This window comes from Peromyscus leucopus, chromosome 2, assembly GCF_004664715.2.
Source record: "Peromyscus leucopus breed LL Stock chromosome 2, UCI_PerLeu_2.1, whole genome shotgun sequence".
Classification (NCBI taxonomy): domain Eukaryota; kingdom Metazoa; phylum Chordata; class Mammalia; order Rodentia; family Cricetidae; genus Peromyscus; species Peromyscus leucopus.
In genome coordinates this window covers 129,854,562-129,986,178 of record NC_051064.1, presented here as the reverse complement: position 1 = coordinate 129,986,178, position 131,617 = coordinate 129,854,562, and the positions used below count along the sequence as shown (strand labels likewise).

Here is a 131,617-nt window from a genome sequence, read left to right as displayed (position 1 = left end):
TCAGAACATGTCACCAAGGAAATCCCCACCTGTGACCTCATCACTGGGAACACAGGAGGACTGCCGAAGTCTGCAGCTAGCCTGATCTGTACAGTGAGTTCCAGGGCTAGGTCGAGGAGACTGTCTCTAAAAGAAAACAAACAGCATGAATATCTCCATGTACTTCCTCATGTAGGTGTGTGGACATCCCTTCCTGTGAATGCTTTTAATCTCAGCACTCGGTAGAGACAGGAGGGTCAGAAGTTCAGGGTCATCCTCACACACATACGTGTTCAAGTCAGCCTGGGATATGTAAGATGTTTCAAAATGACAACAAAGAGGAGCAGGAGCGTGTCCATGTGTGTGCGTGGACTTGTACATGTGTGTATATATGTCTGTGTGATCTTTCCTGTCTAGGTGGCTAGAAATCTGTGAAAATGTGAGAGTGTGTGCCTTTGTGTGGACAGAGCTGAATGTAAAAATGTGTATGGACAGGTGTGGTGACACATGCCTTCACTCCCAGGACTCAGAGAGCACAGGCAGCAGATCTCTGAGTTTTGAGACCAGCCTGGTTGATATATAGTGAGTTCCAGGACAGCCAGGGCTCCACAGTGGACTCTGTCTCTAAATAAACGAATGAATGAATGAATGAATGAATGAACGTGTGTGTGGATGGGTGAGTTTATGTGTGCGCCTGAGTGTCTGTGGCCCCTGCGTATGCAAGCACATGTGACTGTGCCTTTTTGTAAACTTTTTGTGTGTGTATGTGTGTTTCTGTGTGTGTGTGTGTCTATGTGTTTCTCTGTGTGTGTCTGTGTGTCTATGTGTGTGTTTAAGTGTGTGTGTGTGTGTCTGTGTGTGTGTGTGTCTGTGTGTGTGTTCGCACACATGCTGGAGATGGAACCGAGGGCATTAGGCATGATAGACAAACACTCTACCATTGAACTGTATCCCCAGCTCCAGGATCTTACTCTGGTCTCTAACTCATGGCGATCTTGCCTCAGCAGAGTGCTGGACCACAGCTGGGAGCCGCTATTTCTAGCCCTTCATTCACTCTACTCCTTTAAAAAAAATCATTTTTAACTATATGTGTGTGCACATACGGGTATGTGCACGTGAGTGGTGAGTGCAGATGCCCATGATGACCAGAAGTGTCAGGTCCCTGAGCTGGAGTTAGAGGCAGTTGTGAGCTGCCTGACGTGGGAACCAAGTGTAAGTCCTACAGAGGAGCAGTTCAGTGTTTTAACCACCAAGCCATCTCTCCAGCCTCCTTCGCTTTTTAAAAAAAATTGTTATTATTACATTTGTTTGTTTATCGTGTGTGCACATGGCACCCACGTGTAGGTCAGAGGACCATTTGAGGGAGTCAGTTCACTCCTTCCACCATGAACATCCTGGGGAGTGAACTCAGGTCAACAGGTTTAATGGCAGGTCCTCTTCCCAGCTCAGCCATCTCTCCAGCTCAGCCACCTCTCCAGCTCAGCCACCTCTCCAGCTCAGTCATCGCTCTCCAGCTCAGCCACCTCTCCAGCTCAGCCACCTCTCCAGCTCAGCCACCTCTCCAGCTCAGCCACCTCTCCAGCTCAGCCACCTCTCCAGCTCAGCCACCTCTCCAGCTCAGCCACCTCTCCAGCTCAGCTCAGCCACCTCTCCAGCTCAGCCACCTCTCCAGCTCAGCCACCTCTCCAGCTCAGCCATCTCTCCAGCTCAGCCATCTCTCCAGCTCATGTGAGTCTTGTGTAGAGATAATTTTGGATGAGTTGGAGATTGAGACAGAATTTTGTTGTGTAGCCCTGACTGGCCTCAAGGTCTCAATTCTCCTGCCTCAGGCTCCCAAATCCTGGGATTATAAGCATGCACCACCACACCAGGCCCAGAGGTCTTTGTGTGTGTGTGTGTGTGTGTGTGTGTGTGTGTGTGTGTGTGTGCACGCAAAGGGGTAAGAGCAGTACTGGAGACTGAACCGTGGGCCTCTGGAATACTGTGCATGCTCTCCTTCTGAGCAATAGCCCCACTCTTGCTGAGGCAGCCTGCCTTGGTCACAAGGGCAGTGACTAAGCCAGGATTTGAACCCAGGTCTCTGTCGCTGGAGTTCTTACCAGTAGGGGATATCAGTCCCTGGCTGACTGGCTTGTAATCCTCAAGAGAAAGGAGGAACGTGTGGTGGGATAGGATAGAAATGGGGATGGGCACCTCAGTTAGTCAGTGTGCAGCTGTACCCAGAGCTGGACACAGTGTGACACAGTCTCATGTGATCCCCGAGAGTCCCCACAGGACTTCTTGTTCTAACCGCTGTCTAGCTCCCTGCCCCTGTTCTTATCCCTTAAGCTGAGGGGAGAAAACCATGACTAAGTGAGCGCAGCCTTGAGCACATGGCCCTGAGCACACGCCCTGCTCTGGAGTGTCGGAAGCTCACTGGGTCCACAGACCCCTGCCTCCTCCTCGTTTCTATGTCCCAGCAGAACCTCTTTGGAATAGAGACAGAAGCAGGGACATGAGACAGAAGGGCAGCGGGGAGTGTGGGAATGGGAAGGGTGGACCTCTGAGGAAGGCGGGAACCTGCTCTGTCCACTCACTGCCTGTTTCTTCTAGCAGCCTCTGGGATGGCAGACATTTCTCCCTTATTTTGTGCCCCTTTCTCTCTCTCTCTCTCTCCCCCTTCCTCCTTCCCTCCTTCCCTTCCTCAGATGAGTCCTATCACACAGCCTAGACTGGCCTCCAGCTGCAGCTCCCTCCCGCTGCCCCAGCCTCTGAGAGCTGGGTTACAGATATGTGCCTCCACAGGGGGCTCCTCCTTTATTTCTGCTGAGGAGACTGAGGCTCTGAGGCAGACGCACAGAAGAGGCCGGGACTGGACCTTGTCTTTGGATCTTAAGCCCGGGTCTCTACCATCTCTGGCTTCTTTTGGTTCTGGGAGATGGGTTAGGATGTAGAGGGGGCCGGAGAGGAGGGCTATAGCGTTCTTTTGGGTGAAGGGGACCAGGCAGATGGCAATACAGGTGTCTCAGGAAATACATTTGTTGGGAGGCCAGGTGGGGAAGGAAGACAGGCGGTACTCCTCTCCTCTGAGCCTTCTGGAGAATTCACGGATGGTCAGGAAGCCTTTGAGGTCTAGTCTTCCACCCTGGCTCTGGGGTCACATAACTCCAATGCGCTTGGTCTTTGCTCCTGTCCTTCCTCTGGGTCCCTCTGCCCCTGGGCACCTACTTCCTCCTAGTACGGATGGCAGCCCTCTCTGGTCACTGCCCTTTTCTCCAGAGGAAGATTTTCTTGGTCCAGCCAATCGGATTCTTCAAGCACAGCTGCAGGCTACTTCATGGGCATCAGCTAACTGAGAAAGGGCCAGCGCCTGGTCAGGCCTCCCTTTAGACAAGTGAATTCCGAATATGACCGACGCTCCCTTGTAGCGGGGGCCCTGATTCCAGTCACTGCCACGGAAGTGGGGGATCTGGATTAGTTACTTTTCTTATTGCTATGATAAAATGCATGATGAAAGCCAGTGGCGGGCACACACCTTTAATCCCAGCACTCGAGAGGCAGAGGCAGGCGGATCTCTGTGAGTTCGAGGACAGCCTGGTCTACAGAGGGAGTTTGAGGCCAGCCAGAGCAACACAGCGGGTTCCAGGACAGGCTGCTAAGCTACACAGAGAAACCCTGTCTGGAAAAACCAAAGCCAAACAAACAAACAAACAAAAAGTCACCAATGGAAGGAAGGGCTGACTTTGGCTTAGCTTGAGGGTACAGTCCATCACGACGGGAAGCCAAGGCCTCGGGAAGGTGAGGCGGCTGCTGATGTGTCTGTAGTCAGGAAGCGGGGAGAGATGAATGGTGGCTCTCAGCGCCATTCATTTTCTCTTTCATTCAGTCCAGGACCCCAGCCGACAGGATGGGGCTGCCTACATTCAGGGTGGGTCTCCCCTGCTCTAAAACAGTTCCAGAAACACTCCAACAGACACACCCAGAGGTGTGTTTCCATGGTGACTCTAAGTCCCAACAAGTTGGCAACAAACATTCACCACCACCACGGTACCTTTTCTCTTTGCCTTTAAGGGTCCAATGCGAGGCTGCCAGGGTAGAGCAGACGGAGTGAATGGGCCAGCCAGGGGCCAAGCGCTAAGGGCCATAGCCCTGCGGGGCCACCTGTATTTGGAACCCTTGAGGCTTCCCATCCTCTGAGCCCGACATCTTCTGTGGGTTTGGGTCTCTTACATGAGCCTCCTTTTTCAAGTCCTGAGACCCCAGGGGCACTTGGAACTCTTTGGTGTCACTCACCACTCCTGACCCCAGGTACAGACACATGACCTCTGCCTGCAGGTTGCTCCTCACCTGGGTCTTCTCCCTTGCTCCCCCACTTCCTGAGTATCTTATTCCCAGTTCCATGGGTGGCCCCCTGACCCGGGCCTGGTCTCCCCTGACGCCGGCCTGGCCTGAGGCCTGGGGTAGAGGTTGAAGGTATGCACAGCGCAGCTCTTGTTCAGGGGACCCATCCTGCTCTGGGCTCCAGCCCCTGGTTCCAGTCTTTGCAGGCCTGGGAGCTGCCTCTCTGCCTGAGCAGCATCCTGGGGTGAGTTCTCCATGATGCCTGACTGTCATGGATCTGCCAGACAACCCCGCTGGGCTTGCCTGGCAGGCTGTCACTGATCCCTTTGCCTCTGGCTCCTCCACCTTACAGCCTGTGTCCTGGGATGAGGTAAAGTGGCATGGTGAAGACTGTTGGATTGCTCAGTTCCACCCCAGGGCCGCTCTTCAAAATGTCTTATATGGGACCTGGAGGCTAATGCCAACAAGACTTGATCAGGGAGCTAGGGAACTGGTGAGGGATGGGGTGGAGGGGGTGGATCTCTGGTAGTTGATCAGGCTTAGGAAGGGATAAAGGCTGAGGGAGGGAGGGGAGAAGGAGACAGAGAGATCCTAAAGGAAGAAATACGGTAGGCCAAACTAGGAGGCATGTTCCTGGTGTACTCAGGCTAGCCTGACCATGAGGAACATGGCTGGGTACCTTCGTGTCAAGCAGTACAAACAGCTGGGGGTGAGGGGTGGGGAACTAGAAACCAGTATTGCTGGGATAGGATGTGACAGGTCACACGAAACAGGCCCAAACAGAGCATCCAAATGGGAGGCCTTAGGGGCCAGGACCAAGGCAAGGAGACAGCCCTGGAGACAGAGAAGAAGGCCTGGGAAGCCAGGGAGTCTGTGGGGCCTTGCCCAGTTTTTCTTGCTTTCCTGATGGCTCCTCCCATCTGCGAGAGCCTGCAGTTTAGAGGCAGCTCCCAGAAAAAACGTTTGGAATCCTGGGAACAAAGGGACACTCAGGTCACATTCCCTCACAAGCTTTCAGGACTGGGAGGTGAGAAGGAAGTGGACAGTGGGTCCACAACACAGAGTCCTGTCAGTGGGAAGCCTACCTCCCATCAAGTCTCTCCTCTCATGGCTTTCTTCTGAGCACCGACCTCCCTCAGGACTGAGCCCCTCATCTCTTATTGGTGAGCTCCCTTTGCTGGGAATCTGAGTCTCTGTCCTCTGAGGGAGTCCCAGGCTTTCTGCACAGTCTTGTCACCCGAACTAGGACCATCCCTGAGCTGAGATGTGCAGGTGCCACCCTGATTCACCTGTGGAGCAGTCTGGCGTGACTCTGGCTCAGTCTGCTCTGCTAGCGTGTGGGCCTATTGCCTGCAACAACTGCTCGTTTGCATTAAATTGCATAGGGTAATTTAATATTTAAATGTTCATGCTTAGGCTGAAGAGGATCTGCTCTAAATTATGCTATTTGCATATTCCTCTTTTACTGGAAACACACACACACACACACACACACACACACACCCCTTCCCTTTCTAGTTCCCCAAGGTCACCACCATGTTGGGAGTCTGACTTGCAGAAAGCCTGGACTGGGATCTGCAGAGAAGACACAGTAATGCAAGAAGCGACAAAGTTAGGCTGGGGACATGGTTCATTTGGTTCAGTGTTTGCCCAGCATGTACAAAGCCCTGGGCTCAATTCCCAGCAAGACATAAAATTAGACATAAAAATGGCACACGCGGGCCTGGAAAGATGGCTCAGAGGCGAAGAGCACTGGCTGCTCTTCGAGAGGACCCAGGTTCAATTCTCAGCACCCACATGACAGCTCACAGCTGATTCCTGCATACACACTTGCAGGCAAAACATCAATGTATATAAAATTTAAAAAAAAAGGCACATACCTCTAATCCCAGTAGTTGGGAGGTAGATGCAGAGTCTCTAGTCACTGAACTCATCACGGAGAATAAAGCACCTATGATGATGTGCTGATGACCTCACAGAGCCGATGGCCAGATTAACCCATACATGGACTCCCCCTGCCACATTGAGATGATCCTCACTGATAAGGAATAAATTGTTTCAAAGCTGGAAGGGGAGGGTGCACAGAAGAAAAAGATATCCCAGAAGAAACAAAAACTTATAACATGGGAATACATTCAGCATAAAATAAATCCAAATAAAAGTAAAAATTTAAAAAAAAAGACTGTTAGAAAGAAGTGACACTCAGTGCCTCTTACACTCAACACCTGGGGGCTGGAGAGATGGCTCAGCAGTTAAGGTCACTGACTGCTTTTCCAGAGGACCCGGCTTTAATTCCCAGCACCCACATGGCAGCTCACCACTGTCTGTAACTCCAAGATTTGACTCTCTCACACAAACATACATGCAGGCAAAACACCAACCAATGAACATAAATAAAAAAAACCCAAACACACTCAACACCTGGCACACAGCATATACACACCTCCACTAACTTGTCTGCACCGTGACAGGCATCACTAATTGATCATGGACTCTCTACCCTCTCAGCCTAGGCCACTTCACTCAAGGCAGCAGCTGGCATATGATATGGGCCTAATCTACTTGCTTTCCTTGATTAGCTCAGGAAGCTGGGGCAGGAGTTCCAGGCTAGGCTGGACTACACAGCTCCAGGTCAGCCTGGGCTACGGAATGAGACCTTGTCTCCTGGAACTAGCACCCCCCCACACACACACACACAGAGCAAAACAAAAAAGAAAAAGTAAAAGAGGAGGAAATCATGAGTCAGGCAAGTCTCAGAATGTGTCTGAAGGTCACACAGCAAGGGTACATTTGTGACTCCTGGCCACTTTATATGCAATTAAACCAATCCAAAGTGAACGCTGTGGATGGGTTGGGTCTTGGGAACTAGCAAGAATTGCAGGGTCTGGTGTCTATGTGTGGGGTGGCTATACTGGGAGAAGGGAAGTGACCTGGCCAGTGTCTTGCAGGATGTTGTGTGAGAACACAGCTGAGCCCCTAGAGAAGGCTGTTGAATGACCTGGAGAGAAACCAGAGACCTTGGCATGATGCCCTCCTCTCCCCAGGACCTGGACACCTCTTTCCATTCAGGACAATGAGAACACTATGTCCCTATGCCCCCTCAGAGGACTGGATGATGGCATACCTCTGCCAAAGCTCTTCTCAGCATGGGGGAATGGAGACAGGACAAAAATAATGCTGAGGAATCAGTCTGAGTGTGTGTGTGTGTGTGTGTGTGTGTGTGTGTGTGTGTGTGTGTGTGTGTGTGATCAATCTGAGCATGTGTGTACGTGTGTGTATGAGGAATCAATCTGAGCATGTGTGTACGTGTGTGTGTATGTGTGTGTGTGTGTATGAGGAATCAATCTGAGCATGTGTGTACGTGTATGTGTGTGTGTGTGTATGAGAGAGAGAGAGGAGAGAGAGAGAGAGAGAGAGAGAGAGCGCTTCTGTGAGCAAAGCCTCACAGAGCAGAGCTGAAACAGGAGGGACAAAAGTGTGCAGGGTAGGAGAAGGCCGACCTCCTACCCTGCGACTTTGGGAAGGAAGCATTTTAGCCAGGGGCTTGGGTTTCCAGCCACCCAGAGTTAATCCCTACAGTGTCAGGATGGAACCCAGGGCCCTTGCACTCGACCAATGAGCTGCATTCCTGTCACGGGTTTTGCAGTCATCACCCACTAGTACGTCTCGAGCCCCTCAGAGGTTGTTCATTGTCTCTGAGTACCCTGAACACCGCTCCCTCTTGCATAGCCACTTGGGAGAGGACACACCCACAGGCTAGCTCTCCAAAAAACGATGTGCTCTTGAGCAAGCCACTTTGTCTCGGTAACCTCACCTGCACAATAGAGACAATGGGCCCTACTTCCCAGGCTTTTCTGAACACCAGTGGCAGTCCCAGCCGCAAAGGACCCAGCCGAGGGGGCGAGGCAGCCTGGCGAAGGCTGTTGCTACCCCGCCAGAGGCATCTCCCAGCCTGCCTCCACACAGTTGGCAACAGCCTAGGACACAGGAGAGTTTGTGGGGGAGGTGACCTCTTCCTTCCTGCCCCTTCCAGCTGGGTATCAAGATCTGAGACCAGATGTGCCGCCCAGTGACTCAGCTCTTTCCTGCCTGGAAACTCCTCCCTCTTGCCTCACCAGGCTGGGCCAAGGAGGGTGAGACTGCAGGCTGGAGTGGGAGAGGCTGGTCCCGGGGAACCACAGGGGAGCGGTGGGCTGGGGGGCCGTGGAGGGGGAGATGAGGCGTGAGGACAGCGTGGCCGGCATGGTGCGGTAGGGGGCGTGGGATGGATGCTTTCCAAAGAAAGGGAAGAGGTCCCTGAGCACCTGTGCAAAGCAAGAACGTTCACGCTCACCCCTCCTACTCCTGCCTGCTCATGGCCATGCCGGTCTCTTCCAAACCGGTCCAAACCATCTGTCCTGCTCTCCAGGGCCCACACGCTCCACACGCTCACGGGGCGCTTCCTTCCTTCAGAACCCTTTCCCAGCCAACAGCCTCTACTTCCTCGGCGTCCACAGCACAGGGCCCTTGCTGGTGGCAGCTAAGGAAGGCTGTCTCCTAACGTCCATATCTTCCACCCGACCCCAGGATCCCTCAGGGGCCCAGGGACCTCTGATCTGGCCCTCCTTCGAGCTCTCCTGCTAGGTTCACTCTCCTACTTCCCCTCTTAAAGGTGTGTGTCTGCTAGTTCAGTCTTTTCCTGCCTACCATATGCAGGTGGGATTAGGTGCACGGTACCATGTGGAGCTGGGTTCAAGTCCTCAGCCCGTTTCCTTGGTTTTGTTTTTGAGACAGGGTCTCATGTAGCCAAGGCTGGTTTTGAACTTGCTGCATAGCCAAGACTAGCCTTGAATTCCTGATCATCATGCTTCTGCCTCCCACAAATTGGCTTTAAAGATGGCTTTAGCCACACCTGGCCAAAGAACCTCCTAAGAGAGGTGCTTTTTTTGTTGTTGTTGTTTTGGTTGGTTTGTTTGTTTTTTGGTGTTGTTGCTGTTTTGAGACAGGGTTTCTCTGTTTGTCCTGGAATCCACTCTGTAGACCAGACTGCCTTCAAACTCAGAGATGGGCCTGCCTCTGCCTCCTGGGTGTTGTGGGAATTACGTCATTAGGTCCAATGACCAATTGGATAGAGCGTTTTGACCTTATGGGCGTGGTTTTCTCTGATATACATGACCCCTTAGAAAACCGTGGAACAAGGGTCGCCCGCACTGTTGGGTGGTCGGAGCAGGGGCAAGCTGCGGAAAAGCGTGGCTTGCAGTTTGGTTTCCTCATCCTTGGGAGGAACGGCAGGACAGCGGCAGCTGACACAGCGTCGTTGTCTCAGCTCTGTTCTGGGTAGTGAGTGTGACTTACAGATTTGATTCCTTATGGAATCTTACCTGGCCCCATATCTCAGCGTCGATCCCTATTACCTGAGTGCTTGGGACTAAAGGCCTGCGCCACCTCTGCCCTGTGAGTTTTGTTTATTTTTGCGAGCCGTGGTCTCATGTATCCCGAGATGACTTAGTGACTTAGAACTTACTGTAGTCAAGGATGACCCTGGACTTCACACCCTCTTGCCTCCTCCTGCTGAGAGCCGCCATTACAGGCATGTGACTGGTTTATACCGGGCTAGAGTTGGTACCCAGGGCTTTGTAAGTGCCGTTGCCTCCGCTTTTTCTAGTTATATAAGTTTGGTGAGTTAGTTTATTCTCTGAGGCTCAGTTTTCTCCTCCACTGAATGGGTTGATACTCTGTACCTCCTGGGGACCAGGTGCCCCAGAGCTCCAGCATTTGGCACACAGTAGGTCCTCAGTTAGTGGTAGCTGCAGTAATATTCTTTCTTTGTCCTGTCCAGTTTTTCTTGCCTCCTACCCCCAATTCTGGCCTGTGGGGAATGCTCAGCTCAGCTGAGTGTGTCTCAGTGACACAACACATTCAAATGCCCAGAAGCATACATCATCCTGCACATCAGCGTCTCTCCTAATGTCTCAGCCCTGCTAGAGCTCTACCATCTTTGGCCTCATCCAGCCCTCAGGGATGTTAAACATTCACTCAACAAGCACTCAGCGAAGACTTACAACGATGTGCAGGGAGGACAGGTGTGGGAAATCATTATCCCTGCCCTTAAGGAAGGCAGTCTGATGAGAGAGAGGCAGGCAGGCAGGCAGGCGAACAATATAATAAGATAATTGGTCCATTAAAAATTTATATGGAGGATTGGGCCAGGTGTGATTATGCATGCCAGTAATTCCAGCACTTGGGAGGCAGAGGCAGGTGGATCTCCGTGAGTTCCAGGCCAGCCCGGTCTATAGACTGAATTCCAGGAAAACCAGAGTTACACAGAGAAACCCTGTCTTGAAAAACAAAAACAAACAAACAACAAATTTCTCTCCCTGGGCGGTGGTGGCGCACGCCTTTAGTCCCAGCACTTGGGAGGCAGAGGCTGGCGGATCTCTAAGTTCGAGGCCAGCCTGGTCTACAGAGTGAGTTCCAGGTCAGACAGGGCTACACAGAGAAACCCTGTCTCAAAGGAAAAAAAAAAAAATCTATAGAGGACATGGTGCCTTAGGAGGAGTGTGTAAGGCTGGCTGAGTCAACCCGGGAAGCCTTTTCAGGGACGGCAGTAGGGTGGCCTGGCATCTGAAGGCAGAATAGGAGTTGGAAAGGTGGACAAGTCAGGGCGAGGCAGAGAAAACATCCCCAGGCATCAGCGTGAGCTCAGAGAGGGCAGGGAGTAGGAGCTCACTTTCATTCTCTAGAAAGCTGCTGTAGGGCCGCGTGGAGGAGGGCGGAGGGGACAGGAGCCCAGGAGACCCAGGGCAAGATTTTCCTCTTTTGTTCCAGAGGGTGGGACACAGACCATCCTGCATCCTGGTTAAGAACTCTGTGAGTGAGCTGCATCTCTAGCCGCCCCAGTAAAACGAGGGTCCCGAAGTGTGCTCCTGCTCTGCCCTGCCTGGGCTGTGCAACCTTGGGAAAGTCACTTAACCGCACTGAGCGAGCTTCCTCCCTCATTTGTCAAATGGAGATAATTATAGGCACCCACGGGACGGACGCCGCGGAGGGCTGGAGGAGCTAATGGAAGGGAAAGTGCTGGAGAAAGATAAGCTGTTACTGCAGAAGTCCACCAGGGCAGGCTGTCCAGCCACAGCCCCACCTCAAAAGATGGCTTCCCTGAGCCTCCTCCAAGTCTGGCCCACATCCTTCCTGGCTGGGGGCTGGGATGCAGGATGAAAAGGAAGGATGAGCACACACCTGACTGTGGATCTGGGCTCCCTGGCCCTGTGACCTGGGGGGCCAGGGTCCTTCCCCTCGGGAGCTCATTCCCTAACTACACACAGCTGGAAACTCAACCTTCAGGGCTTTGGGGAGGGTGCTGTAGTAACCGGTATGTGACCAGTAACCAGGGACCGTTCCCTGACCCGTCTCCAGGCACCACCTCTAGGCCCTAGGACCAAACTGGGTAGTCTGGGAAATCGTAAATGTTTAATGACACTTTGGCTGAGTGTTTCTACTCAAGGGGAGGTAGCAGAGCCAGAAGACATTGGCGTCCCTAGCAGGGTTGGCAAGCTTTCTCTGGGACCCAGGGACAGCTCCTTAAGGGAGCGCTCCATCATGCTCTGGGACTTTCTGAGGAGTCAGCTAGCAGGGACCCCAGGATACCCTCCCCTCCCACATGTCCTGCCACTCAAGGGGACAGGAAATAGGTGGCTATCCCCCTCATCAGCCATTCTCTGAGTCCTCCCGCTGTGCTCGGTCTCTGGTGGCACTACAGAGTCAGAGACAAAGGATACCAGACTCTGAACTTCAGGCTCCCTGGCCTACCTGGGAGAATAGAGAACGCGTTCGTAACTGTGATTGCACGCATCTTGACCAAGAACCCAGAGGAAAGGGACTTCTCTCTCCAGACCTTCACTTGACTGTCTATAAAATGGGAACAGTAACCCTGACCTCCACAGAGCTGTGGAAATTAAGGGGAGCAGTCGAACAGTGTAGGGTCTCAGCAGGCTCAGCAGACGTGACTGGGGGTGTACCTCAGCTCCTGGAGTGTATGTCAAGCGTTCATGGAGCTCTGGGTTCCTATCTCAGCTCTGCACAAACTGGGAGTGTTGGTCCACGCCTATAATCCCAACACTCGGAAAGTGGAGGTACAGAGGATTAGAAAATTCACGGTTCAAGGCCAGCTTTGGGTACTTGAGAATATGTCTCTTAAAAAAAAAAAAAAAAAAAAAAAGGAGACATGTGATCCTAAAGGATGAGAACTACTTTGCCAATCAAAAAACAAAGGTAATCTGGGTGGCAGTGGTCCAGGCCTTTAATCTCAGCACTCTGGAGGCAAAGGCAAGTGGATCCCTGTGAGTTCAAGGCCAGCCTGGTCTACAGAGCCAATTCCAGGACAGCCAAGACTATTTAGAACCTGTCTCAAAAAAACAAAAACAGAAAAAGAAGAGAAAAACAAAGAAATGTGTCTGGAAAAACCAACCAACCGAAACAAACAAACAAAACAAAAACAAAGAAAGGTAAGTGAGTGCTGAGTGTGAAGAACTCTATGCCCCAGGAGACTGGGGTTACCCTGGCAAGGGCAAGAAGAGATTTGGGCAGGCAGCAGAGGGGCAAACTCCAGCTAGACTAAAGCCCCCCTGGGGCTGGGCAGAGAATGGATTGAGGAAGAGAGGGGTTAGGACACAGGTCACTGGTGTGGTCCTGGGGGTTGGAGCATGTCATCATTTAGTCATCTGAATGTTCACCTACAAGTCAGTGATGCAAAGATTCCCTTCCCCGGGATGCGTCACTGCTTAATAGGAATGGACAGGAAGAGACAATGGCTTTGGCCAGAAGAACCTTCCCAAGGGATTAGGTCAGGGCTCCATGCCTCAGAGGGATCCAGCAGTCAGGGGGGCTGGAGGGAGCTTTGTTTCCAGCACAGAGATTCTGCCCCTCCCTCTGTCCCTCCCCCTGCCCCTGCAGGCAGCTCCCCTCTCTGGATTTTGTATCTCTGTGGTTGTCTTCAGGCTGAGGCAGCAGAAACAGCATTTTGAAGTGAGCCTGGCAGGGCTAAATCCAAACCCTGACTCTACTGACCTCGGTCAATTTTCTCATCCTCTCTGAGTCAGTTTTGTGAAAAATATTCAAATTAGCAGTATCTTTACATGCCTGTATGGAAAGCATACAGGAGAAGGCTGGAAGAATGGAAATGGCCTGAGATAAAGAGAGTAAACTGATCGTGGCCTGGCTGCAGCCGAGAAGGGTATTCAAAGAGGCCTTTCTGCAGTTTACCCTCTGTATTTCTGCAGTGTGTGTGTGTGTGTGTGTGTGTGTGTGTGTGTGTGTGTGTGTGTGAGTGATAGGCATATGTATTTGGGTATGGTACACATGCTTACGCATGTGGAGGTCAGAGGTTAATGCTGGTGTCTCCTTCAGTTACTCTCCGTCATGGTGTTTGAGACAGGGCTCTCTCACTGAACCTAGAGCTCACATACTGGATGAACTGGTCACAGACTGGATGGAGGTTCCAGAATTCCAGGATCTACCTCCTGTCTCCTGTCCCCTAACTCTACGATTACAGGAACACAGGCCCTGGCTTTTTTTAAAAAAAAAAAGATTTATTTTTATTTTATGTTCATTGGTATTTTACCTGCATGTGTGTCTATGTGAGGGTGTCAGATCACCTGGAACTGGAGTTACAGGCAGTTGGAGCTACCATGTGGTTGCTGGGAATTGAACCCAGGTCCTCTAGAAGAGCAGCCGGTGCTCTTAACCTCTGAGCCATCTTTCCAGCCCAGGCCCTGGCTTTTTACTTGGGTGTTGAGTACTGGAACTCAGGTCCTTATGTGCAGCAAGCCCTTTACCCTGAGCTAGCTCCTTAGCCCTTGGCATTTTGTCTGCCCTTTCTGTCCATCCTTCCTTCCTTCCTCTCCTCTCTGCCTCACTCTCTACCTTTCACCTCTGTCCCTTACTATGTTTTATGAGGCTAGGGGTCTAATCCAGGGCCTTGTATACTCTAGGCAAACTCTCTACTCTGTATCCCAAGCCTGTGTCTTTTACATAATCTCATTGTATAAAGCAAGGGTGACGCTACCAACCACACAGCTTGCTGGAAGAGTTTTAAAAAGATCTGACAGATAAACATCCTTTCATGCTGTCTGCTGCAGAACTGGCCCTCACTTGGGCTTAGCCCTCTTCCTTTCCTTTCCATTGCCCGGACCTGTGTTTTCACTTGTCAACTGTTTGCGTCCTTGGATCTGTGTTTGTGGAACCAGCCCATGTATGCCTCTCTGTGTGGGCTGCTGAGCATGTGTATGTACGCATGTATTCAATATAAGATATCAATGAATGTCTGTGCATCTGCGGATGTGTGCATTTATGTCATCTGAGTGTGCCTGTGTAAGCGGATGGAGTGGGTGTGCATCTGAGTGTTTCAGAATGTTTCTGTTCTGTTTACACGTGTTTAGATGTCTGCCTGTCTGTCTTAGCATATCTGAGTTTGTGTATTCGTGTGTCTGGATGTGCCAGTGTGAATCACTCTGTGTGTGTGTGTGGGGGGGGGGTGTGGTGTGTCCCACCGTGTTTCTGCCGCACCGCGTTGTCTGTGCCTCACTGTAGATGGAGGGCTGAGGAGGTTGTCTCTAAGAGCCCTCGGTTATCTCTTTCTCTGTGGTGATGGACAGGAAGCTTTGCCCCTGCTCCCCCAGCTCCCAGAAAGCCGAGTGGGGGTGTTGCCCTCCTGGCCCTGCCTTTGGGCACAGGGCCAGCGGTACAGCTGAAGACTAGCGAAGTGTGTGTCAGCAAACACCTCGAGAGGGGCCCCTTCCACACTCCCTACAGGAAGCTTTTCCAGCTGACAGACCAGGCTACTCCGAGCCCTGTGTCTGTCAGAGAAGTGCTGACCCCTGTGCTTGGAGCAGTGAGCCTTCTGCACCTCAGGTCAGGAAACGCCTGCTCTCCCAGGCTGGGTCACCGTCCATCTGGATGAGCTCTGTGAGCTTCTCAGATACTGTCAGACAGTTGGGGGAAACAAAGCCTATCTCCATGGCAACCCGCCTCTGCCTTCCAACTTGGGCAGTTCAGTGGTTTCATGGGGCCCGAGTTGGGCCCAGCTCTGGGATGGGGGTGAGTGGAAGATGATGAGTTAAGATCTCTGCATATGTGCGCTGCACCCTCACACCCAGATACCCAGACACTTCCACTGGCACGCCTCATGTGCAAATCAGATATCCAAGCAGGGAAGTCTGTGTCCAGACAAGGCAAGTTCCTTGACCAAGGACACCCAGCAATGAGGGACAAGGGGGTAGGGGGTATGAGAACCAAGCGGCTTCAGGGCTCCTTTTGTGTTTCATTTTAGAGCAGCGGTTCTCAACCCGAGGGTTGCAACCCGTGTGTCAAACCTCTGTCTCCAAAAATATTTAGATTACAATTCATAACAGTAGCAAAATTAGAGTTATGAGGTAGCAACAAAAATAACTTTATGGTTGAGATCACCATAACATGAGGAACTGTATTAAAGGGTCACAGCGTTAAGAAGGTTGAAAACCACAACCATTTAAGACAACACACACACACACACACACACACACACACACACACACACACACACACACTGTGGCACATGTGTGCACCTCCACCCTAACAATAATAAAAGTGAACATTTTAAAAATTAAAATAAGGCTGGGCGGTGGTGGTACACGCCTTTAATCCCAGCACTTGAGAGGCAGAGGCAGGCGGATCTCTCTGAGTTGTAGCCTGGGCTACAGAGTGAGTTCCAGGACAGCCATGGTTATTACATGGCTATTACATTACCCTGTCTCAGAAAAAGAAAAAAATTAAAATAAAACGTTGCTTGGAGGCTGAGTCTCACTCTATAACCAGGTGACATTCCTTCAAACTCACTGTTATAAAGTCCACACCAGTCTTGCCCTTCCAGCAATCCTCCTGCCTCAGTCTCCTGAGTGCTGGGATTAGGTATGGGCATTGTACCATGATAGGAAAACGTAACATCGTTGTTTCTTCTTTAAACAAACATCTTTTTCTTTTAATTTTTAGGGCTGGACACGTGGCTCAGTAGTTAAGAGCACTCATTGCTCCTGCAGAGGACTCAGGTCTGGTTCCCAGCACCCACGTGGTAGATGACAACCATCTGTAACTCCAGCTTCAGGACAGCCAATGCCTTCTTCTGACTTCCTTGGGTACCAGGCATGCATGTGATGAACAGACGTACCTGCAAGCGAAACACCCCCATGCTCAAGATAAACAAATCTCTAAAAAGGTTTTATTGTGTGTGTGTGTGTGTGTGTGTGTGTGTGTGTGGTGTGTATGGTATGTGAACATGAATGTCAGTATCCTCAGAGGCCAGAGGGGCACTGGAGCCTCCTGATGCTAAAGTTACAGGCAGCTGTGAACCACCCAGAGTCGGTGCCGGAAATCAAACTCTGGCCCCTGTAAGGACGATACACATTCTTAACTGCAGAGTTCTCTCTCTAGTCCTGGAAATATTTGTTTTAATTTATTTTATGGGTATGAATGTTTTGCCTGCGTATAGGTATTGTGCTACATGGTGCCTGTTGGGTCCCTTGGAACTGGAGTTACAGACGATTGTAAGCCACCATGTGGGTGCTGGAAACCAAATTAAAGTCCTCTGCCAGAGAAAATTGCTGAGTGTGGTGGTGCATGCCTTTAGTCCCAGGCAAATCTCTGTGGGTTCACAGCCATCATGATCTACGTAGGAGGTTCAGGACAGCGGGAGCTACATTGAGAAACCCTGTCCCAAAAAATCAAACAAAAACTAAAGAAAGAAAAGAACAGCCAACAAGTGCTTTTAACCAGAGCCATCTCATCAGTCCCCAGAAAACATTTTGTTGTTGTTTAATTAATTTATTTATTTTACAATTAATTTAATTTTACATATCAGCCATGGATTCCCCCGTCCTCCCTCCTCCCACCCCCCAGCCCTCCCCCACATTTTTTGTTTTTTTTTTTTCAAGACAGGGTTTCTCTGTGTAGACCTGGCTGTCCTGGAACTCACTCCATAGATCAGGCTGGCCTCGAGAACTCAGGAGATCTGTTTGCCTCTGCTTTCTGAGTGCTGGGACTAAAGGTGTGTGTCACCACCAAAGGCTCCTGAAAATATTTTTTAAAGTAATGAAAAAAGAGGCCGGGCGGTGGTGGCGCACGCCTTTAATCCCAGCACTCGGGAGGCAGAGACAGGCGGATCTCTGTGAGTTCGAGGCCAGCCTGGGCTACCAAGTGAGTTCCAGGAAAGGCGCAAAGCTACACGGAGAAACCCTGTCTCGAAAAACCAAAAAAAAAAAGAAAAAAAAAAAAAAAAAGAAAAAAGAGATATGTAGAGTCGGGCTCTGTGCCAACTTCTTTTGTTTTTGTTTTGAAACAGTCGTCTGTAACCCAGACTGACCTAGAACTAACTCACTATGTAGCCAAGGATGACCTTGAACTCCATACCCTCTTGCCTCTACCTCAGGAGTGTGGGATTACAGCTGTGTACCAGGCCCAACTCTGTACCAACTTGGTTTTTTTTTTTTTTCTTTCTTGAGACAGGGTTTTACTATGTAGACCAGGCTGACCTCCAACTATGCCACCCTACCCAGCTTTAAGTTTGGCTGGCGAGATGACAAGATTCTGGGGAACTCAGAATAAAGCTGACATTTCCACCAAGTTGTTCAAACCTCTCACCATTTGCCCCTGCTTGTTTCTGAAACTCAGCATTTTCTAATTACTGGCTAACACAACCGCTGCAGAAATAAATTAAATACTGGCACTCACTTCAAACCATAACCACCACCTCTAACTCAGAGTTCCACGTTTTGAGGCTATCAAAATGTCATCGCGGCTCCCACTGAGTCACTTTATGGCAAGTTAATATTATAACATGAACTTTCTTTCTTTTTTCCTGACAAGAGTAGTAGGCACTCAGCTGGCTTTGGACTTCTGATCCTCCTGCCTTTGTCTTCCAAGGACTGGGGCTACGAGCATGTGTTATTACACCCAGCCAAGGCTATAAAGTTTTGATTTTATAAAGTGTGTGAATGTGTGTGTCCTGTGTGTCGTGCAGGCACATAGGGACCGTGGCACCTGTGTGGAGGTCAGAGGACAACCTCACCTGTCATCCTTACCTCTTACCTTGTTCGAGGCAGGATCTTTTCTTTACCAATGTATTTTTGCCCAGGCTATCTGGCCCAAGGGCTTCTGTGGACTCTCCTGGCTCTATTGTGCCTCTCCCTATAGATTCCAGTCTCTCTATAGTGTGTCCACGCTACACTGTGTCCACGCTACACTGTGTCCACACTACACTGTCCACGCTATACTGTGTCCATGCTACACTGTGTCCACGCTACACTGTGTCCACGCTACACTGTGTCCACGCTACAGTGTCCACACTATACTGTGTCCACGCTACACTGTCCACGCTATACTGTGTCCACACTATATTCCATATGCATTTTGGGGATCCACACAGGTCCTTATCATTGTACAGGAGGCTCTTTATTCTCAGAGCTATCTCCCCAGCCCTAAAGTTTTGATTCATAAAATAAAATTGATTCATATACTAGAGCATTGCTTTTTACCGATTTTATCCATTAGAATGTGGAGGCAGGTGGATCATGAGTTTGAAGGTAACCTGGGTGATACAGGGGGACTCTTTCTCCAAAAATAAAAGCGCTGGGCAAGGTGCTTTAGCAGAGTCAGTAGGTAAAGTCACCTCCATCGGGCCTGACAAGTTCCATTCCTTGAACCCACATCGCGAAAGGAAAGAACCAACTCCTGAAAATTATATTCTGACCACACATGCTATGATACACACACACACACACACACACACACACACACACACACACACACTAAATACAATTTATAAAAACAAAAAAATAAAAAGGAAACCAAGTACAATGGGCCACACCTGTATTCCAGTACTTGGAAAACTGAAGTGGGAGGATTGAGGCTAGCCCAGGGTATAAATTCTAGGCCACCCTGAGCTACAACAGGAAACTCTGTCTCAAAACAAAACAAAAGACGAGCAAGGGTTGAAAGCGCTGGAGAGATGGCTCAGCGGTTAAGAGGCTGCTGTCTGGTAGAGGGTCTGAGTTTGGTTTCCAGAACTCACAAGGGACAGGTCACAACTCACATGTAACTCTAGCTTCAGGGCACCCGACACCCTTTCTGAGCACGCGTGCACATATTCACATAGATGCATACACATAAATAAAAATAATCCTTGAAAACCCCACGAGGCCTGGGCACACAGCTCGGCGGTTGGCCCTTTTGAGGTCCAGGTTGGTTCCTCTACAGTGCGGTATAAACCAGGAGTGAGGTCCAGGTTGGTTCCTCTCCAGTGCGGTATGAACCAGGAGTGAGGACAGACACTTGTAATCCTAGCATTTGGGAGGTAGAGACAGGAGGATCAGGAATTCAAGTTGAGTCAGGAACGTGATGTCATCCTCTTCCTCAGCTACATAAAGAGTTGAGTTTTGTTTTGTTTGACTGGGGAGGGTGTAGAAATAATCGTAGACTTTGAAAGAGGAAAAATGTTGCATCACTAAAAGAATCCTCTTGCACAAGTATGGACTGAGAATCAAACTCGGGGCCTCGCTAGGCCTGCACGCCACCACTGAGCAGTATCCTTCCACCCCAGCATTTCTTTTTGAGACAGGGTTCTCCGTGTTGCCGTCGACTCCTTCCACGTGGAGTAGCTGGATTACAGGTTCTGAGAAAACACCAAGGAGTCCGGTTATTACGCTCTGTAGTAAGTGAGCAATAGGGCCGGAGAGAGGCTCTGAGATTACAGAACTGGCTGCCCTCCACAGGATCCAGGTGCAGTCCGTTCCCAGCACCCACATGGTGGCTCACAACCATCTATAACTCCAGCTCCAGGGGATCAAACACCCTCTTCTGGCTCCCACGGGCACCAGGCACACATGGTATTCATACATACATGCAGACAAAATTTACACACAGAAAGTAAATCATTTAACAAAATAAGCTTATAATAATCAGTGATTGTGGCCTGTTTCTGGAACCCAGGCCAGGTGTTGAGGTCTCTACTGAGACAATGAAGGGAGCCATCACCCATTCCACAGAGGCGGCCGCTGGGCTGGCAGCAGTGACCTCTTCTCTCTGCTCTTCTCGTTTCTCCTTTCCCTCACTCAGCTTCTAGCAAGCTGGCACCAACTGGGAGCTGGGTTCACCTGGGCTGGGCCACCTACCAATGACCTCTCGGCCCAGAGGGGGTTGGGAGAGGCTGAATGGGTGGAATTAGTCTGCGGCTGTGATGGGAAAAGATACAGGAAAGATCAAAGAAGGTCTCGGCAGGGAGGTTGTTTGAAATGTTAACAAAGCTGCTAGATGCTGGGAGCCTCGGAGTAGAGGAGGACACAGGCACGCTGGTGGTGGGGTGGGGTCTGTGGCCTTTCTCTTCCCAGGGTTTCTAGAGGCCTGCAATTTAGGAGGACTGCTCTGCCCTCCACTGAGATTCCAGCCCTTCCAATTGGTCCAAAAGCCGACAGGGGAGGGGGCAGGCACAGGAGCTCCCAACCCCTTCCTAGTGTCCTCCCGAAATGAGGGACATTTCACACCTCGGCCTGGCCGAGAGAAGTCTGTACTGGAGGAAACCGGGCCTAAACAGGGAGAAAGCTGGTGGTGTCTGTGGGAGGCAGATAGAGGCTTGAGCTTTCCAAAAGTATTAAGAGCAAAGTTAACAGGGCCCTTGGGCTGCGGCCCTAAGTCTGGTTATTGCTAGTTCCTCTCTGGGGACAGGTTGGCAACTTCCTGCTGGGTCAGGTGACAGCCTGGCTCCAGGTTGGACTTTGCACTGGGGTTACAGGGCCTGCTGGGAAGTCAGGTCCAGCTAGGGAAATAAGGGAGCTCAGCTGAGCAGTCATGAGTCCAGGGGAAGCACTGGGCCACAGCTGGGGCCCAGGTTGGGTATCCCAGACACATAGCCAGACAAGAGGGAAATCTGGACCACTGCTGTGAGGCTGGGGAGAAGGGAACGGAAGAGAACCCTGCTTTCCCTCTGAATCGGGGCTCCACTCTGTCGTGGGAGGAGCCTTCCCTGGATTGATGGAGTCACCTATGGCCTTGAACTCAGAAAGGTCCTGGGCTGGACAGAACATTTTGCTGGTGCCCCACCCATCCAGGTTCTCATAAAATCCCACGATGATCTTGAGCTGACCTTCCTGCTTCCCTCTCCCGAGTGCAGGGGTTCCAGACAACACTCCTGCACTACCACCCCTGGGGTATAGAGATCCTGAGAGCTGGGGCTGAAAACAGGGCTCATGGGGCAAGCACGCTGAGCTACCAGCACCGATGCCTTCCTGAAGTCCTCCTTTCTCTTCTGTGAACCCGGGACCTCAGGCATGGGAGGCAAGCACGCTGCCACTGTACTACAAGTTCATGGAGAGCAATGATTTTTTTTTAATAATACAACTCCCCCCCTCTCCCGACAGGGTTTCTCTGTGTAACAGCCCTGGCTGTCCTGGAACATGCTCTGTAGACCAGAGCTGGCCTCGAACTCACAGAGACCCACCTGGCTCTGCTTCCCGAGTGCTGGGATTAAAGGCATGTGCCACCACTGCCCAGCGCAAATTTCTTTCTTTTTTCTTTTTCATTTTTCTTTATTAAGAAATTTCCTACTCACTCCACATACTATCCACAACCCCCCTCCTCCCACCCCAGCGCAAATTTCTTAGTGATTTATTTTTATGTGCGTTGGTGTTTTGTCTGCCTGTGTGTCTGTGTGAGGGTTGTAGGATCCCCTGGAACAGGAGTTACAGACAGTTGTGAGCTGCCATGTGGATGCTGGGAATTGAACCCAGGTCCTCTGGAAGAGCAGTCAGTGCTCTTAACCGCTGAGCTATCTCTCCAGCCCAAGGTGTGGTGGTGCTGGTGCTGGTGCTAGCAGCTTACGTAGGTCATCATAAGATGATGGTATGATAGCTGAACAAGGGGCCTTGCAAATCATATAGCTAAACTCTGCCACTGGGGAGAGAGTATTAAAGAATTGGTACTGGGCAAGAATCACGAACACTCTGCTGACCGACTGCTTCTTCCCCCTTTCCCTTCCTGCAGTCAGGCCTTAAGCAAAGCCTTGTTCACACGTGAAAAGCACACGAAAAGCCAGGGTGTTTGTCCTCACACTCCTGAATGCATGCGGACTATCTCTTTCCTGAGGCCTTGCCTTCTCAGTACTGACTTGGACAGTGATTAGCTGAGGAAGACATGGGGTCCTCAGGTTAGATTTGTGGTCAAGAGCACCCTGAGGGCAGGGTCCAGTGCCATATGAGAACGAGAGCTTAAAGGGAGTGTAGGCTTGAGTGGTGTTATTGGGAAACTGAGGCCCAGCATGGGCAGTAGGTGATCTGCCTCGGGGCCCAGGTTCAGCACAGCTGAGAGCCTTGGGGCTCTCATTCAGGGGCGAAGGCAGGTGCTGTAGTCAGCTCACACTGGGAGAGTGAGTGAGGGCTACTGCGTGCCAGGGCAGATTAGGCTGTGACCAGGACCAGGAGAAAGCTGGGTGACTAGTTTCAAGCCGATAATGCTGGTCAACTCTAACTGTGAGGCAGTCACAAGACCTTTCTGGGGACCCACGGCAGGAGATTTTCTAGCCTCTTGGCAGAGATGAACTTCAGGGTGCTGACCTTACTCTTCCTTCTGTCCTAAAGGGAAACCTTCCCTACCTTGCTTTCCTCATAGCGTGTGGAATCAGAGATATAAAAGGGCTTGGTCAGCTATAATAAAGCAGCAGAGGCCTGCAAGGAGATGAACACACACACCATTTTCCAGCCTTCCAGAGGCTTTCTCTTACCAGCTTCCCCAGGCACTCCAGTCAACTACCTCAAGACCCACCCTAATTTATCTTCCTCGAGCATCTATCTACCTCAGTGGGAAAGCCTGAGTCTTAACAAGGGTGCCCTGGGGGAATCAAAGGCCAATTAAGGGTAAACTGAGGCCTTATCAGCGCACCCTAGATACTCTGGAATGAATGAGGCACAGTCAGGAGCACAGAACTTTGCTGGAGGCTGGGGCTGCTGTGGTCCTGAGCCAGGGGAATGCCTGCTACCCGCCACAGGTCCCAGGTGTTTGGGAAAGTCTTCCTCCACCGTCCTCGAGACGACCGACCGGCTCTCCCGGGGTGGTCCAAGCCCAGCACTTCGCCGCCCCTTCCAGCCCTGCGGATCCCGCACTCTCTCGGGGTCCTCCGCGGGACAGACGTTCGTTCGCAGCTCGGGGAGACCCCCCCCTCCTCTACGGCCCGACCTCGTCCTCGGGGGCTCTGCTGGCGGGGAGGGACGGCTGGCCACCGCGCTGCCACCGTTCCTCCCCTCCCGCCCCCCTCCCCCGACGGCCGCTCCCGCCCCGCCCGCCCGCCCCGCGGCCCCGCCCGCGCTGCCCCCGCCCCCGCAGCGCTCGCTCGGCCTCCGCCGCCCAAACTTTTCTCCGGGCGCGTCTCCAGCGGCGGCCGCCCCCGCGCATGGGCGCCGCGCCGCAGGGGGCCTGACCCCCGCCGCTGGCACCGCGCGCCCCCCAGCCCCGCGCCATGGCGGCCCGCGCGCCCCCCGCCGCACCTGCGGCCGAGGAGCCTGGGAGCCCCGGCGGCCCCCCGCGCAGGAAGAAGTCCCGCTCCGGCCTCCGCCGCGCCTTCAGCTGGCTGCGGGGCAAACGGCGCAAGAAGAAGGCGGCCGGGGCCGAGGGCGCCGAGTCGGCCGCCCCCCGGGCCAAGAAGGCGGACGACAAGGCCAAGCGGGCCAAAGGCAAAGGCCGGGGTAAGGTGGCTGGGCACCTGGGTTGAGCGCTCCGAGGAGGGTGTGGCAGGGTGGGTCCTCTGGGGGGGGGTCGGCAGTATGGGGAAGGGTTGTCTCCTAGGCAGTGGTGTTGGGGGAACTGAAGAGCCCAGGGCACCCCAACATAGGACCTGCGCCGCTCCAGGGACACAGCCTATCCAACTTTGAGGGGTCGAGACCCCCACCTGGGGCAGGGATTCCCTGGCTGAAGCAGGAAGTGCTGGGCTGGCTGGCTCTCCTAGTGGAGAGAACTTCCCCCTCGCTCTCCCAGGTTCTGCCCTCTGCTGAGTCAGGGGGTCGGAGACGTGACTCTGGCCTGGGGCCAATGGGAGAGGCAGGTGGCCTTGCGTCTTGGGGTGGCAGTCTCTTTGGGTCTTTAAGGTCAACCTACTGGAACGGGAGTTTTTGCCCTCCGGGTGGATCCTGGTTCCCAGTTCCACAAAAGACTCAGCTCGAAGTCCTTCGCCTTAGGTTGTTCCCAGCGTTAGCGTTTCTCATCCCCACCCCCTCCTTACCTGGGCCAAACCACAAACATCCACCTCCTGGGGTGGTGAGATCACCTTCCAGAACCTAGGGCCTCTCCTCATCACTTACTCCTTTCCCTAGTCCAGGTAGGGACCTGCCGCTGTTGAGAAAGGGGGAAACTGAGGTACACGTTAAATGGAGAGGCTGTGCCTGGGCTGGGTGGGTGAAATCCAGCAGCTGTTTACTAGTCTGTGGAGTTTTGAGTCCATGGCTCTTCCTGGAACCCAAGGGATGGGCAGCCTGAGAAACGGGGAAGGACGGACCTGGCCAGTCCGTCCGTCCGTCCCTGTTAGGGTCACTGTACTTTTGGCCACTTGTCTGGCTTCCCTCATGCTTCTGTCTCCAGTTTGGTGGGGAGTTTGAGTCTCTGCTGGGGGCAGAAGGCCGGCTGCCCCTGGAGTCTGTCTCTCCTGTTCTGCCCAGCGGCTGTGCTGATGGTGAGGAAATGGCAGAGGTCAGGGCCCGTCCCATCTAGCTGTGTTTACCTTTGCAGTGTCCTTTAACCACCTCTGGAGAGTTGGAAGGAACTCGAGGGGTCAGGAAGAGGGTGGAAAACCTTGTGCGATTGCATCCGCCCTGATCTTCCTTTTGGATAAGGGCCCTGCGTCCCTGCAGTCTGGCCACAAACAGAAGTTAGGGTGCTGGGACTGAGATGAATGGGCCAAGCCCTGAGGGAAGGTTTGGATGAGAGGTGTTTCCAAGTGTTCTGCAGCCCCTACCTGGAGGAGAGTCTGTCCCAGGGTTCCCCATGGGGATTGAGGGTGAAGTCACGCCCATCTCCCCCATAAGAGGGCTTGGGTCAGAACTGCAGCAGTATGGGTTGTGGTCAGGTTGTCAGGCGGGATAGTGACCTAGTGGTACACCCCAAGGGGTGTGCCTTCTCTTCTTCCAGCCTGGAGGCAGAGGGCTGCAGTGACTGAGTTGTGGGTTAGTGCTCCAGCCTCCTGGGGTCATCAGTTCAGTGGCCTAGCCTCCTCCTTGCCTTGTGTTTAGTATTGAATAGCACTGGGCTTTTTCTGGGCAGCAGGTCGGCCTCACGGAGTCCACGTGCGTGGGTGACACCCTCTGCCCTGAGCTGTTGTCTTCCCCGGCCTGGAGGTGGCCCAGGGTCCTTCTGATGGCAGTCGTGTTCCTTTTCGCTCCAGCCTTTGATTGTTCCCATTGTTCCCCTGTCACCTGCCTGGCCCAGCTTCTTTTCTGTTTATTAAGAGAAATAAATCCGATCTCTCTAATCTCCACTGGCCAGGAAGCCAAGGCTTGAGGCTTAACTCTTTCGGGGGACATGATCATCAGGATGGAGCTTGGGGAAGGAAGGTACACTAGGCGAGGGGCATTTCTGGAAGGACAGAAGGCCTCTGTGGGGGCTCCTTAGGTCCATCACATTCTCAGAGCCAGAGATCTGAGAGACACAGGTCCCTGCTCCCCTCACTGCTGTGGAGTGGGAGACAGAGCTTGCAGTGGGGCCCCAGCTTCACATATTCCCCCAGGACTCGTGTACTTCCCCTTTCAGACGTAGAAAAGGAGAAATCCGACGTTGATGGATGACTCTGGATGTGTCAGGAGACCTTGATCCATTTCCTCACTAGATCCCATTTACAGAGCCCTGCATGGTGGCAATACACTTAGAACCCCAGCACCAGAGCTGCTGAGGCAGGAGAATAGATCTGAGGTCAGCCCAGGCTACATATCAACACTTTGTCTGGGGGTGGGGTGGGGTGGGGATCCCATTTGCAGATGGAAAAAAACCCAAAGGCTTAGTGACAGTGAATGATTAATTTGACCAGACAGATTTAAATTGAAAATTGGGTGTCTCTCAAACTAACATGATTCTCCAGACGACACAGGGTGAGGCTTGGAGATCTCAGGCAGCTCACTCTACAGATAGGAGTCAGCCCAGAGAGAGGCAAGGGAACTTGGTAGTGTGGGGACCATATCAGAGTCAGGCAAATGAGTTTAATTCTGACACAGCTCCTAAGTAAGACCCATGGCACTGGACAAGCAGCTTCTCTGTGGGAAAGGGAAGGGACCTTTCCCTGGATGCAGCCTTGATGGTCCAAGGTTCTGACAAGAGATGACATAAAACACTTACAGGAAGGAGAAGTCTGTGGAAGGCAAGGGGCGCTAGATTCTGTTCAAAAGTTTAGTCAAGAGGAACGTGCCAGGGGTGGGTTGGGAGGGCGACAAGAACAAGCCTCTCGAGCTACGAGACACATTCACCCTTCTGTGCCTGCCCTTCCTTATCTGCAAAACCAGGGTGTTCAAGAATCCAGTTAGATAACAGACGTGAAAACTCTTTGAACTGTGGAGTATGGTCCAGTGGTGGCAGGCTTGTGGGATGCTGAGGACTTGGGTATTAGTTTAGTTCATTTTAGCCCATGTTTTACATCTCAGACACACACGTTGATTATTACTGATGCGAAGTCACAGGAGATGGAGGCTTGCCTTGTCTCACAGGAGGAGGCAGACATAAGAGGAAGTTGAAAAAGCAAAAGCAAACAGGAATCCATATTTTCCGGAAAGATCACCTGAACAAGTGTGTCCGGATGGAGTGTTCTGGGACTGAGGCCAGGATAGGTCCAGTGGCTAACAGGGAAGGCTTTCTGGAGGTGTCAAGCAGGAAGAAGGGCCAGTTTGAAGGGGGAGGAGACTTAACAGGAAGGCTGGGCTGCTCAGGCTCTGGCCAGGCTGTTCTCTGTTTGGAGGTAAGCAGTTTTCACTGGTACAGGTGAAAAAGTCCTCAGGGCGGAAGCAGCATATTGCCCAAGGTCAGTTGGTCTCATGCATTTGAAAGACTCTTTAGTATTCAGTCAGGCATTGCTCAAAGTGATGAGAATACCTGAAGCCCAAGACTGACAGCTTGGGGGCTGGAAAGGTGGCTCAGTGGTTAAGAGCATTGGCTGCTCTTTCTGAGGTCCTGAGTTCAATTCCCAGGACCCATATGGTGTCTCACAACCATCTGTAATGGGATCTGATGCCCAGAAAGATGGAGCACTCATTCATATATATATACAAAGTAGCTTTCTTTTTTTTTTTTTTAGAAACTGGCAGCTTGGGTTAGGGACATAGTCCAGTTGGTAGTGTTCAACCTGCTTTGAGCTCTGTATCCACAGTACAGAATGAACTGGGTGTGGTGGTACACACCTATAAGCCTAGGACTTGGGAGGTGGCAGCGGGAGGTGTCAGGAGTTCAAGGTCATTTCAGCTACCTAGGGAGTGTAGGCCTGCCTGGGATACTTGAGACCCTCCCCTGTCCGTGGAAATGATAAATGATGTCTGTCACAGCACTGCGTGACAATCTTCAAAGGCCATACTTTCCAAAGTAATGTGACTGTAGATGAGTTTCTAACTGGAGAGAGTCTATCAGGGCTAGCTTTGGGGAAGGGGTGTAGGGCGGCCCTCCTGTTTCCTTTGGGCAGGATAGAATTCAGGAACTCCTTCCTACTGTCAGGCCCAGCAGAGGTCACCCTAGGAACTCCTTCCCTTCCATTTGGCGTCCTTGGTGTAGGGCTGTGGAGCGTCTAGGGTGTCTTTTTTTCTTTGTTTTTGAAGTAAATCCTTCACTCAGGTGGAGTTACTCTATATTATATCCTTAAATGTTTTTTTTTGTTTTTTTTTTTTTTTTTTTTTTGAGACAGGGTTTCTCTGTAGCTTTGGAGCCTGTCCTGGATCTCGCTCTGCAGACCAGGCTGATCTCAAACTCACAGAGATCCACCTGCCTCTGCCTCCCGAGTCAGGCGTGTGCCACCACCACCCGGCCACATCCTTAAATGTTTTAATTTTTTTGTTTTGTTTTGATGGCGCATGCCTTTAATTCCAGCACTCGGGAGGCAGAGGCAGGTAGATCTCTGAGTTTGAGGCCAGCCTGGTCTACCTGCACAGAGAAAACCCTGCCTCGAAAAACAAACAACTAGGGCTGGAGAGATGGCTCAGGACCGGGTTCAATTCCCAACACCCACAAAGCAGCTCTCTATCAGTAACTCCAGTTCCAGAGGACCTGACACCCTCATCCAGACATAGATATAGTCAAAACATCAATGCACATAAACAAACAAATTTTAAAAATCTTTCTTTTTAGACTTATTTATTTTATGTGTATGAATATTTTGCCACATGTATGTATGTGCATGTTGTGTGTGCCTGGTGCCCACAGAAGTCAGAAGAGTGTGTTAGGATGTTGGATTCCTGGAACTGGAGTTATCAACAATCGTGACCCACCATGTGGGTGCTAGGAATTGAACTGGAGTCCTCTGTAAGAGCAACAAATACTCTAAACTACTGAGTCATCTCTCCCACCCTCCCTCCTTTTTTAGACAGATTTTTACCATATAGTCCTGAATGGCTTGGAACTCATTATGTAGACCAGACTGGTCTCAAACTCAGGTCTGCCGGCCTCCACCTCCCTTGTATTGGGGTTAAAGGTGTGTACATACCACCATGCCTGGCTTGAGTCTGGGTTTGGAGCTCTGCTGTGCTGTATGACCCTAACTAAGCTACCCTCAACCTGTCTAGGTGTGCTCTGACTTAACACATTGGAAGTTCAGTGGTTTCTGACTCTGAGTCTCTGGATTTGAGAGTGGGTTGTGTAGGGCAGGAACCGTGTCCAGGAAAGGAGACCCAGTAGCCTCCTCTCTATGCTGAACCATGTGTTCATTTACTTTATATGTATGTATGGGTATTTTGCCTGCATGTATGTCTGTGCAGAACTTAATGCACTGCCTATGCAGCTGGAACATGTGTCAGATCTCCTGGGACTGGAGTAAGAGAAGGTTGTGAGCCACCCATGGGTGCTAGGGAAGGAACCCGGGACCTCTGGAAGAGCAGCCAGTGCTCTTAACTGCTGAGCCATCTCTCTAGCCCCAATGCTTTTTTTTTTTTTTTTTTTTTGAGACAGGGTCTCACTGTGTCACCCTGGCTATCCTGGAACTTGCCAAGTAGCTTAGGTTGGCCTTGAACTCACAGAGACCTTCCTGCCTTTGCCTTTCAATAGCTGAGATTAAAGGCACATGTTATCATGCTCAGCAACTAATAGTCTATATCATTCTGTTTTGTTTGTTTGTTTTTCGAGACAGGGTTTCTCTCTATGTAGCCCTGGCTGTTCTGGAACTCATCTGGCCTTGAACTCAGAGATTCGCCTGCCTCTGCCTCCTGAGTGCTGGAATTAAAGACATGCACCACAATGGCCTAGCTGTCGATATCATTCTAGAAGTGATGACCCAAAGTCTCTTTGGGCACATTTTGCTTGAGGCTGGATCTGTCTGCCTTTCAAGTAACTTCACGTGCATCTTCAGATGTTGTCACTTTATGTGCATTTCCTCTGCCTGGGATGTGTTGGCCTTCATTTTTCTATCCAGCAAGCTCCTAGTCCTCCTTTAAGATGCCACCACCCTCATCTCTGATGCTCTTGGGGACCATTATTGCCCCTTAGCCTTTAAAGTACCCTGCTTAAGAGATTGGAAGGTGAGGAGAATTTGTTTTTGTGATTCCCTTCCCTTTGGGTAGGTGTCTGTGCAGGTTTCAGCTTGGGGCCTGGGCCATGGTTGTGGAGGCAGGGTTCCCTCCGCTACAGTGGGACAGGTGGCTGTTCTGCCGTCTTCTAGTCCGTGTGCAGTGTGCCGGCATGGGTGTTCCCTGCCTTGGGTCTGGACACAAAGGGAGGCAGCTAATTTTGCAAATGCTCAGTACCTACTGTGTGCCAGACACTGAACTGGGCGTGGACAAGCAGTGAAGTCTCAGCTCCCTTGAACCTCCGAATCTGTGAGCGCTAGCTGGGAAGGGTGAGTCCTTGAACAAATAATGAGGGGCCAGAGCTAGGTGTGGGGGCTCAGGACTATGGCAATCCCAGCACTCGGTTGGTAGAGGCAGGAGGATCAGGAATTTAAAGTCATCCTCAGCTACACTACAAGCCAGCCTAAAACTACACCAAAACAATAAAGACAAGGCACTGAAGAGATCCTCTGGGGAGATCAGGGACAGCCTCCCTGAGGTGACCTGTGTAGTAGAACTGAGGGGTGGGAGGAAGCTGGGGTGAAGGGATTTGTGGCACTGGGGCCAGGTGGTCACTGGCTGGCTCTCTGGAGTTCTGTGGGGGAACCTGGGTCACCATACCTTACTATCCAGGTACCTTGAGGACAGGAGCTGGGTTGAATGGCTTGGTCCTGCCCAGCACAGGGCCTGGCACCAAGTGACTTTGGGTCACAGATGACCCTAGATGCTCAAAAGGATATCCTAAGGAACCTCCATGGTACTTAACAGATAGGCCCAGAGGAAGGCGGGCCTTGCTCCAGGACCTGCCTCCTTGGGGAGGCTGACCTGAACTGGCTGGATCTTAGTGTGGGACTGGAGCCCACCCCGGCCGTGGCAGGAGTGGGGTGGGTGGTGGCAGGCTGACTCTGGCCTCCCCCACTCCTTTGTTCAGACTTCAAAGAGAAAAGCCCTTCCCAGAGAGGTGCCTCTACCAGGGTGGGAAGAGCAGGAAGGAAGCCAGGAGGAGCTGGGGCACCTCCCCTTCCCTCTCCCTCAGACACCTTCAGGCCTTGTTCCACTTCTCTTGCCTCATGCATCCAGCCATCTGCCTGAACCTCCCTCCGGCCTGGGAAGAACCTGCAGTCTCTGGGCTCTCCCCAACTGCCACCCGTCCCCCCAAGTCCTGGAAGCACATTGTCCACAGGGCCTGCTGAACTGGGGGGTAGCCTGACTCTGTGGCCAGGAAAATCCACCCCAGATGATGTCTGCGGGGAGCAGAGCAGGACACCCTCCCTCCCACGCTCCTGGAAATCCCCTCTCCCTCTCCTGAACCCTCCGAGTCCTCTCAGCTGCTCCTGGCCTGTCACATGCCGGAGAACCGGAATGAGAGGAGGCATTGTCTAGTGTTTGGCCTGATCGTGATGGGGTGGGAGCGTGGGTCCACAGCCCCCAGGGCCACCTCCAGCTGCTGGGCTGGATGCAGGAGGAAGGAGGCGAAGGCAGCTGCCTTGGGCAGGAGGGATGAAATCTTCCACCTTGCCCAGTGTCAGCCTCTCTCTGTCCTTGTGCGCCACTCACGTTCTCAGGGCTGGTTCTGCAAAGGACTGGTGCTCCACTCACAGCTGGCTGCACAACTGCACCGGCCTTGAACCTGAGTCTCGTGGCAGAGTGTATGATATCTACCGGGTTCCTGGGGTGGGAGGAGATAACCGTGTCAGGCCTCCTGTCTGCTTGGCATGGTCTCTCCTGCAAGTCTCGAGCCAGGTGAAGCCTTCCCCACCATTCTGCAAGTGGGGGTGGTGTCACAAGGTACCCAAGGTTAACCATACAGTTCCTGGGGTCCTGGTCCACATGCTTGCCATACTGGTCCCTCCTAACCCCACCTCACCCTGCCTCTCCCTTATTTGGCAGCCAGGGGTGCCAAATCCTCTTCCCCTGGACCCCACAGCAGGTACTGTCTTTGAAACAAAAAGCACTGATGTGCCATTACCACTACCCCGTCACTACCACCACCAGACAGACACGAGAGCTTCACTGTTGCTTCTATACATAGTAAGCAGCCTTGCCATCTCCATCTTCAGTGGACTCAGCATCACGTAGGCCACACCTACTATGTGCAGAGCTTGGGTTGCCAAGGGTGACACACACAGTTCCTACCCTTGTGGATATTTCTGTGGTCGGTAAAATAGATACCTACATAATTTGATGTCTTAAAGTGCTGGGGGGCCCTCAGGTGTGGTCAGTGTATCACAGGGCAGCAGCACCTGGGAAATCCAGAAAGTTGGGCCAGAGAGAAGGGTACATGGAGGAGCAGAGGGTCAAGCAAGGCTTTGAAGATGGAGACTTCCAGGCAAAGAGAGGAGTCAGCAGATGTGAAGTCTGCAGTGTACACTAGAGAGGGGAAGTCCTTTTGTGTAGTTAGAGCTCTGGGAAGGAAGACAACGGAGAGAGGCTCCTATGATAGGTGGGGGCAGTGTCCGCAGTGCCTCTGGTGGCTCCGGCACCCTCCATTCCAGATATCCTCCTGGGCTCCTTGCTTACCTGTCCACACTCAATTGGTGCCAAAGGACGGATGTGCGCTTACTTTGTTAGTGTCCTCTGCTCCCACACATCACCTGTCCCCGTTATGTACTTAGTGTCCTCATCTGTGAATGGAGTTAAGGCGGTAGATCTGTAAGGCCTCTCCCATCTTTCTCCCCTAATTTTTTTTAACATGTTCATTTATTTATATATGTATTTCTTGTGTGTGCATGCCGTAGCATGTATATGGAGGTCAGAGACAACTAATGGGAGTCATGTCCTCCCATGTGAGCCTTGGAAACAGTAACTCTGTTGGTAAAGCATGTGAGCTGGTGCTTTGACCTGCCAGCCCCCTAGTCCTCTCCTAGCTTTGGTACAGGATTCTGTTCTCTCTGCAGAATGGTGAGATTGGTAGATACTGCTTGGTACACAGAGCATGTCATTTTCTACGGTTGAGTAAAATGCCAGCTCTTCAGGGACTACACTGCTGTTCACCTCAGGGTCTTAGTAAGAGGAGGGCCCCAGGGAAGGCTGGAATCAGCTTTGACCCTTCTATTTTGTAAGAAGGGGGCCGAGTGTCCTGGAATCCCTGGGTATTCCAGCAGTGTGCTATGGTAGAAAGGCTTGCTCAGCTGGCAGAAAGAGAAGCCATACTATACAGAACCTAGAACCAAGGGCTCTGAACTCCTAGCCCAGTTTGGGAGGTGAGGTAAAGTGATGGTGACGGAGAGTTGCCGTAGGGCAGTGTGGTGTAGAGTATGTGGTGCACTGTTCAAGGGCAGCTGTGAGGACACAGAGGTGAGGAAGACCCTTCCGTAGCCTAGAAGACTTTGAGAAGTGGTAAGGCTTAGTGTGGGTTTTTTCAAAACTGAGGGTACACAGCCCTGCAGTGTGATAGATACATGGGTGGCTTCAGATGTTTATACCTACATGCACACACAGATAAAATTGCAGTCATACTCATACACAAAGCATAGTCTTATTGACAAACATGCACATATACACACACAGATGGTTACAAACTCAGATACAAACAAATCAGTGAGAGTCAGCTACCCTGAGCGATACAATCACAACGCTAAGCAAACATACGAAAGTACACATTCAGACATGAAAACAGACTCAGTTACAGGGACACACGTGCACCATACATGATTATAACAGTCAGAGACAACCCTAACGTTTAGGGCAGAGGATATATATAGCTCCACTTACACAAATACATAGCTATATTAATTAATGCCTGCAGTTACACATAGCTGTCCAGATACTCATCCTTCAAGGTCAAAGACGGATAAACAGAAAGGCATGGAAAGCTGTAGGTATGGGTGAGTTTGGATGTGGCGCCTAGCTCTATAGCTTAATGAATGCTCTTGGAATATGGGTCAGTCAGCTGACTTCAAGGAACCCTAGTTTCCCCGTCGGTAAAATGGATACGACAAAAGTACCTACCTTGTGGAATTATTTTGAGATGAAGTGAAACACCGCATGAAAGCAGGTAGCACGGTGCTTCGCACACATTGAGCAGGAAGTAAAAAGATGCTATTATTATTTTCAGCACCCCAAGTACAGAGATACAGTTAGTTCGATACATGTGCAGTAACACAAACACGTGACACTCACGGGGTGGTGGCCGGTGGTGGGCCCAGCAGTAGTAGGGGTCCAGCCCCCGTTTGTCTGGAGGCCAGCCCCTAGTTCTTCCAGTTCTACTGCAGTCCTCCCCAAGAGGCAGGCCGCGCCTGGGCTGGGAGATCCCGCGACCCGCCTACCCAACCTGGACCGTCACAGCCCTTTCCCGAGCGCTCAGGGCGGGGCGGCTCAGCAGGTCTCCCTGGTCCTTTGGAGGGGTGGAGCGGAAGGGCTGCGCGCCAGGCCCCGCCTCCCCTCTGGCCCCGCCCTCGGCGTGACCATTGGCCGCAGCACTAGGGGGCGTGGCCGGGCTGGGGCTGGGGGCGCCTGCGGTGGCCGCCCGCGCGTCTCGCTGCCTCCCTCCCGGGGCTGCGGGCCCGGCGGCCGGGCTGGCTGGGCCGCGCTTGGGTGCCTACGCCAGCTCCCACACTCGCCATGGGCAACTCACACCACAAGAGGAAGGCCCCCAGCGGCCCCCGGACCCGCAGCTTCTGGCGCTTCGGGCGATCGGCGAAGCGGCCCGCAGGTAGGGGTGGGGGCGGGGCAGGCGGGGAGGAGGGTCCCTGCAGTAGCTGTCGCCGCCGTGCTGTCCCCTCCCGGGCCTGGTGGGCGTGAGAGTGGGGGGCCGGGAATCCGCTCAGATCCCACCCCTCACATGCGCACGGACACACGCGTACCCACTCATGACCACGGGCGGGCACGCTTACATTTTTACATTTTGCACACAACACCCATTCTCATGTATGTCGTTGCAGTGACCAAAACCGCATACACAGTCACACCCACACACTGGCACTGGGGCACAGATCCTGAGGCACAGGTACATATACCTGTGCACACGGTTTGCATGGCCACATGAGCTACACCCACGCTCAGGTTGACACACAGGCACATACACATGAGTCATGTAGGTACAGTTGTCCAGTGTCTTAAGCACCCAGCTGTATACACAGGTGCACAGGCAGATCCTAAGACGCTGTGTACAACACACATGGACGTGCACACACAACACACACTTGTTCTTCAAACCTTTACCCCCAACAGTCTGAAAGTTTGCAGGAGGGAGGGGAAACGAGGCTGGGAGGGAGAAGCAGGAAACTAGGGCTGAAGGCTAGGGACCTCCTCCATCTGGCGCGATCGGGAGTCCAACTGGTTCTCTGAACCCACCCCCACCGCGCCACTGCATCCTCTTCTCCAGCCCCCCGCAGTTACCGAGGTCGCCGCCCCGTCTTCCCCCCCTTTCAATGCAGCCACCGGGCTGGAACGCTGTTGCAGCCCTTCCCGGCGTGCTGCGGGATCCCTCCGCGGGTCACATTCCAGTCTCCGAGGGTGGGGGCTAGGGAATGAGGAAGGCCTCCAATCCCGAGGCTGAGAGGTGGCATTCCTGGTCTTCCCTTGACAGAGCGACAGTTCTGGGAATCCCAGGGAGTCCCAGGGGTTCTGGAGGGGGTGCCCGGGTTTTCTCACCTTGTAAATGCAGAGGCTGGGGAGGGGCAAGGTGATGGATTTAAAATTATACCCCCTCAAAAAAGGAGGTCTTCAGCAGAGGCAGGTGTTCTAAGTATGGTACATGCTGGTCTGGGGTAAAGTGGGATGGGGGCCCCTTGTAGTGGGAAAATACACCTCTGTTCCCAGGATGGCCCACGTTCCTAGAGGACAGCATGGAGTCTGATGATCTCATTCTTCCATCAGCTCTCCAGTGAGGGTGATGGGAAGCCTAGATGGGGAGAAGAGGGGGGTCTGTTTTCACTGTGACTGCCAGAGGCTCTGGTGACCTTGGTCAGATTCTTTTGGTTTCCTGACCTCCTTGACTGCTACACTGGGCCTGTCTGAAAGGAGGGAACCTCAGGGTTGGTGACCTGGGACCCTTATAGTTCTGGCTGGCCATTTCCAGGATGAAGAGATTGGGGTCTAGAGTCTAGAGAAAAGGGCCTTCCTTGTTCAAGGTCATTCGCATTTGATGGTTTTGAGTTATTGTAATGATAATCAAACAGTAGGAAAGGGTTAATATTGTTCAGGTGGACTCTGACAATTTCCCAGAAGGTGGGTGTTCATGAGGAATTCCAGTAGTTTCCCTGCTCTGCCAACTGTGAAGTCCTGGCTGTGGCTCTCCCTCCCTCGCTCTAGAAGCCACACTGAGCCAGCATGGCTGGACTTGGGCAGGGCTCATCATTTGCTTTCTGATGGTTGATCTGATGTGCTTGTTTCCTGGGAATCAAGTGTTGGTACAAGCTTGTGACTGAAGGAAAGCCTAAGAAGGCAGTGTTAGAGCTGGTCGTGAGCAAGTGCCTGAAGGGTGGAGTGTTCACGGCCTTTTGTTTGTCTCTGTGAGATAGGGTCTCACCTTGCTGAGGCCGGCCTCATTCTCTTACCACAACCTCCAAATTCTGGGATTATAGGCACGAGCCACTCGGCCTGGCGTAGACACCCTGCTCCTCTCGTGTGCTCTACTGACCTGCTGCAGCTCTACGGCTAATAGGGCTCCAAGGTGTTGCTAAGAAGCCAGAAGCATTGTCAAGGCAACACCAGTGCCAGGGCCGGGAACCATCCCAGGCTGTACATCACGTCTGTTGTGCTGTTGTGGGTCAGCGTAGAAAGCAAGGCAACGTTCTGAACTCAGTCTTAGAGTAACTACAGGCTTGAGATTAGCTCTGGATTGTTGATGAATCCAGAGGGCACAGCTGGGCCTTTTTTGCACCTGTGAAGTATGGCCTGGCGTAGAATTGGGCCTGGGCATGGAGGTTAGGGAGAAGTTGTTGAGGCTACTTCTTTGTGCCTGGGCAAAGAGGTTCAGTTGTTAAGTTTCAGTGCCTTTTGTTGTTTTTTGTTTTTTTGAGATAAGGTCTCACTATGTAGTCCTGGAACTCACTCTGTAGACCAAGCTGGCCTCAACACACAGAGATCCATCCGATTCTGCCTCCCAAGTGCTGGGATTAAAAGCGTGGGTCACTAGACCCAGCTAAGTTTTAGTCCCTTTACCCTGAAGATTCAAGATCTGTCTCAGTCTCACGGGCCCAGGTGTAGGATTGGAGTTTGAGTGCTTGCACATTTTATCTGTCTGTGCAAAGGGGATTGAGGAAGTGGCCAGAGAGGACTGAAGAATCCAGGTCATCAGGAGCCAGTGAAGGTGTTGGGGAAAGGGAGGAGCCCACAGAACTGGTGTGTTGGGAAGATGGCTCCAGGGCCAAGGCAGGTGCAGGTAGGGCAGGTTGGGGGGGTGGGGTTGTGAGATGGAACCTCTTGCAGTCATCCAGGGGAGAGGTGATGAGGGAGGGCTGGGACAGGGCGGGGGCTTGGGAGTGGAGGGAGGAGGCAGCAGAATTGGGAAGTCGAGAGTCAGGCTTAGGGAGGACTGTTTGGCTGTGGGTTGGGATCCGAAACGTTAATGTAGAGAAAAGTAAGCCCAGTGTTAGCTCTCTTCATTGACTCATTTCTCTCGAGACAGTTAACAAGAGAGAAACTCTCCTTCGCTCCACTTTACATATGGGTAAGGTAGAGCTCAGACAAGTGAAATCACCTGCACAGTGCTACAGAATGAGGAGACAGCTAGGACATGATTCACACCCGAGTCTGTCAGTTCATGGGTGGATGAGTTTTACATTATAACTGTGTGGTCCTCAGGCCTGAGACTGAAAACCTGAGCTTGGGAGATTTGGACGATAAAGAGCGCACCAGCGTAGGAAGCGCTGTGGGAGGGGGGCAGGGGTGAGGCATTGAGGCCCCTAGGGCTTAGAGAGTGAACAGAGAGAAGGGGAAGCCCATGTCTAAGGAAGGTGACTTGATCAAATGCCCTTCAGGGTGGGAAAGGACCTGGGTGGGTAAGGCAAAGCCTCCCCTGGGCTAAAAAGACATTGCATCCTGCTTCTTAGGTGTCCTCCCAGGCCAGCAGCGGGCCTGGTCCTGGGCAGGTTGGGGATGAGTACTGCAAACTGGGAGTGCAGGAGAGCCTCCGCCCTACCTACCTCCCTCTCTTCCAGTTTCTGTGTACGGTCCTGTCAGGCACACCAGGCCTGCTGGGGTTACCCACCAAGGGAAGGCGCCAGTGGGTCAGACTCTCTGGACTTCCTGTGTCCTCTCCTTGCTTCTCGAGCTGGAGAGCCTTGGGTCTTCCAAGTTCCCAGACTGGGAGGAGGCAGAAGCCACTCATCTGTCCCCCTTCCTCTTTTGGGGGAGACTTGTGACCACCTATGTGATACCTGAACTTGCCTGTGGAAGCGCTGGGCTTTCAGATAAGGGAGTTACCAGCCCTCATTTATCTGAGGTGTCTGTGATAAGCTGAACCACCTTCTTTTTTTATGATTTATTATTTTTATTTTATGTGCACTGGTGTTTTGCTTGCATGTATGTCCCTGTGAGGGTGTCAGATCCCCTGGAGCTGGAGTTCCAGACAGTTCGAGCCACCATGGGGGTGCTGGGAATTGAACCTGGGTCCTCTAGGAGAGCAATTCGAGCTCTTAACTGCTGAGCCATCTCTCCAGCCCCTGGCCCACCTTTATATTCCATGTGTGATCCTAAATGGGGGACCACTGCCCCCCTTGTAGGGGCAGAGTTACATATGCAAAAGGGTCTTTTAGAGATTACCTCTCCCACACTACAGTTAGAGAAACTGAGGCCTACAAATAGTGATTAAGCTGCAGTTCAAGGGCTAGCCAGAGTGCAGGCTAGTTCTGACACCCAGGGTTAGAGTCTGCCTGTTCTTAGGCCTGGACTGCCAGATAGGGCGAGGTCACCGAGGAGAGATAGGAGCTGATGTTAAGTATGCTTTATCAGACTTTATCTTAATGGTCATTAACTCCACTTGAGATTGGAGGAGAGCTCCAGAAGTGGGCAGGGGCAGGAAATGGGCAGGGGCAGGAAGTGGGCAGGGGCAGTGAGCAGCTGGTTGCCTGGGAAGAACCTGGTTTTGCAGCTGGTCAGAGCTGGTTCACAACGTGACTCTCCTCTGTCTTTACTGGCCATGTGACCTTGGGCAAGTCACTGACCCTTGAGGTGTGCCTCAGTAGAAAGAGGACTTAGAATCTCCTCAGCTGGTCTTCAGGAATACTGGCTGCTGCAATGTTGTGAGTGGAAAGTCCTTTTCTGTACGACCCACACCCTGGACGGGCCGAGGCCAGCTCTGATTCAATACTGTGTGTTTATGCTGGGTTGCGGAGCTCTCCCTTTTCAGACAGGGTTTCACATAGCCCAGGCTGGCTCAAATCCTGAGTGCAGGTATTACAGACATAGGCCACTGGGTCCCATTTTATTACAGACATAGGCCACTGTGCTCCATTTTATGTAGTCCTGGGAATCAAACCCGGGGCTTCCTGTAAGCACTCTACCAATGGAGTTACATCTCCAGTCCAATCAACTAATTTTTAAAAAATTTATGGGCAGTGTTGGATATCAGACCCAGAGCCTCTCATGCATGCCGGGCAAACACTCTACCACTGAGCCATATCTCCAGTGGAGCTAGCGCTCTCTCTCAAATTATTCATCTACTCATGTTATATGTAGGGGTGTCTTGACTGCCCGTAGGTATGGAGTGCCTGTAGGTCTGTTCACTAGATGTGTGCTGGGCCCCCAGAAGATCATGGGAACTGGAGTTACAGATGGGTGTGAGCCTCTGTGTGGGTGCGGGGAGTTGAACCCCAGTTCTCTGGAAGAGTCGTCGCTGCTCTTAACCGCTGAGCCTTTCCGCAGACCCCTCTTTGAGATAGACTGTCTCAAACACATGGTAGTCCTCCTGTCTCTGTCTCAAGTGCTGAGATTATAGGCCTCATTACCGCAGCAGCTGGTGGGTGACTTTGTTTAGTGTCCCCAGGCACTCTGAGATGAGGTGGACATCAGCCCTACTTTGGCGAAGAGCAGACAGAGGCGGAGAGACCTGATTTATTTGTCTAAAGCCCGGAAGCCAGTTTTTCTGACTCTTAGGCCTTCCCCCACTGACTCACGCTGACTGCTTCTGTGGCATCCATAAAATGGGGACAATCATGCTTCGAGGGACGAAGAAAGGGCTTGGGGATTGAGAATTCCCTGGCCGAAAGGGGTAATTATGTCATTGTTGGGGCAAATGCTGCCCTGGAAACTCATTATGACATTTGTTATATTATTGTAGCTAATTCCTCCCTTCACTACTGCCTGTCCCCCTAGGGCACCCTGTGGGACGGGATCCTCCCCTTCTGCTCCAGGCACTTCCTGCCCCCCAATATTTACATTAGAACCAGCCTGGCTTGTCAGCTCTGCCCCTGCTGAGGTGCGGCTGGACACTGGGAGAAAGGAAGTAGATTTCTCATCTTCAGAGGTGAGGTACACCTTTTTTTGGCCAGGGAGGGGCTGAGGCTGTGGCTATTCTTTACCCATTAACAGACTTGGGACTGCCATGGCATTTGGTGCGATTTAAATGTGAGAGCCGCAACTTCCTGGTTGGGTGACCTTCAGCAGGTGAAGTCTCTTCCCCTGGAGTCTCCTTGTGCCCTTTGTGAAAAGCCAGACTTCACCATGCCAGCTGGTGGAGAGTGCGAACATCACCTCCTCCACTCCTCGTTAGAGGTGTGTCTGGAAGAAGCCTTCCTCCCTCCCCCTCCCAGCTTGTCCACCTGGATATAGAGAGGGGTTGAGACCAGGCGCCCTAAACATCCTGAATCCTGGCCGGAGAGGTGGCCAAGGGCAGAAGAGAGGAGAGCGGAGGGTGCCAGCTCCTGAGCGAGGCCACCTGGCCAGCTGTGCTCTCCTCCCTCATTCTTCTCCCCTGAGTCAGGCCTGTTCACTGTGGGTGCGCCACCCCCGCCCCTTGTTCTGGAATGGGGCAGGTTGAGGCCTCACCCTTTAGAGGATGTTGCCAAGAGAACATGCGCACAAGTGAGTGTGGCCGTGGAGGGAGACAGGCCCTTGTCCCTCTCCCCAGGCTCAGGAAAGCCCCAGTAGTAAGTACACACACCTGCCTTCCTGGACATGCAGCCACTTGGCAGGCCCTGTGTGGGTCTGCAGTCCTGCCAGGAGGCGAGGAGGTGTGGGCTGGGGGAGCCTGTTTAAGCCTTGCTGGTGTAGTCCTGCATGTATCCGTCTGTGGAGGTGGCCACAGTGGGACGTTCTCAGGGCACATGCCTGGCCATGGGCCCTGTCTGAGTTCAAGAGCTTGCCGAGTGCTTCCTGGTGTGCCGCGCTTGATGGGACGTGGCAGGGAGCAGGACGTCTTCTTAGATCCGAAGGCGGCCTCCCTTAGGCGGGGAGGGGTGGTGGCAGCTGTGTTAGAGCCTTTTACCTCAAGGTCTCTGCCCCAGGCTGCACCTCTGGCCTGTGAGACAAGCCAGAACTGGGACTCTTGAAGTGTGGCCTTGGAAAGCTCCTCCCCTCCTCCGGTTATCAGCTCTTTGTGAGGCGTTCCTCCCTTTCCGAGAGACTCAGGTTGCAGAGCCCCTCTCCAAGCCAGCCACTGGTCCATAGATCTCTGCCTGGGGTGCCTCAGAGCAGGCTCTGGGTAGGGGGAGGTGTTGGGACCACCAGATGTGTTACCAGGTGTTAGCACCTTGGCTTTGGCTGGGCATTTTTTTTTTTTTTTCAGCTGTGACCTTGAATGCCACCTGTGGGTCGAGGACCTCTGGGCTAAAGTCATTGTACCCCCAATTTAGTAGGAGCCCCGCCCCTTTGTCCCTCCCTGCATGGTGGAAGGTGCAGGAAGTCTCCTGGCTCCCAAGCCTCCTGGGTCCTTGACTAGTTAGTTACTGGGAGGGTACCTGCCTCCAGGACTGTATGATCCACGGGCTTTGCCTTCCACCCATACCTGGTAGGCAGTAGTCACTATCCAGATGTCTAGATCTCACTCTCCTGTCTGTGTGGGATCATAGGAGTGGCTGATGGGTCATGCCTATGAGGCAGGCGGAGGGCAAGGCAGCATATGCTTCAAAAACCTCCAGTTTGCTTGGTGGTGGTACATGCCTTTAATCCCAGCACTCTGGGAGGCAGAGGCAGGTGGATCTCTGTGAGTTTGGAGCCAACTTGGGCTACAGAGTGAGTTCCAGGACAGCCAGGGCTACACAGAGAAACCCTGTCTTGAAAAACCAAAACAACAGCAAAAAAACAAACGAACACGAAACCCCTCCAGTGTATAGAGATGATGGAGTGTGTCGTGTCCCCCCCACCCTCACCCCCTCCCTCACCCCAAGCAGGGAGATAAGGTTTGTAGCTGACACAGTAAATAGAACATGACTTGGATTCAGGTTGTCCTCGGTGAAAAAGCTCCTGCCGCTTACTCAGTGGAGGCCAGAGTGGGCAGCTGTGTGTGTGTGTAACATTTACCCTCACTCTCTCATTTCCTCATCTGTAAAATGGGATGAAAGTGCCTACTCTGGGCAAAAGGTGTGGCTCAGTTGGTAGAGTGCGTACCTAGCTTAGTCTCTGGGTTTTCTTTCCAGCAGCACATGCATTGGGGATGGTGCAAGTCTGTAATCCCCACACTTGGGAGGAGGCGGAGGCAGGGGAGTCAGAGACGTGTGTCAGGGAGTGGGCAGAGTGCTTGTTGCCAAGCCCAGCATCCTGTGTTCAGTTCCTGGGGTCACATGGTGAAAGGATAGAACCCACCCTGACTGTCTGGACCTCCAAATGCGTGTAGTGGTGTGTGCACTCCAAATAATGTAATAATTAAAATTAGTTCAAGGTCATCCTTGGCTGTCTAACAAGTTTGAGGCCAGTCTGAGCTACAAAGACCCTGTCTCAAAAGAAAAAAAAAGTGACTATTTCTAATAGGTGTGATGGTACATACCTGCAGTCTAGTACTTGAGAGGCTGATGCAGGAGGATTGCCACAGGTTTGAGGCCAACCCAAGCTAACATGTATCAGGTCAGCCAGGTCTACTTTGTTCAAAAACAGAACAATAAAAACCACCTACTTTGTTGGGTGGTGGTGGTGGTGGTGGTGGTGGTGGTGGTGGTGGTGGTGGTGGTGGTGGTGATGTACACCTTTAATCCCAGGACTCAGGAGGTAGAGGCAGGAACAACTCTGAGTTCGAGGCCAGCCTGGTCTACAGAGTGAAATCTGGGGCAGCCAGAGCTGTTTCACAGAGAAACAAAACTAAAACAAAACCCTCACTTCTTGAGATTGTTGTGTAAATGTTCATTGCTTCATGCCATGCCCCATAATGGTTGTGTCCCCCCCCCTTTCTTTTTCCTTTTCTTTTGGTTTTTGAGACAAGGTTTCTCTGTGTATGTAGCCCAGGCTGTCCTGGAACTCTGTAGACCAGGCTAGCTTCTGCCTCTCAAGTGGTGGGACTGAAGACGTGTAGTCTGGCTAAAATGTTTGTCTTCTAGAGTGAGGTTCTGGTCAGTGTTTGAGTCTCCTCTGAGAGGCCAGAGCTCAGTGGAGGAGGAGGTGCTGAGTGGTCCTGGAACTTCAGAGCCACTGAACTCTTAGTTCCCGAGGGAGGGGCGCAGTGAGGGACAGGTCGATTCACGCTTGGGTTGCAGCAGAACACAGTTCACAGACCCTTTAGCCTCAGCTACTGTGGACTTTCTGGAGGCTCTCATAGTAACTGTCACTGCCCAGCTGAAGTCTTCATTGATGACCCAGGGTAAGGGCTAGAGGTCACCTGACCTGGCTCCTGCCCTTCTGATGGCTTCTGCCAGGCCTCCCCCAGCTCACTGTATTTATTCCAGCTGTGCTCTACCTCAGGGCTTCTGCTTTAGGCAGTGCCTGTCCTGGCCAGCGCCCCATGGCTCAGGGTTCTGCTCTTGTGCCCTTTCTTTTGCTTTCTTTACATCCGTTTAAACCCTCTTTTCATTTTTTATGTAACTGAATGTTTTGCTTGTGTGTGTGTATGTGTGTGTGTGTGTGTGTGTGTGCATATGTGTGTCTGGTGTTCAGAGGCCAGGAGACAGATCCCTTGGAACCGGAGTTCCAGATGGTTGTGAGCCACCCTGTGGGTGCCGGGAATGAAGCCTTTGCTGCAGCAGCCGGTGCTCTTAAGGCGCTCGGCCACCTCTTCAGTGCCTTTTGTTTTTTGCTTTTTTGAGACAGGGTTTCATTTTGTAGACCAGGCAGTCTAGAACTTGTGACCTTTTTTTTTGTTTTGTTTTTTGTTTTTTCAAGACAGGGTTTCTCTGTAGCTTTGGAGCCTGTCCTGGAACTCTCTCTGTAGACCAGGCTGGCCTTGAACTCACAGAGATGAGCCTGCCTCTCCTTCCCGAGAGCTGGGATTAAAGGCTGCCATCCACCACCCTTCTTCATTCAGTTTTTATGTATGTATATGTATCGGCTCTTCCTTCATGTGTTGGTGCCTGAGGAGTTTAGAAGAGGGTGTCCAGTCCTGGAGGGAGTTACAAGCAGCCTGTTAGGAGCTACCCAATATGAGCTCTGGAAACCAACTCCTCAGGAGTAGCAGGCACTTGGAATCACTGAACCATCTTTCCAGACCCCTCCCTCCTCTTTTTTTTTTTTTTTTTTTTTTTTTTTGAAATAAGTTCTTGCCATGTAGCCCAGACTAGCCTTGGGTTTTCCACCCTCCTGGTTTAGCCTCCGGAGTGCTGGGATTACAGGCATGTGCCACCAAGCCATGCTAGACACTGACCTTGTTTTTATGAAAGATCACGGCTCGTGTGGTAGATTTGAATCTGCACCCGAACCTGACATTCTTCCAAACTCCTCTCCTCTCTCCCCTCCCTAGCCATTTCCTCCTCTCCTCTCCCCTGCACCTCTGGCTCTTTTTTCTGAACTCCACCTCCGGGTTGCTTCTGGGCTAATTCTTGATTCCAGCGCCTGGTGAGCACTTTTAGGATGGCATCTGGGAAGACCCTAGGCTGAAGGAACAGCTGTGTGCTCTGCAGTTCCTTAGCCTTTCTAATCACATGCCGAAGTGGGAAGAAAGTTCTTCAGAAAGTGTGCAGGCCAAGTGGCTGTGGCCATCCGTCACTCTGCTCCTCTGGGCATCTCACTGGCCTCACATTATGTGTTGTATTCTGAAGCCAGCTCTGTCCCTGCCATCCTCACGGGCAGCTCTGGGCTCCTGTCTGGTTTTCCATGAGCTGATCTCTCCTCAGAAAATTACCGTATCAGCCAGGATGGCTGAGTTTTGGGCATGAGCACCATGCCGAGTCTGGTCTGGTGGGTGGCTCTTCCACCTACCATCTGGCAGCTGGGAAGGACCCTTCCCTTAGTTCTGGCACCCACATGTTTGGACGAGAACTTGGGGGCAGAGTCAGTGACCCCCAGCTAGAATTGTGGGTTTTCTCTCAGCTGCCTTCAGCCATACCCGGTCTCTGGGCCTCAGTTTCCCTGTGTCCCGCTTGGGAGTAGCGGGGTGGGGTTAGTGGTTGGGCGGGATCTGTGGCGGAGGTGGGAGGAGAACCTGGAGCAGCCCCTCCCCCTGCTGCTGGAACTGCGCTCAGCTGCGTTGTGCAGCTGGCTGGGAGCTGGCTTAGCATCCCTGCGTCTCCCGGTCCCCTTGGGGCTGGGCTGCATTGGAAGTGCAGTCTGGTGCCCTGGGGACCATCTGCTGCAGTCATGGTAGTGTTCCTGGGCCGGCACCTCCCAGCCCTTCTTGAGGTGTTTAAGAAGGGTGAGTGGGTGTGGCTGTGGGGGTAGGGAAGGGAAGGGGTGACAGCTCCCTTTGCCAGACCCCGAGGTTAGTGGGGACCAAGGCTAGGGAGAATGGCGGGCTCAGGGTGCTGGTTACCAGGCTGGCCACAGCCTGAGGTGCAGCCATGCCTTTGTCCAGCGGCTTTGTTACTTACTGCCTTTGTCTGAGCGCTGCTTGGGATCCGGCAGGATGGACCAGGTGTCTCTGACCTTGGAGTCTGCGCCTCTAGGGCCAGACTGCCTTCCTGCTGGGGTGCCCACTCCTTGCTGGGTATAGCTCAATATCCCAGTTTAGAGAGAGGGCAGCCCCCCCCCCCAGTCATCTGGGGTGGGGAGGGTATTTGGGAGCAGCAAGGAAAGCGAGCCCTGGGAACCAGACTTGGAGGAGGGCCTGGGAGCCTGGCTTTCAGACCTGGTTCCTGTCTGGAGGAGCTCTAGTGTCCTGTGCCTTTGGAGGGAAGGGTCCCTTCTGGGAATGCAGACTTGAGTAAGTCACACTCCACTTGAGTTTCTTTCTCCACTTGTAAAACCATGGGATTTGGGGGGAGGGTGGGACACCCAAGACCTCCTGGGGGCACCTCTTAGCTCTGACTTGGTAGGATTCCTGTGGCTTTTGGGGGCAGGCAGGTCCTCTGGTACTGACCAACACTGACTGGGAATGGCAGGTGTCCGAGCATTCCCGGGGTGGGGCCCGTTAAAGGGCTTGTTTTGTTTCTGCCCCTCTTCAGGGTACTGCCAGGGTCACATGACGGCTCCGAGCGCTTTTGCTTATGTTGTGGGTTTCATTTAAAGAGGGGCTGGGACTGCAAAGTGCTGACGCAGCCCCGTCCTCAGGATTAGATGACTAGCCCCTCTGTGGGCAGGGCCTGTAACAGGAGCCTTTGTAATGGAGCCCTGGCTCCTCTGTACCTGGGGCCAGGCCAGGGCCTCCAGGAGAGGCCATACCTGGCCTGTTCCCCCAAGAGAGGCTGAGTTCCCAGTGGGAGTTGAGGGGCCTGATCCCTCTTCTCCCCTCCCCTGCCCATCCTTCCAGAGGGCAGCCATATGGGTAAGTAGGTGTCCCTGGCCTATCCTTCCCTCAGGGTTTTCTGGGAACCTGATTATGACTGACAGCTCCCTGGTTTTCCATGGCATCTTCTCCTTGGACTTGGGCCAAGGGGCAGTTTGAAGAAGGTGGTTTGTTTTCCTTTAAAGTGAAGCGTCAGGTCTCAGAGACAAATGTATTTGCTGTGGGCTCTGTGTGTATTGGGGGTGTCCGTGTGGAACTCTGAGTGACCCATGGATGCAGTTTTGTGTATACTTAGACGCTGTTTGTGTGTATGCAGAATGGTGTCGTGTGGGTCAGTGGAAGCTGGTGTAGGTACATTCATGCGCTTATACTTGGATAGTGTTTGTATGTATACATCGATGAAGCCTGTGAATGTTGTGTGGATGTAGTTTGCCTGTGTGTTCTGTGTGTTGCCTTTGTGTGGTCCCATTCATTATGTGGTGTGTTTACTCCGATAAATGCACCCTAGGGTGTATAGTTAGTGTGTGTACATGGGGTCTGTGTGTCATAGGGGTAGACATTGAATGTATGTGTGCTACATGGCCTGTGTTACCACACTTCAGAATCTCCAGGACCCGTATGTCTTTGGGCCTCACTTCCTCTTCTCATCCCATCAGGATCTGCCAAAGCTGAGAGTGATAAACGTCAGAGTGCCGGGCCCAGCCCGGGGCTAGGATCTGTAGTAGATGAGTGCCAGGACAATGTCTTCTTCCCCAGCGGGAGACCACCTCACCTGGAGGAGCTGCACACGCAGGCCCAGGAGGGCCTCCGCTCCCTACAACACCAAGGTAACTCTCCCCTGCCCTGGCCAGTGCTGCTCTCAGCTCTTGGGGGCCAGGGGCCTAGGCCAACACACCGTTCTGGTATCTTCTAGTAGAAAGACAGAAACTGAGCAAGGGTGGCTGGGACCATGGAGACACCCAGAGCATCCAGGTGAGCCCTGTGCCCAGCTCTGCCCTGCTCTTCCCTTCTGGCTTAGCTTCTGGCATGCATGGCTTTGGGCCTCTCTGGACTGGTTTCTTCTGTATGTTGAAGAGCATAAATTAAATGACCTCCGACAGCTAGTCCAGGCTTGCTCCATCTGGTACCTGCTCAGCGCTGGGTGATGCTGGGAAAATCTGTGAGTTAAAGTTCCAGTGAGAGGCCTAAGGCAGCCTGTCCAAGCTGATCTTATCCCAACAGTCCTCCCGGACGGGGCCGGATGAAGACACGATTTCCTTCTGCAGTCAAAAGTCCTACATGACTGAGAGCTCCACGGCGGAGGATGCCCTCTCCGTCCGCTCCGAGATGATCCAGCGCAGAGGTGTGTTGTCACTTGCTGGGGTTCCTAGGCAGGGGAAAGAGGCGATGAACATAGCCTGTCCTAGAACCTTCGGCTTCCCTTCTCGTCCGGACCCAGGCTTAGTGGTTCAGCGAATTTAGGAGACAGTACCTTTTAACCTTGGAGGGTCGTGGTGGACACTGACCCAAAACAAGATAGTTAAGGGTTGGGAAAGCCGGATTTGTGGAAGATAAACCCTTCACTTCTCTGAGAGTCTGACTGAAGTCCTATGGAAGATAACGGATTGGCTTGGGATATAGCTCAGTTGGTATTGTGCTTGCCCTTGTATGTGGGAAGTCGTGATCAATCCCTGGCATTATATAAAATAGAGAGTGGTAGTGCACACCTGTAATCCCAGCACATGGGAAGTAGAAGTATGAGGGTCAGACATTCAAGGTCATCTCAGCCATGTAATGAGTCAGAGGCTGGCCTGGACTGTATGAGACCCCCACCTCAAAACAAAAGCCGAAGGACTGGCAGGGACTGCCTCAGAGGACATGTGTAAGGCTCTGGGCTCAATCTCTAGTAGCACCCCTTCTCCAGAAAATCAGGGTATTAAGAGCATTTACCTTATTGGAGTGAATATCAAGCATTTAATATGATGACATAATATGTTCACTAAGTAATAAGAACTGTTCGCCAAACGGAAAGATCATTGTTGAATTAGTAAGGGGATTTCCAGAAGTCTTAAAGAATCCTAGCCTTGCCAGAATGTTCCTAATACTTTGTTAGTACAGAGCAGTGCTTTGTGGCGTGTTCAGAGTCTGCTCTAATGATTTTCTCCCCCTGGACTGGCCCTTAGGCTCCACCTTCAGACCCCATGACTCATTTCCCAAATCTGGAAAGTCAGGGCGGCGCCGGCGGGAGCGGCGGAGCACGGTGCTGGGACTGCCCCAGCATGTGCAGAAGGAGCTTGGTGAGCGTTGTTCGGTGGGCAGTGGTGGTGGACGCGGAGCCTGGCCAGCCCTCCGCTGACTCCCATCTCCTTGTCCATTTCAGGCCTGCGGAACAGCCGTGAGCCCCCAGGCACCCCACAGCCTCCTGGTCCGCGGGATGCTGTCCGCATCCCCACAGTGGATGGTCGCCCCCCGGGCCTGGCCTTAGGGACGGGGGTCCGGGTGTCCCTGCAGGCTCTGGAGGCAGAAGCAGAGGCTGGCACCGATACAGAGGCCATACTGCAGCGCCACATTGACCGTGTTTACCATGATGACACCCTTGTCGGTCGATCCACGGGAGCCCGGCCGCCGCCATTGACCCGGCCTATGTCTCTCGCGGTGCCTGGACTGACAGGAGGGGCAGGGCCTCCAGAGCCACTGAGTCCAGCCATGTCTATCTCACCCCAAGCCACCTACTTGTCCAAGCTGATCCCACACGCTGTGCTGCCCCCCACCGTGGATGTGGTGGCTCTGGGCCGCAGCAGCCTGCGCACTCTGAGCCGCTGCAGCCTGCTGTCTGCTAGCCCGGCTTCTGTGCGCTCACTGGGCCGCTTCTCCTCAGCCTCAAGTCCCCGGCCCCGCAGCCGCCATGCTTCCTCGTCTAGTGACACCTGGAGCCATTCTCAATCCTCCGAGACCATTGTGTCTGATGGGTCCACTCTCTCCTCCAAGGGGGGCTCCGAGGGCCAGCCAGAGGGCTCTGTAGCTAGCAGTAACGTGGTCCCCCCGCCTCCAGGGGGCAGCGGCAGGGGATCCCCCAGTGGCGGTAGCACTGCTGAGGTCTCAGACACAGCCAGCATCCGCAGCAGTGGGCAGCTGTCTGGCAGGAGCGTGTCCCTGCGTAAGATGAAACGGCCTCCCCCGCCTCCCCGCCGGACCTATTCCCTCCATCAGCGGGGCTCAGCAGTACCCGATGGGCCCTTAGGGCTGCCTCCCAAACCTGAGCGGAAGCAGCAGCCACAGCTGCCCCGGCCACCCCCCACAGGTGGGTCTGCAGGGGCGGGGGCCGTGCCTTGTCCCCCCAGCTCAGCGGGCGGCTGGGGCTCTGGCTCGTCTCCAGGTGGCTCCAGGCGCCCCCCACGTTCCCCAGAACGGACACTTTCACCTTCCAGTGGATACTCAAGCCAGAGCGGTACCCCAACTCTCCCTCACAAGGGTCTGGCAGGTGCCCCTGCTTCCCCAGGCAGGGCTCAGCCCCCTAAACCAGATCGAGTGACATCCCTTCGATCTCCTGGGGCCTCTGTGTCCTCTTCCCTCACATCTCTGTGTTCCTCTTCCTCAGACCCTACTCCCTCTGATCGCTCTGGTCCACAGATGTCCACCCCCTTGGGTGACAGGTTTGTCATACCACCTCATCCTAAGGTGCCTGCTCCTTTCTCTCCACCTCCTTCCAAGACCAAGAGCTCTAGCCAGGCTGTCCCTGCTCCGGCTGCCCCTGCTCAGGCTGCCCCTGCTCTGGCTCCTGGGCCAGTTTCTACAATAGACACTAGTCCTGCGTCTCCTTCCATGCCTCAGACAACCCTGACTCCACCCCAGGAGTCTCCCATTGCCTCCAAAGACCAGTCACCCCCACCGTCCCCACCCCCATCTTACCACCCACCCCCACCGCCTAGTAAGAAGCCCGAAGTGGTTGAAGAGGTCCCACCTGCTCCAGAGACTGCTGAAGAGTCCCCCCCAGATTCCAGCTGGCCACCACCACCACCACCTCCACCTGAGGAACAGGACCTGTCCATGGCTGACTTTCCCCCACCTGAGGAGGTCTTCTGCTCTGCAGGCCTGGAGCCTGGCCCTCTGGATCCCTGCAGCTCCCTGGCTGCCACCCTTTCAGCTGCTAGCTCATCCCAAACCTCACCCCAGCATACCCAAACCCCTCCACCGCCGGCTCCGCCAGCTCCACCAGCTCCACCTCCAGCTAGTTCTGTTTCAGAGCCTCTGGCCAAGCTCCCTCAGAAAGACTCTGTGGGCAAGAACAGTGGGGCTCCCAGGGAGGACGCTGGCGCACCTCTGGTCACACCCTCACTCCTGCAGATGGTACGGCTTCGATCTGTGGGTGCTTCCACAGGGGTTCCAAATTCATCTCCAGGGCCATCGGCCCCCCAGAAACCACTACGCAGAGCCCTGTCAGGGCGGGCCAGCCCAGTGCCTGCCCCCTCCTCTGGGCTCCACGCTGCCGTCCGACTCAAGGCCTCCAGCTTGGCTGCCACTGAGAACCCTGGAAGTGCTCTGCCCATTGGCCCACCAGAGGCAGAGCCACGGTCTCCACAATCTCCTGCCTCCAAGGCCAGCTTCATCTTTTCCAAGGGCACCAAAAAACTGCAGCTCGAGCGGCCAGTGTCCCCTGAGGCCCAGGCTGACCTCCAGCGGAATCTGGTGGCTGAACTTCGGAGCATTTCAGAGCAGCGGCCATCCCAGGCCCAGAAGAAGCCTTCCAAGGCCCCCCCACCCGTGGCCCGCAAGCCCTCTGTCGGAGTCCCCCCTCCCTCCCCCCAGTTTCCCTAGGGCTGAATCTCTTACCGCTCCATCCACCAATGGGCTCCCTCACGCTGAGGACAGGACTAACGGGGAGCTGGCAGAGAATGGAGGTGTGCAGCTGACTGGTACAGAGAAGATGGGCCCCCCTGGTTCAGGTACTGTAGGGCAGTTCTCTGGGGTTCTATCGGGGAATGTTCTCGGATCTGGTTTTGAGATATGTGGGATAGATAGGTGGACTTCATCTTCAAACTAGTGATAGGAATCGGAGGGAGGAGGGATAGACGGGACACAGACATGGCAGCTGACGTGCGTGGAGTCCAGTTTTGTCCCATCGTTTCCCATCTCCGTTATGTTGTAAAATGGGGCGGAGACAGCCATGTTACAGTCTGTTGAAGGTGTCTCGCCCAGTTCAGTGAAGTGAGGGCACACAGAAAGGCTGGGTGAGCAGGTCTTAGGTTTATTGTCAGAACCCAGCTGAGAGGCTTGCTCAATGTCCCCCTCCTCACAGATCCATAGAAGAGACTGGTCTGACCATCATCAACGGGCACTGCTGAACCATCCCAGGAATACAATCTCTCAGGGACCCGAGCAGCTCCAAGGAAGAGAGGACATGGCACACAGCCTGAGAAAGGATGCCTGCAGCCTTAATCTCCACAGCCTTCCATGTTTATGCAAGCCGGATGTTGCCCATTCTCCAAGTCCCCTTCCCTCATGCCTTTTCCTGAAAGGATCCCCTCCAGAAGCCCTTCAGCCTTGGCCTTAGCCTCATCTTGAAGAAGGTAGCTGGTGGGAGTGGGTGGCTGTGCCTCCACCCCCATCCCAAGGCCACAGAGGTGGGAGCAGAACATGTGTTTATTTTGTTTCATGTTGGGAATCATGTGTGTTGTAGTCCAGAATCAAAGCGCTTTGCAAAGTGGCTGCATGTCCATCTTCTAGGGCTCATGACACCACATCCCAAGAGCCTGTTTACACGGTGGCAGCATCAGTCTCTGGGCGGCCAGCCCCCAGCTGGGACCAGTCTGTCCATTCTGCCAGTCCAGCCCACTCCTTGCCTAAGTTCTTGGAGATGGGCAAGTCATCCCCACGGGCTTCCCAGGCTGGCGGCAGGAGTGGGGCTGTGGAATTCCAAAGCACAAAAGGCACAGAGGGGCACGCCTTTCTGCGCCTCACCCTACCACCAACCACTCTCCTGCCTCCCAGTTCTGACAGGTGCTCCTCCTCCTCAAAGGGGACTCACGGACGAGGGGAGGAAGAACCAGAGGTCTGTGGGCACTGTGCACTAAGAAACCAAAAACCAGACCAGAGTAGGAAGCCATCTGGGATCTTGGCATGCTGGGCACCTGTCCTGTGACACTTGATTGGGTTTGGGTGGATGGGCACAGCTTCAGAGCCAGGAGCTCATGGGATGTGTCCATTTCATCTTGGCAGGAGAGCCTGGCAGGGACTTCCTTGGCCAGTGGCCCAGGCCTGGCCCTCATTCTTTCTCTGACCTGTCTCTACTCTTTGGTGCATGTCCTTTCTGCAGCTGCCTTTCAGCCAGGAGGAGGGAGCAGAGGCTGAGTGGCAAGGATGGGAAGCCAAAGGGGTACCTTGGGCCAGATTCTTCCCTAGTCCAAGAGGGGACACCCAGTGATCCCAAGTGGGCAGGCTAGTGGCTGTCCCCAGATAGCAGCCTCTGCTACTAATCTCTCTTCCTGGAATTTAATGACTTATTCAGCCTGTCCCTATTAGCTCCAGTGGCTGTGCCTCCTTTCGGGCCACCTCTTGAGTCTTTTTGAGTGGGGGCTTGAGCCTGGCAAGGTCTTGCCTTCAGCATCTCCACCAAGAGAGTGACCCACTGCCCCTCGCTGCTGACTTCCTGTCAAGCACTGGGGACTGGAGGAGAGTCCAGGCCCTCGGCCCTGCTGCTAGGATGCTTGTCACGGTCTTTCCCTTGCTCAGTGTGTGATGGAGGCTGCTGCTGGGGGATGGCACTGTCCCATGGGGTGTGGAGGGAGGACGACCCATCAGTAAGCACTGTTCTGCCCCAGGATCCAGGCCCTGGGAACCTGGGAGCTGCTGGGGGCGGGGAAGCAGCAGTCTCCCCCTCCAGTGTTATTGGAGCTCTTGTCCTGACTTGGGATCTCTGCTTGTTTCTGCACCGGGTCCGTCAGAGTACAAAGAAGAAAGGAGAATCCTAAGAGGGGCAACCTCTCTTTGTCCTCTGGGGTAAATAAGCTTGACCTTGTGCAAATGGAGAGACCAAAAGCCTCTGATTTTTAATTTGCATAAAAATGTTAGAAGAGAGAAATATATATATATATTTCCTTAACTTTTGAGTCTTTGATATGTCCATGTAAACAGTCCTCCCCATTCCCTCTGGAGCTTGAGTGAGACACATGACAAAGCTGTGTTTCATTAAAAGGTATTAATTAAATGATTGAAACTTGGCTGTGACTACTCTTTTCCAGACACGACAACAGGGGATGCTGGGTAATATGTGACGAGGTTTGAGGAACACATACCTCACAGCAGCGTGAACCTAGCTGCAGGCTAATGAAGCACAGAAGACCTGGCTGTGCTAGGACAGGGCAGTGCTCCGGGCTTGCGGTCAGAAGAGGTGGTGTCCTGCCTGCTGTGAGCACTGGCCCAGGAGGGGACCTCCCGCTTAGTACTGACAGAGGGACACTCAGGGTGTCCGTCATCGATCCCTGTCTGCCCCATCGCATTATAGTGCTGAAGCCAGGGTCCCAGGTGAGGTGACAGAGCTGCTGCTGTACGCTCATGCCATCTCCAACATGGTGTGGTGCAGATGGATCCACCCAGACACCTTGTTCAGACGCTTTATTTGAACTTGACAGTGGCGGTTAGTGACTTGATTGAGATGCCTTATGAAGTCCCCCGTGTTGTGTTAGTCCATCCCGTCCTGCTGCTGACACACATCTGGTTTAGGGAGTGTCCCAACCTAGCCAGATCAAGGGAAGCCCCAGGAGAGCTGGGGCAGACCCTGCCACTGGTGCCAAGCCTCAGGGTAGGCAGGCCTTGGGATGCTGCCAGCCCTGGGAAGCTTGATAGACCTCTAGGCTCTGTTTCCCTTCTTTTCAAATCCCACAATTTCCTGTGGGGGAGAAACTGTAATTAGCCCAGGCCAGGCACTAGATCCCGGCTAGAGGTACAGCTGTGGGGACAACTCTCGGAAACTTGGGAACCAGTGTTTTTCCAATTTCAAGGACGGTGGAATAAACTTTTTCTACTGGTTCTATTGAAACCAGATTGCTCAAGTCAGCTGCCAAGGGAAGGAGGTACAGCTCTGCTGCTGGGCAGCCGTCCTTACCCCAGGCGGTCAGTCAGGTTCCTTGCAGCCAGGTGGGATGGTCCCAGACTGTAGGAAGAAGGTGAGCTGTCCCTTACCAAGTCTCCTGTCTGTCAACAGTTCCAGACCTGCAGCTCAGTGTCCTGAGATGGGGACGGGTGATGATGTAACAAGCTGAGACCGCAGATGGCATGGTGCGAAGAGGAGGCTGGGCCAGCTAGCTAATGCTCCCCCCTTTGAGTGATTTACAGGAGATGGACCCCAGCTTGGTCATCAAGTTGGTTTGTTTCCATTGTGCAATGCACTCCTCAGAAATCTTAAAATCGGCCTGGACAAGACAGACAGAAAACAAAAGTTACGGTAGTGAGGACACAAACGTCTTACATTATTAGCAGGAACTGGCCAAACTTTCATTTTGGTTTTTGAGACAGGGTCTCCTTGAGTAGTCCTGGCTGTTCTAGAACTATGTAGTTCAGGCTGGCCTCAAAACTCACAGTGATCCTCCTGCCTCTGCTCCTGAGTGCTGGGATTGAAGGTACACCACACCACCTGGGCCCCTGATCCAGTGTTTCTGAGTACAGCTCCCCAAAGGCTTCCATGTTCTGATCTTTTGGTAAGCACATTCATTTCTATGAATAAATATAAAGACGTCTAGACTGCTAATATCACAGCAGTGTGTGTGTGTGTGTGTTGATGATGATGATGATAACGATGGTGTCAGGGATCAAACCTAGGGTCTTGTTTGATAAGTGAGTGAGTGCTCTACCACTGAGCACACCCAAGCTGGTCATAGCAGCTGATAGGCCACGATAGCTATACACATGATCCCTCTGGATACTTAATATGAGGAAACACTCAGGGATAAAAAGCAGACTAACCTGAATGCCCCTCTGTTCAGCAAAAGATCAGAAAGAAGCAACCAAGGCCTATTTTAGTAGCTTTGACAGGACTGGAAATACATGTCCACGTGTTTTTTTTTTTTTTTTTTTTGTCTTGAGAAGCGTCTTACTGTATAGCCCTTGCTGGTCTGGAGCTCCTTTTTAATTAATTAACTCCCCCCACTCTCCCAGACAGCGTTCCCTCTGTAACAGCCCTGGCTGTCCTGGAACTCGATTTGTAGACCAGGCTGGCCTCAAACTCACAGAGATCCGCCTGCCTCTGCCTCCTGAGTGCTGGGATTAAAGGCGTGTGCCATCCCCGCCCAGCTTTGGACCTCCTTTGTTAAACAGATTGGCATGAATTTGGGGCAGTCCTCCTACCTCTGCCTCTTAAGTATCTGAATTACATACAGGCACCAAAACACCCAGCAGGACTAGGGATATTCTCTTCATCCTGGCCTTATATTTAAGACAGCGTCTATCAAGTTCTTTCCACAAAGAGAGCTAATTTGTTACACTGGTGTAGTCCAGGCACTTAGAACAGTGCCTGACACATATTCTGGACTTGATATTATTGAAAGAAAAAAAAAAAAAAAAAAAAAGAGCGAGCGAGTCCAGGACAGCTGGAGCAGGCCGTATTCAGCTTAGTGAATGTTCTAAATGCTCCTGGGTAGGAGGGGTCTACTTCTTCCTTTTACTCATTTATTTGCTGTGCTATGGAGGGTCACAGCCTGAGGTAAAATGGGGATGACCTTCCGTCTGCTGCTTTCTCAGACTATGGTCAGATGGACAAGGACGTGTCTGAAAGTCCCCCACTGGCCTTATATCACCACTCGGCATATGCAGGGTCCTGAGATTCTCGGCCCCTCATCTTCAGAGCTGAATGAAGATGAAGGGACTCAGTGCAGGAAGTGTCAGCTGGGAGAGGCAACTGCCGACTCAGGAAGAGCACACTGGGGCAGCCTGGGCAAGAGGACAGCACACTGGGGCAGCCTGGGCAAGGGAAGACAGCAGCATCTCACCTGTAGCTTCTCAAAGACTTTCTTCTTGGGCTTGAGCTCCTCGTCTGGCTGACCCTTCTCATAGCCCTTCACAAATACCCGCTCACCAGGAGCAGAGCCTGCGGGAGGGTCCAGAGGTTCAACCTGGCGGCTCACCCCTTCTCTGGAAAGACAGGACAAAAGGCAAGATGATGGACTTCCCAACAGCTGTGGGTGTTAAAGTGACCCGGGTCCTTAGTGCCATAACCCAGGAGGTCCTGGTCCCTTTTCCCTCTCTGAACACTTAACCCAGGACTATAGTGTGACCCCTGCATTTCTGTTTGTTTACCTGGAGAGTCTCATGTAGCCCAGGCTGTACCTGAACTGATTCTCCTGCTGCTACTTCCCCAGTGCTGGGGTCATGGGTGTGGGTTACCACACTCACTTTTATGAGGTGCTGGAGATCAAACCCCGAGCTTCATGCCAGCTAGGCAAGAACTCCAACTGAGCTGTATCCGACCTCCAGCCTCTCTTTTGGTGAGACAGGATCTCACTGTGTAGCCATGCTGGTCAGGAACTTGAGAAGTAAACCAGGCTTAGAGACCCTTCCCTGCAAGTGCCAGGATTAAAGGTAGGTGCCACTGTGTCCAGCATCCATCCATTTTTATATTTTTGTGTGTGTTCCCCCAGCTGAGGACCAAACCCAGGACCCAAGCGCTCTACCACTGAGTTAAGTCCCCAACCCTTTTATTTTATTTTTTAATTAAAAAAAATTTTTTTTTCCACTATGTAGCTCTGGAACTCACTATGTAGACCAGGATGGCCTCGAACTCTTGGTGACTGCCTGTTTCTGCCTCCCAAGTGCTGGAATTAAAGGCATATGCCACTATGCCCTACAAATCTAGTTTTCGCTTAACAATTTATCTTTCATGCAAGGTGTTTAATCCACAGTACTTGTACAGTCACCCTTTCATGCTTTATCTTTTAGCATCAATGTGGAAGGGGGCATTTTCTTAGGGCTTGCACATGGTATATGGGAGGGTGTCATCCTGTGCAATTCCTCACTTGCCCTCCCCAGGTCCTGGCCCACAAACCCTCACTCACATGGAAGCACACAGTAGCATGCCCTGGGAGTCGACTCCTCTCATCTTCTGGGGTTTCAGATTGCACAGCACCACCACCAGCCTGTCCTGGAGTTCTTCTTTGGGCACAAACTGTACGAGGCCGCTCACCACAGTCCTGGGTTCAGCTTCCCCCACATCAATCTTCTCCACATACAGGCTATCTGCATCTGGGTGCTGCCAGCAAGAAATTCTTGTCAGAGGGCCAGAGAGATGGCTCAGTGGGTAAAGGTGCTTCCCTCCAATCTGACCGCCTGAGTTAGATCCCCAGGTGCCACATGGTGGAAGGAGAGAAATGAGTCCTCAAACCTCCACACATGTGGCAGGCATATTCTCTTCAACTCCCAGTATACAAATAAATTAGTGGGCGATGACCAGAGTGGAGGTCATCACAAGGGGACATCTGCTCTTTCCAAAGCTCCCCTGCATTTGTCTTTTTCTTTTTTTCATTTTTGGGACAAGGTTTCACTATGTCACCAAGGCTAGCCTTTAACTTGCAGTGATCCTCTTGCCTCAGCTTCCCAAATCCTAGGATTACAAGCATGTGCAATCATGCCTGGCTTTGAGAACATGCCATGAAGGAACATTTACTCCTCAAGGGACCAGATTTGAGAAAATGAACCTAATGGCTAGTGGAAAAATCTCTTAACGGAGATTAGGTAGCCTGGACTGTTTAGTGAGTGCCGTTATGACCCAAGTACTACACCAAGGGTTCCAGGTGTCCAGGAGGTGGGAGTGGATGAATGGTGGCCTCACCATCTGAGGTGGGAGCACCAACAGCCATATCAAGTAGTCTATCCAGTGGCTGGGAGGCTTAGGGCCAGAGTGTCAAGCAAATCAATGCCAGGGGAAAAAGGCCTAGAACAATGGTTCCCAGCCAATGATTGATCACATGACCCACAAAAAAAGGAAGTCCGTTTCCCCCCAGCCACCTTCTAAGTAAGACCAGAAGCTAGTCCAGGCAAGCTGGTACGATCTAGGTGAGTACATCTGGGCCATTTGATGGCTAAGTTCTCTGACCAGTGTTCCTCTCTCCTGGTTCCTGGCTGTGTTGGATAAGGTTCAGAGACTGCCTGCAATTGGACACCTGGGCTCTGACTTGCAATATGACCCCAGGGATGCTGCCTCCCCTCTCTAGGTTTCCTCCTGATGGAAACACACAGACCTAACCCTTCTCTGCCTCTTTGGGATGTAGTGGAAAATGAGTACCTTCTCCACACTGATGATTTTGCCTACACGGATATCCAGCCGGGAGGGGATGATCTCCTCTGGTTCTGAATTCTTGGCAGGGCCTTTGGCAGTGGGCTCTGGAAATGAGAAGAACTCTGTGGGGTCGGGACTCTCCTCCTCTCCCACCCCAATGGTAGGCCAGGTCTGCCTGCACTGGATGAGGATACTGAAACCAGGCAGGATTTAGGAGAGAATCACTGAGCCCATCCACTGAGTTATACTTTAACACAGGCCCAGCAGCCTTGGAGAAGGGACACAAGATTTTCCTCTTCAGCTTTTCTCTATTACTAAGATGGAGGGCAAGGCCTTCAGTAGTCTGGCCACCTTTGGGTATTTCTACTCATAAATTCCATGCAGAGTTTGCTCAGTCTCTTCTGGATGGGTCACACAAAGGTATCTACAGCTGCACCTTAGCATCATGGGTAACTGGATGACCAACTCACAAGACAGAAGCAGAGAGATGGGAGCAGGGAGGCTGTTAAAATGCGTGTTTTCAAGAAACCTTAGCAGCTGTGAACAGACTGCCACTGTGACCACCACCTAGGGACAAGCTCACTGAGGCAGGTTTAGCAAACATATACTACAAGGTTCACTAAGGCAGGTTTAGCAAACATACTAGAAGATTCGAAGTGGCCTCAATCCCAGGCTTCTTCCCAGCTTACTTACTCTGCTTTGAAGGCTCTGGGTAGGCAGCACTGGCCAGCTTCTTCAGGGCTGGGGTATTAAACTTTTCTCGAATGGGGTCCAGCAACTTGTTCAGGGCAACTTCAACAGAATTCTTTAGGTCTCCAGGGTGTACAACCTAGAGAAGTAAACAAGGCCCGGGGAGATGAGAGGGGACATGGCAGACAGACGTGTGTTCCCTGCAGTCTGGAGCCTTACACCACTCCTAGGCAAAGGGCAGAGCAGAGAGTGAGTGCTCTCAAAGCCAGGTGCCGGCCTGCCTCAGACAGGTCTCACTATGTAGCCTAGGTTACCCTCAGCCTGTCATCTAGACCTTTGGACTTTGAATTCTGTTCTAGTTTAAGGCTTTTATAGGCTGAATATGCTCATTATTCTTTTTTTGTTTTGTTTTTGGTTTTTCCTGATGGGTTTCTCTGGGTAGCCTTGGTTCTTCTCCTGGAACTCACTGTGTAGACCAGTCTGGCCTTGAACTCTCAGAGATCCACCTGCCTCTGTCTCCCAAGTGCTGGGATTAAAGGCCTGCAGCACAACCACCTGGCACTCATTATTCTAATTCTGCTAGTCTTTCCATTTATACTTTGAGCCATAAACCAAATGTTACCCACAGGAAAATGTTCACACAGGTAACCCTAGGCCTAAAGACTGAATTAGACATGTAAGTTCTGGTTAATGGTGTAATTGGACACTTAATCCCTTTTAAGTTTTGATGATGATGACTTTCACTACTTTTTCTTTTTTCTTTTTTTTTTTTTTTTTTTTTGAGGTACTGAGGTTGAACCCAGTGTCTTATACATGTTGGGCAAGCTGTCTACCACTGAGCCACATCCTCAGCCCAGTCTTGGTTTACTTAAACAATAAACAAACAAGCAATAAAAATGAGGATGATAGCGGGTATCTGAGTCAGAATGAGGACCGAGGTACACAATATGGTGGCAATGGTGAGTGGTGCTGCCACATGGAGGTACAACTGAGCAGTCCTCAACCAGCAGAGCAGATCCGTGATGCTCCCAAGTCTAAGCACCAGTATGACAACACAAGAAAAATCCACATACAACCTCACATGAAAGGCTACAGCCTGCACACAGGCTCATTGCCCGGTGTGGCCGAGACACACACCTTTAATCCCAGCACTCAGGAGGCAGAGGCAGGTGGCCTCTATAGTTCAGAGGCCAACTTGGTCTACAAAGTGAGTCCCAGGACAGTGTTGGGATTAAAGGCACGTGCTACCACCTCCTGGCTGAAATTCAGCATTTTGTCTGTATCCTGGAGTTACCTTTTGTACCTAAATATAGTTTGGAAGTACTTAGCTGTTCTGAAGGGACATCCTTAGGTATGCTTGCTGTAATACATTAGTGACAACATTTCTGTTTCTGATGCTACTTCATTTCCTTGGGAATAGTTAACTTTGAGCGAAAGCTTTAGGCCTGCAGCTATCCAGATGTCAATTAAAATTCAGTTTGTTGGTTGTAGTATCCACACCGTGAGTGCGCCACAGCCACATGTCACCAGTGAGTGGCTTCTGTCTCAGGCAGTGAAGATCAAAACTACATAGACACACTAGACTTGAAATTCCACCATGGCAAGTACTGTGGGAATATGTGGCTGCAGAATTTTCCAGAAGCATTCCTTCTAATTCTGCTCAGCATTCCCACAAAGAACTGCTTTCAAGGATGTGGGTTCTGTGGCCTGCCTCAGACAACAGAGAAGGGTTTCAGAGTAATGTCTGCCACACATCCCCAAATGGGCCACACAAGCTTCCAGACCTCAGAGATCAGAGTCCCCTGCAGCTGCCACTCAGACCCGCTGATATCTAGCATTGCCTCCAAGTGGTTCCCCAGTTGCTGCCCCCCCCCCCCAAGGGAAGGGGATGCAAAGTCAAGTGAGTCAGCCCACTTCACCAACTCCCGAGGCTGGGGGAAAGTTTCTCTTAGTTGGGGCATGTTGATACCCACTTTTAACCCCAGCACTGGGGAAGCAGAAGCAGGTGGATCTCTATGAGTTCCAGGATAGTCAGGGCTACATAGAGAGACTGTGTTTTAAAAATCCAATATAACCTTTTCTCAAAAAACCAAAAACCAAAAAACAAAACAAAAAAACCCTCAAACCAAACCAAATCCAATACATGCCTGTCAGCCTCTTTTCATTTTTAAGTTGCACGTCCATGTGTGCCTGTACACATTGACACTACTGTAGCCTTTGGAAGCAGAAGAGGGCAGCAGAGTGTCTGGAGCTAGAGTCCCAGGTAGTTGTGAGCTGCCCGATGTGGGTCCTCTGCAAGAGCAGAAAGTGCTCTTAACCACTGAGCCGTCTCCAACCCTTCCCCCACCCACAGTCTTGCATCGACTCTCTGGAGTCACATGAAAACCTAGTCCCTCCCCCGGGAAGCTCTTCTTATAGCTGATGACAGAATATATACTTGCTCACTGGCTAAGCATGCCTACTTCTTTTTTTTTAAATTATGTGTATAAATGTGTCTGGTGTGGGTATGTGCCCACAGTGCAGGCGTGGAGAAAGGTTCTTTACTGCAATGCATCTAGCCCCTTGGAGAAGGATGAAAATCAGTATTTTAAGTATCTGCCATTGGCCCATCTACTTCATAAACTACTTGAATCCAAATCTAAGTCACTAATAAAACAGCCTTGGAGGGCATCAAGGCAGAGCTGTGTGGCTCGTCCAGGAGGGAGAGGCTGTTAGACTTAGTGCACACTCATTCTCCTCTGGTGTTACCTCGGCGGCAAAGTCCTTCTCCAGCTCCGGGTAAGCGGTGTAGGTCTTGTTTCCGCCCCACTTCTCCTCTCTCAGGATCACAAACTCTACGACAGACATCCCACGTCAGTAACTGCAGGCACAGCAGTCCTCCGCCAAATGCACGACCATCTCTAGTTCTTGCTATTGATGTGCATGCGTGTGCACACACATATCATATTTAAAGCATTTTACTTTTACCAACTGAGTTATCTCACCAGCCCTGGCATTTATTTCTTCAGTTTTTGCTGCTGGGATTAAATCTAGGATCTGAGGCATGTTAGACGTGCTCTCTACAATGAGCCTTCCTATTCTTTAACTGGATAAGCAGCCACAACTGTGTATTCAACAAACATCATGGCTTAGAATTCTTTTGTATTCAGCTGGGTGGTGGTGGCACACGTCTTTAATCCCAGCACTCGGGAGGCAGAGGCAGGCAGATCTCTGTGAGTTTGAGGCCAGCCTGGTCTACAGAGTGAGTTCCAGGACAGCCAGGGCTACACAGAGAAACCCGGTCTCTAAAAACAAACAAAATAACAAAGAATTCTTTTTTATTCCAGTTCAAAATGTCTGTCTCCACTCTCATTTCTGACACCCCTCTGCAGCCTGACGATCTCTCAGATCTCGCCTGATAACACACACACAGACAGACAGACACACACACACACACACACACACACACACACAACACACACACACAAACTGAGGGACAGCCCAGTCTCACAATGCACATCATATATATGAAATCAGGGCAGAGATTCAGGGCAGCCAGTCCCTGCAGGAAGATTCTGTGACAGTTTTAAGAACAGTCCCAGCAGGAACTTGGCTCTTCCAGCACGGCCCCTTACCAGACTTGAGAGGAAAGAGGACGTGCTTGATGAAGGACAGAACCCCGTTGTTCTCCACGTTGCCTGGCTCGCAGAAGGCCTTCTTCAGCTTTTTCTTCACGTCCTCCTTCCGATCAAGGAGGTCGATTTTGGACTCCTAGAAGTCATGAGGGAAGAGACCTCTTGTGGTTGAAAATGAGAACGCACTCAACTAACTTTAACATACATTATATAATTTAAAAATAAAGTTTATTTTAACGAAGTCAAATCTATCCATTTTTTCCATGATGGATTACACACTCCTTTTGTCTTCTTTTGAGCTAAGGTCTCTGTAACTCAAGCTAGCCTCAAACTTGCTATGTAGCTAAGGATGTTCTTGAACTGAACTTTCTGCCTTTATCTCCCTAGTGCTAGAATTATAGGTATGTACTACGAGGCCTGCTTTGTGTAGTGTTCAAACCCAGAGCTTCATTTATGCTAGGTGAGGACTCTATCGACTAAGCTATATCCCAAGCCCTGACTATTTATTTATCCATTGATTTTAAAAAAAAATGTGTATGTATGTATGCCTGAGTATATGTACCACATGCATGCAGGAGCCTACAGGGTCAGAAGAGGATGTTGGATGCCCTGGAATTGGACTCACAAGTGGTTGTGAGCCACCTAGTGTGGGTGCTGGAAACTGAACCTGGGTCATCTTCAAGAACAGTGAGTGTGCACCAGGCAGTGGCAGCACACGTCTTTAATCCCAGCACTTGGGAGGTAGAGGCAGGCGGATCTCTGTGAGTTCGAGGCCAGCCTGGTCTACAGAGTGAAAGACTCCAAAGCTACACAGAGAAACTCTGTCTCAAAAAAAGAAAGAAAGAAAAAAAGAACATCAAGTATTGGGGCTGGAGAGATGGCTCAGCAGTTAAGAGCACTGGCTGCTCTTCCAGGACTAGAGTTCAAGTCCCAGCAACCACATCATGGCTCACAGCCATCTATGGTGGGATCTGATGTCCTCTTCTGGCATAAAGACATACATGCAGCCGGGTGGCGGCGCACGCCTTTAATCCCAGTACTCGGGAGGCAGAGCCAGGTGGATCTCTGTGAGTTCGAGGCCAGCCTGGTCTCCAAAGCGAGTTCCAGGAAAGGTGCAAAGCTACACAGAGAAACCCTGCCTTGAAGGAAAAAAAAAAAGACATACATGCAGATAGAATGCAGATAGAGCACTCATACACATAAAATAAATAAATAAATCTTAAAAAAACAAACAACAAAACAAAACAGCGAGTGCTCTTAAGCACTGAGTCATCTCTCTAGTTCTGTAAACATTCCTCACTCCTTTTTTTTTGAGACAGGGTTTCTGAGTAGCCCTGCCTGTCCTGGCTCCCAAGGGCTGGGATTAAAGGTGGTGCCACTACAGCCAGGCCATAGACATCCGTCCGTCCCGTCCCGTCCCCCCCCCCCCCCCCCCCCCGACAGGGTTTCTCTGTGTAACTGTTCTAACTGTCCTGGAACTCCCTCTGTAGACTAAATTGGCCTCAAACTCAGAGATCTGCCTGCCTCTGACTCCCAAGTGCTATAATTCAAGGCCACCACGCTCAGCTATTAAAATTAAAAATTTTAAATGGAGATTTTAGTTATGTGAGGTGGCACATCACTCATTAACAGTTTGAAGCTAGGGCTGGTGAGATGGCTGGCAGGTGAAGGTGTCTGCCACCAAGGCTGACGTGCACTTTCCATCCTCCAGAGTGCTACCATTACAAGTAGATGGCCGAAGGAAGCCATGTAATCGGACCATTCTGTGTGTATGTGTGTGGGTCCACACCTGCAGTGGCCCAGGTATGTAGGTCAGAGGACTACTTGGGGAAGTTGGTTCCTTCCTTCTACCGTGTGAGGACCAAGGATGGAACCCCGGTCATCAGGCTCGGTCAACACGCACTTTCACCCACTGAGCCATCTTGCCAGCCCCCTACAACCATTTCTAGAATCTAGAAAACTTCAGCGAAAGATAGAGTGAAGACTCCAGCGAGCGGTCCCCTAGCTAACTAGAGTCTGAATGTCTGTGCTGTGAGGCACAGTATGTCTGTCATCTAGTAAATAGCAGCCGGAACGGGTCCTGGGCCACTGCAGGTGTGGACCCACACACATACACACAAACAAACAAATCAGTGTGTAAACAAATGAAAGGGGCTGTGGCCTGGGGGTGTAGCTGTGGAACGTTGCTTGTACAACATGAGATAGCCCTTAGGTTCAATCCCCAACACTACATAAAATTGAAAGGGTGGTGGTGCACACACCTTTAACCCCAGCACTCAGGAGTCAGAGGCAGGTGGATCTCGGGGAGTTCCAGGACAGCCTGGGCTACAGAGCTAGTTCCAGGTCTGCTAGGGCTACACAGAGAAACCCTGTCTTGAACCCCATGCCCCTCCCACAAACAAACAAACCAAAAACACAAAGAGAAAGGAGAAACATAATCTTTGGGCTGGTGATGTGTCTCATTGGGTAAAGGCACATGGGACTCTCCCGCCAATACATAAATAGAAGGGGTTATTAATTTACCTCTTCTGACGAGCTCATTTTGCTCCCAGTCAATCCTGGGACCATGGGATTCATCAGATGGACCCGTTTTGAGTAGCCAAGTGCAGGGAGGTACTGGAATGAAAACACAGCAAAGCAGATATAAATATAAATTCCTCCTCAGCGCTCTGTTCTTATTGGGTCTGACCAGCTACTTCAGGGCACTATGTACTACAGTCTTCCTTGTCTCTTTAATGAACATATATATAGTTTTCTTTTCTTTCTTTCTTTCTTTTTTTTTTGAGACAGGGTTTCTCTGTGTAGCTTTGGTGCCTGTCCTGGATCTCGCTCTGTAGACCAGGCTGACCTCGAACTCACAGAGATCCTTCTGCCTCTGCCTCCCGAGTGCTGGGATTAAAGGCGTGCGCCACTACTGCCCAGCAGAACATATATAATTTTCTTTCTGTTGTACGTGCATGGGTGTTTTGCCTGCATGTACGACTGTGCATCCCATGCATGCCTGGTGCAGAAGAGGGCACTAGATCACCTGGAACTGCAGTTCCAGATGGCTGTGAGCCACCATGTGGCTGCTGAGAGTGCACTCTGCCCACTACACATTCTACCCTGAAGCATTTTCTGTAACCAGGTGCTAAGAAAAAGACTCAGCAGACAAGAAAGCAACAGTGACTTGAGTTCAGGCTGTGGGATACGTGGTCTTCGTTGTTAACTAGAGGGATCGACAGAGAGCTACACATAAGACAGAAACTGGGTTGGAATGTGGTACATGGACATATATGCAGACAAAACACCCATTTACATAAAATAAAAAAATTAAGCAGGATACAAAGAAAATCATAGAAGCCAGGCTTGGCAGGACACACTTGTAATCCCAGCACTTGGGTGGGAAGCAGGAGGATCAGAGTTCAAGGTCATTCTTGGCTACATGTCAAACTGAAGGCCAGCCTGGGCTATGCATCATCACACCTAGCTTACAACTATTAGCTTCCAGAGTCATTAAAAAACACACTATGAGGCTAGAGAGATGGTTCAGTGGTCAAGAGCACTTGGATCTGGGCTTGGTTCCTACCACCCACATGGTGGCTCAGAACCATCCCACAGGCATGCACATGGTGCACATACATACATGCAGACAGGACAATGAGACACATTAAAAAGTAAAACATTATGGGTATAGCTAGCCAGGGCTACATATTGAGATCCTGTTTCAATGATTAAAAATACAAGGGCTGGGATAAGGCTCAGTTGGTAGCACTAGATGCTGGGTTTGATCCCTAGGACCTCATGAATTGGGCATGGGGGAACACACCCATAATCCTAGCATTTGGGAGGTAGAAGCAAGAAGATTAGGTGCTCAAGGTCATCTTTGACTACACAGCAAGTCAGAAGCCAGACTAGGCTGTAAGAGGTCTTGTCTCACCAACCTGCTGTGCCAGCTATGATGACATATACCTTTAATCCTAGCACCCTGGAGGTGCAGGCAGAGGCAGAAGGATCTCTATGATGGTAAGGCCAACCTGGTCTACATAGGGAGTTCCAGCCATCTAAAGTTACACAGTAACATCCTGCCTCAACTCCTTCCCTGGCCCAAAAAACCAAAACTGTGCTACCCTTGCCAAGAAAACACTGTACAAGTTTCCCAACCATTAATAAATCTGAAAACTATTTTAGTATAGTGTGTGTGTGTGTGTGTGTGTGTGTGTGTGTGTGTGAGCACACATGCATGTACATGCAAGTATGAGGGTGCACTCACTTGTGTGGATACATACAAAGGCCAGAGGTTAACATTGGGATGTCTTCAAAATTGCTTTTCCACTATATTTTTGTTTTTGTTTCTCAAGGCAGGGTTTCCTCTGTGTAATAGCCTTGGCTGCTCTGGAACTCACGCTGGTTGGCCTCAAACTCACAGAGACCCGCCTGCCTCTGCCTCCCGAGTGCTGGGATTAAAGGTGTGCACCACCACCGCCCGGCTCCACTATATTTTTCACAGGGTTTCTCACTGCCCCTGAAGCTTGTTGTTTTGACTCAGCTGGCTGGCTGATGAGCCCCAGTACCCATGGCCTTTGCCTTTCCCAGACTGTGACTATGGACACATCACAACGGCAGGCATCTAAGTGACTCAAACTCAAGTCCTCCTGCGTGCGAAGAGAGCACTTGGCCTACTAAGCCGTCTGTCTCTTCATCCTTCACGACATTTTTATCTAATTCTTTGCCACTGGATATGTTTATTTCTAAATATTTCCTTTAAATTAATAATGTGGTAAATACTCTCACACACAACTCAAGGTTGGTTTGTTTGTTCTTATTTCCTGAGGTCAGGTTTCCAGGAGCAGAATTTATTAGGTCAATGGACAGGAACGTTTTAGAGTTGTCAAAGTAGTCTTGGAATTTATATTTCTGCTTGAGTTGTTTCCTTTTTTTTTTTTTTTTTTAAGATTTATTTATTTATTTATTATGTATACAGCATGTATGACCAGAAGAAGGCAATAGACCTTATTACGGACGGTTGTGAGCCACCATGTGGTTGCTGGGAATTGAACTCTGGACCTCTGGAAGAGCAGTCAGTGCTCTTTCGAGTTGTTTTCTTTACACCTTGCCAAGATCAGGTTTTGATAAGCTCTGAAAAATTACCAACTACAGAGGCCAGCAAGATGGCTCAGTGGTTAACAGCACTGGGTGCTTTTCTAGAAGACCTGGGTCCAGTTCCTAGCACTCACATGGTGGCCTATGGTATCTGACATCCTCTTCTGGCTTCTGCTGCATAGACATGTATGCAGGCGAAATACCCATAAACATTAAGAAAACAACAACAACCCCTCTCCCCCAAAACCCCAAACTAAAACCACAACAACTTCTCCAATGTATTCAAGCTCTTTCCGAGAAAAGAACTGTGTTTGTGCCGATTTCCCCCCGAACCTTGGTAAACGTCATCTCTGAGATCCGTGGTTTCTCTAAAACTCAGGGCAGCGCAAACCAAATGCTCTAGGAGAATGACACTCCTGACTGGTAGCCATGGGAAGGAACAAATCCAGCAAGTCCCGGAGATCCAGCAAGTCCCGGAAATCCAGCAAGTCCTGGAGATCCAGCAAGTCCTGGAAATCCAGCAAGTCCTGGAAATCCAGCAAGTAGTCCTGGAGATCCAGCAAGTCCCGGAAATCCAGCAAGTCCTGGAGATCCAGCAAGTCCTGGAAATCCAGCAAGTCCTGGATATCCAGCAAGTCCTGGAAATCCAGCAAGTCCTGGAGATCCAGCAAGTCCTGGAAATCCAGCAAGTCCTGGAGATCCAGCAAGTCCTGGAAATCCAGCAAGTCCTGGAAATCCAGCAAGTCCTGGAAATCCAGCAAGTCCTGGAGCAGCTTTCTGGGAGCAGGTACCAAGACAGTGTGGGCTGCTGAGGCAGACAGCCTAGCTCATTCACACCAGGGTTGTCCTGGACACTGCTTTCTGGTCCACAGAACAAGGACAGCCATCAGCCAGTGTAAGTCTGACTGGTGGACTGTGCCTCATAACTGAGTCAGCTTCAGCTGTGTATCTCAGAGGCATGGGAGAGAGAAGTGGCTACTCACCTTCTCTGCAAAGGTAAAAATCTTCCTCTGGTCAATACCACCAAACTGGGCATCTACTTTTAAGTACTCTTCATCCAAAGCCTGTGGAAAGAAACATGAACATAAACACCCGCTGTATTTGTCCCCTATGGGTCTGACACAGAGAAGTTCGAATCACATGATTTTCTTTACAGGGTAGCCAGGAGGGAATAACTAACACAGAGCCTCCCTGGTGGCTCAGAAACAGCTGCCGAGAACCGGTGTGAACAGTAGTGCAGATGGCCCAGGCTCTGCTCTCCGGATGCTCCTAGTCTATCTAGTCTATCTAATGCAGCGGGGAGGGAGTGATGCCAAAGGTCCCCCACTGAATAAGGCAGCCTATGTCACATCAAAGAACTGGCATAAAGCAGTGACTCCTGCCTGCTTGCCATGACATCTGCTGGGGAGGTAGAAGCAAGAGGTTATCCTGAGGTCATGAGTTCAAGACCAGCCTGAACAATATAGTAAGATGCTGTTTGGGGAAAGAAGGGTGTGTGAGTCAGTGGTAAGAGCAACTGCTTAACTTGTCTATGGTCCTGGATTCAGGCCCTAGCTCCAAACCTCCAACAAAACCAAAGGCTTATGATGACTTAGATAAGAGGTAGAACAGGTTCTTCACTCACGAGGCCCAATGCTCTCTCACAGCTTGTAGGAGTTGAGTCTCTCTTTTCACCCTGTGGGTCTTAGGAGCTCCAAGTCAGGATATCAGGCCGGCTAGCAAGTCTTAATTTTCTGGGCAGTCTCACTGGCCCGGTGTTCAGATCATTTCTATGGCTTTGCTTTTGAGTCAAGTTTCCTTGATACTCTTTAGGCACGGGGAGGGTAGTCCTGAACTGGGTATAGTGGTTCATGACTATAACCCCAGCAACCAAGAGGCTGAGACACAGAAATTGCTATGAGTTTTAGATCAATCTATGCTATAATGTGAACTGTAGGTCAATTGTCCCACTCTTTCCCAATACCAACAACAACAACAAAACCCAAAAAACCCCAAACCCCAAAAAGAGCAAACCAGGACTACTAACTGTACCCTGACTATCTATCACTCATTAGTTGTGAGGCCTGGTGCCAGCCTTGGAGGTTCAGGGATGAATCAGACCCACATCCTCCCTGCAAGCAGCTCAGTGACCCACTTGGGGAGAGACATAGATCATTCAGCACAGTGTGTACAGGCTAACTACACGCTCATGGAACAGGGCCAATACCAAGGAAGAAGCGATTCCTGTGGCCTACTCAGCTGGCTGTGGGAAAGCCTTCCTAGAATGAGACTGTGGGTTGGACTTGGTTTAAGAATATCTAGAGCTGGGCATGGTGGCACAGGCCCTTAATCCTAGCACTCAGGAGGCAGAGGCAGGTGGATCTCTGTGAGTTTGAGGTCAATGTGGTCTACAGATCGAGTGCCAGGGCTGTTGCACAGAGAAACCTTGTCTCGAAAAACACAAAACAAAACAAAATACACCAAAAACTAGAGGGTGGTTCTCAACCTGTGGGTCAAAACCCCTGGGGTTGTCGACAGCCCCTTCACAGGTGTCAACTGAGACCATTGGATATTTACATTATGAATCATAACAGTAGTACACTTACAGTTATGAAGTAGTAATGAAATAATCTTATGGTTGAGGGTCATCACAACACAAGGAACTGTATTAAAGGATCTCAGCATTAGGAACGCCGAGAACCACTGACATAGAAGCTTTCTACTACAAGAGGAAACAGTGTGAGAAGTGTTTAGGAAAATAGTGAATGGTTCAGTCTCTGAAAGCAAACGTCAAGAGATGTAGGGCATGGTGAGTGCAGAGGTTAGACAAGGAGGTGAGGGCAAGATATTGTGGCTTGTGACTTAATTTCAATACTGGAGAGGCAGAGCAGATCCATCGAGGACTACATAGTGAGTTCTAAGCCAGCTTGAGCTACAAAGACTTTATCTCAAAATTAAAATAGCTGGTCATGGTGGGGTACACCTTTAGTCCTAGCACCAGGGAGGAAGGGACAGGTGGATCTCTGTGAGTTCAAGGCCCCCCGCTTCACATAGTGAGTTCCAGACCAGCCAAGGGTACAAAGAGAGAACCTGTCTCAAAAATAGTAATAATAGTAAAAACAAAGTAGGTAAGACCATGAATGCCATACTAGGGTACCTTGGTAATGTCCTGCCAGTGAACAGTTTTAAGGAGAAATGTGACCAGCACTGAAGGACACCAGTTGCAGATAGAGCATGGACCAGAGTCCTCCTATGCAGGCTGGAGACAGACAGCATCACTAGCAGGCTGTTGTACGGCTCTAAAAAACACTCATGATCCAAAGCAGTGGAGACGTGGAGCAAGAACAAGTTGAAGAGCTGGCATGTGTGTGTAAGTGTGTGTGCATACATGAATGTGGAGGCCAGAGATGGGTGTGGGGTGTCTTCCTCCACTGCTCCCCACCTGAGGCTGCAGCTCTCACTGAACTTGGAGCTCACTAACTTGGCTAGTCTTGCTAGTTAGTAAAGACCGGCCTGATTAGAAGCTAAGGTCAGAATAAGTCCACTCCTGCTTGATCACGTCTTGTCCCATTTTCTGAAATTTGACATTCCATACCCTCATACCCTGACCTCCACCCTGATAAGGTAAAATGTTCTGCTAAGTTCCTACATTACCCAAACCCTTGGAAACACTAGCCTTGTAGTTTTGGAGCTATAAAACCCCTATTCTCTCAAACACAGTTTTAGGGAGATAGTCCTGTGTGACAGAAAATAAAGCTTGCTTAAGCTGACCAAACGTTTTGTGTTGGTGATCTTTACTGTCATCCAGTAAGATTAACAGTTAGCTTATCTGGGGATTCCCTGTTTCTGCTTCCCAAGTGCTGGGATTAAAGGCAGGTTCCCACACTTGCCTGACTTTTTTTTTTCTTCTTTTTTGAGACAGGGTTTTTCTGTGTAGCCCTGGCTATCCTGGAAGGTTGGGCATGGTGGTGCACACCTATAATCTTAGCACTCTGAAGTCAGAGCTAGGAAACTTCCTGCAAATTTTTAGCCAGGCAGAAGAACATAGTGTGACCAAAACCAAGGCTGGAGACATGGCTCAGAGGTTAAGAACATTGGCTGCTCTTCCAGAGGACCTGAGTTCAATTCCCAGCAACCACACGGTGGCTCACAACCATCTGTAATGGGATCTGATTACCTCTTCTGGTGTGTATGAAGACAGGTCACTTACACATAAAATAAATAAGAAAAAAGAAAAAAAAAGAACGAAAACCAACACTTCTCAGCAATTAGGAGAGTAGATGGAGCTTAAATTAAAACAAAAAAAAAAAAAACAGAAAACTGGGTGGGATAATTTCCTCATGTAGCCCAGACAGGCCTCATCATTGAACTCATGATCCTCCTGCCTTTACTTTTTTAGTGATCAGATCATGCGGTACTAGGGGTCAAACTCATAGTCTTGTGCACTCAATCAACTGAGCTTCATACTTTAAAATTGTGCAGCTGGGTGGTCATGGTGTTCGGCTTTAATCCCAGCCCTGGGAGGCAGAGGCAGGCGGATCTCAGTGAGTTTGAGGCCAGCCTGGTCTACAGAGTGAGTTACAGGACAGCCAGATCTACAGAGAAAAACCCTGTCTCAAAACACACACACACACACACACACACACACACACACACACACACACACACACACACACACCAACCAAAGATCAAAACCAGAATGGGAGATAGGGACTTACAATAAAGAAGTATCCAGGATGGAGAAGAGCCAGGAAAGAAGGTATAGTGCAACCTGAAGAGTGAGTACAGGGTACAGCCAGTGCCCCAAGAGGCTTGTGTCCACTCCTTAGAAACAGTGCAGAGGGCTGGAGCCATGGCTCAGTGGTCAAGAGCACTGGCTGCTCTTCCAGAGAACCTGGGTTCAATTCCCAGCACACACACACACAATGGCAGCTCACTACTGTCTCTAACTCCAGTTTTAGGGGATCTGACACCATCATACAGATATACATGTAAGCAAAACAGCAATACACACTAAAAAAAAAAAAATCCTCACAAAGGAGAGCAAGAAAGAGTGCAGAAAGGTAAGGGGTGCCCCGCCCTCGTGTGTACCTGTAGTCCAGGGTACAGCAGACCGCTCAGTAAAGGGTGCTCCACCTGCTTCACGACCTCAGCCCCGGCTTTCTTGGCATCATGTTGTGTGACCATGGAGGACAGTCGGTACACATCCAGCGTGTACTCTCTGAAGGAGAGAGGCAGAAGAGATCTCGATAAGGCTGGGCCCAGGCCTGCGTCCCAGGACAGGCCCCTGACGTTAGGACATTCTAAAGATAGCACAGCCTCGGCTTCTACAACATGACATCCATTCATGCATCCAAACTGTTACCTTTTCTTCCTCCTTTTTTTCTAATTAAGAGATTTTCTATTCATTTTCCATATCAACCCCAGATTCCCCTGTCCTCCCTCCTCCCAACCCCAGCCTGTTACTTTAAATTTCTAGTTTTCCTTTGGTTCTGGAAAATGTTCCGCTATTATCTTGTGACATACTGTGTCATTGCCATCCCCTTTTCTCTTCTGGAATCCCTTAATCAATAAACACTACAATTTCCCAAACTTTCTTCTCTACCTTTAAAAAAAAGTTTTAAAGCTGGGCGGTGGTGGTGCTCGCCTTTAATCCCAGCACTTGGGAGGCAGGGCCAAGTGAATCTTTGTAAGTTCAAGGCCAGCCTAGTCTACAAAGTGAGTTCCAGGACAAACTCCAAAAGCTACAGAGAAACCCTGTCTTGAAAACCCAAAAAGAAGTTATGTGTAAGGGTTGGGGAAGTGGCTCAGTGGTTAAGAGCACTTGTTCTTGCAAAGGACCTGGGTTTGGTTCCCAGCACCCACACGATAGCTTACAACCATACGTAAGTCCAGTTCCAGGGGCACTGACGTCCTCTTCTGACTTCTGTGGGCACAGGCACACAAGGGGTGTGAATATATGCATACAGACAAAACACTCATATACATAAAATAAATAAATCTAAAAAAAGAACAGCGTAACAACATAAAGAACAGTACCTATCATGCAATTGAAGAAAACCTCTGTAGTTCCCAGTGCCCTCTCCTAATTCTACCACTTCTGTCCCCTTTAGAGGAACCTGATCTTGAGCCTGTTGCTGCTTCTCAGCTTTGCATTTGTGCCTGGAAGCAGTGTCCTGTAAACATGTGTCTACACTGGTATACACAGGCACATTTCCCTCTATGTGGCCTGATTCCCAGGATCAGAGGGGATCTGAATCTCAAATTGCAGTGGATAATGCCAAATCATTTCCCAAAGTGATTTTTGTCAATTAAAAAGTTTTCTTTTGTTCATTTCTATTTTATGTGCATTGGTGTTTTGCCTGCATGTATGTTTGTGTGATCCCCTGGAACTGGAGTTACAGACAGTTATGAGTTGTCATGTGGGTGCTGGGAATCGAACCCAGGTCCTCAGAGTAGCCAGTGCTCTTAACTGCTGAGCCATCTCTCCAGCCAGATTTTTGTAAATTTTATTATCTATTTTGGCACTTAAAATTTTTTCCCACTTATTGACTACACTGTGATTTTTCACTATGATTTTAATCTCCATTTCTCTGAATAACAACCAGGGGCCACTATTTTTTTCCATACGATTACTAGTCACTTGAGAATTCTAAGAAAAACTCAATTGAATCTTTTTTTTTCTTTTTTTAAAACTGGATGAGGTTAATTAAAATAATTGATTGTAATTTTTATTTATTTTTTGAGGCAGTATTTTTCACTAGTTATCCCTGGTTGGCCTAGAACTATGTAGATCAGACTAATCTTGAACTCATGTCTGCTTCCTGAGTGCTGGGATTAAAGGCATATACCACTATGCCTCCCTGATTCTGTAGTTTTTTTTTTCCCCCAAGACAGGGTTTAAGGTTTCTCTGTGTAGTTTTGGAGCTGTCCTGGATCTCGCTCTGTAGACCACAGAGATCTGCCTAGCTCTGCCTCCTGAGTGCTGGGATTAAAGGTGTGTGCTACCATCATCCAGTGGTTATATAATTTTTGAAATATTGGATATTAATCTTGGGCCAGTTGTATATGTCATAGAATTTTGGCCATTTGTGGCTTGCATTTGTGTGTGTGTGTTTGAAACCAAGAATTTACGTGTGCGAAGTATTCACTTTACCACAGACTTACACTCCAGCCTGTGGCTTGCTATTTTTTTCATTTGACTTTTGATGTAGTGGAAGAGGCCTTCATTTGACGTGGGGGCTGCTGGGAATTCCACACAGGACTTCATGGACAGCAAGTACACGCTCCACCACCGTTCCTTGACTCTCCGAGTTTTGATTATTTATTTCATAGCTTATACCTTTCATTTTATTTATTTATTTATTTATTTATTTATTTATTTATTTATTTATTTATTTATTTTTGAGGCTGGGTCTCACTAAGTAGCTCTGGCTGATTTAGAACTTGTTCTGTAGACCAGGCTGGTTTTGAACTCACAGATCTCTACCTGCGCCTGCTTCCTGAGCACTGAGATTACAGGTGTGCACCAATGCCAGCCTTAGAGAGCCTCCACTTTTCAGTCTTTTCCTGTGGTTTGTGTTTGGTGTACTTTGTCTCCCTGCACCTACTCTGAGATTCTAACTCTCCCAGGGTCAAGCAGTCATCTGTGCTCCACTTCTAAGACACTATTCTACACATCCTAAGAGCATATGCTTTAACATCTTTCAAATTGACTCTCACAAGCAATGGTGTGTCCATGACTTAGAAGTTATTTTAAGGTATAGACACTCCTTGGTATCTCAGGATGCCCCACCTCTAATGAGAGCCACAAATGCCCAAATCTGTCCCTGACATAAGATGGTATAGCATCTCCATGCAACATCACAATAAAAACTGTTGGAAGAAGCTGGGTGGTGGTGGCACATGCCTTTAATCCCAGCACTGGGAGGCAGAGGCAGGTGGACCTCTTTGAGTTTGAGGCCAGCCTGGTCTACGGAGTGAGTTCTAGAAAAGAATCCAAACCTACACAGAGAAACCCTGTCACAAACAAACAAACACTGTTGGGAGGATGACAACCTCCTCACACATTTCTTTCATCATTATTTGCTGAGGCCAAAAGAGAAAGGAGGCTGGATGTTTCCCATCCCTTCCCACAGGCTATGGGCTCCAAGGCTGAGGCTTGGTTAGGGTTAGGTTTACATTTATATCTGTAGCAAACAGGGTAGAACCTAGGCGTTTCCAAGCCGGTACATTTTTGATGGGTGAATTAAACCAACAAAAGGCATAAACTGTTTAATGGTTCTTAACAGGTAGTATCAAGTAGCTTCCAACCCCAATGTAAAGAGTGCCTGGACTCCCAGCCCTGTAATTATTGAGGAACGCCAGGTCTCCAAGGAGCCATCGAGTGCTTACTTGCTGAGCTGGTAGTCAGTGCCTTTGATAAACCGGAGCTTCTCCAAGGGTACGCCAATGCTCTCCAGCATTGCCTTGATCACATTCTCATAGAAACTGGTTCGAAGTTCTAGAAGTTCCCAGGGAGCTTTCATGTTGTCCAGGTAAGCATGAAGGTCCGCGAACAGAATTGTTACCTTGACAGAAACATTAAGAGGCCACCAAAATGTAAGTCTGCCACAGCACCTTCCATCCACTTCCTGTCCCCAGCCTTGCTAAGTATCTCTTTTGGTCATTTACCAGCGACAACGGCTTGGTTCATAGCATGGGTTCTTACCTCACATCCTGCCTTCAAGAAGTCAGCAATCTTGGACATGGGCACAAAGTAAGCCACATGTGGCTTCCCCGTGGTGGCCGTGCCCCAGTAAATTTTAAGTTCCCGCTCCTTCAGTATCTCCTTCAGCTTCTCTTCCCCCAGAACCTCCTGTTGTGGAAGCAGAAGAGCTGGTTTAATGCTGATCCCCACCTTGCTCATCCTCTATCCGGCAAACAAAGCCGCGTGTCACTGGTTCAGGGTTCAGGCTCAGAGCCTGCAGGCAAATGTCACTGGAGTCCAAACATATTCTCAGTGCTGACAGTCAACCTAAGCCATTCCTGTGGCTGCTGTGCCTCTTCCAGGAAATGACGTTGACGCTAGGGTATGAAGGCACAATTCTCTCCTTCTTTCCCCTCTCGACCCTCAGTTACTTCTTCCTTCCTTCCTTCTGTAGTCACCTCAACAAACATTTTGTTTTTCTTTTTCTTTTTTTTTCTTTTTTTTTTTTTTTTTTTTTTTTTTTTTTTTTTTTTTTTTTTTTTTTTTTTTTTTTCAATCATTTTGTTTTTCTTTTAAGTTTCATGTATATAGGTGTTCTGCCTGCAGGCATGTCTGTGTATCACGCATGTGCAGTGGCCCAGAAGGCCTGAAGGGTGTCAGATCCCCTGGGACTGGAATTACAGATGGTTGTAAGCCTCCATCTAGGAGCTAGGAATCAGGCTGGCAGTGGTGACACACCTTTAATCCCAGCACTTGGGAGGCAGAGACAGGCGGATCTCTGTGAGTTTGAGGCTAGCCTGGTCTACAGAGTGAGTTCTAGTATAGCCAGAGCTACACAGATAAACCCTGTTTTGAAAAGCAAAACAAAACAAGAAAAGGAGCCAGGAATCAAAGCCAAACCCAGGTTCTCAGGAAGAGCAGCCAGTGTTTTTAACTGCTGAATCATTCATCAGACCCCGGAGCCACTGTCTTAATTTAGTCATCTCTTCCGGTCTCATTTGCTTAAGTTTCATTTCCGTGAGCTCCACCGTCCTGCCTCTGCCTCCCGTGTGCCACACCCCCCTGCACTCCACACTCCTTTGAGGTTCACAGACACCTGAGTCAGCTAACTGCAATGGACACCATTTAGTCCTCCTCCTCCTCCTCCCCCCCAAACACGTTCTTCCTCCAGCTTCCTTGTTCTCCTGTTTCCCACCTCTCTTTCTGCTCAGACGTCTTTGACACCGTTCTTTCAGTCATTAGATGGCAGCAATTCTCTGATCCTACCTTCTTTTTTGTTTTGAGTCAAGGTACCATGTAACCTAGGCTAGCCTCAAACTTCTGATCCTCCTGCCTCTGCCTCTTGAGTGCAGAGATTCCAGGTGTGTGCTGCCATGCCATACCTAGTCAGGCACCAAACCTAGGCCTTTGTGTAAGCTACGGTGAGTGAAACCTGGAAGCTATGTTGAAAACATGTCATATTGTTTTGAACTGAGAATTTGTTTTGACAAAATGAATATAACATGTTTTGACTTAAAGGATGTTGCTGTAAAAGGAGAAAATATTTACAAACAATGTGAACATAAAGTTTTGACTGTTAATAGAAAAACAGTTATGTTAAAATGGTGAGCCTGGTAAAGCCATGAGCTGACACACCCAAAGAGTTAAGAACTGAAAATAGGGGCTGGAGAGATGGCTTAGTGGTTCTGAGTACTGGCTGCTCTTCCAGAGGTCCTGGGTTCTGTTCCCGCATAGAGGCTCACAACCATCTGTAACTGTAGTCCCACGAGAGCCAATGTCCTCTTCTGGTGTGCAGACGTATGCAGACAAAACACTCACGCACATACATACATATATAAATAAATAAATCTTAACAACAACAACAACAAAAACCCTGAAATCAGACAGTGGACCCCCAGATTATACCACCATGCTCCCAAGACACCTATGCTGATCACCGTAGGCAAGGTAGCTTTGAGACTGGTCACTGTGACTCTGTCTCCAGGGACCACTGAGTTTCTGGCATTATTGATGACTTCACACCTGCCCAACTGTCAGCCTAGCTGATGGCTGACGCTCTCAAGGACCTTCTGGAAGTTTCAACAGTGCCATCCTCCCAGCTTGCCACAGCTGAAGGACTCAGATCAAGCTTGCTCCTAACGTACCCTCACAGGAGCCCAGTAGAAGCCTCAGCATTTCCTGCCCTACTGTCCTCGAGGGTGACAGGTCTGCGTGCATCAAACTACTGTAATCTTTGTAACAGCACGGCATTGTAAGGAAACGTTTATGTGAATACACCAAGCATATCTGAAAGGCAAATCTCATGTGGACGTCCCAATTGCTGAGTGCCTCACAGCCCACCGGCCCTGCTTGTCACACTAGGCAAGCACTTTTAAAAAAAATAAAATAAAAAATAAAAAATAATGAGATATATATATATATATTATTTATTTATTATGTATTCAGTGTTCTGTCTGCATGTGTGCCTGAACACCAGAAGAGGACACCAGATCTCATTATCGATGGTTGTGAGCCACCATGTGGTTGCTGGGAATTGAACTCAGGACCTCCGGAAGAGCAGCCAGTGCTCTTAATTTCTGAGCCATCTCTCCAGCCCACTAGGCAAACACTTTATCAACACAGCTACACATCATGTCTAGTTCCTAATTTCACATTCCACCTAAATTACTCCCTTCGGTTGCTTCAAAGCATTACAGTATACATCACTGTATGGCTTCTGTAAGTTTTAAACATGGTTGGAGATATGGCTCAGGTAGTAGAGTGTTTGCCTGATGTGAAGAAAACACTGGGTTTGATCCTCAGCACCAAATAAAACCAGGTGGGATGGTAAGGCACACATCTGAAATGCCTGAAGGCCATCCTGGATTATATAAGAAACTATCTCAAAATCCAAAAGTTAGAAAAACAAAGATTTAGTACAATTATTAATTCAATCATTCCTAGTACTTGGGGAATGGTAAATGAGCATCAGCTTCATTGTTTTCAGTGATTTATGACTTTAAGTTATATGTATGTATATATGTCTGTTGGTGTGTACAAGTGCCTTTGAAGCCCATTCAGCTTCCTTGGTGCTGGGAACTGAACTTGGGTCCTATGCAAGAGCAGTACACGCTCTTAATTGCTGAGCTGCCTGTTTAGCACCCCAAAGTAAGTTTCAAGTGAAGCCAGGTACCTTGAACTACGTCGAGAGACCATGTGGTGATATCTGCTTCTGAAAATCCTCCTGCCTTCAAAGGATAGAACCTTCCCCAGACCTAGCTGTAGAGTTAATACGCCTTGAGACCACTGAAGGCTGTGCACTAAGTCTGCTATCCTATTGCATACTCGATCTGCTGTCCTCCTGTGTACTCAGTCTCTGCAAGCTTAACCCGCCTCTAAGAGAGCGATGCAGCCAACCTTACTTGCCTTGGATTCCCCACACAGTCAGCTTTTACAACCCGTGCTAAATGCAGAGCTGTTTTACTCTTAAGTTATGTATTCTCCCACGGCCCCAGAACAGGGATGATGTGGTGTGTGTGTGTGTGTGTGTGTGTGTGTGTGTGTGTGTGTGTGTGTGTGTGTATAAGTGTGTGTGCCATTTACTGAAATCAGCCAACACCTGGGTGAGGTTTTGAGCGCTGTTCTGCGTCAGGTGAAGTAACTTCTTCCTTGTAGAACTCTGCTAAAGATCTCTGTAGAAAAGTGTCCCTCATTCTATGCCATATTTCTGGATTGTTCAGTAAATTCAGAGCAAACTCTTTGTTAGGGACAAGCAACAGGAACCAGACAACAGCTACACACAACCAGACAACAGACAGGCCACAGACCACAAATTACAGACAGATGGAAGACACAGGGAGGGAAGTAGAGAGTTCAAATTTTGGCTTCTCTTTTGCTCTAAACTATTCTTTTTTTTTTTTTTTTAAAGATTTATTTATTTATTTTGTATACAGTATTCTGCCAGCATGTATGCCTGAAGGCCAGAAGAGGGCACCAGATCTCATTACAGATGGTTGTGAGCCACCATGCGGTTGTTGGGAATTGAACTCTAAACTATTCTAAGAGGAAGTATCTTTCTTTAATTCCTCAATTCTACCATTGATGCAAGCTCTGTCTCAAAAAAAAAAAAAAAAAAAGACCAACAGTTGTGAGTAGAGTAACTCCAATGTCCACCAGTTAGTGAATGGATCAATACAATGTGGTATGTGCAGAGAGTGGAGTGAGGAAGGCAGACTGCAGAGGTGGGTGTGGGTCCACTCCGAAGGTAGATCGACCAGTTACTGTTAGCCTGGCTGAAGGGAGAGGAGACAGGGGCTCCAGGTCCCAGATATCTGACCTGAGCCCCGGGAGCTGGCAGTATCGTTTCCTTTCCTTTTTAAAGACTTCTTCTAGCTTTAATGATGTGTATCTGTGTATGGGTGTCTGTATATGAGTACAGGTGTCTGCAGAAGCCAGAGGCATCAGATCCCCTGGAACTGGAGTTTCAGGTGGTTGCAGGGCACCTGGTGGAGGTGTTGGGAATTGAACTTGGGTTCTCTGCAAGAATGGCAAGTGTTCTTAACCATGAAGCCAGCTCTCCAGCCCCCATTTTCTTTTTCAAATAAGATTTACTTTGTCTCAAAAGCCAAAGCACAATAAATAAAGAGCAGAGGCATCAGCTTCTTGTCTCAGTGTCCAGGTTTTGGTTTCTGGGCACTGTCTGCTCTCAGTCTCTGCCTTCAGGGTGTCTTTGGCCCTGGGTTTCTATTCCCCCTTCCTAACTCTCTCCTACACACCAGAGCTCTTTCCCACAAGGGAAGCAGTTTCCTGGAAGAGACCAAAGGTCAGAATAAGCCAGTGAGATGAGGAAAGGGACATGGGAGACCTGGGGAGGGGAGAGAACGTGGAAGGGAAGAAGGAAGAGGGTGGGAGAGGCCATGTTGGGAAAGAAGGGGAGCTAGAGCAGAGAATGAGTGGCAGGCGAGCGAGAAGACTTGAAGGAAAAGGGGTGGGTGGGGAAGGGGAGGAGCTAGGGGCGGAAAAACAGGAGGCAAAATGAGAAGGGGCTGAAGAAGAAAATATGAGGAATGAAAATCCACTAGGAACAAAAACACAGATGTGTCTGTACAACACTAGCCTGTGAACGAAGCAGACACCAATGGGCACGTGTTATATTATTCCAGTCATAGGAACTGCCCAGGAGAGGTATATACTTAGAGACAGAAAGTTGATATTACTTCCTTGGGGCTGGGGGGCAGGGGTGGGTAATGGTAGTGGCAGCTAATGTTACAAGGCTTTCTTTTTCTTTGAGACAGGGTCAGCTCGGAGCCCAAGCTGACCTGAAATTCCTGGTCTTCTTGCTTCCACCTCCCAAGTGCTGGGATTACAGGCATGGGCCACCACGCTCAGGCTGGTTCACATCTTCTGGGGGATATAACATCTTCTGGGGGAAATAAAAGTGTTCTAGAACCCCAACCTTGTGTGTATAGAAAAATTGACTAAAGGGGTGAATGCTGCCGGGTGGTGGTGGCGCACGCCTTTAATCCCAGCACTCGGGAGGCAGAGGCAGGCGGATCTCTGTGAGTTCGAGGCCAGCCTGGGCTACCAAGTGAGTCTCAGGAAAGGCGCAAAGCTACCCAGAGAAACCTTGTCTTGGGGTGTGTGTGTGTGTGTGTGTGTGTGTGTGTGTGTGTGTGTGTGTGTGAATGACTTTAGAGACAGGGTCTCCGTATGTAGCCCTAGCTAGCTATTTATACTAGGCTGGCCTCCAGGTTGAAGTGATCCCCCTGTCTCTGCCTCTCAGGTGCTGAAATTACAGGTAGCATGTACCACCACACCCAGGAACAGTGCATTACAGCTTAAATAAAACAAATAAATAAAGGTCAGAAAGACGCTTTGGTGGTGCAACTGCCCTTAGCGTAAGTCTAATCCAGTCTTTATCTGGCTTGTAAAAGAATTTACAAGGCTCTCATGACTTGGCTCCTGCCTGCCTCTCCTGAACGAACAAGTCAAACAACAGTGATAAGTGCTGTGGAGGAACAGGAGAGGCCAGGGTCTTAAGAGCAAGGATGGAGACAGTTCTGCTGGCAAGGGTCTGTCTGAACAGCACGTTGCTTGCTCCACTCCAGATAAATCAGTCTTCTTGGAGCAAGGGTATGTGAGGGCCCGGAAGACTGAGCCCAGACCCTCACAGTTGCTCTACCAAGTGAGCTACACCCCCAGCCTTCTCTCTGAAGCAGTTTTCTTGCTCCCCTTGGGTCTTCCCTCTGCCTGAAATTGCTTCTCGGGATTTTTCTGGTTGCCCCTACATTTGTAGTTGCGGACAACAAAAGAAGCATCTAGGCAGGGCAGGGAAGATGCACATGTTGGGCGCAGTGTGGAGGACACTTCCTCAGAGGAAGCCTTCTCTATTTCTTAAGTGTGTAGGTATCCATGGAGGCCAGAAGGGGATGTCAGATCCTCTGAAGCTTCAGGCCGTGTTGAGCTGCCTGACACAGGTGCTGGGAACCAAACCCGGGTCCTCTGCAAGAGCTTTTAACCTCCGAGCCATCTCTTCAGCCCACCCTCCCCCATTTCTATCCGGAACTTCAGGCACAGGAACTTTCAGCACTTGCATTACCTTTAATGTTTTGAGTTCTGAGTCGTTCTAAATTTCTAGTTCTCTCCACAGGAGCCCTGGGAGGATACGGCCCTTACTCCCTAGAGACTAGCACTGCGCCCCGCATATCATAGGACGGGTGGAATGGGGTTCTTAGCTCCAGAATGGCTACAGCACAAGAAAAGTGCGCACAAAAGGTGAGTCCGCTGTGGTTTCTTCTGCACCCTGGGAATGGGCTGCCTGACTAACTTACTGATCGACTGACTGGTAGAGATGGCCTTAGAACGGCCCGGGCACGGAGACCGAGGCCCTACACACTTAGAACTCAGGGCTGGGCTCGGGATCACTAGACTCAAGAGTCCCCAGGACACAACGGCGCATTCAACCCCCAAGGCCCGACCTGCAGGTTCCGGGTGATAAGGTGCAGCTTCTCTTCAGGGCTAGGAGCATCCCCCATGGCTCCGCTTTCTCCGCTTCCCGCGCTCAGCTGGCACCCGCGCCCTTTCCTCGTTCGCCGCCGTCGCCGCGTGCCGGGAACTGTCACGCTCGTCCCCTCGGGTTGCATCAGCTGAGCTCGTAGCTCCGCTTGCTAGGCCTAGGTTCTCTTCCGCCCTGGAGTAGCACGCAGTCAGGAGCAGCGGAGTGCCGAACGGGTCGATGAAACAGGAAGGGGCGGAGCCGTCAGCCAGGGTAGGCGGTGCGGAAGGCGGGGTCGGGCAGGCTGCCCGGGGACGCAACCCGCTCAGGGGCGGGGCGGTTTCCTGCCAATCACTGTGTGCTTGCCCTCCCCCCCTGGTGTTGGCCTTGCAGCCTCGGGGTGGGGGAGGTCGAGGAGGGGGCGATAAAATGGCGCAGGGGGCGGAGTGAGGTGCAGCCGTTCGCCCAGGCTTTGGCCCGGCTTCCGGAGGTGAAAGAGCGGGAGGGACGTGAGGGCCGGCTTTCGTCGTCGGGGCGGAGGGCCGGGGTCGCCTGTTGCTTCTCCACGGGGCCGCGAACGTCGCCTGCCCCCGCGAGGAGTAGGGAGGCCCTCGTCTCGCTGAGGGAAGGGCTGGTTCTCGCTCCTGAGGTGATGGCGGGCGGGGAGGTTGTCCCTGCCCCCCACCTCCACGTCCGGGGGCGAGTGACGCCCCTCGTCCTGATGAGGGCAAGAGCTGTCAGGTCCTCGGGCGGCGAGCCGGGTCGCCGGGCCGGCCGGCCCCGCCAGCGGGGGGGGAAGGGGTCTGGCTGGCCCCGGGCTGGCGCCGCGGTGGGTGTTGCTAGGGCGAGCGAGGATGGCGGGCTCCCGCGGCGCGGCGCGGCGGGGCGGGGGGCGGACGACCCCACTCCCGGGCCCCGTGGGCCGCCGCCTGCCGAGGTGTGGCCGTCGCCGTCGGCCCCCGGAGCTTGGGTGCACCGTCCGCCCGAGGCGCCGGGGACCCGTGTCGCCCCTGGGGGGGAGGGGCGCGGGGAGAACCCGCGCTTCTCCCGCTATCCGCGGGGCGGCGAGTACTCGCTCGCACAAGTGGGAGGAGGCAAGTGCAAAGGCCCGGGGCGCCGTGGCAGTGTTCCTCCGGGGCCGGCCAGGCGGGATCCTTGGAAAGGCATCCCTGGGCCACCCTTGCTCTGTGTCATCCAGGGCCGGCCTTCGGGAACGCTCCGGACATCTCAGGATGAGCCCGGAAGAGGGCCACCAAGAGGGGACGCAGTTCACTGGCTGCTCTCATTTTTTTTTTTGGTTTTTTTTTTTTTTTTCCGTGGTAGTTAGGGGCCCCAAGCTTTAACAGACCATTTTTAATACAAAGAAACCTGTTGCTTCAGTTCAGAAAAATCCTGCTGCCTGGGCCGATGTGGGGCTCTTGGCACCCTACTCTCGGGAGTTGTTACCTAAAGCAGAGATTTCCAAAGGAGTTGTCTTTCCATTTTTACAGTGTTTGCAGTTATCCCAGAGGAAGTTACAAAATTCTGATAATTTCAGTTCGCTTTTTTTTTTTTTTTTTCAATTGGGGCCTTGTTAGTGATAAAGCTTTCTTGTGTGCGCTGTGTGCTTCACGTGTATTGTGTTTCGGAGAGATTGGAACTTTAAGGGCCAGTGAGAAGTTCCCTCCTTTGCAAAATGATCCTTGCTTTTGGCCCTGCATATCAGACCCAGTTTGGTGATGGTTTTGGTTTTAGAGCCTTGAAAGAGGATGTGTAGTATATACATCTGGCACTGGAGTTTTACTGTCCTAAATAGAATGAGGCTTTGTGCTCTAAGGCAATAGGTTTTTTGAGGTAAGATAAAAATAGGTAGGGAACCAGTTTCTGAGGTTGCAACCAGGAGGTTAGAGAACAGAGAGGGGGTGGTACGCTAAAGTGTGAAGAAGGGGGTGGACAGGTGAGAGACGTGGAAGGACAGAATAGGGTCACACAGAGATGTGGAGCAGAAGAATTGAGAGAATTTGGAAATAGGAAAATATTCTTCCCTTAAAAATAGAGAAGCCTCCATATTTAAAGGATTTACCAGGCAAGTGCCGGTGATGGTAGCATGGGAGAGAAGTAATTGTGGGACCTAGAGACAGGGTCTCCCTATGTACCCTCTGGCTAGCCTGTAACTCACTTGTGTTGACTAGGCTAGCCTGGAACTCAGAGATCCACCTGCCTCTGTCTTTCAAATGCTGAGATTAAAGGTGTGTACCTCCATGCCTTGCTAGAACTTCAGTTTTCCTGAAGGTTTTCCTCCCTTGAAAATTCAAATTGACCTTATCTCAAACACTGCCCTTCCCCTCCCACATTTCTTGAGTATAGCCCTTACTGGTTTGGAATTGGAAATGCAGCCTCAGGTAGCCTTGAACTCACCCTCCCAAATGATAGGAATACAGATATTGGGCTCATTTATATTGACGTTCAGAGACTTCAAATGAATGAGGTCTTTGAATTTTTGCCCAGTGCCTCTAATACAAAGATTCTTCCGGGGCCATTAATTTGAAGACTTTACCTGATATTTCAGTTATCCATCCAGTCTGGTTTAGTGGCAACATGGTTAAATGTTTCACTGAGTAGATTCTACTGAATAATTCCTGAAATAGATCTGGGGGAAGTTTCTTATCAGTTTAGCCTTTTCCCTACCATTCCTGTGCTTCAGATTCTTCAGTTGAGATGCAGATTGTGGGCTGAAATAATAACCCTAGCCACCACTTCTTAACTGTATCTGTAGTGTACTAAGTGCCTTATGTTCAGAGTCTTACTTGATTCTGGTTAAAAACCTTGTGAGACTGACATACTGTGAAGTTTCCTATTTTGTAGGGGGAAATATTTGAGACTTGGGAGTATTTGGTGTATTTTTTACACTGGCTTTATAACTTAATTTTTGTTGTGTTTTTGTTTTTGTTTTTCCTTTTGAGACAGGGTCTCTGTTGCCCTGGCTGGCCCAGAACTGTAGACCAGGCTGACATTGAACTCACAGAGATCCACCACACCCACCTATAATTTTAAGGCCAGCCTGGTCTACATAGTGAGTACCAAGCCAACCAGGGATACCACATAGTAAGACCCTGTCTCACATAAAAAGATCAAAACTTTTTTTTTTTTTTTTTTTTTTTTTTGCTTGTTCAAGACAGTGTTTCTCTGTATAGCTGGCTGTCTTGGAACTTGGTCTATAGACCAGGCTGGCCTTGAACTCAGAGATCTGCCTGCCTCTGTCTCCCGAGCTACTGAGCTATCTAGCTATCCCTAAAAATATTTTTTAAATTACATATTCCAAACATATAAAAACTTAAGCAAGGTAGCATAGTAATGGTTATACTTACTGTCCAAGTTTATTTTTCATCTCCATATTTGTTGGATTTTTTTGTTACTGATTAAAAAACAAAACTCTTGGTATGGTTCCCATAGTTCTAGGACTTGGTAGGCAAAGGAAGAAAGGAGAATCAGGAATTCAGGTCATCCTTGGCAAGTTTCAGGATAGCCTGGGCTACATGAGACCTTGTCTCAAAAACAAAACAAAACAAAAAATAACAAAGTCTGATCCATGTCTCCTTGCCATTTTTGTTTCCATGCTACTACCAGAAAGTTGTGCTCTCCTAAATTTGGTGGGTTTTATTGTTGTGAATATTTATATTCATAGAAACTTTTCTTTAACAGATAATTGCAGTGGGGAAAAGATAGGAAATCTTTAGAAGACAGATCAGCCTGTTGCAGTTTTAGGCCTGATTTAGATGCTGCTTGGTTTGCTTTTCCTTAAGCCTGAAAAATACGAATAAGATAATTAGAAATTTGAACAAGAGTTTAAAGTTTTTATTAATTTATGTATATAGATTTTTATCTGTATATCTGTCTGTGCACCATGTATGTCTGGTGCCTGCAGAGATCAGAAGAGGATATAGGATCCCTTGGAACCAGAGTTACAGACAGTTGTGGGTGCTGGGAATGGTACCCAGGTCCCTAGAAAAGCAGTCAGTGCTTTTAACCATTGAGCCACTTCTCCAGTCCCTGAGCAGGATATTTTAGGATACAGGATTCTTATTTATAAATAAAATGATGTAACGCCTGAGCTTTGTTTCAAAATAACCCAGTAAAGGAGAGAAATGAATGGAGTGAGAGATCAGCAATGGGTTGGTGGTAGTTTGGGTGCTGAGTGGTGACTATGGAGGTCCATTATGTTACAAGTTATTGTTGTTGTGTTTTGATTTGTTTTGAGACAGGGTCTCTATGTATCCCTGGCTGTCCTGGAATTCTCCATGTAGACCAGGCTGGCCTCAAATTCAAACAGATCCATCCTCCTGTCTCTGCCTCCCAAGAGCTGGGATTAAAGGCATGCACTACCATGCCAGGCCTACTTACTTGTTTTACATTATAATAAAAAGAATTTTTGAAGTTCAGGAAAGTTTACAAAGAGAATGATTTGTGTGAGTTAAAATTTATTCCTGTCTGTCTCTCTGTTTGTATGTATATAATATTGTTTGGATGCTTTTGCCTTTTGGGACATTATGAGATAAGCTCAAAAGAGTCAGTTTTGAGTCTTTGGATGATAGGTGACATCTGGGAGATCAAGGGCAGCTTCTGATGCATTTTAAGGTAGTTTAAATTGTTTTCCCAAGTAATAAAAACCCGTCTTCAATATCTACATATTCTAATAGTTTATTAGCAAGCATACTAAATTTAGAAGGCTTAGGTTTGGATTCTAATTTTTCCATTTGCTAACTGACCCTAGAGGCAAGTCTGTCACAAAAGAGAGGAAAAGATTGCCTTTGCAGTTAGCCTTTGGTTTGGATTCTTTTCCTAGCATTGTTATCTAGGGAGCTGACTTTATTTTTCCACGCTTTCACTGTGAAAACGTATTGAACACTGCATTTGGCCAAGCAAGTGCTTGAACTATATATTTTTTGGAGTGATTGGGTTGAGGGGGCAGTAGTCCAGAAAGGGCTTCTAAGAAATGAAGTTGTGAACTGGGTGGTAATGCAGTGCATACCTTTAATTCCAGCACTCGGGTCTACAAATCAAGTTCCAGAACAGCCGGAGCTATACAAGGAAACCCTGTCTCAAACAAAACTAAACAAAACAAAACAAAAACAAAAACAAAAACAAAAAAAGTTGTTTGAGCTCAGTGTCTGTGACATGTTTAATAATGTGAAATTGTTTTTTGGGGTGATGATGGTGATAATCCTTGCTGTGTAGCCCATTCTGGTTTCCAAGTATGGAGATTATAGTGTGCACTACTGCAGCTAGCACAAGTTTCTTCCTTTTTTTCCTTTTTGATTTTTGAGACATACATGGTTTCTTTGTGTAACAGCCATACTGTCCTGGAACTCACTCTGTAGACCAGGCTGGCCTTGAACCCACAGAGATCCACCTGGCTCTGCCTCTCAAGTGTTGGGATCAAAGGTGTGAGCCACCACTGCCCAAGGCACAAGGTTTCTCAAACTTAAAAAACAATACTTTCACTTTTCTAAAAGTAAGCACTGTTACTGCTGTCAAAAAAGATGATTTTAATCTATAAAATAGCTTAGTCAATGGGCCAAAAATTACTTTCTTTTCTTTTTTTGATACAGGATATGTTTTGAGGCTGTAGCTTTGGCTTGCTCACTATGTTGATCATGCTGACCTTGAATTCAGAGTTTGCCTGCTTCTCTGCTAGGATTGAAGGCATGCACCACCATGCTTGGCCCATCACTCTGAGATAACTAGATCCTTTCTAGTTATAAAATGCTATATTTTCTCCCCTTTTCTCTTTAGTGCTTTATTGTCTATACCATTTTATATTATCTCATATTAGAACTTAATTTTTGGTGTTCTTGCTAATAAGATTATATGTTGCCAGGCATGATGGTGCATGCACACCTTTAATCCCAGCACTGGGGATGCAGAGGCAGGTGGATCTCTGAGTCTGAGGTCAGCCTGGTCTACAGAGTGAGTTCCAGAAGAGCCAGGACTACACAGAGAAATCCTGTCTTGAAAAACAAAACAAAAAACAAACCAACAAAAAACCAAGCAAAATTAATGTTCTGGGAGTTTAGGAATCATATATTTATTTCTTAAAAATCATAGAGACATACTATGTAGTTCAGAAAATTATTGCTGAAGGGATACATGAATTAAAGCTGAAAGTGAGGGTCTGATACAGAGGGCAGTAAAGTGAAGGAAATTTTCACTGTAAAAAGCTAGAAAGGAACCAGGTTAGAGGTAATTCCTTTAATCCTAGCACTTGGGGGTGGAGGGAGGAGGATCAGTTCAAGGCCATCATCCTCCACTACATAGTGATTTGGATGCCAGCCTGAACTATCTGAGACTCTCAGAAAACAAGTACTTGCCTAGTATCAGCAAAGCCTTCTTCTGGATCCCCAGTATCACTTAAAGTAGGTGTGGTGGTGTGTGCCTCTAATCTCAGCCCCCTTAAGTATGCTAAGCAAGCACTAAACTATTCAGCCATATCCCTTACCCCCACACTAGGTTTCAGTTATACAAGTAAACATTCAAGTAGAAAAAGAATAGAACAATGTTGATGCTTGACCCTGTGGTTGGTAATAATAATTCTTGTGTTTATATCTTTGTTGACTTTTTTGTTTTGTTTTTTGTTTTTGCTTTTTCAAGACAGGTTTCTTTGTGTAACGGTCCTGACTGTCCTGGAACCTGCTCTGTAGACTAGGCTGGCCTTGAACTCACAGAGATCCACCTCCCTCTACCTTCCGAGTTCTGGTACCACCACCACCAACAACTTTTCTTTGTATTTTATATATATTAAAAATGAGGAAGGGAGTTGGTTGGGTTTTGGTATGGTTATAATTTTTAGAATATGGTAGTGTCTTTGACATGGCCTAGTCCTCCTTCTCCAACCCTTTTCCATTTTACAAGGAAACAAATCCAAATGGTTAAGTGACTTAATGGATAGGGCTTGTTAGTGACAGAGCCAGGTCTTAAGACTCCCAGTCCTTATTTACCCCACTAAAGCAGACAATAGTCTTAGGAAAGTGCCAGTTGTTGGGAGGAACTAAACCAGTTCTTAGTTGCATAATTTTTTCTTCTAAAGATTTTTCTTCGGTGTTCTTCACTGAAAATAATCCAACTTGCTGGTATTTAAAAAAAATCAAGATCAAAATTAATAGATGGAACACCTTGAAGCATAATGCAGTTGACTTTGTAATTAGCAGAGTTGAAAGTGATGAGAAGATCCTTTAATTTTCTTTGTGCCTGCAGGAAGGTGGGAGTCAATCACTTTGACAAATCTCCTGAAAGGAACAGCCAGCAGGAGCTGACACCTCTTTCCATTTGGTCTCGTGGCAAAGGCAGAGATTGCTCCAGCAGCTCCGCACAGTATGGAAGACATTTTAATTTTTGTTTTTTGAAAAAGGGTCTCACTGTATAGCTCTGGCTGACCTGTAACATTCACCTGCTTTTACCTCCTGAGTGCTGGGATTAAAGGCATGTACCACTATACCAGCAACATTTATCTACTTCCCTCTCTCCTAATTTTTTTTTTAAATTTCATTTCATTTAAAAAAATAATACATGTTTCAGTTGGTCACAGGCCTGGAATTCCAGCTTCTGTGGAGGCTGAGGCAGGAGGATTGTGCTACAGAGCAAATTAGGTACAGTCTGGGCATCTTAGTAAGACACTATCTGCAATTAAAACGTAAAAAATAGTCTGGAGATGTAATTCGGTGTAGAGAGCTGGAATTGCATGCATGAGGCTCCAGGTTCAGTCACCAGAACAACAAAGTAATAGGTGTTTTCTTTTTTAAAAGTGTAAACTCTGTGTCTAAACATTTTAAAGAAACACTTAAAACATTCTGCTTGTATATTATAGTTATCCATGGCAGTACATATAAAGCTACGTTAATGTGCTTTTAAATAGTTGAAAGTTTTTGACACAAATGTCTCATGATGTTATTAAACATTTCTCTTAGAAGTAGACAATTTAGGTTGCCTCATGAATAATACTGCTTTGGAGATCCTTATTTGTTTTTTGTGTACATTTGTAGTAGATAGTTCTATATGATAAATTTCTAGAAGTGAGATTGCTAGATCAGATATTGCCAAGTTACTCTTCACAAAATAGTATATTAACTTATGTTCCTAACTAGTAGTGAGTGCTTGTCTTTACAGCCTCACCAACTCTGATTATCATTCATCTTAATTTTTGTCATTATGTTCAGAAAAAAAATGTATCTTACTCAAACATTTATTTCCATAATGCTGGTAAGGATAATATCTTAATTATTTCTCAAGTTACAAATCACAGTGCAGGCATGGGATTTGGGATACTAGGGTGCTTCTCTCTATTTATATAGTAGATTGGTTTAAGGTATTTCTTGTTCTTCAGCAAAACTTTCTCATATTTTTCCAGATATGACGTGCTCACTATTGCCCTCTGAACAGTCTTCTGGTACCTCTCTTTTGCCTAAAGACAGTGCCTCATTTTCTTGGGGTTCCTTGGATGAAGATGAATTGGATGACTCCTTGTTGGAGTTTTCTGATGGGGAAGAAGATGATGGCCACTTCAGTTTCACAGAGGAAGAGATTGAGATGCTCTTGAAGGATGATGATGGTGGGCATGATGAGTATGGACAGAGAAAGTGTCAAATTCTACCTGTTACTCCTCAAGAAAATTCTTTGTACAGCTTGGGACCAGCAGCTGAGACCCCTGGCTTCTTCAAACTACCTCAACTAAGTACATCAGTTGGTCATGGACCAACTCCTAGTAAATCATTAAACAGACACTTTGTACTTGAAAAGAATCTTATAAAAGTAACTGTTGTTGCACCATTTAATCCAACAGTTTGTGATCCTGTGCTTGATAAGGACAAGATCGATTCCTCCAAAGAAAAACCTGCCTCCCTTGGGGAACAGCCGAGAGAAGATGATCTTCATCCTAGTGAGAATAAACGTTGCACTGAACTGGAAGGGGTCAGTCCCAGTAACTCTGCTTGGGATGGGCCCCTGCTTTCTTCTCCTTCAAACAATAACACCGAACAAACTGCCTCTGATAAAAATATACCTGAAAGTAAGAAACCTACTCCTGTGTTCTCTCAGATCTCCAACCATTCAGAGGTACCTAACAGGGGATCGTCCTGGAAAAATAGTGGATCACATAAATCAGGTTGTGAAATGAGGACTCCGGTTGTGTCCAGTTCATCAAACAGAGTAAGTACACTTTTTTTCAAGACACAGTAGAAATGAAATTATTTTCATTCAGAAAGAGTTCCTGTGTACTTAACTATGCAGTAGAGTGTATGACTAGCCTGTACTAGCTTCAATCCCTAATCCCAAAAAAGGAATGAAGCTTGCTGGGACAGTAGTGGTGCATGCTTTTAATCCCAGCACTAGGGAGGCAGAGGCAGGTGGATCTCTGTGAGTTCGAGGCCAGCCTGGTCTACAGAGTGAGTTCCAGGACAGCCAGGACTGTTTCACAGAGAAATCCTGTCTTGAAAAACAAAACAACAAAGAAATCATATTCTCAGCTATATGATACAGCTGAAGTTTATAAAAATTACTTATAACTAGTAATTATCTTCCCTACTGTATTCCTTCTTTCTGCTCTGGAAAACAACAACAAATCAGCATGCTTTTGACAAGGATTCTGGGGAGGTGAAAGGTGAGAGAAGACTAGGCAAAGTCATTCCTGTTCTCCAAACCAGAACCAGGTAATGTAACATATAACCATTCTAGTTTCTGGTGGTTCTCTTTCATTTCTTTCTTCCCTTCCCAATATCTTAAAGTGTGTGTGTGGGGGGGGGGGGGCGCGCAGGAAATCCTGCAGGAAGAATAAGCAAACTTGAAATTCCTAAGCTACCTATTTGTGTTACCTTGAGCAACTCAAATAATCTCTCACTTCAGTTTCTATGTCAGTAAAATAAAGCTAATGATGCCTTCTCTACAGCCTCACAAGGTTATTTTGAAAGTAAAAAAGACATATTAGTAAAACACTATATAAGTACAAAATGTCTTCCATGTATGAGGAGGCCTGATCACATATTTGATAAGAAGTCAGAATATTAACCAAAAAAGGTTAAAATTACTTAGAAAATCATTTAGTCTTACTTCTCTTTCTTGCATACAATTGGGGACAAATATTAGTTAGGGATGCAGATTTGAGGCATCTTTTTAGTTTACTTTTTTGTTGCCAGGAGATGGCAGTATCTATCTGTACGTGGGTATTTTCAATCAAATGTACTGGAAAAGCTACTTCATAGGTTGAATCCAATTGCTTTACTTACAATAAAATTGAGAAAAGGTTTTATTTATTTTTATTATGTACTTATGGCATATTTATTCTGCTTTCAACATTTTAAAAATGACAAGTAAGATTATTTGCCACTAAATTTTTGTTTTGTGGGTTCTATCTTATTTCTTTTTCCACATAATTGAGAAAAGTCTGTCAGTTTTTTCCTTTTTTTTTTGAGATTTTATCTTTATTTTTCGTATATATTGTTTCACCTGAGTAGGTTTGTATACTATATGTGTACAGTGCCCACAGAAGCCAGAAGAGGGTGTCAGATCCTCTGGAACTGGAGTGACAGTTGTGAGCTGCTGTGTGGTTAGTAATGGGAACTGAACCACAGGTCCTCTAGAAGAGCAGCCAGCATTGTTAACTGCTGAGCTGTCTCTCCAGCCCCACTTTGTGAATTTCTTAAGAGTGAAATTAAACCAAAACACACAAATCAGGCTACTTGGAATACTAATAATTTACATTGTCAATATTTTCATCCACTGACTCCATACAGAGCTATCAATATGAATGAGGACCAGAAATTGCTCTTGCCAAGATCATAATTGCCTTAATCTCATCCAACTTTTTCTACATGGCTCAATGAAGTTGGCTAAATTTGAATTACTCAATAAATGCTTCCTCTTTATGAGCTACTTCATTTTTACCTTCTGATAGTCTGTTATCAGGAATTACATTTCCTTTCTTCCTTTACTTCTAAACTCGGTACTTGATGTTGGTTTGTACTGACTAACATTGCCTTCTCTGTCACTGGATCTTTTTTTTTTTTTTTTTTTTTTTTTTTTTTTTTTTTTTTGGTTTTTCAAGACAGGGTTTCTCTGTGTATTTTTGGTGCCTGTCCTGGATCTCGCTCTGTAGACCAGGCTGACCTTGAACTCACAGATCTGCCTGCCTCTGCCTCCCAAGTGCTGGGATTAAAGGCATGCGCCACCACCGCCCAGCTTGTCACTGGATTTTAAGAGAGAATTTGCTTCTGAAAGTTCGTTGTTTTAACTTCCATCAATATGTGACTTTTCTCCAAAGCACTGTATTCATGGTTCTAACGGACTATTTTTCCTCCGTGTTTGCTTTATTCAAGGATGTTTTCACAATCAGATCTAGAAAAACAGAAGGACATTTATATCAGCAAAGTCATTGCTCATATAGAAGACCCAGAGGACTCTAACCAAGGTAACATGGTGACCAAAGAGTCATGAAACATGGATTGAAGTTCCATGGTAATAAGCTTACACTGGGGTGTTGTTTTGAATTCTCTTAGATTGAAGAAGAAGAAAACTTCCTTATCCTAAGATTTACTTTAAAGGCTTTTTTAAGCAGATAATTGTGGAAAGTGGTTTGGCTAACAAGTATTATAGAAGGGACTTAGGCCATTTGATTTTCTATCCTATAGTTAAGAGCTATAACCCAGATCTTAATTTTTTAAAAAAAAAAACAAAACTGAAGATTGTCTTTTTTTTTTTTTTTTTTTTGGTTTTTTGAGACAGTGTTTCTCTGTGTACTTTTTTGCGCCTTTTCCTGGATCTCGCTCTGTAGACCAGGCTGGCCTCGAACTCACAGAGATCCGCCTGGCTCTGCCTCCGGAATGCTGGGATTAAAGGCGTGCACCACCAACGCCCGGCTGATTGTCATTATTTTTATTTTGTCTATTAATAGAAGTAAATGAAGTGATGTTCCTTACTAATCATTGTTTTGGGACTTTTAAAATGTGGAGTAATTTTCCTTGTTGCTTTTTACTTTTAAATGCAAAATGTAAGCATTTCAAGCTTCGTCCTGTGTCTTGGCTTCTCAATACAAGATCTTTAAATGCTACACTATTGTTCTAGGCCCTTCAAGCTAAATCTCTGAGTACTTCATTAGAAGTTGTTGTAAACCAAAGTGGAGAAATTCTTTCTCCACCTCTCAGGATACTGTACTGTTTTATTCAGTTTGATCTAGTAGCTGATGGTAAATTCCTAAAGAGAAAGGAGCAGAGTTGAAGGCATAGGATGTTAGGGGGTTTTATACTGATAAAAGAATTCTTCCGCCGAGTGGCATTGGCGCAGGCCTTTAATCCCAGCACTTGGGAGGCAGAGCCAGGGGGATCTCTTTGAGTTTGAGGCCAGCCTGTCTACAGAGTGAGATCCAGGATAGCCCTGTCTTTTTTTTTAAAAAAAAAAATCTTCCCATAAAGGTCACTTTGTCTTTTGAAATGTTTAGGTCTTTCCTTGTTCAGCAGACTTATGTGGAATACTTCTACAAGTGTTAAGTTTGAAAATTAGGAAAAGTAGAAGTGGGTCTTGCTTGGCCTACTGGGAATTCCTAGTCTAGAGAAAACCATTACACTAAAATAATAATTAGTTTTCTAAAGAAATACACTTAAAAGTCATGTAGAAATGAGGAGAGACCTCTTCAGTTTGGTATGGGGAGAATGGACATGATTGAGAAAGATGTCCTAGATGTATTCCATAGAAAAGGCATGAGCTACTGGACTCCAGATCTGTTCTGGGGGAGGTTTTGGGGATGTTCTGCAGAGAAGAATCTCTTTTTTCTTGAAAAGTCCTGGATTAGTTTCTGTTTTTAAGGCTAAAGATGAAAGGTAAAATGCTGACATCCATCAGGAGAAATTCTTAAAAATAAGTCCTTTTCTTTTTTCACTCAAGATTTTATAAGGCTGGCTGGAGAGATGGCTCAGAGGTTAAGAGCACTGCTTGCTCTTCCAAAGGTCCTGAGTTCAATTCCCAGCAACCATATGGTGGCTCACAACCATCTGTAATGAGATCTGGTGCCCTCTTCTGGCCTGTGGAGATACATGCAGACAGAACACTGTATACATAATAAATAAATAAATCTTTAAAAAGAAAAGATTTTATAAGGCAATTAGATATCACTGGTGTTCATTTCTTAGCCCTCTGCTTGTGAAATCTTTTTGTTTGGACTGTTAGGTCTGTTGGAAGTAAAGATATTTTTCACACCCATATCATTGGAGGGCAGGCTTTAAAGAGATTTGTGAATCTTCAAGCTTGCTAAAAACAAAAAACCCTAGTTGTTATTTTTCTCCTTGTGAGATGACGTTTTTTTTTAATTTATTTTATTTTACAATACCACTCAGTTCTACATATCAGCCACGGGTTCCCCTATTCTCCCCCGCTCCCACTCCCTCCCTTACCCCCAGCCCACCCCCCATTCCCACCTCCTCCAGGGCAAATCCTGGTAGACTCAGTCCAGGCAGGTCCAGTCCCTTCCTCCCAGACTGAGCCAAGTGTCCCTGCATAAGCTCCAGGTTTCAAACAGCCAACTCATGCAGTGAGCACAGGACTTGGTCCCACTGCCTAGTTGCCTCCCAAACTGATCAAGCCAATCAACTGTCACACCTATTCAGAGGGCCTGATCCAGCTGGGGGCCCCTCAGCCTTTGGTTCATAGTTCATGTGTTTCCATTCATTTGGCTATTTTTTTTTTTTTTAATAATTGAGTAAAACCGAAATTTATTATAAGCCACAGTCGTCCTAGGGACCTCCATGCTATATATATAGCCTCCATGGTTCTATGGGTTGTGGTCTGATTGTTCTTTATTTTATATCTAGAATCCACTTATGAGTGAGTACATACCATGACTGTCTTTCTGGGTTTGGGTTACCTCACTCAGGATGATTTTTTCTAGTTCCATTCATTTGCCTGTAAATTTCATGCTTTCATTGTTTTTCTCTGCTGAGTAGTACTCCATTGTGTATATGCACCACATTTTTTTTTCATCCATTCTTCCGTTGACGGGCATCTAGGTTGTTTCCAGGTTCTGGCTATAACAAATAGTGCTGCTATGAACATAGCTGAGCATGTATCTTTATGGTATGAATCAGCATTCCTTGGGTATATGCCCAAGAGTGGGATGGCTGGGTCTTGAGGTAGTTCGATTCCTAATTTTCTGAGAAACTGCCATACTGATTTCCACAGTGGTTGTACAAGTTTACATTCCCACCAACAGTGGAGGAGTGTTCCCTTTGCTCCACATCCTCTCCAACACAAACTGTCATTGGTGTTTTTGATCGTAGCCATTCTGACAGGTGTAAGGTGGTATCTCAGAGTCGTTTTGATTTGCATTTCTCTGATGATTAAGGATGTTGAACATTTCTTTAAATGTCTTTCAGCCATTTGTGTTTCTTGTTTTGTGAATTCTCTGTTTAGCTCTTTAGCCCATTTTTTAATTGGATTGTTCAGTATTTTGATGTCTAGTTTCTTGAGTTCTTTATATACTGTGGAGATCAGTCCTCTGTCAGATGTGGGGTTGGTGGTGAGATGACTTTTATAGGCTAGTAGTTGGCACTGATATCTAGTTATATTTTCCTTTTTCATTGAGGTGTTCAATGACCATTTCCCGTGAAAGCAAGGTGCAATTGCTTGCACTTCAGCGTCCCTCCATCTGCTTTCTCATTCAGCAATTTCTCTCTCAGAATTACTACTCTTTATATCCTATTTTTAAAGAATAGTTAGAAACACAGTGGGAAAGCAACAGACTTTAGTGGTTGAAAAAAATAAAAGTCTAGAGTTAACTTCTAGGTTTATTTATTTTTTTAATTATATTTTATTTCTAATGCGTGTGTGGAGAGCAGCTTGTAGGAGTCTGTTTTCTCCACCATGTCGGCACGGATATTGAACTTAGATCTTAGGCGTAGCAGTGCCTGATGAGCCATCCCACCGGCACAACTTCTAGGTGATATCCTGGCACTACTGTTGGCTAAATGGGACCTTGAGCCACTCAAAAGTTGTTTGCAAAGTGAGGATAATGTAGTTTAGCTTGTGTGAAACAGAATTACCTATGCAAATACAATGTATAAGGACAGGATTTAGCTCAAGCTAATACAATTTCAGCTAATGAATTTATTTTAAATACAATTATTGACAAGAAAAGTTGGGGCTGGTGTAATGGTTTAGTGGTTAAAAACACTCCCTGCTTTTGCAGAGGTCCCAGATTTGTTTCCCAGAGCCCACATGACAGTGCAAACTGTAATGTATAAAAAAAACAAAACAAAACTAACTCCAGTTCCAGGGAATCTGATGCCCTCTTCTGGCCCCTGTTAGGACTGAGCTTGTATTTGGTACACATACGTGTGTTCAGGTAAACACTCATACACATACAATAAAACTAAAAAGTCTTTAAAAAAGAAAGTTCATCCTTTTTGTTTGTTTGTTTACTTTGGTTTTTCAAGACAGGGTTTCTCTGTGTAGCTTTGCACCTTTTCCTTAAACTCACTTGGTAGTCCAGGCTGGCCTTGAACTCACAGAGATCCTCCTGCCTCTGTCTCCAAGTGCTGGGATTAAAGGCGTGCGCCACCACTACCCAGCTATTTTTATTTTTTTTTCAGAAGTAGATCTTTCTATGTAGTCCTGGCTGTCCTGTAACTTGATATGTAGACCAGGTTGGTCTCAAACTCAGATCCTCTTGCCTCTATCTCCTAACTGCTGGGATTAAAGGTGTGTGCCACATGCCTGGGTCATGATAGAGTTTTTATAGGTAAGATTGTGTGATATATTTTAAGTCTCAACAGATGACATAAAATAAAAATTTTGTAAAATAAAATGAAATAACTTTGAAAAATATTGATAAATGAAGCTGAGTTGATGGTAGACTGAGTGAGTCATTCAGGAGAACTGAAGAATGCCACTCAAGGATGCAATGAAACCTTGAAGGAGCAGGGGGACAGCCTCAAGGGATTGAACCCCAGCAACCTTTCAAGGCTTCACCCCCATCCTCGAGTGTCTCTCTTTCCTCAGTCATCCTGCATGACTCAGTTTACCAGCATTTGGTGCCCAGGACTGGAGGTAAGTACTCTCATGTTTAAGTGAGGACTCTAGGATTTTGGCAGGGACATGGGAAATTCCCTATCTCAGGAATAGCAATATGTGCAGTTGTTAAAATGTTTACTACGAGGAAATGGAGCAAAAGTGAACGAAAAAGAGATTACTGAGCTTTTTGTATTAATTAAATGACATTGTTACTGGTTTCAGGCAACTCCTCATGTTGAGCTTTAAGGTGAGCTCATCAGAAAGGGGAGTTTATACCATTAAAGACTTGGTCTTTATGTAATGTAATTCCCAATGCTCTGAAGCTGCTGCAGAATGAAGAGTCAGAAAAGGCTGGGTCAGATGTAGAAAATGCAAGTAGGAAGGAGGACATGCTGGCTAGCAACTGTCAGTCATTGGAGGAGAATGTTTGTTTCTCCAGAGGAAGATGACAGTGAGGAGAGCCAGGATGAAGGAGAATCTCTTCCTCCTCCTCGTTCAGACAAGACAGACTCACACAAAGGGGAAGTTGAAGAATTGACTGCACAATTGCAAAAATTACAGATACAAATAGAATAGCTCCAGAGACAAAACAATAAAGGAAGAAAAAAGGTTCTCCCAGTAGAAAAAAAAGGGGAAATGTTTAATAAAAGACTTCCTTATGAAGGCATTGAGGAATGGTTGCCTAAGGTCATAAAGATACCACTTCAGGTGTTTCCAGTTACTATGCAGCAAGTGCCCACAAATAATCAGTATTCTCAGGGTTATATTGAGATTGATTGGAGATCTGCAAAAATGACAGATTTGAGGCAGCTTAAGGAAGCAGTGGCATATAAAATGCATTCACCCTATTTAAGGCAGATTTTAAATAAATAAAATTCAGAATAGAATTACTCTAAAAGAGTCAAAGGAATTAATGGCAGCTGGACTCCAAGCTCTCTGGCTGCTAGCTGCCAATCAGCCCTTTCTGCCCAGGGCCCACCAGTGGCAACATCTGAATTCCAAGGAATGGTGGGCGGGACTTCAGTGCTAGAGCATGCTGCAGCTGGCCCAGACTCAGAATTTTCTTGTTGTTTGCTTGGTTTTCGTTTAAATGTTTTTTGTTTTTCCCTCATAGTGGGAATAACTAAATATTAAAGGTACCTTTATGGGAAATTTTTTTTCCCTTATATTGGGAATAACTCAATGTCAGTGGTCCCTTCATGGGAGAAAAAATTAAAACAAACCCAGCTTCTACTACAGAAACAAATACAGCCATGACATAAAGTGCTAAGCCAATGCTGTTAAAATTTCCAGGGGTATTGGTTAATCATTATATGGAAGATGTTCTCTTCTCCTGATCATCTAATAAATGCTTAAATGAATGCTTAATTTTCATAGTAAGTAAACTGAAAGAGCAAAATGCATAATTTTGAACTATATCGTTGGGTATGCTCTTATCTGTTTATCAGTACTGAGGATTGGCTATGCTCTTTAAGTTGTTTTCTGGAAACTCTTGGTTAAATTCTATAAAAGTGTACACCTGAAACAGAGCAGGTTATTAGCTTATTAAGAAATGTGACTGCTAAGGTGGGAACTCATAGAAATAATCTCTTACTGATAAAGAGCCTACAAAAATTATTTTTCCACTAAATAAAATACAGATAAATTGTTCTACACTATTAATAATTGGCAGGTCACATTAACATGTTACTTGATATCCATAAAAAATCCTCTTTTTTAAGATTTTATAAAAACAATGGGTATTGCTAAAGTTATATCTTAATATCCTATAGAGATTGCTTTTAATACTTTTATAGATGGCTCTTGCAAAGGACTAAGAGCATGTTTACACACAAATTCCACATCTCCACATAAAAGGTTGTACCCACTCTGGGTAGCTCCAAAGTCTAAACTCTATAATCAATCAGCTTTTATTAGATGTTTCTCAGCCACTGAATATTTTAGCAGACTCTGCTGTCAATTTAAGTTTGGCTGATAGTTTATTGGACGGACTAAGAAGAATCAGTCTTATAATGGATAGCTTTGGAAACCTAGTTTGCACATCCTAATCCAAAATGAGTATCCTGAAGGAAGATTGAGGTTCCACATTAACTGAACTCATATATAAATTAACACATGAAGGATTGAGATGCACTGAGAATGGAAATCCACCTAGCTTGAGAGAATGTTGCAGAAGGATTATGAATGTAAAAAGGATATAATTAAGCTGGGCAGCAGTGGCACAGGCCTTTAATCCCAGCACTCAGGAAGCAGGGGCAGACGGATCTTTGTGAGTTCAAGGCCAGCCTGGTCTACAGAGCGAGATCCAGGATAGACATCAAAACTACACAGAGAAACCCTGTCTTGAAAAAAACAAAAACAACAACAGCAAAAAGGAAACATTTGGGATGAGGTACTTGAATTGAGTCTAGTTAACAGAAAGTTAGAATGGATCAGACATGAGTAGTTTGGATATAGGAATGGAAAGGAGACAAAAATGGGAAAAGGCTTAGTGTACTCCTTCAGCTCAGTTTCCTTGCTTTAATAATAATAATAATAAATAAGATCCAATCTTATTGAAACATGACAGTAATACTGAACTGCTGGTCTCTAGAAAACACTAGCAGGAAAAACCTGCCTAGGAGGAAAGCCAGGAGCAGCAGTGGCTGTTATTGGTAAAAGGCAGCATCTTCTTAGTTCTAATGAACCCTCTCCTTACTATTATATCTTCTTTTTAGACTAAGGAGACAACAGCAAGTTTCCAAGATCTTTTAGATTAGAATGGATTTTTGTATGATGATAAATTCCTAAGGTTATAAAGGTATATTCAGGGTAACAAAAAAAAAAAAAAAAAAAAAAAACTTAAAGATGTATGTCTAAAACTGTAAAATCCTCTTATAAAAATTGCTTTCTATAACTGTTAAAGAAAATTAAGATATAACACATTAATGGTCAATCACCTAAATGACCATTTTTTTTTAAATTGTGTTCAGAACTAACTTTGTAGTTAATGCTAAATATTAATTTAATTCATTTATAAGGACAAGGTTTGGCCTTCTGTATTTGTTTTCAAAGTAAGCCTAAAGCAAGTAACTAAAAACAAGTCAAGTTTGTTAAAAATCAGGTGTGCTTAATAGATGGTCCTCAAACTCCTCAGAGATCTGCTAAATATGGTATTTAAAGTGTTTAATAAAAGGCTTCCTATGCCATCTGGATTATACTTCCTACTCTAAACTGTAACTTTTCTGAAGCATATTTATTCACTGTTACATAAAATCTATTTTTTTTAGAGCAATCCAAGTTTCTCATAGCAGAGCCCCCGGTCTAATCTATGTGTTTCTTGAAGGAATCCATCACCTGTGCAGCCTCAGTCTTTACCGTGCACTGTTTGCAGTACTTGGTAATCTAAGACTTCCTGGTTTGCCAAGAGCGTCTTGTGACTAAGATCACATGCAAAGGCATAAATTAAAAAAACCACCTCTATAAATCACAGAATACAATCACTATGTTTCACAATGACTTCTTTAAAACCTAAGTACATATGAAAACAGTTGCTTTGTTCTGATGTTAAACCAGATACAATGACTCTACTAAGTTTTTCACTACACTGAGTTATGAGTACATAGGAGTATATAAGGTATCCGTCCTCCCTTTTTAAACTTTTGTATATATTGGAAACATTCTGTATGAGATTTTAAAAACTTGACTTTTAGAAAATTCTTGTTTCACATCTAATAATTTTTTCCTGTCTAGTTATTCTAAAAATTTCTTGTGTCTCTGACATTTTTATCTTTTCAATAATCCAGTTATGGCATTAAGTTTGTTGCTATTGTTATTGCTTTTAAATTGTATTTATTACTGTTGTATGGTTGTGTATGATACATAGGTGTATATACCATGGCTTGAATGTGTTGGGCAAATGGCAGCTTTTTGAAGTCAGTTCTTTCCTCCCACCTTTGTGCAGGTTCAAGTAAACTGGATTTATATATAAATATATAAATCATTATATAAATAACAAGTCACTGCCTTTACCTACCAAGCCATTTCACCAGCTATTCATTTTTTCCCCTCTGTGTGAGTGTGTGTGTGTGTGTGTGTGTACATACATACATGCATGCATGCGTGCATGCTCACACATGTGCACTTGAGCATGCACATGTATGTGGAGGCCTGGGATTGATAATCTGATGTCTTCCTTTTCATTTTGCACTCTACTTTTTGAGACAGGCTCTTTCACTGAACATGGAGCTAATTGCCATTTTAGCTAGACTGACTGTCCAGCAAACCCTTGGGATCTACTTTTTTATCTAGCCATTGCTGGAGTTACAGACATTTACTGTGTTGCTCTGCTCTTTTTACATGGGTATTGGGGATCCAAATTCAGGTCCTTATGTTGTGCATAAGTGAACCGTCTCCCTAGCCCCATACTAAGTTTTTGTGTCATTTTCCCTATACAATATTCACAATATACATATGCACAGTCTTAAGTTTTTGGGAGATTCTTTGAGATGGAGTTTCATGTATGCCAGGCTAGCCTCTTTACCATTGTGTAGCCAAGGATGAGCTTGAACTTTTTAGACAAGAGTTTATTGTTTGTCTCTGGCTGGCCTGGAACTTGATATATAAGAACAGGCCAGCCTTGAACTCACAGACAGCTTCTTGCCTCTGTTTCCTGAGTACTAGGATAAAGGAATTTCTTAACCACCTGCCTTTACCTTCTGAGTGCTGGAATTAGAGGTACACACCATGCAAGGTTTATAAGTGCTAGGGTTGGAGTTCAGTGCTTTGTGCTTGGCCAGCTGTCTTCCAATTGAGCTATACCCCAATGTCTTTGTTACTTTTTTATTGCTATGAAGAGCCACCATGACCAACATAACTCTTAGAAAGCTTTTAATGGGGGGGCTGCTTACAGTTTCAGAAGGTTCCACGATCATTATGGTGGGAAGCAGACAGGCATGGCACTGGGGCAGTAGCTGAGAGCTTTACATCCTTATCTACAGACAGACAACAGGCGGAGAGAGAGAGACACTGGGCATAGGGAAGGCTTTTGAAAACTAAAAGTATACCCGCAGTAACACACCTCTTGCAAGGCCATACCTCCTTATCTGTCCCTAAACAGTTCCACTAACTGGGGACCAAACATTCAAACGTAAGACTCTATAGGGGTATTCTCATTCAAACCACCATACCCAGCCACTCAAGTTTTTAGATTTTTATAATCCATATTTCAAATGAGGAAAGCACTGATACAGCCTCCATCTTTCCTTATTTTGTTTTCTTTTTGAGATGGGGCTTCACAGTGCATCCTAGACTGTCCTTGAACTCACAGCAATCCTTTCAACCTCTCAATCCATGCTGCCACCTAGAAACATCAAAATTAATGTTTTGATATTGTTTTTTCTATAAAGTAGAGCCTAAAGAGGGAATATATTAATTTGTAAATTGCTTTTTTTGTGTATGTGAGGGTGGTTTGGGTTTTGAGTTTTGGTTTTTCTGTGTAGTCCTGGAACTCACTCTGTAGACCAGGCTGTCCTCAAACTCAGAGATCCACCTGCCTCTGCTGCCTTAATGCTGGAATCAAAGGTGTATGCCACCACTTTCCGGCTATACACCTTAAACACACCACTATGTATTTAAGGACTCTTCCATGTTAACTATTCTACATTTAAATGTTCTTTGTTTTTGAGACAAGATCTTACTGTATGTCCCACGCTATCCTCAATCTTCCAATTTATAATCCTCTTTAGTGCTGGGATTCCTTGGATACATCACTATGCCTTATTTACACATTAATATTTTTAGCCAAGGGCCAGTTAGATAGCTCAGTGAGTAAGGGTGCTTGCTGCATTAGCCTGGTGTTGTGAATTAAATCCCCAGAATCATGTCAAAGTGGAAGGAGAGAACTACTCCACACAAGTCTAACCTCTACAGATGTGCCATGAGTCATGCACCTACACATATCATCATACACACATCCAGTAATTTAAAAACAAGGGTCTTGCCAGGCAACGGTGCTACACACCTTTAATCCCAGCACTCAGGAGACAGGCAGGTAGATCTCTCAGTTTGAGGCCAGACTGGTCTACAGAGTGAGTTCCAGGACAGCCAGGACTACACACAGAAATCCTGTCTTGAAAAACCAAAACAAATAAAATAACCAAGGTTCTTAGAGATGGCTCAGTGGTTGAGCATACTTAACTGCTTTTGCAGAAGAATAGGTTTAGTTCCCAGCACCCATATGGCAGCTCACAATCTTTTGTAACTCCAGTTCAGGGATCCAGTGCCCTCTGCTGGCCTTTGTTAGCACCAGGCATGCATCTAGTGTACATACATGTTGGTTCTCAACCTCCTATTACTGTGACCCTTAATATAGAGCAGTAACAAATGTTTTAGCTTCTCCTGGAAAACAGCTATAATCCCAGTACTTAGGAAGATTAGAAACCCGAGACCAACCTCAGCTAAAGTGAGTTTGGGACCAGTGCCGAGGCTTAGTGAGGAAAGGCTGTGTCAGCCAAACTGGATGACTTGAGTTTGGTTTTCAGAATCCACATGGTGGAGGAAGAAAGCTTTACTTTGTGTTTGAGTACTCACCCCTCCCCCTTAAATACATAAATACAAAGTTTTTTAAAAAAATAGTGTTTGAGGGCAGCCTGTATTACATAAAATCCTGTCTCAAAATACCACAGTAAATTCTGTATTAATTACAAAGTATTCTGTCTCGGAGTATTAGATTGTATACATTTTCATTAGTAATGTTATAGTGAACATTTTGGTCAATAAATGTTTTTGTACAACTCTTATTTCTATAGGATGAATGCCTAGAAGTGGAATTACTAGGTAAAGTATATAAACATTTAAAAAATTCTTGTTATATGTTACCAGTTGTCCTGATCAAACACTGAAGTTAATTTTTATTGTCATTGAGAGATAAATTTAATGTTTTATTTTAATTACTAAGGTTAAATTTTTATGTTCATTGATTATTTTTGTTTTTTGAGACAAGGTTTCTCTGTGTAGTCCTGGCTGTCCTGGAACTCAAAGAGATCTGCCTGGTTCTCCCTCTTGAGTGTTAGGATTAAAGGCGGGCACCACCACCACCACCACCACCACCACCACCACCACCGCCTGACTTAAATATTACTTAAGATCATCATCTAATATCTAGTCCATATTCCAATTTTCACAAGTGTTCCAAATGTAACTTGAGGCAGAATCTGATGAAGGTTCAAATCTTTAGTTATTGTCTCAGTCTCTTTTAATGTAAGTCACTTCTTTCAGAGGTAGTTCCACATTCTAAATTTTTTCTTGATTGTTTCTTTCTTTTCTTTTCTTTTCTTTTCTTTTCTTTTCTTTTCTTTTTTCTTTTCTTTTCTTTTCTTTTTCTTTTCTTTTTTTTTTTTTTTTTTTTTTTTTTTTTTTTTTCTTTTCTTTTCTTTTCTTTTCTTTTCTTTTCTTTTCTTTCTTGTTTAGTGTTTTGCCTGCATGTATGTCTATGTCAGGTACCTTGAAACTGGAGTTACAGACAGTTGTGAGCTGCCATGTGGCTGCTAGAAATTGAACCTGGTTCCTCTGGAAGAGCAGTCAGTGCTCTTAACCACTGAGCCATCTCTCCAGCTCCCTGATTGTTTCTTTAGTGCCATTTAGTTTGATTTTCATTTCCTGTATTTCTGTAAACTAGAAGCAGAATTAGATTCAGATTAAGCATTCTGGGCACAGCTAGTTTAGAGGGCTGTTAGGAACGTTTGTGTTCTGTAAACCTTGGAGGCATATGTGACACACTGAACTGACAGGCCGCTAAAGTTGTTACCAAGTTTGTAAGATGTTAATGGACATAGCTTTCCATTGTAAGGTACATTTTTACCATCTAATTACTGTAATGTATGGGGTGATGCCTTTGTACCATATGAATATCATATTCCCCAGCAACTAACTTTTCCTAATGGTTTGTGCATTCATTGATGCTCTTCATCTGAAACATCTGTCAGACTAGGATGTAGAAAGTGCCCCCTCCATCTCTATATTATCTTTATTTTTTTAAAGACTATTTTAAATTTATTGACAGTTTTATGCATGTATGCAGTCATATCCACCTACAACTCCCTCCTTAGTGCCTTGCATGTTAAATACTTCTTCTCCAAGTGAGCTATATTCCAGCCCTAATGGATTTTTAAAGTTATAGTTCCTATTTTTTAAAAAAAATTAATTATATGTGATTGCTTTGCTTGTGTGTATGTTTGTACATTATATGTGTGCCTGGTACACTTGGAAGCCAGGAGAGGGTGTTGGATCCCTCGGAATTGGAGTTACAGATGGTTGTGAGCTACCATATGGGTGCTGGGGATTGAACCCAGGTCCTCTCTACATGAGCAGCAATTGCTCTTAACTGCAGAGTCATCTTGCCAGCCTCAGCTCCTATTCTTTTTGATGCTCAGTTTATCTCAATAATTGGACCATTAGGATTTCCTTCAAGCTGGCTTATAGTCTCATACCACCATTAACTTTTTTGTTTTTTAATTACTGTTTTAAAGCATGAAATTTACTATGTTAGCCCACTATATTAACCCACTTACAAGTGTCATCTGAGTCATTTAGTCATGTGAGTCTTCATTTCCTTTTTTTTTTTTTTTTTTTTTTTGAGATTTTATTTATTTTTTTGTATATGAGTGCTCTAGGTACACTTTTATGCCAGAAGAGGGCATCAGATTCCACAATGTATGATTGGGAGCTACCAAGTGGTTGCTGGGAATTGAACTCAGAACTTCTGGAAGAGCAGCCAGTGCTCTTAACCTCTGAGCCATATCTCCAGCCCCTCTCTAGAACTTTTTCATAATCCAAATCCCGAAACTCTGTACCTGTCAATAAACAACTCCCCTTCCCTTCATACCCCAGTTCCTGGTCACTATCATGCTGTTTTCTGTTAGGAATTTGACTACTTTAGATGCTTCATACTGATGAAAACACAGACTTTGTTTTCTTAGGAGTGGCTCTTTTCACTTAATATAGCCGAGGCTCATTCATACTATGACATGTGACAGACACCCTTTTTAACCTATTCTGTTGTGTACATGTACAACTAGTTGGCCTGGTTGATGTGAATAGTGCTGCTGTAAACATGGAGCCTGTAAGTATCTCCTTTTGAGAATTTGTGATTGATTGTTTTTGTAGTCTGTTTGTTTGTTTTAAGATGGGTTCTCCATGGGGGGGGGGTGTAGACCTTTAATCCGAGCACTTGGGGGGCAGAGAGAGGTAGGCAGATCTCTGAATTTCAGCCCAGCCTGATCTACAGAACGAGTTCCAGGACAGCCAGGGATATACAGAGAAGCCTTGTTTGGGTGGGGGGACAGGGGAGGGAGATGGGGGTCTCACTTTGTAATCAAGACTGGCTTGAAACTATTTAGCCTAGGCCAACCTCAAATTTGTGGTCATCCTCCTGAATGATGGATTACAAATATGAGCCATCATGCTTAGCTCTTTGTGATACATATCTAAAGGTAGATCATGTGGTAGTTTTATTTTTGTATCTTTTAAAGACTCTCCATACCATTATAATGTTTCTGGCTTTTTTTTTTTTTTTTTTTTTTGGTTTTTTCGAGACAGGGTTTCTCTGTGTAGCTCTGCGCCTTTCCTGGAACTCACTTGGTAGCCCACGATGGCCTCGAACTCACAAAGATCCGCCTGCCTCTGCCTCCCGAGTGCTTTAAAGGCGTCTTGTTTTTTTTTTTTTTTTTTTTTTTTTTGTTTCTGGCTTTTAATTTTATGAATTCTTTATATTTTTGTGTGCTAAGAAATCTTTGCCTGACTCAAGTATGTTTTACAGCTTTAGCTGTTAGAGTGAGATCTGTTATCTGTCTGAAATTACTCTGTACCTGGTACAAGATATAAGGCAAAGTTGTTTGCTGTTGCTCTTTCCTTTTTTTCATGTTTGAAGATGACATTTATTATTTGTGAGTGTCTGTGTGCCTGCCTCAGCAGAGGACACTTGCAGGAGTCAGTTCTCCCCTCACCATGTGTGTACCCGAGATTGAACTCAGCTGTCAGCCCTGTGGGAAAGCACCCGAAGTTTTGTTTTGTAGTTATTTTGGCTATTATATTTTTTTGTATTAATGCATAAATTTTATTTTTAATTTTTATTTTATTATGTGTAGTAGTGTTTTGCCTGCATATATGTCTGTGCACCATGTGTGGGTAGTATCCTAGGAGCCAGAAGAGGGCATTGGATACTCTGAAATTGAAATTACAGATGGTTGTGAACTGCCATTGGAGTACTGGGAATTAAACCACTGAGCCATCATTCCAGCCCCCAGATGCATAAATTTTAGAACCAACCTATTAATTTATTTAAAACACATCCTGGAATTTTACTAAAATTGCATTGGATTTATAGACATTGGGTAAAATTTAGCAAGAATGAATATCTTGAGTATTTTGATCCTTACTTATTCAAATCTTTAATTTCTTTCAGCAGTATTTTGTAACCCCCAGTGTCTTCAAGCTTTTATGTAGCCTATACTGATCTTGAACTTTTTTGTTTGTTTTGGAGACAGGGTTTCTTTGTGTATCTCTGGCTGTCCTGGAACTCACTCTGTAGACCAGGCTGGCCTCGAACTCACAGAGATCCACCTGCCTTTGCCTCTTGGTTGCTGGGATTAAAGGTGTGTACCACCAGCTGGCCTTGAACTTCCTGTTCTCCTGCTTTAGCCTTCTAAGTGTTGGTATTACAGGCTTGAGCCTCCATGGATAGCTGTTTTATAGCTTTTGATGTACACTCTTGTACGTCTTTGGAATCCCTGAGTATTTTATATGGTGATGCTTTTGTCAAAGATACCTTTTAGAATTGCGGTGTTTGGCTAGGAATGGTAGCACACAAGTGTCATCCCAGCATTCAGAAGTTTGAGACTAGCCTGAATTACATAAGACCCTGTCTCAGAAACACCCCCTACATATAATACACACAAATAAGTCTGTTCTGTGGTAGTATAAAAATTCAGTTGATTCTTATATATTAATCAAAACACACTTGCTAGGTTTTTAGATAGATTACAAGGAACTGTGTATGGTAGCACACACTTAATACCAGCACTTAGGAGGCAGCAGCAGATGGATCTCTGTAAAATGAGGCTAGCCTGGTCTACACAATGAGTTCCCAGATAGCCAAGGAGATGTAAAAAAGACCCTGTCTCAAAAATAATAATAATAGGGAACTGGAAAGATAGCTCAGCAGTTAAGAGCACTGACTGTTCTTCCTGTGGACCTGGGTTCAGTTCCAAGCACCCACATGGCAGCTCACAACTGCTGTAACTCCAGTTGGATCCAACACCCTCATACAGACATGTGCAGGCAAAACATCAATGCACATAAAATAAAAATAAAAAATAATAAAAGAAATTTTTTTTCTTGAGTGTCAGGCGTATATGTGTGTGCGTGTATCTGTGCAGACCGGAGGAAGACTGCTTTTTTCTCTATCATACTCTGCCTTACTTCCTTGATCTTGCTTTGGTCTCTCACCAAAATTCAAGCCCCCAGGTTAGGCTAGGCTGGCTAAACAAGCTCTCAAGATCGTAGACCCATCTGTCCCTGCCTCTGGAGTTGAGGTATGTGTAGTCATACACACATACACATACCTTTTGTTTGTTTATTTGTTTTTGTTTTCAAGACAGGGTTTCTCAGTGTAGCCCTGGCTGTCCTGGATTGCTATATGTAGACTAGGCTGGCCTTGAATTCAGAGATCTGCCTGCCTCTGCCTCCCAGGTGCTGGTATTGAAGGCCTGCACTACCATGCCTAATCCCAGCTTAACTGCTGGGAATTCAAATTCAGGTCCTCTTTTCCACCCTTGAGTAGGTGGGGTTTTTTTTTGTTTATTTGTTTGTTTGTTGTTTTTTAGTTGTTTTGTTGTGAGATAGGGTCTTACTCTGTAGCTCAGGCTATTCCGGAGCTATGCAGAACAGGCTTACAGAGATCTGTTGCCTGCCTTTGTATGCCTCTGCAATGCATGTATTACCACACCTAGGCTATTAGCTGTCATCTGGTCTATACAGATGGCTTCGTTGTTAGCAAATATACTTTTACTAAGCTTTTTTGTTTGTTTGCTTGGGTTTTTTAGTCTCTTCGTGTCCCCCTGGCTGTCCTGGTACTCACTCTGTAGACCAGGCTGGCCTTGAACTCAGAGATCCACCTTCCCCTGCCTCCCAAGTGCTGGGATTAAAGGTGTTCAACACCATACTTGGCTTGTTTTGTTTTGGTTTTTTTTGAGACAGGATCTCCAATAACCCAGGCTGACCTTGAACTCATCATGTATTTGGAGATGACCTGAACTGCTGATCCTCCTCTGCCTCCATCTATGAACATCTATGACATATTTGTTCATTTACTAATGTATTTTTAAATTTCTCTCAACAGTATGTTTTGGCTATTATTATTATAGGTCTTGTATAAATTTTGTTAAGTTCATTCATAAGTACTTAATACTTGTTTGTGCTGTGTTAAATGATATTTAAATTTTTTAATATCTAGTTGGTCATTGCTAGACTATAGAAATACTGTTTTTTTTTTATATTTTGACTATATTGGATGAATTATGCTGAATTTTTCTGTTACTTTTCTGAACTTTTTTTATAGATATTTTAGAATTTGCTGTTATGATAATATCTGTAAATAAAGACAGTTGATTTCTTTCCAGTTTATAAGCCTTTTATTTCTCTTGTTTTACTGTACTGCCTGTGGCCTCGAGCACATTAACTATGATATAGATTTATCATAGATGATATAGGTTTTATCATAAATGCTATTATTAGGTTAGGGAAATTCCTTCTGATAATTTTTATCATGAACAACTAGCAAATTTTACTAAATGCACTTTCTGCATTTACTTATAGTATTTACAAATATCCTTATAGTATTTTTCTTTTATTTTGTATTATGTTATCTTACACTGATTGATAGACTGAATTTTGTGGTCTTAGAAACTGAATCCAAGGGCTTGCACATACTAGCCAAAACCCCTAGCCTCTATACTGTTAGGCCAGCTTGCATACATTTTCTTAATCTTAAATTACCTTTACTCAATTTGCTAATTCTTTTGTTAAAGGATTGTTAAAATTATGTGAAAGAGAGAGAGAGAGACAGACAGACGTTAAGTGAATGTTTAACATGCCATGCTTGTGGAGGTCAGAGGGCAACTTTGTAGAGTCACCCACTTCTCTGGGTTCTGGGGCTTGAACTCATGTCATCAGACTTACACAGCAAGCCACTTCATCTGCTTACCCATCCTGTCACCACCTTTTAAAAGGATTTTTAGCTGGGTGGTGGTGGCACATCTCTTTAATCCCAGCACTCAGGAGGCAAAAGCAGGCAGATCTCTGTGAATTCTAGGATAGCCAGGGCTGCATAGAGAAACCCTGTCTTGGGGTGGGAGTGGGAGGGGGATTTTTATTATTTACAAGTATTGTCTTTAGTTTTCTTGATCATGGTAATGCTAACTTTATTTCATTTTATTTATTTTCAAGACAGGGTTTTCACTGTGTAGCTCTGGCTGTCCTGGAACTATGCAGACCAGGCTGGCCTCGAATTCACAGAGGTCTGCCTCCCAAGTGCTGGGTGTGTGCCACTATGCTGGCTCCCTAACTTTATTTTAGCTTTTGTCTTAAAAGAACTTGTCCATCTCATCTGAATAATTAATTTATTGAAGAAAAATTATTGATAATATTCCCTATTATTACTCTAACTGTCCTAGGGTATATAGAGTTACTCCATCTCAGTCCCAGTGCAGGTAATCTGTGTGGGTGGCTGGGTTGTTTTATTTTTCTTGTTTTGCTTTCTTGAACAGTGTATCTATGGGTTTATCAAACTTACTGATTTCCCCCCACACACACAAATAAGGTTTTATTTTCACACTTTAAAAAGATTATTTTGGGGTTGGGGATTTAGGTCAGTGGTAGAGCACTTGCCTAGCAAACGCAAGGTCCTGGGCTCGATCCTCAACTCAAAAAAAAAAAAAAAAAAAGATTGTTTTGGCCAGGTGGTGGTGCGGCGCCGCGGCGGGCGGCGCGGCGGCGGCGGCGCACGCCTTTAATCCCAGCACTGGGGAGGCAGAGGCAGGTGGATCTCTGTGAGTTCGAGGCCAGCCTGGGCTACAGAGTGAGTTCCAGGAAAGGCACCAAAACTACACAGAGAAACCCTGTCTCGAGAAACCAAAAAAAAAATAAAAAGATTGTTTTATTTTTTTATGTAATTTTGTGTGTGTGTGTGTCTGTGTCTGTGCTGAGGGTTGAATTCCAGGGTCTCCCATGTACTAAACACTCACTGTATCATCAAGCCTTAACTGCAGGCCCTGAAAGTACTTTGTAATTTTCTTTGATTTTGGTCAATTAAATGAGAAAAGTAGTCTTGTGTTTCTTTAATTTTTTATTAGTTATGTTTTGTACATGTTTGCACTAATAGGTCTCACCGCTGAGACAGAGAGCAGGATCCCAGAGTCTCACTGGCCAACAAGTTTGGCCAATTGTTGAGCTTCAGGTTCAGTGAGAGATTTTAATTCAAAAAAGAAGTCATGGGGCTGGAGAGATGGCTGAGGTTAAGAGCACTGGCTGCTCTCCCAGAGGTCCTGAGTTCAGTTCCCAGCAACTACATGGTGGTTCCCAACCATCTATAATGAGATCTGGTGCCCTCTTCTAACCTGCAGGGACACATGCAGGCAGAACACTGTATACATAATAAATACATAAATCTTTTATTTATTTATTTATTTTTATTTTATTTTACAATACTTTTCAGTTCTACATAACAGCCACAGATTCCCTTGTTCTCTCCCTTCCTGCCCCCCTCTCCTTCCCCCCAGCCCATCCCCATTCCTACCTCCTCCAGATCAAGGTCTCCCCCGAGAAATACATAAATCTTTAAAAAAAAAAAAAAAAAAAAAAAAAGTCATGAAGGAAGTCACCCAGCAATATCTTCTGGCCTCTGTGGTTACACAGAGGTACACAAAAGAATCCTGGGGTTCAGGGAGAAGAGAGTAGATTCCTTTTTTTTTTTTTTTTTTGGAACTGAGGATTGAACCCAGGGCCTTGCGCTTGCTAGGCAAGCACTCTACCACTGAGCTAAATTCCCAACCCCAAGAGTAGATTCTTAATCATATAGCTAGATTTCATAATAAAAAAAGAACCACAGAGTCAAGTTCCTTGCCCTTAAGGACTCCATCAGATAGGTCATTGTTTCCTGTTCAGATTTCCTTTACCTGTCATGGTCCAAGAGTGTTTCTGCTGCTCTGTTAACTGTCAGAATTGACTATATTCTCTTCTAGAGCCTGGCTGTGTATTATATGCATCCACTTCCTTCCCTGTCACTACTAAACCTCACATTCCTAAGGACAGTATCAAATTGATTCTGTTAATAAACTGTTGGTGCTGGGGTATGTTCTAGTTATTAGCCAGATGGTAGATTTTGTTCTTTGGTTTTATGTTGAAATAGGTAGTATATTATACAGTACAAAATATGGAGAAGTACAAAACTTGTCAGAATTGAGTAGCAGGTACTCATATCTGTTCACTTTTGATAGAACAGTTCACTTTCCAGCTTTTTAAAGATTTATGTGTGTATGAGTGTTTTATGTGCCTGGTGATAGCAGGTGCCAGAAGAGGGCACTGAATCCTCTGGAGCCAAAGTTACTGGCAGCCACCATGTGGGGCTGGAAATGGAACCCAGGTCCTCTGCAAGAACAGCCAGTGCTTTTGCAGACCCAGTTTTTAAATTATTAAGGCCACTTATTAGGTGGAATTTTCCTCAGTACCAGCTTCGTATTTATTAGTTAAGGTGTACATTAGTGATTGAATTGCTGAAGTGTAAGGTTTTTTCCCTCCAGTTTTTATTGTTCAATGAATTTCATTTAGCCACAGAACAAAGGACAATCTTCACCACCTTTTAGCCACAACTTAAAAATAAAATCATGATACTGACTGTTGGTCCAAGAAAGCCCATCTGTTAGAGACTGTGAAGAGAAGAGAACATTTAAATGTTCCAGTTCTTGTTAGTATCTCTAAATTTGGAGGAAGAGGTTGAAGTAATTAACTGAAAGAAGGTTTTTGGATTATTAGCCTCACCTGGGTTTGAATCCTGGCTTACCAATGAATATATTAGATGATGGCTGAGTGTCTTCTCTACACTTCAGTTTTCTTGTGAATAAAACAAATATCATTGGTCTCTTAGTGATTGTTAGAATTCAGTAATACATGTAAAACATTTAGTGGGAAACCTGGTACATATGTACTTGATAAATGTTAACTATCATAATCCAGATTATTAGACCTTTTTAACAATAAAGATTACTCTTAGGAACAAGTTCTTTCATTCCTTCTTTATTTATTTGGTGTTTTGAGGCAGGGTTTCTCAGTGTAGTCCTGACTGTCCTGGAACTCGCTTTGTAGACCAGGTTGGCCTCAAACTCAACAGATATGCCTGCCTTTGCCTTCTAAGTGCTGGGATTAAAGGCTTGTGCCACTACACCCACCTTGCCAATATATTTTTTTCTAATTTCTTTTATTACACCTATTGTGTTTATGCGTATGTGTTGTATGCATACATGTGTCTAAAATAGGCAAGCTGGAGACTAATCCAAATCTCCATGTCTCTTTGGGTGGAAGAGGTTGGGGTAACTGGATTGATTTTTTTACACCAAGGCCAGCAAGAACAAAGGCATCACTGTGAAGAGGATACATGAATGGAATTCTCTGCACAGCTCCGGGCATTGACCTAAATAGCGTGGCAAGGGGATGAAGAAACGACAAACACAGGCACACAGAAAAGCTGGGCTCAGGTGGACTGGCTACTGATGGAGAAGCAGCTCAGTATGTTCACTCTATACAGTTGACTAGGGAGGCCAGGTTATTGGATACGGCTGAACCAGGAGGAGCAATCTTCAGGCCATAAACGTGGGGGGAAGGGAGCTATAGTAGACATTTTCTACACACACTGTCAACATTGGCACTTGGAACAGAGGACTGCTTTGCCATCCCTCTGAGCCTCACCCCAGAAGATTTTTGCCCATCCTATTGCTCTGAGGCTTTGGTTCTTGACATGCCCATGCCCATGTCAACATTTCACATTCACTCAGGACTTTACATGCTCCCTACAATGGAGTATTTGAAGAATCCCAAAAAGTACATCCCTAAAACAAAATGATTTTTCCTGGCACTAAAAAGCTAGATCTGGTGTAGGGGGGACCCTGCCTTGATAAATTAAAAATATATATATATATATATATAAAGAAAGGGCAGACAATAGCTTTTCTTTTAAAAAATCTACTTAGTAAGGCTGGGCATGATGGTACTTGCCTTTAACCCCTGTACTTGGGAGGCAGAGGCAGGCAGATCTCTTGAGTTCAAGGCCAGCCTGCTCTATGTAATGCGTTCCATGCCAGCCAGGGCTATGTAGTGAAAAGGCCGTTTCAGAGAAGCTACTGAGTGATAATAGCCACTGCCTTGTTTATGAGACAAGTATCTGTGTGTGTGCGTGCTGTGTGTGTGTGTGCATTCTTCAGTAGTCGTCCACCTTGGGTTTTTTGTTGCAAGGTCTCTCATTGGCCTGGAGCTTGTGAATTAAACTAGGCTGTCTGGCCAGTGAACCCTAGTGATCTTTCTGCTTCTACCTCCCCAGCACTGGGATTACTAGTGGGTATGATAACTACACCTAACTTTTTTTTTTTTTTTTTTTTTTTAAGAAAATAGTTGTGTTCAACAGTCCTAATTTAAGTAAGATTGACTTACAAAGTGAATATGTTTTTACATTTTCAGAGATTCACCTGTCTCTGCTGCCTGCGTGCTAGGATTAAAGGCTTGCGCCACCCCTGCCCAAGATATCTTTTTTGTGGGGTGGGGGGAGACTGGATTTTGGTTTTTTGGTTTTTTGAGACAGGGTTTCTTTGTGTAGCCTTGGCTGTCCTGGAACTCACTCTGTGGACTAGGCTGGTCTCGAACTCACAGAGGTCCACCTGCCTCTGCCTCCCGAGTGCTGCGATTAAAGGCGTGCGCCACCACCGCCCAGCTGGGTTCTGTCTTTTAACTGCTTTAAAAGGACCAAACTCAAGTTGGCATGCATATTGTCAAGTGCCCTGACCTGCCGAGCCATCATATCACCCATTTTGAAAAAGCTTTGTTCTGTTACAGTACAAGTGTCAGAATGGATGGGAAGTAAATTTAGCAGGCATTCATTGTCTCCATTAGCGTTATATGCCTATTTTGGTAGCCATGAATGTCCCCAGCGTGCTGCCACTCTGCATCATGGTTTCTCCCCATGCTGCCAATCAGCTCTGACCCCACATTCCAAGTCTAAAATAAAACAAGGGTGCCAAGGGACACCAGCCTGCCATGTTCATGGTACAAACTCTGACAAAACCCATCTTCATGAGGTTAAACAGGTGGGATAGGATTGCCTCTAGAACCCACGGCCACTGGCATCTCACATTGCCTCAGTTGCTTAGCTTTCTACAATATAGTATATTAAAAAACATAATCCACTAGCCTGGTCTACAGAGTGAGTTCCAGAACAGCCAAGGCTACACAGAGAAACCCTGTCACAGAGAAAAAACAAAAATAAAAGCCATAATCCAATCCAGGTATAATATGGTAACATATGCCTTTGATTCCAGCACTCTGGAGGCAGAGGCCGACAGATCTTTGCGGCCAGTTGGGTTATATAGGGAGCTCTAGTTTAGCGGGGACTACACCGCCCTGTCTCAAACAAATAACAAGAAAAGCAGTAGTCTTGTCTCAGTAAATAGTATGTCGTTGTTTTTCCTTTCTAAAGGTAATTGGAAATAATTAGTAATGTCAACTCTTCACAAAGATGGAGAATATTGCCCTCTCTCAGCCTATTGAAGTTGAATTTCCTGTTTAGATATATATAACTGGTTATAGGAGTGTGTTTAAAATTAGGAATAGAATCTCATTGCTGTTTCAGAAATGAACAGGATTCACCTTCGTTTCAATTGTGTTTATTACCTTGTTCTAGGAAATGGTTAAAAAATGCAGAAGCAATTGTGTATGCATATATGTATATACATATTTTTTAAGAATTTGGGTTTTTTTTTCATTTTTGATCATATACTTTCCCTTCCCCATCTCCCTACCCACCTAACTTCATGTTCTTTCTTCCTTTAAAAAAAAAAAAAGCACTCCCCAAAACAACAAACGAAAAACTAATATTATAAAAAATAACAAACAAAAACTGAAAGCACACAAAAAAAAATCACGGAAGTCCTGGGCATGGAGCCCATCCTGGAATGTGATTGATGCACTTAGTGAATTGTCTATATTTTTCTTACTATGTCATTTACAGTTCCCTGTATCTAAAAATGCTGTCTTTTAATTAGGGAAAGGTATTTTAATATATATGTGTGTGTGTATAATATATACATAATAACAAATAAAGACTATTAACATTTTAAGGTGATTTAAAAAAATAAAGAGGTTCTTAGATAAGCAGTATTGGCAGCACTAAGAATATGTTAGAAACCCCAGACCTACACAACCAGAAACTCTGGGGTGTTAGCCACCGGCAGTCTGTTATGTAATCTCCATCTTAATATATACATATTCAATTTGAGAACCATTGGTCTAGGGAAATTGTTTCCCAACAATTTTAATTTTTATTTGTTTTTGTGCAGTTTAAGCTCAAGTTTAAGGTTTTGTTTTGTTTTTTAAGATTTATTTTATGTACATGGGATATCATCTGTACCACGTGCATGCTTGGTGCCTGTGGAAATCATAAGAGGGTGTTGGATCCTCTGGAACTGGAGTGACAAGTAGCTGTTAGCCATGTGGATACCGGGAACCGAACCCAGGTCCTCTGCAAGAGCAGAAAGTGCTGAGCAGTCTCTCCAGCCCCAAGTTTCAGGGTAGTGGTGTTACTGTTACTGGTTTTCTTCTTTCTTTTTCATTTTTGGGTTTTTGTTTATTTATTTGTTTCTGAGATGTGGCCTCTGTATTCCAGGGTAGCCTTGAACCCATGGCAGTCCTCCTGCCTTAGCCCCCAAGTGTTAAGGCTGGAGAAATGGCTGAGTGGCTACTCGTGTTGCAGGATACAGACCCAAAGACCACTCAGCATGACCAAAATCTGACTTGAGGTTCTGCATTAGACCAGCTGGAGACTGTCTGGAGAGAAGCACTTCTTTCAGAGCGTCCCTGAATGTATTTTATGGGGAGCATTTAAAGGCAAAGGACCCAGAAAAACTGCCTCCTGGATGGCAGTTGCAGAAGGAAGTAAAGAAGCAAGCAGTTTTAACAGAAGCCAAACCATGCCATTAGCTGGGGCATTTCAGCCCTGAGTTTCTAGAACAGGGTTGGGTACTTACTTTCCCATGGGACCTTTCACAGTGACGGGTCGGGGATAAAGAAGGGTCAGAGTTTCAGGTGAAACCAAAGATGGTTACAGCCGAGACAAGATACAGGAACCTTTGTCCTGTCACGTCCAGAACTTAATTGTTCTTACAGAGGCCCCAGGTCTTGTTTCCAGTACTCACATGGTAGATAGCAACCATTCATAACTCAGTTTCTGGGAAGCCAGTGCCTTCTTCTGACCTCTATGCAAACCAGGCCTGCCTGTCTCTTACACACATATATGCACATAAATATGAATCTAAAACTTTTATTTTTTTGAGACTGGGTTTCTTTATGGAGTACTGGTTGACCTAGAACTCACTCTGTAGATCAGACTGGCCTCAAACTCAGAGATCTGCCTGCCTCTGCTTCCCAAATGCTGAGATTAAAGCTGTGTGTCACCACCACCCAGCAAAAAAACAAATTTTTTAAAAAAGCATTTCAATTAAATGCTTTCTTTCATAGGAATTGCCTTGGTCATGGTGTCTCTTCACAGCAACAGAACACTATCTAAGATAAGTTAGAATAGCTGTTTTGAACATACGTGATTTTTTTCCCCCAAGACAGGAGGCTCTGTGTAACAGCCCTGGCTGATCTGGAACTTGATCTGTAAACCAGATTGGCCATGAACTCACAGAGATCCCATGCCTGCCTCTGCCTCCCAAGGACTGAGGTTAAAGGCGTGTACCACCATGCCTGGCATATATGATTTTTTAATAAGATAACATGAAGTATGTAGTATATTGTCAGGTTCTCAAGGATTGTGGAAAATTGTCTTTAACTGTTTTTCTTGTTAGCAAAGAGTGCTTGTCTCCATCTGTTCTAAACTTAGTTTTTCTTCAGTGTGTTTTACTGTTCTTTGTCTCTGAGCCTTTGTAATAGCTACTTTTCTTAAAAAAGCCTCCTATAACCTGTTACCTCACTGATGTCTATGCTCCTTCTGATCCCTGACTAGTTTTCCTGGTTCCCACACCCCAGTCTGAGCAGCTGCTTGCATATCTCCTTCCACATGCTGTGAGGGCAGAGAGACATGTCCTGTTCACTGCCACATTCTTAGGTACCTCTGAAGTGTTAAAGAAATGATCATTGCCATTTCTGTTTCCCCGTCACTGTCCAAAAGCAGTGCCTCCATCTGGCCTAGAGTTTCTGTGCTGGCTGCTTGTGATAATCCCAGCAGGTATTAGAAGGTCAAGTGCCTGTTTTCTTTTCCTCAAAACATGTGCTTTGTTGATCGAGGCAAACATAGTACACTCAACTGCTTACTAAGCACTCTTCCCTCTATCACAGCTACCTTGGGAGAGCTAGATGCTCTGATGGACCAAGTTCATATGCAGAACCCAGACTGGCAGCATCCTTCAGATCTTACTACACGGTAAGTGGGGCTTCTTCCTTCTGAAGGTGGAAAGGCTAGAATTTGGTTGCAAGGGAAATATGATTTCCAGGTCTTTATTTCCAGAAAAAGAAACATGGCCTTAGAATGAACTATGAATTGGACCAGAATTCAGTTTTAATACTCGGTGCACAATATTTAACTAACTAGCTCTATGATTATGATTGGTTCACTTCAGTTTTGTGGTTGTCACTAAAATTTCTGGTTCTAAAAATCTGGTTTCTGTCTTATTTATCGTTGTGCACATGTGACGTGTATGGGGGGAGCACGTGCATGTGTGGTAGATGTGCAGTGGAGTCAGTTCTCTCCGTCCACCTTTACTTGAAATTCAGGGGTTGAACTCAGGTTGTCAGGTTTGGTTGTTTTTTTTTTTGGTTTTTCGAGACAGGGTTTCTCTGTGTAGCTTTGCATCTTTCCTAGAACTCACTTGGTAGCCCAGGCTCTGCCTCCCAAGTGCTGGGGTTAAAAGCGTGCGCCACCACTGCTCGGCAGGTTGTCAGGTTTTTGCAGAAAGTGCTTTTGCCCACTGAGGCATCTTGTTGGCCCCTGAATCAAGAATTACTTCCTCTTCCTCCTCCTTCAACGTTACAAGGTCTTGCTGTTCAGGCCAGCCTCAGGCTCCCAAGTCTTATTCATCATATAATCATGCACTGCCATACCCAGCTTCAGTATCCAGGGTACTAGTCTGGGCAGGGTAGCACATACCTTTAATCACAGCACTTGGGAGGCAGAGGCCAGTGGATCTCTTGAGTTTGAGGCCAGTCTGGTCTACAGAGCAAGTTACATTGCAAGTTCTAGGCCAGCCAGGGTTCCATACTGAGAGTCTGTCTCAAAACAAACAAACAAAAAATCTAGAGCGTGTGTTTGTCTGTTTTGAGATGGGGTCTCCTTATGTAGCCAGGCTAGGATCAAAACCATGGTGCTTCTACTTCCTGGATGGCAAGATTATAGGCATGTACTATCACAGGTAAACTAAACTAAAATCTGGGTTCTTGAGCTGGCAAGATTGCTCAGTGAGTACAGGCCATTGATGCCAAGGCTATCAGCTTATGTTCATCCCCAGAACCCACATGGTAGAAGAAGAAAAAGAGAACCAACTCCTGCAAATTGTCCTCTGCTTTTCACACATGAGCTGTGGCACATGGGCACCTACACACACACACACACACACACACACACACACACACACAAATAAATAAACAAACGCATTTTTTTAAAAAAATCTATGTTTGGGGCTGGAGAGATGGCTCAGCAGTTAAGAGCACTGACTGCTTTTTCAGAGGTCCTGAGTTCAATTCCCAGCAACCACAAGGTGGCTCACAACCATCTGTAATGAGATCTGGTACCCTTTTCTGACCTGCAGTCATACATGCTGTATACTAAATAAATAAATCTTGAAAAAAAAAAATCTATGTTCTTGATGCAGTACAGTTTTAATTTTAATTCAGTGACTCAGAAACCTTAGGGTTGTATACGCCTTTAATCCCAAAAGCAGGCAGATCTCTGTGAGTTCAAGGCCACCTCAGTCTACATAGTTCCAGGCGAGCCAGGTGTACATAGTGAGGCCCTGTCTTTAAAACAAAACAAAAACACAAAAGCCTCGGTGTTACTATAACATTTTTCTCTCTCACTCCATATTATGGCATAAGGAAATCATACAGCTTCTACATATACCCAAAGCTGACCATATCTCATTATTTTTCCTGGATTATTGCAAGTACCCTACATCTGTCATTGCCTGCTTACTGTTCTTACATCAGAAGCCAGACAGATTCTCCTAAAGCATAAGTCAAGCTCCCGTCTTTCTCACTCTTTGCCACTGGCTTCCAGCCAGCTAGCCATCACTCCTCTGAGAATGTCTGTGTGCTTTGCTGGACTCACCAACCTCATCTACTACTCTTACTGCCTAGTCTTCTAGTTATGCTGGCTTCCCTCAGAACCACAGCACTTCAGCACTCTGCAGGCAGAAGCAGGATAATTGCTATAAAATTTTTTTTAATATTTATTTATTATCTATACACAGTGTTCTGCTTGCTTGCATGTACCTGAACACCAGAAGAGGACACCAGATCACATTACAGATGGTTGTGAGCCACCATGTGGTTGCTGGGAGTTGAACTCATGACCTCTGGAAGAACAGCCAGTGCTCTTAACCTCTGAGCCACCTCTCCAACCCCATTGCTATAAATTCTAAGCTATCTTGGGGTACATAGCAAATTCCAGGATGCATAGCAAGATTCTCTAAATAAATAAACAAACAACTAAATAACTTGAAATAAAACCAGAAAACATAAGCAGTTCTCAGATGGTGTAGGGATGGAAATGTAGCTCAGTTGTAAGCTCTTCTGCACACACACACATACCCTCAAAAAAGAGGGGGCAGTATAACATAGTTGTTACTAAGTACATTTTGGAGTCAGATAAATGAATTGTAATCCAGGCTTTTCTCCCTACTCCTCTATGTGACCTTGGGAAATTTACTTAACCTGAGGCTTAATTTCCTTATTAGTGTAGAAATTAATGTCAGTACTTTCCCAGTAGGATTTCACTAATATTAACTTAAGAGGGTGTTTAAATAATTCAACAGATAGTCTCACATAGTGGTAGATAAAAGTCAAGTACTGTTCAAATTATTCCCAAACTTGGCTGCTTCTCACAACTCCCTGGGTAATGTCCCAGCCTTCTTCACTCCAGGGGAGAAAGGGTCCAAGAATCCTTTTCTGAGTCAGTAGTATTGCAAGGCCCAGCTGGACAAGCACCACAGCATGCACATGGAGGTCAGAACACAACCCTCTTCCTTCGGGGAGTTCTGGGCTTGAATTCAGCTTGGTTAGGTGTGCTGGCAGGTCCCTTTACCCACAGGGCCATCTTGCTAACCCCCTTTGCCTTGGCTTCCCCCATACTGGGATTACATGTGTGATCCCACCACACCTGGCTAAGAATCTGTATCTTTGACAAGCTTCCTAAGTGGTTATTGGTTACATTTTTGGAATTGAGATTGGGTCAAATTATTAAGGATCTTTCTCAGAACCCACACCCAGAACAGGTGACTCTCGGACCTTACTATGGGTCTGTGTTATTGGTTATTCAGTCTCCAAACTTACCATATGCTACTCACAAGATGACTTACCTTCTCTGGGAATTCTTTTTATCTAATTTGAACTGCTGTGGCCTAAGCAACCTTGATCTGTGTTAACAGTGCAGTCCTGTTGGAGGTGTGGGTCTGATGAGTCAGTGAAAGACATCCTGCTCGAAACACTTCTAGAGGGGGGAAATTCTCCTTGAACTATTTTTTGGTTTTTTGAGACAGGGCCTTCTGTAGCTCACACTGGTCATGTAGATGTAGCTGTAGCTGAGGATGCCTTGACTCAGAGTGTAGGGATTACAGGTGTACACTGCCATGCCTGGTTTTTTTTTTTTTTTTTTTTTTTTTTTTTAAGCATCAAAATCAATGATATTTATTTTTTTGGTTAGAATATAGAAGCACGAGAGAAATCATTCCCACACTCCATGCCTGGTTCTTAAACCTGACACATTGATTTTCCTTAGAACATGAGATATATGGCACTTACCATAACAATACCATAGGAACGAGGTGGCCTTGAGAGTTGAAAGGAAACAGCATTTATGATATGGTTTTCATAGGATGAAAATAGTATACAAATTTTAAATCAAAATATTATATTAGTCTTACTCAGGAGGCAGAATTAGATAAATCTCTGTGAGTTTAGCCTGATCGACATAGTTCCAGGAAAGTTAGAGAGACCCTGTCTCATAGACAAACAACAACATATATAATCTGACTTCTAGGAGTAAAAATGTCTTCAAAAATAGTTATGAAAACAGCCGGACATGGTAGCACACACCTTTAATCCTAGCACCTGTGAGGCAGAGGCAGGAGGATCTCTGAGTTCAAGGCCAGTCTGGTCTACAAATCAAGTTCCAGGACAGCCAGGGCTGCTATACAGAGAAACCCTATCTTGAAAAACAAGCTAAAACAAACAAATTTTGTAGCTGTTTTGTGTACAAGTGGCCATTCCAACTGAAAATCCCTGTTGTTTTTATTCTCTTCTCAATAGAAACTATGCCCGGTTCCGACAGAAACCGCTGCAGAGATACAGTCTGAGTCAGTGGGTTGACAGAAACAAGCGGAGCCACCACCGTTTCCAGCGCCTCCCAGACTTCTCGTACAGTCCATATGTGTCGTCCCATCAACAGTGACAGTCCCTGCCCAGGACCCAGTCCACAGCAGCGTCTTATCTCCTTTGCTATTTTTGTTTGTATATTTTGAGTTTTATATTTCACAAATTTTTTATTTAAAGTATTTGTCACCTTTTGGAAATGCCCATTACTGTGTTAATTTTTTTTTTTTTTTTGAGGATCCTTCTGATTTATGTGTCTATCTATACATGTTTCAGCAATATTAAGTAGTAGTTTTCTGTTTTCTTCCTTTCTTAGGAATGTAAAATGAAGGTGGCTCCCTTTTGAAGGCCTGCGTTACTTCAGAACATCCAGGCTTAAGTAACATACCAGCTCTTAGCTCTTAGATGATTACCTCAAGGAAATCATCTTCCAGTCTTCTGTAAGGAAGGGATTGTTCTGCAGGCTACAAGCCAGTGTTATTGTTGATGACTCGTGAATGGGCAGAAGTCACTTTTAACAACTCCTCTCTAAATTTGAGTCTCTTGAGTACCTGTCAGTATTTTAAGGTTGGCGATTCAGGACATTTAAAATAAGATGGAGTAAGAGAAAAGTCCTGTTGAAAGGATAAGTTAAAAATGTAAATCCTCTCCTTTGTGTACCTATTAGCTGCCTTTATTTTTTAAAGCTATTGCCTTTTTTTCGTTTTCTGTTAACTATATCTTGCTCACAGTGTTTGTAAACCTTACACATCGTAACTGACAGAAGACAGCTGACTAACCCTTGTTGAATACTCTGTGGTCTTGTGACTGCTTGGTGTCTCTTGTCCCTTGAAGGATTTTTTTTTCCTTTTTTCCCACTCCAATGACCACTCTGCTCCTCGAGTTTTACAGGAGGTGTTCTTATGTCCTGGTAGACCCAGACACGCTTTTCAGAATGCCCTCTGTTTACTGGAGAACTCCACCAGAATCTTGCCTTGATGACGGGCCAGTGCCATTGAGATGTCTGGGAATCTTCAGTTTCATGTGCAGAACCCCAAGTTTGTGTGTTGTGTTAGTCAAGGAGCCTCCTTGCTGTGGAAGCCTTTGGAGAGGCCCTCTTTCCTCTCTGCTTGATTATGGGTCCCTCTACACTCTGGATGGTAGCGTTTGGCATTTGGTCAGCCTCCATCTTCACAGTGGTACTCAAGGACATCCAGGGAAATTGGGGTGGAGCCTGTCCACGTTACCTGCTCTAGAGTGAGGTTCGGGTTCTGACCAAAGCTGATAGGCTTGTGTGTCTCTCTTAGTGGATGTCTCCCGGCAGCTCTAGACATCATTTGGGGAGGTTTACAGCATGTGTTCACGCTGCTATCTTTCACTGTCTGTGAAGGTCATTCCTAGTTGTGGTTTTCTTTCATCAGTCCCATTTTTTTATGTGGATAACCCATCCTAAACTGGACTCCACTTTAGAAAAGTGATTTTTTGTTTGGGGAAGAGGGGTTTTGAGATAGTGTTTCTATGTGTAGCCCTGGCTGTCCTAGAACTTGCTCTGTAGACCAGGCTGACCTCACTCAGAGATCCACCTGCCTCTGGCTCCCAAGTGCTGGGATTTGACTGAAAAAGTGACTTTGATTTTTTTTTTTTTTCCCCAAGCCTTCAGTGGGTTTGGATGAATGTTCTTGTTTGTTGGTTTTATGTAGTCAAGTGTTTCTTTTTTTTACTCTTTTTTTTTGTTTGTTCATTTGTTTGTTTGTTTGTCTTTGTTTTGTTTTGTTTTTGAGACAGGGCCTCCTATATAGCCTAGGTTGGCCTTCCATGCACTATTTAGCCCAAGATGGTCTTGAACTTCTGATCTTCCTGCCCCACTTCTTAAGTACTGGAATTACAGGTGTGTATCACTATGCCCCAGCAAGAATTTTCTTTGTTTTTTTTTTTTTTTCCCCTCAAGACAGGGTTTCTCTGTGTAGTCCTGGCTTCCTGGAACTCACTCTGTAGACTAGGCTGACCTCAAACTCAGAGATCTGCCGACCTCTTCCTTGAGTACTGGGATTAAAGGTGTGTGCCACCATGGCCAGCTTTTGACTTATTTTTTCCCAGCAAGGATTTTCTATTCCTTGGTTCTTTGGTTTAGATCAGTGACTAGACCTTCAAAGGCAGAGTCGGAGTTCTTCTCTCAGTTGGCATAATTATCGTTTACTTCCTTGGTCACTTGTCCAAGATGCTGTAAGTTAGCCTGATAGAGGGAGATATGCCAAATAATCGCCTTTGGGACCAAAACAAAGTTAAAATTTAATCTAGTTGGAGTAGTTAGTGTGCTGAGTAGTCAGTCCCCACAGATAACCCAGGGAGTAAAGAAAGGACAGTGTTTGCTTAGGCAGAAATCTGAGATGCTGTTGCTCTCCTGGCACTGGGGGGTTAAAGACTGAATGTATAATGGGAGCATTGCCTTTGCCAAATCAGATGAGTGACAGGTTAACTAGAAAATGTGACAATCACATTTCCTCTAGCTCAGATAATTCTGTTTTTCCAAAGTGTTAGCAGCCTAATTAAATCTGTTGGACTGGGGGAGGAGAGAGCTGTTCTCTGGTGGTTAACATGGTATTCTTTAAGGAGAAAAACAAAGCCAAAGAAAACTCGTTATCTGGCATGTTAGCCTTAAAGGTGGTAATGGGCAGAATCCAGAGTTTTAATCTCTTCAGAGCTGCATATCTCTTATATTATATTTGGTATTGGTCTCTAAGTCTTGTATTGTAGATTAAATTCTTGCTGTATTTTTAAATTTGAGTGAGGGATATGTGCATTTAACTCTACCTAGCTTTTATCATCCATGATGACATTGTTATCACAGGGGTCTTGACAAAGCAAAATAAAAATTTGCTATTAAATAGTTTACTTGTAAGTAAGGAGCCTGAAATAACCAATAGTTTTGCATCTAATATGGGCTCTGATTGACTTGCATTGTTGTCAGGATCAATTATGAAACTGAAGTTTGGTGCCTCCTTTTTTTTTTTAAATCATGTTTTTCCCCTTGTAGCAGTTGTGTTTAATGTCATTAAAAAGAAATAAAAGTTCTTGTCAGTGGCATATGTACTGTGGCCGTCTGTTTCGGGCTTCGGAGGAGGGTTCTTTGCCTTCCTCTGCGTAGGTCGTTCAGGAGGATATGGGAGGGTGGCAGCATTTAGTGAACATGGTTCTGGGAAGGAGGTGCTTGCTCCCTGCTCTTTGGAGGGTAAATTACAGTGTTGAGGAAGGCGTTCCAGCAGTTAAGAAGTGTTGAGATTGATTGGGATTTGCAGCTACATATGGTGCATGTCAGGAGCCTGACATGGGAGAGCCTGAAATATCACTGTGCTGCTGATTTTGCAGAGGGGAGACCATGCAGCACTATTAGGCGCGCAGTTCCTTGCATTCCTTCCCATGGCTCCCTGTTGGCCACTGTGTCTGTTTCTTTCCAGCTAGCACTAAGGAGGGAACCATGCTATTCCAGGGTATTCTCCCTTTGAAGATAGGAGAAGCCAGAATCAGTCATTTGAAATTGGTGGTGGTTCTTAACCCAACTTTTCTAGAAAATTTTGCTCCAAGAAACTGGTGTGAAGATTGGATGGATGTGGGTAAATAATGGAGAGACAACAGTCTGTAGATTCTGTTTATGAACCTGATCTTCTTAGATTTACCCCTAGGAGCGAGGATACAGGAGCAGCAATGATAGATTGTCACCTACATTAGCCAGTGCTCTTCAAATCCTGCTCCTGCTGGGAAAATGGCAACAGACTCGGACAGGCTCCCCAACTTGCGTTGTGTGTGTGTGTATGTGTTTAAACATTTTTTAGTGATTTATCTTTCTTATTTTATGTGCATTGGTGTTTTGCCTGCTTGTATGTATGTCTGTGTGAGGGTGTCAGATCCCCTGGAACTGGGGTTACAGACAGCTATGAGGTGCTTTTTGGGTGCTGGGAATTGAACTTGGGTCCTCCGTAAGAGCAACCAGTGCTCGTTACCACTCAGCCATCTCTCCAGCCCCACTGGGAGTGTTTTTGAGATAGGATCTCAATATGAAATGCAGACTGCCTCCCATCTCCTAAAAGGAAGGAGATGATTACAGGCAAGTGCTACCATGCTAACTTCTCCCTCAATTTGTGGTGTGTGTGTGTGTGTGGCTATTCGATATGCTTGTTGTCTCAGTGTGTAATTTCTTGACTTGTGTATATGCATTGTTCCTGTCAAGTGTAGAGGATCTTTTGGTCATTATTTCCCGTTCATTAGTATCAGTTTCTACCCTAGGCATCAAAAGTTTCAGAGACCAGGATGAATTAATTCTCTGAAATGATGGTATCTCATAACTCCCATTCATCTTGTTACAGAGAAGTGGGTAGAAAAAGAAGAAAATGGATCTTCTCTACAGGGAGTGAGCAGGCTCATTCTCTAATGAGGGCATCTTGAGCTTTTATAGGATAAGAAACCAATGTCCTGTTTTCTAGGAGAAAACAATTATTGCCCCAACAATCGCAGGGGGGGGGGGGTGTGCGCACGCCTGCGGCACCTGTCGAGTAAATGTTCCCATTTGTCACAGAAAGAGTCAGCTGGTCAGGGTTGGAATTCTTAATGAACAAGTGCCTGCCTTGTCATTCCGACCCATTTATTCCCCACAGCAGCCGGAGCATGTAGATGGGAAGTCTGGCCTTCCCCAGTACCCAGTCAGAGACAGGAGGAATATCATCTTTGGGGTAACATTTAAAGTGGCCTAAGTAACAATCCTGAAATGTGTCCCCAGGCTATTATCTATATACAGAGATCTCCTTAACTTAGCTTCAGGCTGTATTTTCAGATTTGGTATTTTTTTCAACCATGGGCTGGTCCTGGGGGCAGAGTATCCTGTTTATAGAAGCAATTTGCTCCTGGAGGCTATTTCTTAAAAGCAAAATCAGTAAGGAAAAAATAAAAATCTGAAAGATCATCCTAGATAGCCTGGTGAGTTGTTACACATGTCTGGAGAGGGCTGGATTAGATTTTAGAGGACACCTGTATTGAAAAGCTAGGGGTTAGAAGACAGGAGAAGGGACCCCTGCTTCAGATACCAGCAGTCTTCTCCCTCCCTTAGCTCCTTGGCCTCCACTATGTTTCTAGGACAGCCTTTAGCCAGTGCCCTGGGTGGGTGGGCTTTGGAAATCCTCTCGGAATATGGTATTGGTAGAAAGGAAGCCTGCTGCGCCCTCAGAGAAGTGACTGCCCAAGGTCAGGGTCTCCTGCCTTTCTGTCCAGCTTCTTCCCACAGGCCTGCTGTGGTCTTGGTCACAGAGCTTTCCCAAATTGCAAGAACTCTTTGGAGTCACCTGAAAGGAACAGAGGAACCACTTCTCAGATAATAGCTGTAGAGTTTGACTGCAAGTAACACTTGATTCGAGAAGAGTGCAGTCCTTACTTCAGGAGAAAGAAGACACAACTGAAGCTAAAGGAGCAGTTTGCTGCCTTCAGACCCTTTGTGGTAAACCCAGGCATGGGTGAACAGCGAGCCTTGCCCCCCCCTCCCCCAGCTAACAGGGCTCTCCAAGCCCCACTGACTACCCCTACCTCATGCTTCTCAGTTGGAAGTACATGGGCAGAGAGCCCAGGCAGTACCTCTCTGAGGTTTGGCTTAGAGATTTGTCTGTTCAAAGGCTTCTGAGACCTTCCTTTTCCTTTGCTTTCAGAACCTGAACAGCCTACACTAAGCACATCTGACATTCTCTCCCCTG

General features: G+C 47.2%; 3 protein-coding genes across 10 annotated transcripts; 2 read left to right on the top strand and 1 right to left on the bottom strand.

Moving 5' to 3' along the window:
• The first annotated feature begins 34,513 nt into the window (after window positions 1-34,513).
• Window positions 34,514-53,939, top strand: Kiaa1522 (KIAA1522 ortholog). The gene is given in 8 exon segments (XM_028855840.2): window positions 34,514-34,713; window positions 47,400-47,570; window positions 47,660-47,715; window positions 47,965-48,085; window positions 48,906-49,019; window positions 49,103-51,521; window positions 51,523-51,665; window positions 52,019-53,939. Coding segments are annotated over 8 exon segments (3,123 nt in total). The 5' UTR covers window positions 34,514-34,622; the 3' UTR covers window positions 52,027-53,939.
• Window positions 53,940-54,318: 379 nt separating this feature from the next.
• On the bottom strand, window positions 54,319-84,261 carry Yars1 (tyrosyl-tRNA synthetase 1). The gene is made up of 13 exons (XM_028855841.2): window positions 83,995-84,261; window positions 77,060-77,206; window positions 76,744-76,919; window positions 73,441-73,570; window positions 69,354-69,434; window positions 65,812-65,904; window positions 63,289-63,424; window positions 62,423-62,508; window positions 59,678-59,813; window positions 58,991-59,088; window positions 57,765-57,958; window positions 56,703-56,844; window positions 54,319-55,130 (listed from the first exon to the last, which is right to left on the bottom strand). The coding sequence occupies exons 1-13, from the start codon at window positions 84,157-84,159 to the stop codon at window positions 55,020-55,022; spliced, it is 1,695 nt and encodes a 564-aa protein (XP_028711674.1). The 5' UTR covers window positions 84,160-84,261; the 3' UTR covers window positions 54,319-55,019.
• Window positions 84,262-84,407: 146 nt separating this feature from the next.
• On the top strand, window positions 84,408-126,535 carry LOC114682054 (S100P binding protein). 8 transcript variants are annotated; one of them, XM_037202953.1, is made up of 9 exons: window positions 84,408-84,501; window positions 91,242-91,358; window positions 92,392-92,715; window positions 92,824-92,951; window positions 93,078-93,188; window positions 93,606-93,688; window positions 95,351-95,442; window positions 121,662-121,746; window positions 125,844-126,535. In XM_037202953.1, the coding sequence occupies exons 3-9, from the start codon at window positions 92,394-92,396 to the stop codon at window positions 125,983-125,985; spliced, it is 963 nt and encodes a 320-aa protein (XP_037058848.1). In that variant the 5' UTR covers window positions 84,408-84,501; window positions 91,242-91,358; window positions 92,392-92,393; the 3' UTR covers window positions 125,986-126,535. The 8 variants fall into 8 exon arrangements, with proteins under 8 accessions (XP_037058848.1, XP_028711678.1, XP_037058847.1 ...); XM_028855845.2 differs by having other exon boundaries at window positions 92,392-92,951; XM_037202952.1 differs by having other exon boundaries at window positions 84,409-84,501; window positions 92,824-93,188.
• The last annotated feature ends 5,082 nt before the right edge of the window (window positions 126,536-131,617 follow it).

What these genes read in the sequence shown, in the direction of transcription:
- LOC114682054 (XM_028855842.2), top strand. Translation starts at nt 92,394, where the DNA reads ATGACGTGCTCACTATTGCCCTCTGAACAGTCTTCTGGTACCTCTCTT. An exon ending in TGTCCAGTTCATCAAACAGA is followed by an intron (nt 93,189 to 93,605) that starts GTAAGTACACTT and finishes ACAACAAATCAG; the next exon opens with CATGCTTTTGACAAGGATTC. An exon ending in GTTCTCCAAACCAGAACCAG is followed by an intron (nt 93,689 to 95,350) that starts GTAATGTAACAT and finishes GCTTTATTCAAG; the next exon opens with GATGTTTTCACAATCAGATC.
- Yars1 (XM_028855841.2), bottom strand. Translation starts at nt 84,159, where the DNA reads ATGCAACCCGAGGGGACGAGCGTGACAGTTCCCGGCACGCGGCGACGG. An exon ending in TTTTTACCTTTGCAGAGAAG is followed by an intron (nt 65,905 to 69,353) that starts GTGAGTAGCCAC and finishes TTTTCATTCCAG; the next exon opens with TACCTCCCTGCACTTGGCTA. An exon ending in CCTCTTTCCTCTCAAGTCTG is followed by an intron (nt 62,509 to 63,288) that starts GTAAGGGGCCGT and finishes TGTCTGTCGTAG; the next exon opens with AGTTTGTGATCCTGAGAGAG.